This window comes from Choloepus didactylus, assembly GCF_015220235.1.
Source record: "Choloepus didactylus isolate mChoDid1 chromosome 25 unlocalized genomic scaffold, mChoDid1.pri SUPER_25_unloc1, whole genome shotgun sequence".
Taxonomy (NCBI): domain Eukaryota; kingdom Metazoa; phylum Chordata; class Mammalia; order Pilosa; family Megalonychidae; genus Choloepus; species Choloepus didactylus.
This window is the reverse complement of record NW_023637606.1, coordinates 5,015,779-5,132,385: the sequence shown is the minus strand read 5'-3', so window position 1 is coordinate 5,132,385 and position 116,607 is coordinate 5,015,779. Positions and strand designations below refer to the sequence as shown.

General features: G+C 42.7%; 1 protein-coding gene and 1 pseudogene across 3 annotated transcripts; both read right to left on the bottom strand.

Annotated features, from left to right (window-relative positions):
* Positions 1-24,357: 24,357 nt before the first annotated feature.
* On the bottom strand, positions 24,358-104,199 carry ACSBG2 (acyl-CoA synthetase bubblegum family member 2). Of its 3 annotated transcripts, none has more exons than XM_037823953.1 (16): positions 104,087-104,199; positions 92,407-92,539; positions 74,116-74,216; positions 58,358-58,587; positions 55,349-55,437; positions 52,574-52,694; positions 49,503-49,586; positions 43,117-43,266; positions 41,065-41,241; positions 32,827-33,008; positions 32,461-32,694; positions 29,800-30,017; positions 29,303-29,442; positions 28,932-29,178; positions 27,781-27,889; positions 24,358-25,335 (listed from the first exon to the last, which is right to left on the bottom strand). In XM_037823953.1, the coding sequence occupies exons 1-15, from the start codon at positions 104,157-104,159 to the stop codon at positions 27,816-27,818; spliced, it is 2,253 nt and encodes a 750-aa protein (XP_037679881.1). In that variant the 5' UTR covers positions 104,160-104,199; the 3' UTR covers positions 24,358-25,335; positions 27,781-27,815. The 3 variants fall into 3 exon arrangements, with proteins under 3 accessions (XP_037679881.1, XP_037679882.1, XP_037679883.1); XM_037823954.1 differs by having other exon boundaries at positions 29,800-29,990; XM_037823955.1 differs by having other exon boundaries at positions 103,402-104,124.
* Positions 67,126-68,775, bottom strand: LOC119525282 (annotated as a pseudogene).
* Positions 104,200-116,607: the final 12,408 nt, after the last annotated feature.

Sequence of the window (116,607 nt, the reverse complement as noted above, 5' to 3'; positions counted from 1 at the left end):
ATTTCTTGGTTACAGCAAATCCACACATCATCTGGTGGGCATATTTTAATATAATAAATGCATTTTCCTTAATCTCAATGAGTATGAGAACGTGAAGCAATTGACTTTTACCTGAGAAGGAAGAGTGATAGACCTTCATCATTTTTCTTTAGGGCTGCATTGGCTCTCTGTTGGTTTAGTGCAGAGGGACTTTGAACATTTCACCATCCCTTGGTGATCATTCTGATCCACTGCACGAATGACTTCCTGCTAAACAGGAAGTGGTAATTACTTGAGATCAGGGTTGACCGAAAGAACCTTCTGCAATGATAGAAAAGTTCTAGATCTGTGATGTCCAATTCAGTAGCCACATGTGGCTATTGAGCACTTGAAAATATGACAAGTCCAACTGAGGAACTGAATTTTTAATTTAAGTTAATTTTAATTAATTTAAAAAATTTTACAAGTCTTTTTGTGGCCACATGTTTTCATTTCTCTTGCAAAAATACCTAGGAGGAAATGGGAAGTTAAAGCTTAAAATGTACAGAGTTCCTACTTGGAATAATGGAATTACTTTAGCAATGAATGGTGGGGATGGTAGCACGACATTCCGAACGTAATTAACAGCTCTGAAGCATTTATCTGAATGTGATTAAAGGGGAAATGTTAGGTTACATGTGTAACAGAAAAAAATCCTTGGAACTACATGACAAACTGTGAATGAAGTTAAACCATGGACTACAGTTAATAGTACAATTATAAAAATGTGCTATCATCAATTGTAACAAGTGTTCCACCAATGCAAGGTGGTAATAATAGGGTGATATATGGGAATCCTGTATTTTATGCATGATTGTTCTGTAAACCACAACTTCTTTAATAAAGAAAATAAAAACATCTTTAAAAATACCAAGGAGTAGAATTGCTGGGTCATAGGGTTGTTGTATATTAATTAATTTAAATGTAAATAACCACATGTGACTAGCAGTTATTGCACTGGATAAGTCAGCCCTAGATGCTTTGATGAGACATATCCATAACCTTGATTTGGGATGAAATTATGAGGACTGTCACGTTAGTTAAAACTATTATTTTGAAATAATTTCAAACATACAGGACAGTTTCAAAAATAATATCAACCCTGTACGTAGAACACCAACATTCCCCTCACCCAGATACTCGGATCCACCAACTTTAATGTTTTGTAACATTTGCTGTATCATGCTATATATCTACCTGTCTGTCCATCTATATGTATCTATCTATCATCTATATATCCATCCATCCATCCACCCACCCATCCATCCATCCATTCATCCATGCACCCATCCATCCAGCCACCCATCCATCCATTCATCCATCCATCCACCCACCCATCCATCCATCCATCCATCCCTCTCTATATAACTATAATTTGAAACCTTTGAGTGTGGGTTGTATACATCATACTCCTCGAACTCTTGACACATCCATGTACATTTTCTAAGAGCAAGGATATTCACTTATGTAACCTCCTTAGGGACAGCTGCTGAGTTTAAGAAATTTCACCTTGCTATAAAGCTTATATTCTATACTCCAATTTTTTCCATATGTCCCAAAAATATCCTTTTGGGCATTTTCTCCTCCTTTATTAGATCCAGTCCAGGATCATGTATTGCAGTTAGCTATTATTGTCTATTACATTCATTTTTGAAGTTTCTGGGGGTCAAGTGGACTTGGACATGTCAGATTATGCCTCTAAAGTGAGACAAGTTGCTCTATCCTTTATCCTCTAAGAAAGAGACACAGTGCATGGTGGGTCCTTTTGATTTTGGAGGGAGCATATATCACGTTTGGATGTGCTTCTCTGACCCAGTTGGCAAGTGTATTAGTTAGGGTTCTCCAGGGAAAAAGAAGCAATGAGAGATATCTATAAATATAAGATTTATAAGTGTCTCACACAACTGTGGAGATGCATGAGTCCAAATTCCGTAGGGCAGGCAGCAAACTGGCAACTCCAATGAAGATGTTCAATGAACTCAGGAAATGAACTGGCAACTTCAATGAATGTGTTAGATGAACTCCTCAGGAAATGAACTGGCAACTTTGACAAACTCCTCAGGAAACGCTTCACTGGCCTGCCAAAGAAGTGAAGGTCCTCTGTCTGTCTTGCTTAAAAATCTTCAAGTGGCATTAGGGAAGATGGCGGCATAGAGAGGAGTGGAAGCTAAGTAGTCCCCCTGGAACAACTACAAAAAACCAGAAACAACGAGTAAATAATCCAGAATAACTGCGGTGGGACAAACGAGACCATTCACTCATCATACACCAACCTGAATTGGGAGGAATGCCTGAGATCACAGCATAAAATCTGTAAGTAAAACCTGAGGATCCAAGTCGTGAGACCCCCTCCCCCATAGCCTGAGCTGCAGGGCCTTGTGGGGCCAGAGAGAAGCTCTCTCCCAGCAAGCGAATATAGTCCAGCTGAGCTCCAAATGGGGTTTTAAGTAGCGAGTGTGAACTGCTCACTACAGGTACGCATCCCCAAAAAACAGACAGAGGCTTTGGGTGACGACTGACCTTGGAGAGCCGGAGGGTCGCCTTGGACTGGGTCTGAAGGGGACTATCTGTTTCTTTTTTGGCTCAGTGGAGAAAGCCCCAGTCATTTTCAGTTTCCAGGGCTGTGGCTTGGGGAAGGGTGGAGACAGCACAAGCAGAGAGTGAGACCACTGAAATGCTAATGACCTCCACCTGGGGGGTCTGTCTTCTCTAGGAGGAAAGGGGTGGGGCCCTTTCCATTCAGAACCAGACCCCAGAGCCTGGCGGAACACGGCCACACCTCCTCACACCAGTCAAGAATTATAGGCTAACAGGCATCACCTGCTGGGCAGAAAAGCACAGTGACCTGAGGCATCACAGGGTGGAGCAATTTTCTAAGACACACCCTCAGGGAAACCAGATACTGAATATTTCTTCCCTCTGGGACCTGAGCCTGTTCTGGTCTGGGAAAACCTGATGTGGATAACCAAGGAAACCATGCCTAGACAACAGAAAATTACAACCTACACTAAGGAAAACAAAGTTATGGCCCAGTCAAAGGAACAAACGTACACTTCAACTGAGATACAGGAATTTAAACAACTAATGCTAAATCAATTCAAAAAGTTTAGAGAAGATATTGCAAAAGAGATAGAGGCTGTAAAGGAAGCACTGGACATGTATACAGCAGTAACCAAAAGTTCAAAAAAACAACTAGTAGAATCTATGGAAATGAAAGGCACAACACAAGAGATGAAAGACACAATGGAAACATACAACAGCAGATCTCAAGAGGCAGAAGAAAACACTCAGGAACTGGAGAACAAAACACCTGAAAGCCTACACACAAAGGAGCAGATGGAGAAAAGAATGAAAAAATATGAGCAACATCTCTGGGAACTCAAGGATGAAACAAAGCACAATAATGTACATATCATTGGAGTCCCAGAAGGAGAAGAGAAGGGAGAGGGGGCAGAAGCAATAATAGAGGAAATAATTAATGAAAATTCCCCATGTCTTATGAAAGATATAAAATTACAGATCCAAGAAGCGCAGCGTACTCCAAACAGAAGAGATCTGAATAGGCCTACGCCAAGACACTTAATAATCAGATTATCAAATGTCAAAGACAAAGAGAGAATCCTGAAAGCAGCAGGAAAAAAGCAATCCATTACATACAAAGGAAGCTTAATAAGACTATGTGCAATCTCTCAGCAGAAACCATGGAGGCAAGAAGGAAGTGGTGTGATATATTTAAGATACTGAAAGAGAAAAACCACCAAGCAAGAATCCTATATCCAGCAAAGCTGTCCTTCAAATATGAGGGAGAGCTCAAAATATTTTCTGACAAACAGACACTGAGAGACTTTGTGAACAAGACACCTGCCCTACAGGAAATACTAAAGGGAGCACTACAGGGTGATAGAAGACAGGAGTGCGTGGTTTGGAACACAATTTTGGGAGATGGTAGCACAACAATGTAAGTACACTGAACAAAGGTAACTATGAATACAGTTGAGAGAGGAAGGTGGGGAGCATGTGAGACACCACAAGAAAGGAGGAAAGATAAAGACTGGGACTGTGTAACTTGGTGAAATCTAGAGTATTCAACAATTGTGATAAAATGTACAAATATGTTCTTTTACAAGGGAGAACAAGCAAATGTCAACCTTGCAAGGTGTTAAAAATGGGGAGGCATTGGGGGAGGGATGCAATCAGCATAAACTAGAGACTGTAACTTGAATCATTGTATTCTTTAATGTAACAAAGGTGATATATCAAGGTAAATGCAGATAAGGGGGGGATAGGGGAGGCATGTTAGACACTTGACATTGGTGGTATTGTCTGATTCTTTATTCTACTTTGATTTAAGGTTATTTTTCCTTTTGCTGCTTCCTAGCTGTCATTTTTTCCCCTCTTTCTTTTGCCTCTCTACCTTCTTTGACTCTCTCTCCTGCCTTGTGGAAGAAATGTAGATGCCCTTACATAGATAGTGGTGAAGGTGGTGAACACATAAATGTATGACCATGCAGAGAACCATCGATTATTTACTTGGGATGGAATGTATGGTGAGTGAACAAAACCATATAAAAAAAAATGGGTTGATGACAAAACCTCGAGGGCAATATACTGAGTGAAATAAGCCAGACACATAAGGGCAATTATTGCAGGGTCTCACTGATAGGAACTAATTATAATATGTAAACTCATAGACATGAAATATAAGGTACCAAGATATAGGATGAGGCTTAAGAATGGGGAGTGGTTGCTTAGTATGAGCAAAATGTTCGATCAGGATGAACTTAAATGTTTGGAAATGAACAGGGGTGTTGGTAGCAAGATGTGAGAATAACTAACAGCACTGAATGGTGTATGAATGAGGTGGAAAGGGGAAGCTCAGAGTCATATATGTCACCAGAAGGAAAGTTGGAGGTCAAAAGACGGGAATGTATAAAGCTGAATCCTATGTTGGGCAATGTCCATGATCAACGGTACAAATACTAGAAATCACTTCATGAACCAGAACAAATGTATGACAATACAATTAGAAGTTAATAATAGAGGGGCATATAGAGAAGAACTATATACCTATTACAAACTATATACTACAGTTAGTAGTATTTCAAGACTTTTTCATGAACAGTAACAAATGTACTATACCAATACTACGAGTCAACAATTGAGGGGGGGTGGTTAGGGATAGGGGAGGATTAGAGTTTCCTTTTCTTTTTTTCTTTTTTCATCTTTCACTTTATTTCTTGTCTGGAGTAATGAAAAGTTTCTAAAAATTGAACAAAAATTAAGTGTGATGGATGCACAGCTGTATGAGGGTACCCAGGGGCAAGTGATTGTACACTTTGGCTCTTTGGATAATTGTATGGTATCTGAACAATCTCAATAAAAATGAAAAAAAAAAGTCTTCAAGTGATTGGATTAAATCCAGCTGACAGCATTCTCTCGTGGAAGACAAGCCCTTCGTTAACATCATCAGTCACAGGTGCAGCCAATTGACAGATGATTTAATAAACCAGCCTGTTGGTTTATTAACCAGTCAGAAATGTCCTTGCAGTAACAGCTAGGCCAGTGCTTGCTTGACCAGACAGCTGGGTACCATCACTTGGCCAAGTTGACACATGAACCTAACCATCACAGCAAGTAACCTTCAAGCCTGTCAGCTCCAAATGGGGCCTACCTCAGTTTCAGTACAAGCCACTGTGCTACTTGGATCTGATGACCCAAGAGTCAATGCTGCTCAAAGAATCCATTGCTTTTTGGAATGTTGCATAGACAGACCCTGTGCAAACCCTAGAGGAGAATCACAATAGAGAATCCTTGTTTTTTTTTTTAAACTTTTTATTTTGAAATAACTTCAAACTTACAGGAAAGTTGCAAAATTAATACAAAAACAATGCAAAGAACTGCAATGTACCCTCCACCAAGATACCCAGATTTACCGACTTCTATCATTTTGCCATGTTTGTTGTATCATTCTGTCTATCCATCCTTCATCCATCCATCCATCCATCCATCCATCCATCCATCCATCTATCACATCTACACATTTGAGAGTATGTTGTATACATCATGATACTCTAACACTTAGTATTTCCATGTACATTTCCTTAGCTTTCTTGGGTTTTGGAGGAAAGCCATGTCTCCTCAACAAATATTTTGTCTCCTTTTGATAATCAGCTCTGGCTTGCTATTAAGCCCTAGTGGAGACTGAAAGCCAGACGATGGGACACTAAATGACCATGCTTCCTGAGCTGCTCATCTTGAACTAGAGGGATTTTAATGGTATTTAAAATCAATGGGGAAAAATAGTAAATGCTGCTGGGATGATTGCTGTTCCTTTGAAAAAAAAATTCCTACCTTACACAATTAACTAAAATAAAATTCTGGATGAAAAAGACTTGAATGTAAAAATAAAGCAATACATGTAATGAATAGAATTTAATGTTTTTATAAACATGGAATATGGATGGTCTTCTTAAGACAGAATAAAAGATATAAAGAAAAAATATTTAATCATGAACTATATTTAAGTTTAAAAGTGTCCATATGATAAAAGAGATAAAGTTAAAAGATAAGCCATGCCCTGGGAGAAAAAATTTGCAGCATATGTGTTCCAGTTTGCTAAGGCTGCCATTATGCAAAATACCAGAAATGGATTGGCTTTTATCAAGGGGAGTCATTTGGTTACAAATTTTCAGTCTTAAGGCCATAAAAGTGTCCAAATTAAGGCATCAACAAGATGATACCTTCACTGAAGAAAGGCCAATAGCATCTGGAAAACCTCTGACGGCCAGGAAGGCATGTGACTGGCATCTGCTGGTCCTTTCCTGCCAGGTTGCGTTTCAAAATGGCTTTCTCCAAAATGTCTCTCGGTCGCTCGTAGCTTCTTCAGGCCCTGTGCATCTAAGCATCGGGGTCCTCTCTTAGCTTCTCCAGAGCAAACTCTGGGCTAGTATCTCCAGACTTCTCCAAGCATCCCAAGTGTCAGCATCAGTGTCAGCTATTAGCTTCTCTCCAAAATGTCCCTCTCAGCTGCTCCGAATTCCTTCTGTTTGTGAGCTCTTTTATAGGACTCCAGCGATTAAATCAAGACCCACCCTGAATAGGTGGGGTCCATATCTCCATGGAAATACTTTAATCAAATGTTTCACCCACAGTTGATTGAGTCACATCTCCATGGGAACAGTCAATCAACAGATTCCAACCTAATCAACACTAATATGTCTGCCCCCACAAGACTGCATTAAAGAATATAGCTTTGGGGGCACATAATATATCCAAACTGGCACAACATCTAATAGCCACAGCATTTGTATTTAGAATATTTAAAAGAATTCTTACAAATAAATAAGGAAAAGACAAAGAGCCATCAATAAACATTGGAAAGTGCCAAGTCCACTCAATTGGGAAAGAATAGTCTCTGCAACAAATTGTGCTGGGCAAACTGGATGTCCATATGCAAAAAATGAAGGGTGGACCCATATCATACCATATACCAAAATGAACTCAAAATGGATCAAAGACCTAAATATAAGAACCAAAACTTAGGGAGAACCTAAGATGGTGGCTAGGTGAGATGGTAAAAAACACCTCCGTGAAAAATACTAGATAAAAACCAGAAAGTGACCCAGAACACCATGAAAAATACTAGATAAAAACCAGAAAGTGACCCAGAACACCACTGCCAGCGATGCACCAGCCAGACAAGGTCTGCTAAATCCACAGGGAACGTGCATTTGGTGAAACCAGGAGCCTGCATTCTGAAATGGATGAGTGAGTCTGCTGAAAATCCCTCAGCCATGCTGCGGTGCGGGGAAACGGTGGGCTGGCGTTTGGAGATGGACTAGTTCTTTAAAAAAAAAGCCTGGGAGCGGCTGCAGATACGACAGGGAGAGCTGCACAGTGAAGCACAGTGGGCTGGGTTAACGCCTCGGTGTCTGGCATGGAGGATACCCCTTCCCACACCTGCTGCTGATTGTCTCAAGACCAGAGGAGCATAGGGGAGCCAAAAGGAGAAAAAACCTGCATTCCTTGCAGCCATCTCCTCAGTGGGTAGGGGCACTCCTGCCCAGGGCCAGACCCACAGCCCAGAGCCATGCCAAGAAACCCAGTGTGATGGGGAATCTTTCCTGCAGCACTACACACAAGCCACAATATTAGCCATGGACAGTGGCCTTTAATACACCCACGGCTGATTGTCCCAGAGCTGGGAGGGTGGAGCTGTGTGAAAAGGGGGAAGTTAATGCCTTCCATTCAACCATCTTTGAAGTGGGCTGGGAGCACCCCTGCATGGCCCATCAACCCAGGGCTTCCCTGGTGGGCTGGCACACACTAGTGACATGGCATGGCCCTCCCTCAGACGATGTCCTGGAAGACCACAGCTGGGAAGGGGGAACCACTCAGAAATCCCAGGGAACCTATGCCAATACCAAGGTCTTGTGGGTCAGCAGCAGAGAACAGCCTTAAATCTCCGGGAACACCTGGGAGGTCTGATTATTAAAGCTGCCCTGCCTCCCTAACCACCCAGACACACACCCCACATTCAGGGCAGACAGCACCAGCAACACACCCAAACTTGGTGCACCAATTGGACCCCACAAGAATCAGACCCCCACACACCACAAAGACAAAGTGGGGGAGAACTGACTTGAGGGGAATAGGTGACTCACAGATGCCATCTGCTGATTAGTTAGAAAAAGTGTACACCACCAAGCTGCAGTTCTGTCAAATTAGGGATCAAGTAAAGCAAATGCCAAGAGGCCAGAAACAAAAGAAAATCTTAAAGCGTATGATAAAACCAGACAATATGGAGAACCCAAACCAAAACACCCAAATCAAAAGATCAGAAGACACACAGTACTTGGCACAATTAATCAAAGAATTACAGACAGGCAATAACAGCATGGCTCAGGATATAAAGGACATGAAGAAGAGCATGGCACAGGATATAAAAGACATAAAGAAGACCCTAGAAGAGCATAAAGAAGAAATTACAAGAGTAAATTAAAAAATAGAAGATCTTATGGAAATAAAAGAAACTGTAGGCCAAATTAAAAAGACTCTGGATACTCATAATACAAGATTAGAGGAAGATGAACAACAACTCAGCCTCCTCGAGGACCACAGAACAGAAAATGAAAGAACAAAAGAAAGAATGGGGAAAAAATTGAAAAAATCAAAATGGATCTCAGGGATACGGTAAATAAAATAAAACATCCAAATTTAAGACTCATTGGTGTCCCAGAAGGGGAAGAGAAGGGTAAAGGTCTAGAAAGAGTATTCAAAGAAATTGTTGGGGAAAACTTCCCGAACCTTCTACACAATATAAATACACAAAGCATAAATGCCCAGAGAACTCCAAATAGAATAAATCCAAATAAATCCACTCCAAGACATATTCTGATCAGACTGTCAAATACTGAAGAGAAGGAGCAAGTTCTGAATGCAGCAAGAGAAAAGCAATTCACCACATACAAAGGAAACAACATAAGAGTAAGTAGTGACTACTCAGCGGCCACCATGGAGGTGAGAAGGCAGTGGCATGACATATTTAAAATTCTGAGAGAGAGGAATTTCCAACCAAGAATATTTTATCCAGCAAAACTCTCCAAATTTGAGGGAGAGCTTAAATTTTTCACAGACAAACAAATGCTGAGAGATTTTGCTAATAAAAGACCTGCCCTACTTCAGATACTAAAGGGAGCCCTACCAATAGAGAAACAAAGAAAGGAGAGAGAGAGAGAAAATTTTAACAGACATATATAGAATGTTACATCCCAGGTCACCGGGACACACATTCTTCTCTAGTGATCACGATCTTTCTCCGGAATGGACCGTATGCTGGAGCATAAAAACAAGCCTCAATAAATTTAAAAAAAAAATGAATTTGTTCAAAGCACATTCTCTGACCACAATGGAATACAAATAGAAGTCAATAATCATCAGAGACTTGGAGAATTCACAAACACCTGGAGGATAGAAAGCAGGGGGAGATAAAAACATTCCTGGATAATCAAAAGATGAGAGACTTCATCACCAGTAATCAGTCCTATAAGAAATGCTAAAGGGAGTTGAGCAGGCTGAAAGGAAGGGACACTAAACAATTGACTGAAACTACATGAAGAAATAAAGATTTCCAGTAAAGATCACATGGTAAATATAAATACCAATACTACTGCATTTTTTATTTATAACTCCACTATTTACTTCCTACAGGATCTAAAATACATAAACTGTAATGATAAATCAGTGGTTTTGGACTCAATGTAAAATATGTAATTTTTTACTAGAACTACATAAAGGTGGGGGAATAATGGAGTATAGGAACATACTTTATGTGTCCTATTGAAGTTAAGTTGGTATCAAAGAAAAACAAGATTGTTATAGATTTAAGATGTTAAATTTAAGCCCCACAGTAAACACAAAGAAAGTATCAGAGAATATGACCATAGAAATGAAAAGTAGAGTAGGGGTTCTGAGAAGTGGGGGAAGGGGCAATGGGGCGTTAAGAAATGAGAGTAGGGTTTCTGTTCGGGGTGAAGGGAAACTTGTAGAAATGGATGGTGGGAAGGTGATAGCATTGCAACATTCTAAATGTGATGAATCCCACTAATGGAATGCTAGGGAGGGGGTGGAATGGGAAGATTTAGGCTGTACATATGTTTCACAATTAAAAGAAAATCTAAATAGATGACAATTAAATGCCAAGGAAGATCCTGGATGGGATCTGAGGATGGAGAACAGGAGGCTCAAAGGGACACAGATGGGTCACACACAAAAAAAACAGGAAATATAGAATGTAAGCTTTGTATCAATGTTGAATTTCTTGAACTTCTTAGCTGTGCTTAATAAGATTACATAAAAGAATGTTCTTGTCCATGGGAAAGGTATATGTGAATTATATTGTTTGTTCAAAGATATGTGCAGCTTGCTCTCATATGTTCAGAGGACAGAGCAATAGATGATGGATGATAGGGAGGAAGGGAGGGAGGGAGAGAGGGAGGGAAGGAAAGAAATGGTGGTGGGACAGGATGTTAAAGGTGGTGGATCGGGGTATCGGGGGAGGGGGGTCAGGGTATGATGGAGTTCTACGTATGGGGTTCGTACTGTTTTTGCAACTCTTCCTATAAGATTGAATTTATTTCAAAATTAAATTAAATTAAATTTAAAAAAAAAAGAACCAAAACTTAAAAACTCGTAGGAGAAACATAAGGAAGCATCTTTAGGACCATTTGTTAGGCAATGGTTTCTTGGACTATACACCCAAAGCACTAGCAATAAGAGAAAACAAATAGATGAATGGGACTTCATCAAAATTAAGAACTTTTGTTCATCAAAGAATTTCATCATGAAAGTAAAAAGGCAACTTAAAGAATGGGGGAAGATATTTGGAAACCACATATCTGATAAGTGTTTAGTATCCAGAATATGTAAAGAAACCATACAATTAAACAACAAAAAGACAATCTGATTTAAAAATGGGCAAAAGACTTGAATAGACATTTCTTCAAAGATACACAAATGACTAAAAAAGCACATGAAAAGATGCTCAACATTATTAGCCATTAGGAAAATGCAAATCAAAACCACAATGAGATACCATTTCATGCCCACTAGTATGGCTACTATCAAAAAAATAGAAAGTCAACAAGTGTTGGAGAGGATATGGAGAAATACAAATACTCATTCATTGCTGGTGGGAATGTAAAATGGTGCAGCTGCTGTGGAAGACAGTTTGGCAGATCTCAGAAATTTAAGTATAGAATTATCATATGACACAACAATCCCATTTCTAGGTGTATAACGAGAAGATTTGAAAGTAGGGACTTGAACAGATATTTGCACACCAGTGTTCATAGCAGCATTATTCAAAATTGCCAAAAGATGGAAGCAGCTGTGTCCGCTAATCGATGAATGGGTAAACAAAATGTGGTATATCCATTCATACAATGGAATATTACTCAGCCATCAAAAGGAATGGAGTTCTGATACATGCAACGACATGGATGAAACTTGAAGACATCGTGTTGACTGAAGTAAGCCAACTACAAAAGGACAAATCTTGTGTGATATCACTGATATGAAATAATTAGAATAAGAAAATCCATAGAGTCAGAAACTAGAATATAGGTTAACAGTGGGTGGGGTGTGGGTAGGGAATGGGGAGTTAATGTTTAAATTGTGCAGGGCTTCTATTTGGGGTGAGGGAGCAGTTTTGGAAATGGTTGATGATGATGGTAACACAACATTGTGAATGTAGAATTATCTGAAGTCTATATTTCAATTCTATATTTGAATGTGGCTAAAAGGGGGAATTTTTTTTTTTTACCAGAATGAGACTTTAATCAGTTTTAAGTGGAGTTTATAACTCTAAGAGGAAAAGGGTTGTTAACAAACACAATAGAAAATGGACATCTGATTGGTGTGAGGCATTATTATCCTGTATGCATCATTTTGTTGCTTTTTTTTTTCCTTTTTGTGTATCCTCAGTGCATAGCATTTACACACAGAGCCACTGCTGCACAGCACAAGAGTATCTGAAGAGGCAAATCAGAGTAAGGCTGCGTAACAGAATGAAATATTTAGTATATATATTCTACATGAAAACAGATTAAACTTTTGAACTGGCAGGGTAGAAAGGCAACTCTGCCAAACTCTGCAGCTAAATCCCCCCACTTTAGCGCACAGTCCCACCCCTTCCATCTGCATGACACATTAACAGTATTTAAAGGTAGAGACACTTTGTGGCAACCTCAGCCATTGTTAATGAACATATTGCACACATATTCTAGAACTAAACCTGTGTCTGTACCCTACTTTTATTTTTTAAAGCTGAAATATTTGATGCTGCTGGTAAACTCCGCTTAAGTTTATAACCTGTGCCACAGCAAAGAATGGTGATGCCATTGATTAAACTACCTTTTAATAATCATGGCAAAAACGTTCAAGAGGAGTTACAGAGGACTTGGGCTGGTACAGGGCCCAATAGTAAGCTTGCTTAAAAGTGACGCTTTCAAGTAACTTCAGACACATAAGCTGCTGCATATCCAAAAAGTTTTAGAAAACGTTCCAGAAACTCAGAGATTACCTACAGAATGCGTTTCAGGCTAATTATGAATACTGTCATAAATAAAGGTTTAATTAGGACTCAAAAACCTTTCAGTCATAGCAATTCTTGTCAGATTCTATGGGGATGGTAACTGAAATAAAGTGTAAGAGAGTATGTATTATATATATATATATATATATATATATATATAAAATGCCATTTTTCCTTTTCCAATGACTACATCGTAAAATGTAAGCAAGGCTTCTCAAAAACACTGACACATTCAAAATCAAAACCCTCATTCAGAACTTCACGTTCCAAAGGAAAAATAACAACATGCAAAAGCCCATTATAATGTCATTATTTATGACCTGGCAGTCCATATTACACACTGGAACAATACAAGTTACATTTTAACATGCTGTGCTCAAAACTAGAACAATGAACAGTTTCAATAACTATCTTCGAAACATGAAAAGTCGATTTTCATTTTAGGCAATAATTTTCAGCTTTAACAAAAGACAAGGTGGCATATAAATTTCAATGATTAGATCTTACGAGCAGTTATCTCTAACTTTACCAAATTAATTTATGAACAATCAATATTCTATACATCAGTGTTTAAATATAAATATGTAAACCCTAAGAGCTGCTAAAAAATTTTTAATTTGTTGAATGAAACTGATGAGGTATGGAAAACAAGTCAACATTTTTACTAAGAATATTTTTGGAAAACATGTCAACATTATTTACTAAGACTATTTTAGATGAAGTTCTGCCTAATCTATTTACTAGCAAACTCTACAAATGTTGCTCTGTAGGTCCTATGCAATTCATATTTGTAAATGAACTTGGTCATTACACAGCTAGTGAACAATTTCAGCACCAAAGTTACTGAAAATGGGATTTTACACCATCAAGAAAAATAATGGTTGGATATTCAAATGTTTCAAGGTCAACGTTTAATTTGACAGACATCAAATTTCTGGGATAATAATCCTTTTAATAGTATCTTCATATTAGCTTTACAATAGTAGTTGTACTTGGCTTAAAATCTTGTGCAGTCTGGGCATATCAAATATATGATGATATTTAAGAAGTGAAATTGAAGCCCTAGTCCCAACTCTAACACTATGAAAAAATGATCCAATGCTGCACATTAAAGAAATTTATTATTTTAATAACAAAACAATAAAGCATATGTGGGACAATTTCTACTGAAAAAACAAATGCCTTATTATTTGTGCAGTGTTGAAAATTTACTTCTGTTCTAATTTCCTTTTTAACACAAATAATGTTAAAATGGGGAATTTTAGGTTGTATATATGTTACTTGAATAAAAATTTTTTTAAAAAATCCTAGGACTACGCAACTAAAACAATGAACCCTAATGTAAACCATGGAGTATGGTTAATAATAGTTAAGAAGAAATAATAATATTCTTTCATCAATTGTGACAAATGTACCACACTAATTCAAAGTGTTAATAAGGGGGGAGGTATTTGGGAACTCTGTATTTTCTGCATGATTTCTCTGTAAACCTACAATTTTTAATAAAAAAATTAAAATAATAAATAAACATTGAAAAGATACCCAAATTTGTCAAACACCTTATTATGAATATGTGAATTAAAACCATTTTTCAACCATGACATTAGAAAAATTAAAATGTTTTACAGTATTGTGTGTTGGCAAGGATGTGAGATGATGTATGCTCATCCACTATTACTGATGTATAAGTGGTGAACTCACTTTGGAGGAATCAGAATCCTTAAAAAAAATAAAAAGAAAACTGCACATTCTGTGACCCAGAAATTCCTGTTCTCGGAACCAACTCTAGAGATGTACTATCTATGTTCACAGCAATATAGAAAGAGTATTCATTGCAGCATATTAGTGAAAGTGAAAATTAGTAAGTAATAATTAGTATTAGTGAAAAAGTGGAAGCACCCAAAATGTCCAGAGATAGTAGAATTGATGAGGAAACCTTGCAAAATCTACACTGAGGAATATTACATCATAGAATGAATGATATAGTTGTATTTGTCCTTGTAGAGAAAGATGTTCATGGCATATTTTTTAAGTGGGAGAAAAAAATCAAGTTTCGGTCTTTCAATATGTATTTTTTAAATAATTTATTTTGACATAATTTCAAACTTGCAGAAAAGTTGCCAGAAAGTGCAAAGAATCCCCTTACCCTCTTTACCCAGATTCACCAATTGTTAAAATTTTACCGCATTTTCCCTGTTTCTGAGCAAGGGGGGTGGGGGGGGAGAAAGAGAGAGAGGGAGAGAGAAAGAGATTATCATTAGCCTTTTTCTGAGAGCAAGGTAGACATATCCCATCTCTCCTAAAGACTCCAGTGTATATTTACTCCAAACAAGGACACTTTTCACATAACCAGTCTCTAACCCTCCAAATCAGGAAATCGACATTGGTACATTAATATCCAATTGGTACATCCTATTCATATTTTCACAACTGACCCAATGATGTTGTGCTGGTTTGAAACTGTTACAGACCCCAGGAAAGCCATGGTCTTTTAATTCAATCTTGTGGGTGGGATCCTTTGATTAGCTTGTTTCCATGGAGATGTGACCCCACCCATTCAGAGTGAGTCTTGATTACTGGAGTCCTTTAAGAAGCTCATGGAGAGAGAGAAGCTGAGAGAGACATTTTGGAGAGAAGCTAAGCTATGTAATCCAGAGTTTGCTCCTGGGAGAAGCAAAGAACCGACACAGACCTAGGCAGGCACTTGGAGATGCAGACAGGAAGATGTTTGGAGATGCTAAGAGATGAAACCCAGAGTTTGCCTAGGGAAGATAAGAGTGGACCCCCAGATGCTTAGAGAGAAATGCTCTGGGAGAAAGAAACAAGGACGCACAGGAGCCAAGAGAGACATTTTGGGATCAGAACCCAAGAGAAGGACCAGCAGAGTGTGCCATGTGCCTTCTCATGTGATAGAGGAATGCTGGATGCCAATAGCCTGTCTTCAGAGAAGGTATCCTCTTGTTGATGCCTTAGTCTGGACACTTTCACGGCCTTAGAGCTGTAAATTTGTTACCTAATAAATCCCCTTTATAAAAGCCAATCTATTTCTGGTATTTTGCATAACAGCAGCTTTTAGCAAAATGGAACAGATGTTTTCTTCCTTCCTGGTCCAGGACCCAAATCTAGGCTCACACACTGCACTCAGTAGTCATATGTCTTTATACTCCTTCAATCTGGGACAGTTGTCTTTCCCTTTCATGTCCTGGATGCTCTTAAAGAGTCTAAGTCTCATATTCTGTAGGAGGACCCTCAACCTCTTGGTCCATCTGGTGTTTCCTCATGAGTGGCCTCAGGCCATGCTTTCTTGGCCAGAACACCCCAGAAATGCTGCATCCTTCTCATTGCATCACATCGGGGGGCACATGATGTTGTTCCATCCCATCCTTAAGGATGTTAAGCTTGATAGCTTGGTCATGTTGGCTTCTGCCAGGTTTCCTGCCTTACATTCACTTTCCCCTTGAATTGGGGGTTCCCGAGTCTACCATCAGATTCAACGATTCACTAGAAGGACACAAAGAACCCAGAAAAGCTATTATACCTGAGGTTATGGTTTGTTACCGTGGAAGGATACAGATTAAAATCAGCAAAGGGAAAAGGTCTGTGCAATAAAATCCAAGAGACAGCAGGTGCAAGCTGCCCTCTCTCCCAGTGGAATTGTTTAGACAGTGCTTAATTCTTCCAACAATGATGCGTGAAAACACACATAGGTTATTGCCAACCAGAGAAGTGTACCTGAGCCTTGGGGTACAGAGCTTTTACTGTGTGTCAGTCAGGTAGACATGGTGCACCTGCGTGGCTGGACTGAGTTACTCAGTCTCCAGCCCCTCCAGAGGTCAAGCCAATACTGTGTGGTCCAAGCTCCACCATAAATCACATTATCATAAATCCATCTGGTGTAGGCAACAAACCAGGTAAACAAAGAACTCTTATCAGGCAGAATATTCCAAGGGTTTGGAGCTCATCTCCCAGGAATCAGTCTAGAACCTGCCCTGTTTTGGGAATGTGTGGGGTGTGGACAATCAAAGCCTGATGAATTAACCCTTTCCTCCACACCCCCCCTTATAACTGATAAGAATTTTATGGGGAGGTTTTCTGAGATTACACACAAACGATTCTCATCAAACCTCCAACCTCCAGCTTAGTGATTCACATCCGAATCAACCACTTCCGTAACGGTTACCAAATGGTGATTTTCTAACTACTCCATTATTTCCTTTACATTATTCATTGGCTTTCTACTGTAAGGAAGTTCCCCCCCCCCCCATTTATTTATGTCTCCTTGATTCATGTTTCTCTTATATTCCATGGGTTATCATCCGGGAATATCATTATTTTGATGCTCACATTGCCCCAGATTTGGCCAGTGGGAACCCTTACAAGTTAGTTCCTGTGGCCTTTTGGCAGATCCTCCTACTTCTTTGAGCACTTCCTTACTTTCTGGTATAAGATGTTCCAGGATCATCTTATATTTTCCATGTCCCCAACCCTGGAATCAGACTTTCCTCCAAAAAGCCTTGGTTCCTTTTAGTGGAGGAGACAATTTTGGAACCAATAAGTAGGAACTCGGTGAGCTCACTGCTACTGAGTGTCACTGCTTCCAGACCCTCTGAGCAGATGGAGTGAGAAAATTTAAGTGTGTCCATGCACATGCATATACACAAAAGTAGCACACATCTCTATATCTGTGTGTGTGCATATATATGTATATATTTTATAAAACTATGGGTTTGTACTAATGCCTCCAATTCCCCCTTCCTATGTTTGTAAATTTCTTCTCTGGCAGCCAGAAACATGACTTCCACTTTCTTCAATGTATTTACTTCTTTGCTCAGGGTAATCCATCTCTCAACCACACTGACCATCTCCTAAGCCTGTCTCCCCCAAATGTTCCCCAGTGCTCTATGATCTTGGCCTCCAGGGCTACCACCTGCTCCTCTCTGCAGCTCCCCCACTCCACATCCTCAACCACTGTGCAGGCTGCTCCTCCTTGCCTGGAAGAGAAGAGGTCTCTTTTAAATACTTTTATATGTAAAATTAAGTTCTCCCCTCTTGTACCAGTTCATATATATTATGTCCCCCCTAGAAAAAGCCACGTTCTTTGATGCAATCTTGTGGGGACAGATATATTAGTGGGGATTAAGTTGGAACATTTGGATTAGGTTGTTTCCATGGAGAGGTGCCCCACCCAGCTGTGGGTGATAACTCTGATTGGATAATTTTCACAGAGGAGTGGCCCTGTCCATTCAGCGTGGGCCTTGATTAGTTCACTGGAGCACTATGTAAGCTCAGACAGAAGGAGTGAGCTTGCTACAGCCAAGGGGGACACTTTGAAGAATGCAAGGAAGCTAAGAAAGTAGCTGCAGATGAGAGACACTTTGAAGACGGCTGTTGAAAGCAGATTCTTGCTCCGGAGAAGCTAAGAGATGACATGCGGGTGACTGAGCTTGTACCTCGGCTTGCCAGGCCTGGGCCAGGGGACCTGATCACCCCCTGGGGAGGGTAGTAGGTACGGGCGTGAGTGCCCTCTGCAGCCCCCCCGAGCCTGGGGAGCGAGGTCAAGGCAGCTCCCTTTTCCTCACCCAAAATGTCACGGGCAGGGGAGGCTTGCCGGAAGAAACCGCCTTTCTCCCAACCGCCCTTTCCTCACTTCCTTATCTTGCCCGCACACTCCCCTGTGCCAAGGCAACTCCTGCCACCGCCAGCGCGCATGCACCGTGGCCAGAACAACTCCCGCCCGCTGCAACGGCTCCGGCGTTCTCTCAGAACCAATCCTAGCCCCTATCCCTTCAGTATTGCCATTTAAGGCTGCTTCACCTCCTTTCCAGCCCTGCCCTTCTTACCAGCCTATATAACCTGTAATCACCCCTGAATAAATCTCTTTGGCGCATACTCCTACTGGATGAAGAGTGTCTTGTCCTTATCGCCGCCCTCCACACCTTGCACGCCTCTCGCCGAGGACCCGGCCAAGTCCTCCGCCTCGCCCTCGCCTCCGGGAAAGAGCCCCCGCCGCCGGTACCCTTTAAGCAGCCCCGAGAGCTGAGGGCTCAGCTACCGGCCGCCCCTCCCCCTAGAAGCAGTAACCGCGACCGCAACTGGTGCCCCGTGTGAGGAAGCATCTCCACACAACAGTTCGGCAGGTCGCCCGCTCGCCCGGACGCCTCTCCAGCTTCCCGTTTCCTCGCCTGCAAGGTAAGGGCCGCCTCTCCTTCGCCGCTTCCGGAGCCGTGGGAGGTTCACTGCTCCGAAGCCGCTCCTCCCTTCCCCCACGCTCTCTTCGTCCTCTTGTATGCGCACTTCTATGACCCCCGTTCCTCCTAACGCTCTCCCTCTTCCCCTCCATTACTTTGCTGTAGTTCTTTGTATCTTTGTTTCTTCATTTGGCGCCGTGTGCCTCTTTGCAACCGCCCCCCCCGACTACTCCCGTTGCCAAGGGGCACTGCTTTCCGCTCTCGCCGTCTCCTTTGGCCTTGCGGCCACAGTTTATCTCATTCTCTCTGCTCGGTAAACAACCCCCCCTCCTCCCCCCTCAGCTATGGGTAATCGTCTGTCTACGTGCCAGGCACCTCAAGTTCGTGCTCTAGCGGGTCTCCTAGACACTCATCGCTACAAAGTGTCTGTCCGGCAACTGCAGGTGTACTGGGACCTCCTGCTCCCCTTTAACCCATGGCTCACCACTTAACATCTTTGGGACCCTGTTACTTATAATCGCCTTATTGATCGGGTCACCAACGCCATGGAACATGAGAGCAAGCGCTTCCCTCCCGGCTTGCTCCCCACCTTGATAACCATCCGCTCCTGCCTTCAAGGCTCCCTTCCCCCTGATCGAGGCCCCGTTAAATCCAAGGAGGCCCTATCAACCCAGCCAACAGATTCAGATAGCGATACTAATTCAAATCATGACTCGGACACGGAGTCCTTAGTCGAGCAGATTAACAACGCGCTCGAGGTGACTCCCAAAAAGCAAAATAACACTGCGCCACGCCAAGATGGCGAACTTCCTCCTTCTTCTTCCATCGAGGGGAGGAAATGCTCCGGCGATGACATCAGCCCTAAGCTGGGCCGGAAACCGCGTACGCTTTACCCCGCCCTTTCACAGGGCGGAGTTAGTCCACCATCTTATGCCTTGAACCCCGCCCTTTCACAGGGCGGGGCTGATCCACCATCTTGTGTCTTAGCCACACCCACCGCGCCGCCATCTTGCGACGCTTGGGGCCTCCCACTTCCGCCTCCCCCTTCAGCGAGCTCCCCCTCGGAGCCGCTACCGGCAGCTGCCGCCGCTCCTCCCACCCTGCCGACTAACCACCCCTGGCTGCCTTCTACACCTCAAGGCAGCCCTTGGGGCAACGCTCCCCCTACCCCCACTCCCGCGCCAAGCCCTCTGCAAGCGCGTCCTCCTTTCTCTCGTGCTTTTCGCTGCTTTCCTCTTAACCTTGCCCCCACCCCACAGAAACCGTATGACTGGTATCCCATTGACTCAGATACTATCAAGCAGCTTCGCAGGGCCGTCAGGGAGGACGGGTTAGGTAGCCCATACGCTTCCCAAATACTGCAGGATCTCGGCATGGACTTTTGCATCCCCCAAGACTGGGCCTCGCTTGCCCGTTCCATTCTTAACCCCGGTCAGTTTGTTGACTGGCGTGCTCACTTCCAGGCAGAAGCAGCTAAGCAAAGTGAGCAAGACGCAGCCCTTGGAGTCTATCATCCCCCCGAAGCCTATTTGGGCACTGGAGCGTTTCTAAGTGCGTCTGCTTATATTAATGCGCCTGCCGCCTTTTGGCCTATCCTTTGGGGAATCGCCTTGCGAGCATTTGCCAACTGCTCTGCCTGTCGGCCTAATAAATTCACCAAGCTCTTCCAGGAGCCGAGTAAGCCTTTCGCCACCTTTGTCTCCAGAGTCGAAGAAACCTGCGCTCAAAAGGTAAGTAACCCCCAGGCCCAATATTACATGTGCCCATCCTCAAATCCTGAAAAATCGTACTGTAATTCCCCCAACGAGTACTACTGTGCATACTGGGGGTGTGAAACACTAACCACTAATTGGAAGCCTCCTGTTCCTGATCATTACCTTACCCTAAAGTGGGCCCCTACAGGGTGCAAACTCCCTACTGTTAACTGGCTCGGCCAAGAAAGTAAGGGATCCTGCACACATCTTAATCTTACAGTGCAGCTCCCCACTGATCCCTCCTGGTTACTCGGTCAAACTTGGGGCTTCAGAATCTATGAGAAAGGAGCCGACCGAAAATCACTTATTCTTATAAAAAAGGAGGCTGTAAACCAATCAGGCCAAAATACTGCATTAAAAACACCCTCTGGCATAAGTCCCAACAAAGTCACTAACCCTCTTTTTCCACAGCCCTCCAGCCGCACCTTAGCTCCGGCTAAACGCACTTCAACTACATCTCAAACCCCACCACCCCAGCTTCCTCTGCCTCCTTCTCGTTATTCCTCTCCCCTCCTCAGCCTCATCCAAGCCGCCTTTACCTCAGTGAACTCCTCCAACCCCAATTTTACCTCATCCTGCTGGCTCTGCCTCTCCACCTCTTCCTCACTATACGAGCCCGTTGCCTCCAACCTCTCCTTTTCAGAAAGCACAGAAAACAGCCCCTTGGAATGCATTTGGAATACCTCTGCCGTCCCCCTAACCTTTCATTCAGTCTCCTATACGGGAAAGTGCGTCCACCCTCGCTCCAGTAACTCTCCCGACCTCACTGCCTGTGCCAGCTACTCATCTCCCAGCAGCTCGGCAAAATTTCTCATTCCTCATAACTCCTCCCAATGGCTCTGTTCCTCTACAGGACTTACCCCCTATCTCAGCACGAATGTCATCAGTGAATATAAAGAAACTTGCCTCCTAATTGTCCTTATCCCTAGGGTCCTATACCACAGCAAAGAAGACTTCTTCCTCCGTCTGGAAAAAACTGCGGCTCCTGCCCTTCTGCAAAAGCGAGAGCCCATCACCGTCCTTACAATTGCCTCCCTCCTAGGTCTTGCCGGCACTGGCACCGGAATCGCTGCACTAGCCAGTCAAGGCTCCGCCCTAACTCACCTCAGGGCGGCTGTTGACGAAGACATTCATCACTTACAAAACGCTATTTACCATCTAAAAAATTCTGTCAATTCCCTCTCTAAGGTAGTGCTCCAAAACCGCCGAGGTCTTGACCTTCTCCTCCTCAAAGAGGGAGGCCTCTGCGCCGCCCTAGGAGAAGAGTGCTGTGTTTATGCCAATTCCACAGGTCTCGTCGAGGACAGCCTGAAAAGGGTCCAAGAAGGACTGGAAAAGCGTAAAAGAGATCGTGAAGCCACCAGTTATTGGTCCAGTTTTTTCACTCCCATCCTCCCATACATCCTTCCTTTTCTTGGCCCCTTATTAATAATTATTCTAGCTCTCATCTTAGGACCCTGCCTCATTCGCAAAATTGTCCAGCTTGTAAGAAAACAAACGGATGCCATTTTTTCCTCGTTCGTGCAAATCCAGTATCAGCGACTCGCCACCTCTGACGCCCCCCACTCCAAGATGACAGCCAACCCTCCGCGACCTCAACGCCACCGGTCGACTCGCCATCCGCGAGGCCCTTCTCAATCACCTGAACATCGCTCTCGCCTCGAGTTCCAGCTTCTCTGAACCCCTGAACTTTAAACCCCTCACCTTCGTCCAGCCCGCTACAACGAAGCCATTGTCAAGCGCCCGGGCACCACACCAACACTGAGCTCCAGCCTCGCTGAGCCACCGTCAACCCCTTTTTTCCCTTCCCTGACCTCCACCTTCCCTCACCCTTAGCGGGCCTCTCCGGTAAGCCTCTTCCTCTAATTAGAAAAGAAAGGGGAATTGCGGGTGACTGAGCTTGTACCTCGGCTTGCCAGGCCTGGGCCAGGGGACCTGATCACCCCCTGGGGAGGGTAGTAGGTACGGGCGTGAGTGCCCTCTGCAGCCCCCCCGAGCCTGGGGAGCGAGGTCAAGGCAGCTCCCTTTTCCTCACCCAAAATGTCACGGGCAGGGGAGGCTTGCCGGAAGAAACCGCCTTTCTCCCAACCGCCCTTTCCTCACTTCCTTATCTTGCCCGCACACTCCCCTGTGCCAAGGCAACTCCTGCCACCACCAGCGCGCATGCACCGTGGCCAGAACAACTCCCGCCCGCTGCAACGGCTCCGGCGTTCTCTCAGAACCAATCCTAGCCCCTATCCCTTCAGTATTGCCATTTAAGGCTGCTTCACCTCCTTTCCAGCCCTGCCCTTCTTACCAGCCTATATAACCTGTAATCACCCCTGAATAAATCTCTTTGGCGCATACTCCTACTGGATGAAGAGTGTCTTGTCCTTATCGCCGCCCTCCACACCTTGCACGCCTCTCGCCGAGGACCCGGCCAAGTCCTCCGCCTCGCCCTCGCCTCCGGGAAAGAGCCCCCGCCGCCGGTACCCTTTAAGCAGCCCCGAGAGCTGAGGGCTCAGCTACCGGCCGCCCCTCCCCCTAGAAGCAGTAACCGCGACCGCAATGACAAATGCCCCAAGAGCAACTGAGAGTGACATTTTGAAGTAGAGCTGTGGCCTAGAGAGGAACGTCCTGGGAGAAAGCCATTTTGAAACCAGAACTTGGAGCAGATGCCAGCCACGTGCCTTCCCAGCTAACAGAGGTTTTCCGGACACCATTGGCCATCCTCCAGTGAAGGAACCCGATTGTTGATGTGTTACCTTGGACACTTTATGGCCTTGAGACTGTAACTATGTAACCAAATAAACCCCCTTCATAAAAGCCAATCCATCTCTGGTGTTTTGCATTGCAGCAGCATTAGCAAACTAGAACACCTCCTTAATGCATATGCATATGCATATTTATTTTTTCTATGGTAACACATACATACACACATATATACGTATATACTCATATATTTTTTTTAAAAAACACCAAATAGACGTGGACAGCCATCAAAAATGACATCAGCCTTATGTGCATTGCATTGATTTTAAGAATGGCTTTATAAATGTATAATCCAAATATATACAATTTATATTGTTATAATTTTATATTATAATTTATAGTAATTTTATATTATAAACACATTTCAACAGAAAAAGTTTAAATTCATAAGGTAAATTTTGATGGAAAAGTTTAAATTTATAAGAAAATTTTAATTGAAAAGTTTCAATTTATAAAATAAATTTTGATTGAAAAGTTTAAATCTATAAAATAAATTTTGATGGAAACTTTTATCATTATAAAGTAAATTTTGGAAAAATTTAAATTCATAAAATAAATTTTAATGGAAACATTTTAATGAAAAATGAAAAAATGTTAGATTAATAAAATATTTTATATCATAAAGTAATACAGTAATTTTATAATTTAAATATGTAATTTATATATTTAGGAATCCCCAAGGATTGTGGTAGGTCAGCACCAGAAAGCCACATTCTCTGGAAGAAAGTATGACAAAGATTTTGAACTTCTAGTCACTAACTGTGAGCCCAACAAATGTTTATTATTGAAGTCAACTCACTGTGCAGTATTTGTCATAGCAGCTCAGGCAAACTTAGACAAGATGCCTCAATGGAACAGAGGGCTTTCGGGGGTCAGACACTGTGCCCCGTATGTTATCTCAGCAACTCTTAAAGCTCCCCTGTAACATGAATTCTGTTTATACAGACCAAAAACCTCCGCTACGCCTCAGAAAGTTGAAATCACACACAGAAAGTCAGAATCTGGACCCAGAACTGCTTTCCAAGTCTGAGTCTCTCACCACTGCACCTGACAAAGGACCAAATGCTCTCTCCTGGCCAAAAATTGGGACATGGGATACTGGAGTTCTTTATTATCAGAACTTATTGGAGGGGCTTCCAAGTTTCTTCCCGGTGGGCGAGTGGGTTTGGGGGACCCACTTCTTCAAACTTGCAAAGGCTTTTCTTTCTGGCTCATTCAGCTTTCTAGGGAGAAGAAAAAAATTCCATTTGGAACCACGAAGGTCAGATGTTGCTTCTAAAACTGGTGGTCCATCACAGACTTCCCAATAAGCTTCCCTGGGATCAATGGCTTGTTGGTTTATATGAACTCAAAGATCTACGATGAGCCTGTCGTTTTGAACAGCAGGGCAGAAACTTCCAGGAACCCTTTTTTGATGGACGGATGATCAAGAGACAGACTACAGGCAGCGTGGCTTCTTAGAAACCAGAAGAAGAACCTCTGGCCAAAAACTTCAATCACATCACATGATATGGGATCTTCCTGTTTGAGGCTGGAGCGAGAGAGGAGAAACACAAATTGTCACGTGTGAATCCTTGCAATATGTGTATTCACTTTCCAAGATCCCACAGTCACCCTAAGATGAAAATATTCACTAAAAACGAACTGATCATTTATATTTATAAATGGGTCCTCACTCCAATGAACCCCTTCACAGTGAGCTTTAGAGTAGTGATGTCCCATAGAAATAGCATTTGGGCCATCTAGGCAGTTTAAATTTTTCTAGAAGCCACATTAAAAAAAAAAAGTGAAAAGGATTCATTGAAATTAATTTTAACAATATATTTTATTTAACTCATTATGTCTGAAAATGATCATTTCAACATGTCATCTGGGTGATAAATACGAATGAGATGTTTTATTGCTCTTTCTCGTGCATAAGCATGTGTTTTTCACTCACAGCACATCTCGACTCAGACCAGCCACATGTCGAGGGCCCGGCAGCCACAGTGGGCAGCAGCTACCATATTGGACAATGCAGGGGTGGGAAGGGGTCCCCCTGCACCCCCACATCCATACCCCCCACACCAATGTCAAATGCTCTCCCGCTCAGCTGCAGAGAGAAACCAGAAACCATGCAAAAGATGTGTGGAGTTTCTTGTGGTTGATGGAGGGGATGTGTTGAACTGCTGGGATCACGCACCAGCCATTGACAAATGGAGGTGTGCAGGAGTTAAACCAGTTGACAACGAGGGAGAGAAACAGGACAGGAGGGACTGGCTGTGGAATCAGAAGAGAAAGATCATGCAGTCGCTTGGGACAACGGAAGCTGCATTCCACTCTGCCTGCACCATGCATCTAACTGGATTCCTAAAAAACCTATCGGCGCCTCATGGTGTCTTGCAAACCCCCATGGACATTGCCTGGGGGAAGAGGAGAGAGGGTGGATGGGGAGAGTTTAAGGGTCCAGCCAAACCCTCCTCATTCTCCTTGGCTCCTGGCAAGTAGAATCCCACTCCTCCACACACACACACAACAAAAGGCCTTCTCTAACCAAGCCACAAAAAAGCATTTGGGTGTTTAACCAAAAACTCTGGTCCCGAATGGGAAGATTGCATCTCTACTGCTTTGAGGCCAGCTGAAAAAGCAGGAAGTGCAGCTAACAACATCGAGCAATTGCAAAGGAGCCCACATGGCCCAGGAGGACCCTCGTAGAGAGAGCATGCCGGAAGCGATGCTACCCAGAACCCACTGCAGCTGAATGTGCATGCATACGTATATACGTGTGTGTATCTGTGTACATGTGTGTGCACATGTGTGCATGCACGTGTCTACTCTGTATGTGTGGGAGTGCACGTGTGCATATGTGTACAGCGTGTATATGCATATATGCACATACATGTGTGTGCGCACATGCACACGTGTATGTGTGCATGTGTGCCTGTGCATGAATGTATGTGTGCACACATGTATGCGTATCTGTGCATGTGTTTGAGTGAGTATACACACACATGTGCATGTGTGTGCATATGTGTCTATGTGTGAGTGTGCACTGTATGCAAATGTGTCCATATGTCTGCATATGCATATGACTGCATGTGTTCATGTATGTGTGCATGCATGTGTACATGTGCATTTGTGTCCATTACATACATGTGGGTGCATGTGTGTGCAGTGTGTATGCATGTGTCCATGCATCTGTGCATGCATATATGTGCACATGTGTGCATATATGTGTATGCCTATGTATGCACACACATGCATATGGGTGTACATGCATGTGTGCATGTGTCTACTCTGTATGTGTGGGTGTGCACATGTGCATATGTGTACAGCATGTATGCATGTGTCCATGAATCTTCAATGCATGTATATGCATATGTGCACATACATGTGTACGCACACATGCACATGTGTATGTGTGCCTGTGCATGGATGTATGTGTGTGCACATGTGCACACATGTGTGCATGTCTGTGCATGTGTGTTTGAGTGAGTACACAAACACGTGCATGTGTGTGCATATGTGTCTATGTGTGGGTGTGCACTGTATGCATGTGTGTCCATGTGTCTGCATATGCACATGGCTGCATGTGCTCATGTATGTGTACACGTGCATCTGTGTCTATTACATGTGGGTGCATATGTGTGCAGTGCGTATGCATGTGTCCATGCATCTGTGCATGCATATATGTGCACACATGTGTACACGTGCATGCATGCTCATATGCATGTATGCCTGTGTATGTGTGTGCGTGTATGTGAATGTGCATGTGTTTGCATGTGTTGGTGTATGTGAATGTGTGCAAGACAGTGTGTGCATGTATGTGTGCACACATGTGCATTTATGTGTGCATGCAAATCTGTGCATGTGTGTGAGTCCATGCATATGTGTGTGGCCTCCAAAGTCCCCGCCAAACACCCGCCTGCTCCATGGAGGAGACTCTGCTGAGCTCCTTCCCCACACAGCCCAGCAGGGCTGAGCAACTGAATCTCACCGTCAGGGCAGCCGAGAGCAGCTCCGCTGAAGAAGTCAGTTGTAGAAGTTGTCAATTTCTGCCTTGTATTTTTGGGTTACGAAATATCTCTTAAGTTTTGACGTTGGACCTATCAAGAAAGGAGAACCCCGTTCAGTTGTGGAGATGAGATAAAACCCCACACTCTCTGTGCACTGCAGGCGACAAGGTCCAGGGGTTGGGGCGAGGCTGGCCTGGGGACGCCACCACTTTCACCGCCAGTGTCTGAGATAACAGAACCTCCACCTCATCCTCGAGGTGAGCTGGCAACCAGAGCACCAGGGTCTCTTTCCTGATATGGACCATGCCCCAACAGAGGCAGGACTTCAGCACATCCCCCGCCTCCTACTTTACAGGCAAGGAAACGGGGCTCCGAGAGGACCAGTCTCTCTGGGATCACTCAGAAAGTGTCCTCAACAACCCATGAGGCTGGGTTTTCAACGTATTGACGAACAGCTGAGGCTCAGAGGGACCGGTCACTTCTCCAACAGAAGGGGCAGGATTTGAACCCAGGATCCTCCAAGAGGCAGACTTCCCTCACTCCAACTCCCTTTAAATCCACGCTGTCAAATAACAGCTGAGCGCCGAGAGCAAGTGGCAAAGGGACAGCAATAGAATCCGAGGTGGGTGGGGGTCTTAAAGCCCCCCACCCTAGAGTGAGCCTGACCCTCTTGGGGGAGACAGACAAAGATAAACTAATACACAGAATGACTTCAGATTATATTGGGTTAAGGAGGAAAGAAGACAGGCGAATAATAAGGGTGGTGGTGAGCTACATTAGCCGGGATGGTCAGGGAAGGCTGCTCTGAGGGGCTGGCTTTTAGGGTGAGACCTGGACACTAGGTTCAAGAGCCAACTAGAGGGAAGGGTGTTCCAGGCGGAGGGAACAGCATATGCAAAGTCCCTGTGGCTGTTCCAGGTCTGAAGCATTGGAGGAGCCTCAAGATGCCCAGTGTGGAGGGGATAAAGTGGGTGAAAAGAGAAATCAGAAGAGAGAGCAGTCAGAGTCACTGTGAGGAATCTGGGGTCCTCTGGTTGGTCCCACCAACCCTCTGACCCACAGAGCAGGGCACTATGCTAGAGAGGGGGTGGGTCAAGTGCCAAGGCCACCAGCCCCCCCCCAGGGCATTCACCGAGCTCTCCGCCAGCGATGGAGAAGTCCTTCTCCAAAATGGCCCACTTCTGAATCTTCTGGGCATTGGAAGTGGCTTCCCGATTCACAGCATCGATGCCCCTCTGAATGGCTGCGAACACCAAGGGGTCCTGCGGTCCCACGATGTCACTCACGGTGGCCGCCTGGCTGCCCAGCTTCTGGCAGAAGCTGGCAGCCTCCAACGTCAGTTTGTCCAGCGGCTCCCCACTTGTCGGGTCCGTCAGGCACTGCCCAAGGAGACCTTCTATCACCCAATGCCAAGGCACACTCCCCATCCTGCCCTCCAGGCTCTAAACACCAAGGAAGGGAGTCTCGAACCCATGGGCACGCCCTCCCTGCAAACCCTACTACCTTCAATGTCAGCAGCATGCTCAGAAATTTCGCCTTGTCTCCCACCAGCATGGCATGACTAACGATGGGAAGCTTCTCCTTCACCAAGTCCTCGATGGGGACTGGGGGGACGTTCTCTCCACCAGCAGTGATGAGGATTTCTGGAATAAAGCTGGGCTCAGCTGGGAGTTCAACCATAGCAGTATGGAACTAACCTATGCAACCCCAAGATGCAAAGTGGGGGATTCCCATCTGCAGCTGGGTCAGGGGCTCTCCGTCAGCAACTCCCATGCAATCTCCAGACCACAACCCAATGTCACCTTGCTGCTTGCCAATTCCCGTGTACGTGACTCTGCATGTGCATGAGACAGCACATGTGTATGCTGGGTGACTCTTTTCATCAGGGAAGATGAGGATGTGCAGACCGGGGACCTCCGTGTGGGCAGGTGTGCACAAATGTTAGGGGTGCACATGCTTGCAGGAAGCCCCGCACCCCCAGGGAGCCCCAGCCTGGCTACCTTTGATGCGGCCGGTGATGTAGAGGAAACCCTGGCTGTCCACGCGGCCGAGGTCCCCCGAGTGCAGCCAGCCCTCTTCATCGATGGCTTCTCTGGTTGCATCTTCTCTTTCCAAGTAGCCCATGAAGACGTGTCGGCCCCAAAAGCAGACCTCCCCAGTGCCATCCTTGGTCTGCTCATGCAGCTTGTTCCTGCAGCCAGTTACAACCTTGCCACAGCTGCCAGGGGTGGGGGGCATGGGAGGGGGGAAACTGAGGCTCAGGGAGACAAAGCCCCCCCCCTCCCCAGGTTTGCCTGGATCTGCAGCCTGAGCTGCTAGCACACTGTTTAGGTGGCCGGGGCTGGGTCTGCCTCGTGCCCACACTCTCCAGGGCCCAAGGAGTGCCCTTGCATGGGTTTGCAGAGGAAGGAAAGAGGAAGTGTTCAAGGAATGGGGCAGGTTCCTAAATGCTTTGTGAACAAGGAAACTCAGCAGAGCAGTAGGTGGTTTTTACCTCCACATATGTGGGAAAAGAGAAAAGTGCTTCTGGCTTAAGAAAAGCAATGAAACACCCTCACCCTTCAGATGCAGACTTATAAGTAACCACCAGAACAAGCAATCAGAATCTCTCTGGAGGTTAATGTCGCTTTCCTAAAACAGATTAGTATAATCTAAATCTAGGTTCTTATAACACTCCTTCTGTCTAGAAATGACATTTGCAAGGGCTGTTTTAGAATGCAAGAAATATAAATTTTTTCTTGTGTTGCTGAGATGTCGTTTGTCAATAGTTAGAAGGGTTGATGGTTTTAGAGGTGAGTGTTAGGATTCCTTTAGTTAGCAAGAGAAAAAAAAGGCAAGCCCGAGATGGTCAAAACTTACAAAAAACCCTACAACTTCCCCAGTGAAGGACTTCCTAGGAATGTGGAAAAACCCAGAAGTCATAAAAAAAAAAAAAAAAGATTGATAAATCCAACCATGTAAATATAAAAAATGTCTGCACAGCAAAAAATCACCATAACTAAAATCAAAATACAAATGACAAACCAGGGAGTGAAATATTTGCAATTCATATAAAAGACAAGAGGCTGATTTTCATAATATGTAAAGAGTGTCCACAAAGCAATAAGAAAGAGACCAATAACCTAACAGAAAAATGGGTAGAGGATATGGACAGGTGGTTCAGAGAAAAAAAAAGACAAGTGGCTTTTAAATGTATGAAAAGATTTTTTTCAACATCACTCATAATAAAAGGAATGTAAATTAGAGTTGTATTGAGGCACCATTTTTCAGCAGTTTGGCAAAATATAACTTTAGCATTGTTTGTGGTAACAACTAATGGGATGGGGTGGGAAACCCTAAATATACACCAATAAGGAGACCAGTTAAATAAAATAAACAATGGTACATCCATTCAGTGGAATATTATGCAGCTGTTAAAAATGAGCAACTATTTGAGCACTGATATGGAACAATCTCTCTCTGTATATGAATCTGCTCAATTCCTGAGCTTGGTTGGCACCAGAGAAAAGCGAGTATGAGTTTGGGTTCAGAGTCTGATAGCAAGGTCACCACATTATCCAAATTTATTTCATTCCTGTTCTCTAGATCTCAAGTAATAGGAACCAAGAGAGAGTTTTGTGTCTATTTTTATATGGAAAATGCTTCCATTTGGGATAAAAGGATATATGTCAATGGACAGCTTATTTCAGAATAACTGGAGGGAACATGATGATGGCTGTTTGGAACTAGAGGTTTGGGGTGAGAGGGAATGAGCTTTCCACTATATAATTTTCATATCATTTGATTTTTTGTGACATGCATGCATTATTCATGGAAAAAAATATATGTCTAAAGATAGAGGCTGGAATGTGTATCTTTCTACAGGTGTGGCACAATGTCACTTATTTTTTAGCGAAAGACCTTTTTGTCTTAGAAAAACTCCAGTGAGCATTTGGGTTTTGCAGATAAAAGGCTCAGGTGAGATTTGGGGGTGGGGAGGGCAGCTATTGAGGTGCCAAGCTGCCCTACAAGATAAAGTAAAAGGCAGGAGGTGGTTCTGCCAGATTAAGAAGGTTGAACATTTTTTACTTCCTCAGTTGGGGACCCTCTTCTTGTCTCCCCAACCCAAACTCTCTCCACCTTGCCTCTAGAACTTGCACAATCACCTTCGCTGTTATTGTTAGAATAGTAGCAATAATCAAGAATCAACAGTGATCAAATAAGAGGCAACAGCAGGTGCAAAGGCCCTGTGGCTGGACCGTGCCTGGAATGTAGGAGGGACCTCAAGATATTCAGTGTGGTTCCAGTAACATTGGGTTCAGCCCCACAGTCTGGGGAGAACTGAGCCCGGAGGAAAGCCAGAAAGGGCATGTGTCAATGATTGAGATGCAATACTGGGGAGACAAAGAGTGTCAAGGTAACAGGAAGTAGGATGGGCTGGCTGGAGGGAGAACTGCCAGTGACAGGGTGAGACTGTGGGACATTCCGAGGACCCAGCCCCTTGTCTTGGGGCTTTCTAACAAAGCAGAGTTTCCCACACTCGTGAAGATGTGGGGTGTGGAGACCAGAGTGTAGGAGTCATTCCGGAGACACCAAGGTTCACATCAGAGCCACCCCCTCCCATCTCCCTCCCCTTGACCCAGTGCTTCTGGGGAGCAGGGGCCAACCCAGGAGCCCAGTACCTTAGAATCTTGTGATTCTCCTGGGTGGATACTGTGTGTGGTCCAGAGCTCTCACTCATCCCGTACATCTGAACTATAGGGATGTCCAAGCTTAGAAAGAACTCGGCGGTGTCCTGGGAGAGCGGTGCAGCCCCACTAACAAAAAGGTGGCAGCGGTCGAAGCCGAGGGCACTCCGGACTTTGCTGAACACCAAGGCTTTCGCCATTCGGAAGCTCATGGGGTTCTCATGTGACCTGTGAATGAGGAAGCTCAGGAGACCTCAGCTGTCACTGAGCCAAAAGGTGGCTGACTGGGTCCAGTTAGAGAAGGCTGAGCCTCTTCCCCCACTGCCCTCCCAGTCCTGTCCAGGGGGACCCACCACCTACCCCAGCATCTTCTTCATATTGACCTTTAAGCCAACCATCTTCGCCCATGAAACCACTCTCTTCTTCAAGTTTGAAGACTTGCTACCAGTTTCCTTTATCTTCTCCTGCATCTTCTCCCAGACTCGGGGCACCCCCAGGAAGGCAGTAGGTTTCACCTCCTGTAGAGTATTCACCAAACTTCCCTGCATGGGAGAGAGCTGAGTAAGTCATGCTGGAAGCCTCTGGAAACCAAGACACCGATCTCTTCCTACCCATTCCACTTTGCTTGGGAGAACTTTCCTTTGGAGCCCTACACCACGGTGCCTCCTGACTCATAGGAGCCAATTCACTGGCTGGCCGGTGGTCATTCAGATTTTTTCCGTCTCTCTCCAGAGATGTGCAGGGAAGCATAAACTGGGAAAATATTTTTGGAGGGCAACTTGATAGTACTATCAACATTTTAAATGCTACCCGGCAACTTGACTTCCATTGGATGGAAATCAGACAAATGAAAGACTCAGATCGACTGAGAAGCTCATACAGAATGTTCTTTGCAGCACTATTTCATAAAAGCATGGGAGCAGTCTATGTGTCCATCAACAGTGGACTGGTTAAAGAACCTCTGTTTCAAGCATGCAGTAGAATATGATGCAGCTGTTAAAAAGGATGCAAGATACTCCCCCCGTTGACCTTTACATTCAATGCAATCCCTACAAAAATCCATGCAGTTGTTCTCATAAACATCGACAAGCGGATGCTAAAATGTATATAGGGGGAGGGTGTGACATCATCAACATGATGACATAAACAGCTACCGAAAACTTCTCTCCAGAGATACAATGAAAAAAAAAAAAGACAATTCTGAATTGCTTGAAACTCTGGAGGAGGATATAGACTGGAGAAAGACCCTGCAAGTGCCAAATTGAAGAAAGAGAAGAAATACCAGGTAGGAATCTCCCGTCCCAGATCAGCCAGTCCTCTCCCCTCCCCCTCACTTGGTCTCTGTGTGGAAAAGGCATGGAATCAGCAGACAAGATTCCTTTCACCAGGGACGTAGATTTTAAAACCTCTCACAGCAGTGAAGAATACACTTACTCTTTGAAGACCCTGGGGACAGGGGAGGACATTTCAAGGCCCGGATCAGTGAGGGACAAAGAGACTGAGAAAATGTGGACAGAGTCATGTTTCCAGCCCTGGATCTGAAAGCCCTTCCCCCACCCTTGAGGAAAGCAGCAGCTGGTGGCTGTTTCCTTGCCTTGAAGACAGCTGGAGCGCTGGGTCGACTGGAGCTCTTTGCCACAGGTGGAGCCCCACAGTGAGCCCGATTTTGGATGACAAAGTGACAGCATAGGAATCCTGCAGTTTCAGCTCACCTTTGTAGATACAGCCTGTGCTCGGAGGCAAAGCAGCCTCTGAGGATGATTAAATTACCAGACAGCACCATCTGCTGGACAGTCCAGAAAGTGCAAGGGAACTGAAACACTTTTTAAAAGATGCCCCAGACCCCTTCTTAGGTGCACAGAAGCTGGTCTACATTCCCTGAAAGGAAACCAAGCCCTGTTTTGGCTGAAAAAATAGGGAAGACTCAACAGTTAAAGCAGGGCCCCCAAAACAAACCCAGGTCTTGCTAGCCAGTGGAAAACAGAGCCCCACTGGAAGCCAGTAGATTTGTGTTCCCAGACACAGTGAACTTGCTGGGATGTCCAGTGCTACCTGCCATCCCTGTGGCAGGCCACGGTGGGTGCCTGATTTGGGGGGAAAGACTGGGGGACAGAGCCAATCTGACAAGTGGTCAGTGAGAGAAACAAAGAAGAGACAGAGATCAAAGCTGATCAACAAGAAAACCTTAAGCAAAAGAGAGAAAACAACCTCCAAAATAAACCAGTCAAGAAAATCTGATGCCAAGACAGCAAAAAATCATGAGCCACATCAGGAAACAGGAAGATACGGCCCAATCAAAGGAGGAAACTAACACCTCAACTGAGATTCAGGAGTTGAAACAACTAATTAAAGATGTTCAAACAAATCTTTTAAATCAAATCAATGAGTTGAGAGAGAATGTGATAAAAGAGATGAAGGAGATAAAGAAGACACTGGGTGATCATAAGGAAGAATTCGTAAGCTCAAAAAAACAAATGGCAGAATTTATGGGAATGAAAGGCACAATAGGAGAGATAGAAAACACAATGGTGACATACAACAGCAGATTTGGAGATGCAGAAGAAAGGATCAGTGAGATAGAGGACAGGACAGCTGAAATCTTATACACAAAAGAACAGATAAGGAAAAGAATGGAAAAATATGAGCAGGGTCTCAGAGAACTGAATGACAACGTGAAGCACATGGATATACATATTATAGGTGTCCCAGAAGGAGAAGAGAAGGGAAAGTAACAGAAGAAATAATAGAGAAAATAATCAATGAAAATTTCCCAACTCTTATGAAAGACACAAAATTACAGATTCAAGAAGTGTTGCATACCCCAAACAGAACTGAGCCAAAGAGACCTACTCCAAGACACTTACTAATCAGATTTTCAAATGTCAAGACAAAGAGAGAATTCTGAAAGCAACAAGTGAAAAGCGATCCATCACATACAAGGGAAGCTCGATAAGACTACGTGCGGATCTCTCAGTAGAAACCAAGGAGGCGAGAAGGCAGTGGTACGACATATTCAAGGCACTGAAAGAGAAAAACTGCCAACCAAGAATCCTATATCTGGTAAAACTGCCCTTCAAAAATGAGAGAGCGCTATATTCACATACCATATAATTATCCACAATGTACAACAGAAAGATGGAAGGTACAGCCTGGGACTGTATAACTTACTACAACCTACAGTGGCCAATGAATATGATTAAATGTACAAATCTAAGAATGTTTTTGCATGAGGGAGCAGCAAGTGGGAATTAAGTTGTGAGGTATGCAACAAAATGAATGGACCTTGAGGACTTTAGGTTGAGTGAAATAAGCCAGAAATGAAAAGACAAACATTAGTCATTAATATGGACTAATAATAATGTGCAAACTCTGAGAATTGAATCTGGGAGCATGAGTTATTAGGGAAAGGCTTATGTAAACGTTCCTAGATTGTAACTCTTACAGCAGTCACATCTGTTCATGAGTTGTAACAGTTACTTCTCAGTTTTGAGATTCTGAGCTGCTGGTGTGTGACCTGGTTGTCCCCTGGAGCTTTGGGGGTCTGTGTCACACACTTGGAACTCAGTGCTAGGGCTCAGCAGCTGTGAGTGTCAGCATTGCCCCATGAATGAACGATTAAAGAGGCTGAAAAGGAGATCAGACTTTGGTTGGAGATATGAATGAAATGGACTTGGTTGAGATTGGGGTAGATCAGACTGAAGGATAGAGGATGATATTAACTGTGTTTTAAAACTTCAGCTTCTGTGCGGGACCAAGGGAAGAGACGTTTATGTGGTACAAAATCTATATTTTCAATAGTACACTATATAATTGAACTTGTATGGTCAATTTACTCAAATACCATAATTACATGGAATATTGACTAGGGAGTGAGATCTTGGTGGTTTGTACAGGTTAGCATGAAGCCCCAATACAACCCAGAGTAATTTGGACAGAGAATAAAAAGTATTTGCAAAATCCCCTTGAGGGACTGGGGAAAAATGTGGAAATGTTGAACTTCCCCATCTGGGGAATTCCTGATATTTTCATAAGCACCGAGGACTACCAGCTTAGTAGGCTGAGACCTCGATCTTGGGGCTTGCCCTTAGCTAAGCCTACTTATAATTGTGCCTAAGAGTCACCCCCACAGAACCTCTTTTGTTGCTCAGATATGGCCTCTCTCTCTAAGCCCACTCGGCAGGTGGACTTGCTGTCTTCCTCTCTACGTGGGACGTGACTCCCAGGGACGAGCCTGGTCCCAGCATTGTGGGATTGAGAAAGCCTTCCTGACCAAAAGGGGGAAGAGAAATGAAAGATCTTAAATGGAGTCGAGAGGTCATTCTGGAGATAACTCTATGCATTATATAAATATCCCTTTATAGTTTTTAGTTTATTAGAATAGTTCGAAGGAAATATCTGTAACTGTTGAACTGCAATCCAGTATCTCCAGTATCCTTGATTCTTGAAGGCAAGTGTATAACTATATATATATAAAAAGTAAGTGAATACTATGGAGGAGGAGGGGTATGGGATGTTTTGGGTGTTCTTTTTACTTTTGTCTTTATTCTTCTTTTTATTTTTAGAGTAATGAAAATGTTCAAAAATTGATTGTGGTGATGAATGCACAACTATATGATGATACTGTGAACAATTTTTTACACTTTGGATGACTGTATAGTATATGAATATATTTCAATTCAAAAAAAACAGTAAAAAAAAAAAGTTCTCTAAATGGTATTCAATAAAAAAAAAAAAATGTATAAGGAAATGCAAAGGGACTAGAAAAGCCAAAACAATTTTGGAAAAGAAGAACAAAATTGTAGTACTTTACTGTCTGACTTTAAAGCTTACTATGAAGTGGGGTGGCCCACTGCCTTGTTTTGACCAGAACTGAAGATTCTGGAATGTTTGAAAACCAGGGCAGTCCAGGGCAGGATGGGTTAGTCACCCAACTATAAAACAACAGTTACCACATGTCAGTGTGGTTTGGTATAAGGATAAATCCAAGGAACTGAATAGAAAATCCAGAGATGAAATCTTACATTTATGGTCATTTGATTTGCAATAAAAGTGCCAAATTTAAAATATCCCATGAGAGAAAGTCTATTCATATGTTCTTACCCAAAGAGAGCTTGCTTTAGCTTCGATTCTTACTTCACACCATACACAAATACTAACTCAAAGTGGATCATAGAACTAAATGTATAAGCTAAACTAAAAGTCTTCTAGAAGAAAACATAGAGTATCTTTGTAGCCTTGAAGTGAGCAAAAATTTCCTAGATATGACCGAAAAGCAAAATCCATAAAAGAAAAAAACCAATAAATTGGACTTCATTAAACACTTGCTCTTCAAAAGACACTCTTAAGAAAACGAAAAGACAAGCCACAGAGCTGGGAGAAACTATTTGCAAAGTACATATCTGACAAAGGCTTTGTAACCAGAATAAAGAAACCTTAACATTCGACAACAAGAAAATGGGCAAAGGATTTGAACAGTTGTTGAACAAAGAAGACATTCAAATGGCTAATAAGCTCATGAAAAGATGCTCAACATCATTAGTCATTAGGGAAATGCAAATTAAAACTGCAATGTAATACCACTTCACACTCATTAGGATAGTTTTTTTTTTTTTTAAAAAAAAAGATAATATCAACTGTTGGAGAGGATGTGGAAAAATTGGGACCCTCATACACTTCTGATGGGAGTGTAAAATGGTGCAGCTGCTTTGGAAAACAGTCTGGAGGTTTCTTAAAAAATTAATACACCTTCACTGCCCACCAAATTGGCAACTTTTAATATTTTGACAATACCAGGGATGTGGGAAAATAGGTACTTGGGTACTTATAGGTGAGTGTGTATATATGTTATATATTATGCCAGAAAAGAAAGCAGTTATTGATCTTGAGCTAGGGAAAGTCCTGGTTTGCCTGGTATCAGAGAAGCTGTGATGACAGAAGCAGAGGTGAGAGAGAGATTGATTTGAAGATGCTAAATTGCCGGTGTTGAAGACAGAAGAAGGGCCCACGAGCCAAGAAATGTGGGCGGCCTCTAGAAGCTTGAAAAGGCAAACTGGTACCTCCTTCTCAGTTAAAAAACTCCCAGTGTACACTCAAAAATAATAAATTTTTAAAAGGAAACACAATACAAAACAATCAGAGGTAAAGCAAACTTAAATGCACATGGAAAGAAAAAAAGGTAGGTACATTGTAAACTAGAAGACAAAAATGCAATAAATGGGAAATTCACTTATCCAGTAAATATTTACTGAGTATCTGCGAGGTGTCAGGCACTGTGAGGGAGATATGAATGTGAACAAGATGGACAAAGTTTTTGCCCTCCTGGAGCTAATGATCTAAGGGGGACACAGACAATAAGCAAGAAAAAAGAAATAAACTAAATAGTAGGTTTGATGGTATGCTGGTTTGGATGTATTATGTCCCCCAAAACGCCATGTTCTTAAATGCGATCTTGTGGGGGCAGATGTATTAGTGTTGATTAGGTTGGAACCTTCTGATTGAGTGTTTCCATGGAGATGTGACCCACCCAACTGTGAGTGACACCTTTGATTAGGGTGTAACCTCTTGATTGAATGTTTCCATGGAAATGTGGCCCTGCCCATTCAGCGTGGGTCTTTGATTTAATCACTGGATAAAAAGAGCTCACAAACAGAAGGATCTCAGAGCAGCTATGAGTGATATTTTGGAGAGCAAATGAGAGAGACATTTTAGAGACAGCCGCTGAAAGCAGACTTTTGCTGTCACTTTGGAGATGCTAGCCCAGTGTTTGCTCCAGAGAAGCTAAGAGAGGACAAAATGCCTCAAGAGCAACATTTTGAAAAACACACAGGAGCTGAGAGAGGAGCTGGAACACAACCTGGGATCAACAGATGCCAGCCATGTGCCTTCTCAGCTAACAGAGGTTTTTGGACGCCATTGGCCTTCCTTCAGTGAAGTATACTTGTGTTGATGCCTTAATTAGGACCTTTTCATGGACTTCAAACTGTAGCTTTGTAACCAAATAAACCCCCTTTATAAAAGCCAATCCATTTCTGGTATTTTGAATCATGGCAGCATTAGGAAACTGGAACAGATAGCAGTACTTGCAAATGCAAAAATATAAAGCCAGGAAGATTAGTTTCATCCTAGAATTCTTCATCCAGCTAAAGTATCAACTAAAATTGAGAGTAAATGATAAAGAAAAGTCCAGACGTATAAGAACTTAAACTTTTCTTTCCATATGCTTTCCCCGAAAAACTTACTGAAGGGTGATCTCCTGCAAAACAAAGGAATAATCCAAAAAGGAAGACAGAGGATCCAATCCAGATGTCAGGAGAAGGGACACCCTTGCATGATGGCTCATAAAAGATGCTACCCATGAGCTATTCAGATACTTTACCAGATGCTGAGTGTTGGCATCTAAAGGCTCCCAGCTGTCCCGTTCTCCATAGAACAGCTGTCACCCAGAAATGCATGGGAAATTATGCACCCCCGTTGGTGCAGGAACTTGCAGCCAATGACTAACTGATATGGGGGTACAAAAGCCCAGCCCTGTGGTCTCAAATAGGGACAACTCCGTGGTGACAGTCACATTCCTCAGCTTCCTGTCGGATCAGTCCTGCTCCCCTCACTCCCTTATAGCATCTACCATTAAATAAAAAAATCCAATAAAACACACACACTCCCAGCATATTCTGCTTCTAGAGAACCCAACATAAGACAACAACTAGTTCAGTTTAGGGGAAAGTAATGCAATGGCTGTTTGTACATTTGGAAAATACTTATAAGCATGTGACAGATCAGACGAAGCAACCATACAGGTATGCAAAAGCTAACTGAGTTGAAAAAATAAAGGCAACTATTAACTCTGGGAAAAAAAAAAAGTTGTACCAGCCAGGAAATGTAATCTTATGGTAAACAACTTGGCTCGATTAACTAAGAATTGTTTACATTGAGAGGATGAGGAAGGGGTGATGCGAGAAAGTGGGGGTGTGAAGGGGCTAATTTTTATCTACCACAATAGAAACATAATATCTAATATTTAAAAGTGGATAAAACAAGAAAAGGCGGTATCACATATTCAAAATACTGAAAGAAAGGCCAGAAGAAATCTCTTAAAAATCTGAAAGAGGTGGCCTCTGAGGGATATAAGTCATGGCACTGCTGTTTTTCAAAACTGGTCCAAAGACTCTGATTGCAAACCCTTAGGGCTGGGTGTATTTTGGAATCTATAATTCTCTGGACTTCAGAAAGGCAAAACCATGCACCTTCCATATATCATACCTCCTTCCATCTGGGAAAGTACCCCCAAATCCATTATGTTAATATATCTGCAGTAAAATACATGCATGTTCCCAGTAAAATTAAGACTACAAATAGCTTTAAGTCAGTTCAGGTCAGATTTTACCACCAAAATCTTTGGGCTCTTACAGTATTTGGGATTTGGAAATACTAATAGACATACACACATATATACACTTTACTTTCAGTGCTATTCACGGTTTAGGCTTGGGTTGTCCCATGCACAACCTACGCAACCATACAGGGATGCCCTGACTCAGATAAAGATAACTAACAAAAAAAAAAAAAGGGGGGGTGGCCCAGGCCCTCTCTCCATCTTACCTTGAGAGCATCCGGTTGAGCAAAGAAAGTGAGACCCCCGACCTTAATGGGTATCCAGAGGTCCATCATTTGTGCTGCAATGTGGCTGAGGGGAAGGTAGCTGATCACAACCTCTTGCTTTACTGGGGGGCAACACAGGTTGCAGTCTCTCGCCGCTGCACCAGCCAACCACGTGATCTAGAACACGAACGGGGCTTGGGATCCAGGGTGCCTCATTCTCGCAGGAGGCCCATTTTAAATGCATTTATTCAGCAAACATCTACAAAGCACCTACTGTGCTCCAGACACTGTTCTCACCCAGTACAAGCACTAAAGTCATTTCATTCTCATTCTTAACACCCTGGGCTCATACCATGATTCTCCCCATTTTACTGACAGGGAAACTGAGGCCCAGAGCAGTTTACTTACTTGCCCAAGGCCAGGCAGAGCTGCAAATGGGGGTTTGCAGACCCCTGGGGTCCAGCAAACAGATCTTAGATTCAGAAGCATTTGGTAAGTGCAGTCTTCTTAGTCCCAACGCTAATTAGCTTGATGACCCTGAACGATTTGCTTAAAATCCCTTGCAGCCTCTATTTCCTTCTCTGTAAAATGGGAACAGAGGCTTCTCATCTCCAATATCAACTATGGAGATGTTGTAAATATATATTGTAAAACAAACAAAAAGGTGGCCCATAATCTCATTGCATAAATGCACCAACAATTAGCAGATTAATGTTTTTCTTTCCAACGCATACCTTGATGTAAAGCTTTAGCGTATCTGTAATTTTGCTATCTATATTTTTCCCCAATGTCCTAAGTCTCTGGCAATCCATCACCTCGTTTCTTCAGCTACCAACCACGCGGGCCTCCTCACTGTTTTTCCAACACGTCAGGCACGGTCCTGCCCCAGGGCCTTTGCATGGGCTGTTCCCTCCGCCTGGAATTCTCTCCCAGACCCCACCCACACACCCCTACCCATCCTTCCCCATGGCTGGCTGCTTCTCTCAGCTCAAATGTCACCTCCTGAGATACAAACTCACATCACCTGATCTGAAGGTGCCCTCATCTGTCTAATTCTCCATGCTGCTCTTACTACGAGCTGAAACAGTGTCCTTTGTTCATTTCCTGTCTGGCTCCCTGAAAGCCAGGACTGGGTGCATCTTCTGGAGTTTGATGTAAAACGGAATCATGCGGCATGCATTCCCCTTATTATTTTACAACACTGATCTTATCCCTTTTGGTCTCTGCCCATACATATATGTCTCTTGCAAACAGGCAAACTGCCTTATGCAATCAAAAATAACCTGCTAACTACAACCCATAGCATTCTTTGAAACTTGCTCTATAGCTACTTGTTAAATTATAATTTGAAAGTTGTCACCTTTTTGTGTAAATAGTTCACAATAAGGAAATAACTGAAACTATGGTACTGTAACTCATAACATTTTTGGAAATTTCCTATATTACTTGTTAAATCATACTTTGAAACTTATCAACTTTTTTGCATATATATTTCACAATAAGGAAATATCCAAAACTGTGGAACTAGAACCCATAACATTCTTTGAAATTTGCTCTCTAACTACTTGCTAAATTGCACTTGGAAAGTTATCACTTCTATGTATATATGTTATATTCCATAATAAAGAAATGTGATTAAAAAAATCAACTTCTGCTTTATCCCCAAAATACTGAGTGTAGACAATGTCCTTTTGCCTATTTATTTTATCATCAGACCCGGTTCTGAGCATTCTACAAATATTAATTTATTTGGTCTTCAAAGTCACCAGCAGGGTAGGGACTACAACATCACTCCCATTTTATGGCTGTGGAAACTGAGGGTCTGAGATGCTTTCCAAGATCCCAGAGCTGCTCCAATTGCCATGACTGCTGTGTCATGATGTCCTCCCACCCCCAACGACGTGCTACACCCAGAAACATCACCTGACCCTGAAACGTCACTCTGACCCTCGGGGCCAAGAAAAAAAAAAGCCCAAAGTTCCTTGCTCCAGAGTGAAGAGACACTGGACACTGCAAAGCTCACCATCATCGTTGGGCAGAGAAAGCACTTACGTTGTCATGGCTCAGCATGACCCCTTTGGGGTTGCCCGTGGTCCCTGAGGTGTAGATGAGAAGTGCGCACTGATTGGCCTTCTGGCTGGCCATAACCTGTTCCAGCTGGGTGTCGGGAATAGTGTCGCCAAGTTCCATGAAATCATCCCACTGGGGAAAGAAAAGACAAGCCGAGGATGGGGAGATAGAAGATGCAAAGAGGGGTCCCCAACCCTCCCAGAATTCCCTTCCCCATCAGAGCTTGTCCTAAAACACAATCTCCAGCAAGGGGAAGGGCTTAGGATGTGTCAGTCCCAGTGCTTCTTACAAAAACCTGAAGATGTGGTATGTCGGGGACATTTGGTTCCGGCTCTGCTACTGTCCAAGCCACTGACGCTCTCTGTGCTTCAGTGCCTCATTTGTGAAACGGGAATAATATTAAGACCCACTTTCTTGGTTATTATAAGCAGTAAATGAACCAGTATATGTAAAGTCTTTAGAAAAGTGGTATTAGGTATCATTTGTCAGCTTCCTTCCCAGATGCCACTCCTCACCCCCAAACTTAGTTATCAGTTTGGATGGGACTGACTCCACCCCCAGAACCAGAGGTCAACCCTGATTGGTTGAAGCCAGAGTATTCTATCTCCTTGGACCACAGTGATTGGGTTGGGTATGGGCATGTGACCTCAGGGTGGTCCAATCCCAGTAAGTGTCAGGACTTCTGCTGGGAATACTGGGGCACAGCTTTTGTCTAGACATGAACCAGTCAACCTATAGCCCCAGGAGCAGCCGGACAACCTCAGAACTATGGGAGGGAAAGACCGCAAGGCTGGAGTGGAGCCCGGAAATCAAGAGAGCAAAACAGGGCCTGGGAAACATGATTTGAGCCCCTGGATCCAGCCATGCCTGAAACCCACACTCTGGGCTGTAGTTATGCAAGCCAACAAATTATCTTTTTTGCATCAGTCACTTTGGAGCAGGCTTTTGTCACTTGCAACCAAAGACATCTTTACTGGTAATAGATACATTTTCCTCCTTTAGCAGCTCATAGGTGGTAAGTTACTTGCCCGAGGTCTCACAGCAAGTAAACAGGGCAATCAGCATTAAAACCAAAGACGGTCTGACTCCAGAACCTGAGCTTTTACGTACTGTAAAATTCGGCTTCTTGGAATAAACTGTTGGGTTGTATGAACTGAGCATCCCATAGGGCTTGAAAAACTCTACCAAGGAAATCTGCAAGGTCTGGTCAAGAGATGCCCCAAGCCCTCCTCCGAAAAGATAACCCCCACCAAATGCTTGTACAAGAGCCCCAACCCCCGCCCCACGGCCACCGATCATGGACTCAGGGTAGATACCCAGGCCCAAGCTGGTGCAACCCAAACTCCTCTCCTGGAAAGTCGAGATTTGGTCCTCGTAGATGCCGAGCACCACAACCTGCCCGGTTCATTGTCTTATTCTGCTGTTTTCCTTCACAAATTTCACGGACAAGTTTGTCTCGGCTCTTTTCCTCTCGCTTCTAACAAACACATTCCTAAATTGAATCTTAAAACTGCAGGCTCTCCTCTTCTTTGCAGAGAAGTCGGTGCTAGTCCAGGTCACAAAACAGAGGATGATCCGGCTCCAAATGTCAATGGTACCAGGGCCAGGAGACCCTGCTGTAAATACTATTTCCAGTGAAGGTTTCTTTTAAGTCATCCAAACTTCAAAAATCAGTGTGACATCTATGTGGCAGACACTTTTAACCTCTAAAACATCTATAATTCTGATTGGTTGTCTTGCCTAATTTGTCATTGTCCTGGTGTTAATATTTACATTGACCTTTCTATTGTCTGAAAGGTGTAGAAGCCGGTGAATGTTTGGGTTGGCCCAAAAGATAAATGACACTTTCCCTTTCTTCCATTTGCATCGAGGTCAAAACGAATAAACTCCAAGCAGGATTTCTGATTGGAACAGCGGGTTTGAGAGTCTAATCTCATCCTGTTCCTTTGCAAACTGCCTTTTTCTTTCTTTCTTTCCTTTTTTTTTTTTTTAATTATCTGACTTTATTCAACATACCAACAGTTTATCCTGATAACAAATATGTCCAGTTATCAAAAAATGTTGGGTGCTTTCCAAGGAAAATGTTTCTTTCTGGAGATCTACCTAAAGTGTATGTAGCACCATTTAAAGAGCTGTCTTTATCACTTCCGAATTAAAAACTGTGGTAACATCAGGTTTTTGAGGAATACAGTCTCTTTCTCTGTCATGCATGATTCAGATGCCAAATGCCATTTCAGTCCCTGCAAGCTACCAGAACTGACAGCTCGGGAATCACCTGATCCAATTACCTAATTGTACAGATAAGGAACCCAATGGCATAGTCAAAAATTACAAATTGGTTCTTAGGCTCCAGAAATGTCTGTGGGGCTAAATAAGGCACATATATCACACTGAATTCTAACCCTATCTACGACCCTGGTTTTACTTTCTGTTTAACGTTGGATTGAATCCTGATAGCTCCTTGGTAGTTCAGAAACCTATTTAGTGACTCGGTTGCTTTGGGAACAAAATCATTCTGACTACTGCACTGATCACTGATTGCCGGTACTATTTACGCTTATTTTCTCTGGGATGTTTCGACTTTGGCGATTTTCTTCCAGCTCTTCCGTGCTCATAATAGACCTAAGTCAACGGTGTCTGCTTTTGTTTGAAATTCAGTATCAGAGGGAGCTAACATGGCCTTCATAGCTACAAAATCATCAACATTTGAGTTTGGGGCAGCTCATTCCTGGCAGATTTATCGCACATCCTGCCCTGCTCATTTGAACAGTCACTGGGTCTGTGACTAGTTTTTGCAAAGCAGTTGTGGATTAGTTCACAGTATCCTAAAGAGCATGAGATTTCTCAGCATATCAAGAACATGCCGTGTAATGCTTCAAATGATGGACGTGATATACCACGTGATTTATTATGTTTCAGCCTTGCTGCAAGTAGGCAAAAGGCTACACGCTTGCTTTAATTTAACCCCCTGTTGAGTGTGTTTAGCACATTTATGCATTGGTGATAGAATGTTCAAATTCTAGCAAGCCATTTTTCTCTTTAAGGGCAGGAGCCATTTCCCAAACAACCTGCCAGATGTCGGTCCATTTCTTTCAACTTTCCATATGAGTGATTCTAATTTTGTGCTCCTTTCCAGCACTGCATCAAAGGAAAACCAATGGCCTATTGTTTTAGTTTGCAAACCCTGACAAAATGGCATATATCAGAAATAGGTTGACTTTTTAAATGGGGATGTATTAACTTTTAAGTTTACCATTCTGAGGCCGTGAAAATGTCCAAATCAAGACATCGTCAGATGAGATCTGGACTCCTCTGTCACATGGGAAGGCACACGGCTAGCGTCTGCTGGTCCCTCTCTTCTGGGTTTCGTTGCATTCATGCTCTGGCTTCTCTTGTCTGTGGCTTTCTTTCTGAGCTCCTGTGCCTTCTTCCCTCTCAGCTTCTCTGGAGCCTTTTGCTCTGTCTCCTTTCTTTTATCCTCTTACAAATCCAGCAAGAGGATTAAGACACACCCTGAATGAGGTGGGTCATATCTCAACTAAAGATCCTACACACCAAAAGATCCTACTTACAATGGGTCCACACCTGCAGGCATGGATCAAATTTAAGAACATGATCTTTTCTGTTGTATATACAGCTTCAAACCATCACACCTACCTTTATATATTTATTTTTCTCCAGGGCAACATTTCTCTGTAAGATTGCATGTCTCATCTGGTTGCATGTGAGGGTACATTAGCTGTGCTGCACGGGCATATTTATTCGGACTAGACCTACCATTTTCAAGCTCATCTTTAGCCAACAGAAATCACTGTGGAGGTTTCACCTTTTAGGAGTAGTGGCATGTATTGTAATCAAGCTGAAAGCATTGCCTCTAAACCGTAAAGATGGGGCAAGAACCCCTGTTTGAAGTACAATTTCCTTAGTCTTTTCTAAAAAGAAACAAACAAAACCCAGATGTAGAACCATTATCTGCTCTGATCTGGCAAAATCATCCAAGCATCTCATTTAGTAAGTTGAAATGCTTGGGTTCTCTCCTTTTGTTACCAATTTTGCTTCCCTTGGCGTCTTTTCTTTTGATCTTCTCCTGATTCTCAAGAAACATACAGAATATTGAAAAGGAAACTCAATATTCTTTGACTATTTCACTTTATTCTTAAGTTTTCTCTCCTGTTCACTCTCTTTTAGCTCTGGAGAAATTATGACCCCACTGTATTTTCTCTTTAATATTAACAGATATGAACATTCTAACAATGACAAGATTGAGGAGACACTAATTTCCCTAAGTTTAGAATAGCAAAGTTGATGTCAAATTTTAAAGGAAGTGCTAATTTTAATGATCTTAATTACCAAGTAAAAAACGTAATCTCTTTTTTGTCAAAGAATACAGATGACTTTGAGGTAGAGGATTCTGTTATCAGATACTGATGTAATTAGGTTGCAGATATAAAAATGATGAAACTGGGTGGGGGGAGTACTGATTTGAAATTATCTTTTTAAAAAAAAATTGGATGGAAAATTAAGAACCCTTGCAATTTCAAAATTTTATGCATGGAATCCAGGGTTGTCCTGTCATGGATGGCTTCTTTAATTGACGGTGAACTGGACAGTTAATGGATAGAACCCACACTCCGTAACAGAACTACAAACCACAAAAAGATCATCCTTGTGAAGAGGTCTATAACTTTGCATTTGATTTTTCCATCTGGGCTTGTTCTAAGCCATTCGAGATTTGGATTCTTAAAGCCTTCTTCAGCGTTTAACTAATTCTTTGTTGGTGGAAGGTGCTGGGATTGTTTCTTCACCCAAAAACTGATCTTGGTGATAAACTGCTTTTATAATGAGAGAGCAGCCAGGACATCTTACCATGTCTTCCCCATTCTCCAAATCTTCCTCGGTGATGGAGAAGTTACCCCTTCATGAGCAGGGGTAGAAATACGTGTCCAAGTCTTCGGTCTCAACCTCGTCGTGAAACACTGCCATTGTCACCGGGGTCAGCAAAAGGGCTGTCGCCATCCCCTGGGTCTGATTTCGGTGGCGTTGGCCCAGGCTTCTGCCCTGACTTCTCTGAGATAAGCCCACGTATCTTCACCACCACCACCACCACCATCAAAAAACCTCCTTCCATTTAAGCAGGTCTCTGTTGCTTGCAACCAAACACTTCTTAACCCTGGGCCAGAATGTATTCTCCAAAAATGGCTGTTACAGCAACTTAACAGATTCACACGCGTCCGAGCTTTGTCCCTCCTCCGTTAAAAGGTGGAGTGCATGTCCCCTCCCTGCGATCCCGGGCAGGGATGTGTGGTTGCTTTGATGGCAGAAGTGACGCTATGTGACTTCCCAGGCTAGGCCATAAAAGGTGAGGTAGGTTCCACCGGGCACCATCTCTCTCTCTCGCTCTCGACACTCTATGGTGACCTGAGCTTCTATATAAGAAGTCCAGCTCTCCTGAAAGTGCCATGCTGGAGAGGACTCACGGAGAGAGCATATAGAGAAAGAAAAAGATGCTAGGGGAGCCCCAGCTACAGGGCTGGGATGAGGGTAAGTGACGCAGGGGTGCAAAGTTTAAGAGGACACCCCAAATCCCTTAGGAACCAAGATAAATCATATTTTAATGTAACATTTTAAAAGTTGCAATTAAAGCAAAAACAAACAAACAAGCAAACCACGATGAACAAAATATCAACATTTTAAATAAGGACAGGGTCAACAGGGCCATGGGGTGTTAGCACAGACTGCAGCAAAAGAAAAACATGTGAGGCTCCATATACATTCCTTAACGTACTTTTTAATGGCGAGTGATTTTAATAAAAATATTATTGATGACTTTGAATCTATTAGAACCTGGAAAGTAAAATTATATTGATGTAGGCTTGAGCATAAGTAAAATATTTAAACTTAAAATAATGCTGTATATTTGAACACACTTATTTTTTTCAATTTTTCAGTAATTTTACTGAAAATGCTGAAAGACCTTAAAAAGTTTTGAAGAACAGCCACCAATTTGGGGGGGTGATTTGTTACCCAGCAACAGATCACCAGAACACACCCTTTCCCCTAAATAAGTCCTGGGATCTGCCTTTTCATGCAAGAAAAAAAATGTTTCAAAGGCCCACCCACTCCCTTTGAAAGGCCCACTCACCTCCTTTGCATGGCCCCTCCCCCTTCCTTTCAAGCTCCACCCACCTTATTTGCATGGATCTTCCTCTTCACCCCACGCCCTACCCACTCCCCCTGAAGCCCCACCTTCTCTTTAAAATGCCCCACCTACCTCTTTGCAAGGCTCCGCCCCCTCCTTCCAAGCCCCACCCACTCCCTGAGGAAGGCCCTGCCCCTTCCCTTTGCTCACGCCCACCTCGCTCACTTACGGAATACAGGTTGGTACCGGTGTCCTTTATTGGACTCTTGTACTGGATGATGGATTTTAAGGTCTCCATCCTGGCTTTTGGAATCTGAAAGAAAGTTCTGCGTGGGCCTCATGGCAATGCAAACCTGCCTGGGTCAGACTGAGCCTGGATGTGAGCACTGAGCTCCTGAGATAAACTCTCTCCTAGCGGAAGCTCTAGTCTCCTCTTCCCCTGCCCACACTGCAAAACCTTGCTGTTTGTCCTCAACTGACGGGAAACAACCTGTTTGTTCTCAACTACTGGGTTCTTTGTGGTGATATCAGTTGCCTTCAAAAGTTAAAGGCAGAAGAAGACAAGAGCTTCCTTCCAGGTAGAATTGACAAGGAAAACACGTCTGGGATGGAATTCTGCCAAGCAGAGTCGTGGATCTTGTTTGGTGCTGCAGGAAATCCCAGCTCACCTGGGACAAGCAACTTGCACTCGGCAGCCACATTTTAGCTGCAGGATTCAGCTGATCTTTGAGTTGGGACTCAAGGCAGCAAAACTCCTCCCTAAAAGTGGCTGGAACCTGGACAGGCTCAGAACCCTCCACTTTTGCAACCAGGCCTGTAGGATTCCTATACCTGATCATACAAGGGCGGGCAAGTGCCTCTAGGACATTTCTAGCCAATCCAATGAAAGAGTCACTTGTAATATCCATGATGCTCATTTCAACCAAGCCTCTGGCTTGGATTGGAAAGAAAGAGCCCAGAGGTGCTTGCAGCAGCCAGACAAGAGCTTTCCAGAAAGAGGGAACAGACACTCAAAGAGGGCTGGGGCAGGCAATGGGTTGGGATGTTGGGAGTGGGGATTGAAAGTGATAGGGGATAAGGTGGGAAAAGATGACAAGCGACAGGTTGGTCAGCCAAGTTTGGAGGAAGTAGTGAGGAATTTGGAGTTTATTCTAAGGGAGACAAACCCCCAGAGGGCTGGAGGGTTGTAAGCAGAGATGGGTTGTAAGCAGAGGTGGTGGTGGGGGGGGGCTTGATTGAAATCCCAAATCAAATCTCTTCAAGTGGAGCTGGACTTCCATGTCAGGGTCCTAGTTTTGGATCAACCCTCCTGAAAACCGTACACAGCAACTGGAACAATGGACCCCCCACACACACACACAAAAACTGCCCCTTCCATGAAACTGGAAGCCAGAAATAAATCAGATGTTCCTTTATGCCTGTGAGGTCAAACATGCCCAAAACCAGCACAGGAAGCCTCACGGCAGTAGGTGGGTGTGGTGGGAAAAAAAGGGGTACATGGAGTTTTCCAATGGTGGGAAAACCCAAATCATAAGCTAATGTTTGTTCCAAGAAGGAGGAGGCTCTCCCCAAACCCCCACCCCATAGTGTATTCTCCTACACACACAACAAACAGGATGGGATGCTAGTGTTGGGTCCAAAGAAGCATCACGTAAAAAAGCGACTTCCAAAACTTCAAAGCGGGAGGGGTTTATCCTGGCAGGCAGCGACGGCCAGGGCTGGAAGTAGAAGCTCTTCCTGAACCAGGTTTGGAATTAGGCGATAGAGAAGACCTGGCTTCACAAAGTCTTGTATTTCACTGAGTCTAGTATTTCAGTGAGTGTGGAAGGTGTACCCCAATTTCAGAGATGTTACAATGCGAGAAAGCCTGGCCAATGGTGATGGGTGCATGCCACTGATGGTAAGACACATCTCGACTCTAGAGATGTTAAAAATTGAAGAAACATGTGACTTAGAAGTGATGAGATATGGTATTTTATGGAAATCAGCACAGCAGCCCTTGAGCTTGGAGATGAAGTTGGATGTCTAAGCTCACCCCTCCCTTGTTCAGGATCCTTTTGCCAAGAGCTGATCCAGTCACTTCAATCCTGGATAGAACATCTAGACAGAAGATCAGCAAGGAAATAGAGCACCATAAGCCAACTATATCTAACAGGCATGAATAGAACACTTCACCCAACAACCATGGGATACACACATCCCACTTCTGGGTATATACCCAATGAAAGTGGAAACAGCTCTCCAACTGATACCTGTACACAAATGTTTATAGCAGCATGACTCACAATTGCCAAAAGGTGGAAACAACCCAAGTGTCCCTCAACAGATGAATGGAGAAACAACATGCAGTCCACCCATGCAATGGAATATTATTCGGCTGTGAAAAGGAATGAAGTCCTGATACATGCTGCAACATGGATGAAGCTTGAAGACATTAGGCTCGGTGAAAAAAGCAAAGTATGTATGGACAAATATCGTATGGTATCACTTGTAAGAGATGATGAGAAACGAGTAAATTCACAGAAATATAAAGTAGGTTACAGATTATCAGAGGATAGGGGAAGAGAGGAAAGGGGCATGTATGCTTGAAAACAGACAAGCTAATTCAGGAAATTGAAGCTCATTCAAACATAAGTAAGCCATCAAAAAAGTTCCTAAAACATCCATACAAGGGTGTTAGAAGAAAAAAGTAAGATAAGAGTAAAATTTCATTATACATGGACAAAACTCGCCTGACCTGAAAAATGTCACCATGAAGCAAAGGAAAATTATAACCTGACATTCCAACATAAAATTAAAAATGTAATGAAGCAAACACAGCTATGAAGGAAGGGCACAAAGCAAACATACAAGCACTCAAGGAAGCCTGAGCCCGACGTCAGGAAGAGGTGAAACAGGAAGTGGTAGAACTTGGAAAGAAACTAGAAGAAAAAGACAAATCCATTTCAGAAAATTACAAGAAGCACAAGCCTCGACATAATTACGCTTCTAAATGAAAAATGATCAATAGTGGGGTATATATAAAATAATATATACAAAAACATCTTTTAAATGGAGGCTGAATTGGAAATTAAATTAATTTGAATTGGAAATTAAACTCTGCTCCCCACCCCACTCCCCCGCAAAGCAGCTTTTCCAGTTATACCAAGTGATTTATGGAAGACTTTCACTGAGTTTGTGCATTGGGCAACCCCCTCCCCTCACCCCTTATCTTTAGGATTTATCTGGGAGCAATCACACCTCTGACCCTGTTTCCCCCTCCCAGGTGACTTTAGAGGGCAGTGCTGGGTAGGGGTTTACCGAAAGGATTTTCTGTAACTGTTGGTCATTTTCAACCAGTAAGATGTTCACTTTGGAGTGATTGATGATGTATTGACAGGCCTCAGCAGAGTTTGTGGCATAAATGCCAACACAAAGTCCCCTGGGGAAAGAAAGAAAACACACACACATCCTAAGGTGAGAATGGCCTGGAAGGTGGGAGGGGGTAGGGGGTGCAGGCAAGCTCTGAGTTCAGAGCCTCAAGGCCAGCTTCCCTCTCTCCCCCACTTTTAGCGATGATGAAAACCACCCAAATGATAAAACTGATGAAAGTGGCAGTTCCTACAACGTGACATCAGGTCATGGACCCTCAATCACCCCTAAAAGGTTTTACCTACTTGTAAAATCAGATTTTTGGTTTGTTTGTTTGTTTGGTTTGGGTTTTTTTATTACCGAGTTGTAGACATTCTTTATATATTCTAGCTACTAGTCCTTTGTCAGATACAAGTTTTATTAATATTTTCTCCAAGTGTGCAACCTGCTTGCTGATTTTCTCGTTGTCTTTCCATGAGCAGTTTTTAATGTTAATGAGGTTCAATTGATCAACTTTTTTCTTTTGTGGTTTTTGCTTTGTGTCCTGTCAAAGATATCTGGTTGTGAAGATGTTCTCCTATGTTTTATTTTCTTAGAGGCTTCATAGTTTAACTTTTATGATTAGGTCCATACTTTACCTTGATTTAATTTTTGTGTATGGTATGAGGTAGGGATCAAATGTCTCCCCCTCACCCCCATATGGATATCCAGTTCTGGCACCACTGGATGACTCTGGAGCTTTTTTGAAAGTCAGTGACCATGTATTGTGGATCTACTTCTGGGCTATTTCGTTGGTCTACCTGTACTTTTTAATATGGTGGTAAATTAGCTGTGTTACACTTAAGTGAAACAATTACCACCATCATTGTTTATTTACTGTGCAAAGGGCTTAATAAGCATCTCATTGAATCTTTGTAATGGCCCTATGAGATTTGGATGCGTGTTGCTATCATGCTCATTTTTTACAGGGGAGGAAAATCAAAAAACCTGGGATTTGAACTCAGGTCTGATTTGATACCAGAGCCCAACAACAATTTTGGGGAGTGGGCCCAACTTCTTTCACTTGAAAAAAAAAAAAGATGTTTTAATTTTAAATAATTTCAGCCTTACAGGACAGTTGCAAAAATAATACAAAACCCATACAGAAAACTCCAAAATATTCTCCCACGCAGATACCCAGATCCATGAACTTTGAATACTTTCCTTCATTTCCCATATCATTCTATCTAGCCATCCATCTATTTATCCATCCATCCATTTATCTATCTATTGTCTAAATACTTTTATGCAGGTTGTAAACATCTTGCTCTTTGAACACTTAATACTGCCATGCACATTTCCTAAGAACAAGGATATTCATTTATACAACTGTCTTAAGTACAGTCATCAAGTTCAAAAAATTTCACATTGATAGAAAGCTTATAGTCTATATTCAGTTTTTTCATATGTCCCAATAATGTCCTTTTGGGCATTTCTCCTTCAATATTAAGTCCAGTGCAGGATCATGTATTGCATTTAATTGTCTTTGTCTCTTTCGTCTTTGTCCCTTTTTTTAAATTGTGGAAATATATATACAACATATACTTTCCAATCTCAACTGCTCAGAAGTACATCATTCAGTGCGATTAATCACATTTGCAATGTTGTCCTACCCCCACCACCTCCATTACCAGAACTTTCCCATCTCCCCAAACAGAAACCCTACACCCATTATGCATTAACTCCCCATTTGCCCTGCTCCCCCACACTGCCCTAGTACCTGTCCTCTACTTTCAGTCTCTATGAATTTGCATATTCTAGCTATTTCGTATAAGTGGAATCATACAATACCCATCCCTTTATGCCTGACTCATTTCACTCAACATGGTTTCTTCAAGGTTCATCCTTGCGGTAGCGAACCTCTTTATTATGGTTTCTTCCAGTTTACTTTAAGGCAGGGATAATACAGGCTCACAAAACAATTGGGAAGTTGAAAGTGAAATGATATTAGCATGTCCTTAGTCTCAGAGCTCAGAAATACCCAGTGTTGATATTTCTATTTGTTATCCCTCAATTCCTCATGACTGTTTTTTTTTTTGCTGTGACTGTGATTATTTGTAGTCAGAAAAACCTGAGTTCAGGCCTTAGACTCTTACACTTGATGGCTGAGTGAGTCTGGGAAGACGTAACCTTTTTAGGCCTCACATTATCAACCACCATTATTATTTGGGATAATAACATAACATGCTGTATAGAGCCACTGTAAGGATTCAATGAAATAACATGGGCAAAGGCTGGCAGGTTAATATTTGGTGTTAAATACTCACTATCTATAATTTTAAGTATAGTTGTAATCCTGTGGTATATAAATATTTTGGCCCCCCCCCTCCATTTTCACACCAGCCCCTGCCCAGCTCCCAGCAACAATCAGAGGTGTTTCTCCCCTTCTATCTGTGCTTTATGGAATCATACACACAGAGCACAATGTTTGGCACTTAATCAGAAATCTCTAGACATTATCTCGATCATTAGTTTTTCTGGAAAAATTCTGCAGCCGAAGCAAAAAGAAGTCTAAAGCTCTGGTGTAATGAATGTGGTTAGGACAGAATGATTTGTTCATGCATCTATCTTGGCCGCTGACCTGGGGTAATTCCTGTCTCCATCTCAATCTGAACCAGCCCAGGGCTGCCAAGCCCAGAGTAGAGGCTTGTCAACATTCACAATGAACCGTGCCGATGCTCTTACCCTGCTAAGATGGCACCAAGTGCAGCAATAAACCACTCGGCTGAGTTAAACCCCAGGAAGCCAACTCCTTGGAAACGCTCCAAGCCCAGCTGGGAAGGCAAAAACAAACAAACAGAAAACATAAACATGGAGGTGATTTTTCTTCTGCGTTTGGTCTGATCATTTGTTTGTGTCAAAGCAGAGGCAAAAATGCACATCATCACTTGGAAGGAAGCTGGTGCTGAGCCTAAAGTCTGGGGTGTGATGATTTTATGAATATGAGAGGCTAACCTCTCTCCATCTATGTATCATCCACTTAGTTAACCTTACTTTTAATTAAAAGCCACTCTACAAGTGATATTATGCGTGGCAATAAATTGCACTCTTCAAGGTGCAGCTTTGTTCTGAAAATGGTCAATGACAAACCAAGAAGGTTGGACATGAAAATGGCACTCATTTTGGGGAGTGAGTATACCCGGAGGGGGGAGGTCCCCATTTTGTTCTGGCTCTTTTAGTCTTGTAGGGGCAAGATTGGAAACAACCTGCTGTTCTTTGGGGAAAACATCGCATCTACCTGCTGGTGCTTCAGGCTGAGATGCCAAGTGTTTTTTTTTTTTTCTTTCTTTTCTTTTTAGAGAAGTTACAAGTTTACAGAAAAATCATGCATAAAATATAGAGTACCCATATATCCCCCCTATTATTAAAGTTTTGCACTAGTATGGCAACTTTGTTGCAAATGATGAAAGAATATCACTATAATTCTGCTATCAACTATAGTCTGTACTCTACATTAGGGCTCACTGTGTTGTACATTCCTATGGTTTGTTTTCTCTCATTTTTATTCTAGTAACATATATACAACCTAAACAGTGTTTCTGCTTAGTGACAAAAAGCCATCTTCATTGTAGAAAGGGTGTATTTTTATTGATGTATAGATAAACTGATTTATTTCTGATTGGATTCCTGAGATTTGGGGGAAAGGACTGAGGACAAGGCTAAAGGGGTTATCGTCAGGAGAGACAAATCGGCCACAGCTCAATGGGGTATCAGGATGGGGCAGCCAAGAAAAAAGCCAGCCCAAGGTAGTCGTAACTGTGACCTTGAGTCTGCCTGTCACTGAAGACACACGAATATCAGAGGAGAGAAGAGAGGAATTTAGGTCTTGGTCAAAATGTGATCAGATTTCCTGTAAACCAAAACCACTTTTTACAACAGTTGCCTATTTTATTAGTCGCCTTTCAATGCATCACCTGTTACCACAAACTTAGCAACTTAAAACAATGCACATAAACCAGAATACCTGGTTAGGCCAATAAACTGCAAAGAGAATCTTTAAAAACAACAAAAACAATGCACAATTATCTTAGTTTCTGTGGGTCAGGAGTTGGAACACAGCTTAACTGGATTCTCTGCTCAAAGGCTTACAAGGCTGCAATCACGATGCGGGCTGGCTGTGGTCTCATTAGGGGCTTGGGATCGTCTTCAATGCTCATGGGGTTGATGGAAGCATTAGTTCTTTGTGATGGTATGACTGAGGCCGTGAGTTCTTGCCCACTGCCAGCTGGGGACAGCTGTCAGCTCCTAGCAGCCACCCACCATTCCCAGCCACATGGCCCTCTCTGCAAGACTGCAATTGGCTTCTTCAAAGTCAACTAGAGAATCTTTCTTTTAATGGTTCTTCTGATTAGGTCAGGCCCACCCAGGGCTCAAAGTCAACTGATTAGGGAACTTAATGACATTTGCAAACTCCCTTCACCTTTGCCAGGTGAAACTAATAACAGAAGTGAAGGCTTATCATAGTCCCAATCCCACCCAAACCCAAGACTTAGCCTTTGTGGACTCGGGTGGTGAAGTTCAGACCAGTGTGATAGCAGAAGAGAGAATCACACAGGACTAGGGCACCAGGGTTGGAAATTGTGGGGGCCATCTTAGAACTCTGCCTACCACATTTATCAAACTGGCCAAGATTAGCACTTTTTATAATACAATGTTTGGCAAGAATAGAGGCAAAAAAACTGTGTCCTATAAAGTGAGTGCATACACAGAGATCTTTCTAGGAAATCATCCTACAAAGGAGGCACACTGCAGCATGATTTGTGGTGACAAAAGGCTGGAAACAACTTACGTCAATTCTGTTACATCCATATTTGCAGACAACAGAAAGAATGTGGATTAAAAAATATATATATATATGGAAGGATCTGAGTGTGGTAACCAGCTTCCCAGATGGTTCCCAGTGATTCTCACTTACTGGTATTTGTGCTTTTGTATAAACCCAACCCCTCATTGCCTCAGGGTTGGTCTGTGTAACCAATAGGATATGCTGGAAGTAGTAGAGATTAGGTTCTAGAAGATACCACAGCTCCCATCTTGGTCACACTTTCTCTTTCAGATCACTCATTCTGGAAGAAGCCGACTGCCATGGTGTCAGGACACTCAAGCAGCCCAGAGGAAGAGCCCATGTGGTGAGAACTGAGGCCTCCCACCAACAGCTGGCCGTGTGAGTGAGCTTGGAAGCACATCCTTCAGTCTCCACCAAAACTTCAGAGATGCAGCTCTGGTGGACAGCTTGCCTGTAACCTTATGGGAGACTCTGAGCCAGAAACACCTGCTAAGTCCTGGATTCCTGACCCAAAGAAATGGCAAGAAAATAAATATTTGTTGTTTTAAATTTCTAAGTTTTGGGGGCAATTTGTTACGCAGCAATAGCTGAATAATGCATAGAGATACTCTGTTAAGGGAACACAGCAAGATGCAGAACGGCAGGTATAGTATGTTACCATGTACCTTGCATATACAAAAATATGATATATACACATAATCTATTCCCAAAAGGACACACACATGAAACTGACAATGGAGGCTTCCTTTACAAAGGAGAACTCGGTGGCTGGGAGTCAAGGATTGGAGGGAAAATTTTCACCACGCACCGTTTGTAGCCTTTGATGCCTTGTGGATTTTGTACCATATGTAAATATTATCTACTCTGAATTAATGATTGAATAAATGAATGAATGAATGATCATTTACCTTGAGGAAAGCTTTTGCAGCCTTCCGACAAGCCTCGTAGTACTGGTTGTAATTCAGATATTCCCAAACGTCGTTGTTCTTTGATGCAAGGGCTGGATAAGTCCCGAATCGGTTGACTGACTCCCGCAAAAATTCAGGAATGGTCATTGGAGCCTCATGGCCTGGCCCGTGCTTTGATAACCTCAGAAGAACTTCACCATCACGATGGATCGTCCACAGCTGGGGAGTAGCTGCCAACAGTCATCAGGGTTGGGGTGGCAAATGTGTTTATCCATTTAATAACATTTTTTTTTAAATAACATTTTTTCAACCTTCTAAAATTCAGATGAGTATTATACAAAACTGACAGGCACAAGAATCCAAGAAAAAAAGGTCATCCATGATCACAAGCAGTTTACAGTGGGACATGTCCTTTTAGGTCCTCTGTGCATACATACACAGCTAAGCATACATTTTTCTGCGGTTGAGATCAAAAAGTATGGGTCAGATCGTGGGATTGAGAACACCTTCTTGGCCAAAAGCGCCAAGAAGAAATGAAAAGAAATAAAGATTCAGTGGCTGAGAGATTCCAAATGGAGCTGAGCGGTCACTCTGGTGGGCATTCTTATGTACTATATAGCTATCCCCTTTTTAGGTTTTAATGCATTGGAATATCTAGAAATAAATACCTGAAACTATCAAACTGCAACCCAGTAGCCTTGACGCTTGAAGACGATTGTATAACAATGTAGCTTACAAGAGGTGACAGTGTGATTGTGAAAACCTTGTGGATCACACTCCCTTTATCCAGTGTATGGATGGATGAGTAGAAAAATGGAGACAAAAACTAAATGAAAAATATGGTGGGAGGGGGGGATGATTGGGGTGCTCTTTTTGACTTTTATTTTTTATTCTTATTTTTACTTTTCTGGTATAAGGAAAATGTTCAAAAAAATAAATTGGGGTGATGAAGGCACAACTATATGATGGTACTGTGAGCAACTGATTGTACACTTTGGATAATTGTATGGTATGTGAATATATCTCAATAAAATTGAATTTAAAAAAAAGTATGGGTCAGGCTTTCCCACACATTATATGCATTTACCAGTTCAAAGTCCCAAAACCATATTTTCATAACCAAGAATACAGTAAAGCAAACTCAATCTGGGGGCAAAAAAAGTAACCATGCCTTTCTTGGGGACAAAAATTTCATAAATGACAAAAATGACAACAAACTTCTAGGTAAAGACACTGGCAGAGTTATGTTAAAATACTGCATTCCCTTCATGCTCAATTTTCAAACAAGACATAAAGCAATGGAGTATGATAAGTATAATGCTTCTAAGAGAATTCATTACTGGGTCTATACTATTAAAATCAAGAAAGTACATGTCATGTGCTTGAATCGTGTCTCTCTGAAAGATGTTGAACAGCAGTGGACCAAGATGGTGGTATAGGATGCTACAGGGAATCTTTGAACAACTAGCAAAAACTGGCAGAGACATCTTCCTAAATATTCGAGAAAATAAAGGGTTGCAAAACTGGGTGAAGGCTGAATCAAGAAAATGCAACTTTAAAAATGGTAAGAGAAGCTTGTGGCACCTTTGCTAGCCCCTCCACCACCCCCTACCCAGCACGTGTGGCACCAACCTGCCCTTACATTGTGGGCCTTTGCCCTGTTTTGGGTAGGAGCAGAGAAAGCCCTACGCACATACTGGGAAGCCTGTATCTTGATACCAATCAACTGGTGGCAGCAAAAAGACTGAACTAGGAATTGGGAACCTAAGACGGCGGCTAGGTGGACAGGGCAAAAAAACACCTCTGTGAAAAATGCTAGATAAAAGCCAGAAAGTGACCCAGAACACCAGTTATAGTGATGCACCAGCTGGATAAGGTCTGCTAAATCCACAGGGACTGTGCATTTGGTGAAACCAGGAGTCTGCATTCTGAAATGAGTGAGTGAGACGGCTGCAAGTCCAGCGGCCACGCAGCAGTAAGGGGAAACTGTGGGTTGGCGTTTGAAGACGGACTAGTTCTTTAAAAAAAAAAACCCAGGAGTGGCTTCAGTTACGACGGTGAGAACTGCGCCGTGAAGCACGGCAGGAGCAAGCTGTGCCAACCTCTCGGTGTCTGGCGTGGAGGATAGCCGGTTGCTGATTGCCTCAGGGCCAGGGGGGCAGAGGGGAGCCAAAAGGAGAAAGAAACCGCCCCCCTTGCAGCCATTTCCCCAGTGGGCTGGGAATGCTTCTGCCCAGAGCCAAGCTATAGCCCAGAGCCATGCCAAGAAACCCAGTGTGACGGGGAGTGTCTCCCACAGCACCGCACACACGCCACAATATCGGCTGTGGACAGCAGCCTTTAGTGCACCCACAGCTAACTGTCCTAGAGGTGGGAAGGCGGAGCTGTGTGAAAAGGGAGAAATTAACACATCCCATTCAACCGTCTTTAAAGCAGGCTGGGAGCACCCCTGCACGGCCCGGCAACCCATGGCTTCCCTGAGGGCCGGTGCACACTTGTGACATGGCACAGCCTTCCCTCAGCAGAGGTCCTGGAAGAGCATGGCTGAGAAGGGGACCCGCTTGGAAATCCCAGGGACCCTACACCAATACCAAGGACTTGTCAGCAGCAGAGACAATCTGTGGCGAGACTGAAATGAGGGCTTAGGCTCTTGCAACAGCCTTAAATCTCCAGGGACACCTGGGAGGTTTGATTATTAAAGCTGCCCTGTCCCCCTAACCACCCAGACACATGCCACACATTCAGGGTGGACAGCACCAACAACATACCCAAACTTAGTGCACCAATTGAACCCCACAAGAACCAGATCCCCACACACCACAAAGACAAAGTTAAGGAGAACTGACTTGAGGGGAATAGGTGACTCACAGATGCCATCTGCGGGTTAGTTAGAGAAAGTGTACGCCACCAAGCTGTAGATCTGACAAATTAGAGACTGGTATTTTTTATATCCAGAAAGAACCCTATCAAGTAAAGCAAATGCCAAGAGGCCAAAAACAACAGAAAATCTTAAAGCATATGATAAAACCAGATGATATGGAGAATCCAAACCCAAACACCCAAATCAAAAGATCAGAAGAGACACAGTACATGGCGCAATTAATCAAAGAACTAAAGTCCAACAACAAGAGCATGGCACAGGATATAAAGGACATGAAGAAGAGCATGGCACGGGATATAAAGGACATAAAGAAGACCCTAGAAGAGCATAAAGAAGAACTTGCAAGAGTAAATAAAAAAACAGAAGATCTTATGGAAATAAAAGAAACTGTTGGCCAAATTAAAAAGACTCTGGATACTCATAATGCAAGACTAGAGGAAGTTGAGCAAGGATTCAGCATCCTCGAGGACCACAGAATGGAAAATGAAAGAACAAAAGAAAGAATGGGGGAAAAATTGAAAAAATCAAAATGGATCTCAGGGATATGATAGATAAAATAAAACGTCCTAATTTAAGACTCAGTAGTGTCCCAGAAGGGGAAGAGAAGGGTAAAGGTCTAGAAAGAGTATTCAAAGAAATTGTTGGGGAAAACTTCCCAAACCTTCTACACAATATAAATACACAAAGCATAAATGCCCAGCGAACTCCAAATAGAATGAATCCAAATAAACCCACTCCAAGACATATTGTGATCAGACTGTCAAATACTGAAGAGAAGGAGCAAGTTCTGAAAGCAGCAAGAGAAAAGCAATTCACCACATGCAAAAGAAACAACATAAGACTAAGTTGTGACTACTCAGCAGCCACCATGGAGGCGAGAAGGCAGTGGCATGACATATCTAAAATTCTGAGAGAGAAAAATTTCCAACCAAGAATACTTTATCCAGCAAAACTCTCTTTCAAATTTGAGGAAGAGCTTAAATTTTTCACAAACAAATGCTGAGAGATTTTGCTAATAAAAGACCTGCCCTACTGGAGATACTAAAGGAAGCCCTACTGACAGAGAAACAAAGAAAGGAGAGAGAGAGATAGAGAAATTTAACAGACATATATAGAACATTACATCCCAAATCACCGGGACACACAGCCTTCTCTAGTGATCACGTATCTTTCTCCAGAATAGACCATATGCTGGGACATGAAACAAGCCTCAATAAATTTAAAAAGAAATGAATTTATTCAAAGCACATTCTCTGACCACAATGGAATACAAATAGAAGTCAATAACTATCAGAGACTTAGAAAATTCACAAACACCTGGGGGTTAAAAATGAGGGGGAGATGAAAACATTCCTGGATGATCAAAAGCTGAGGGACTTCATCACCAGTAGATCAGTCCTATAAGAAATGCTAAAGGGAATTGAGCAGGCTGAAAGGAAGGGACACTAAACAATTGACTGAAACCACATGAGGAAATAAAGATTTCCAGTAAAGATCACATGGTAAATATAAATACTAATACTACTGTATTTTTGATTTGTAACTCCACTATTTACTTCCTACTGGATCTAAAATACGTAAACTGTAATGATAAATCAGTGGTTTTGGACTCAAGGTAAAATAGGTAATTTTGGGCAAGAACTACATAAAGGTGGGGGAATGGAGAAGTATAGGAACACAGTTTATGTGTCCTATTGAAGTTAAGTTGGTATCAAAGAAAAACAAGATTGTTATAGATTTAAGATGTTAAATTTAAGCCTCACGGTAAACACAAAGAAAGTATCAGAGAATATGACCATAGAGATGAAAAGTAGAGTAGGGGTTATGAGAAGTGGGGGAAGGGGCAATGGGGAGTTAAGAAATGAGTGTAGGGTTTCTGTTGGGGTGAAGGGAAATTTCTAGTAATGAATGGTGGGAAGGTGGTGGCATTGCAACATTCTAAATGTGATTAATCCCACTAATGGAATGCTAGGGAGGGGTTGGAATGGGAAGATTTAGGCTGTATATATGTTTCCACAATCGAAAAAAAAAAAAAATAGTGTAAATAGATAATGACAATTAAATGCTAAGGATGATCCTGGATGGGATCTGAGGATGGAGGACAGGAGGCTCAAAGGGACACAGCTGGGACATAAGAAAAAAAAAGGAAATATAGAATGTAAGCTGTGTATCAATTTTTAATTTCTTGAACTTCTTAGCAGTGCTTAATGAGATTACGTAAAAGAATGTTCTTGTCCATGGGAAATGTATATGTGAATTATATTGTTTGTTCAAGGATGTGTGCAGCTAGATCTCATATGTTCAGAAGACAGAGCAATAGATGATGGATGATAGACAGGGAGGGAGGGAGGGAGGGAAAGAAAGAAATGGTGGTGTGACAGCATGTTAAAGTTGGTGGATCGGGGTATCGGGAGAGGGGGGTCGTGGTATGCTGAATTCTGTGTATGGGGTTTGTATTGTTTTTGCAACTGTTCCTGTAAGTTTGAATTTATTTCAAAATAAAATTTAAAAAAAAAGATACATTGAAGTCCTAACTCCTGGTATTTGTGCGTGTGGCTTTCTTGGGAAATTGGGTCTTTGCAGAGGTAATCGGTTAAGTTAAAATGAAGCCGTATTGGACTCAGGTGGTTTTAATCCATGTGACAGTCTTTATAAGAAGAGGGAACAAAATGGATGAATATTGAAGATATAAGTCTGAGTGAAATAGCTCAGATGCGAAAGGAGAGATAGTGTATGTTACCACTTCCCTGAACTATCTGAACAATGTAAAATCAACATCTTATAATGTAAGAATATTGGGGACCATGGTGATAGACAGTAGCTAGTGAGGGGAATGACAGTCTAATATGTTCCAATATGTTAAGATGGTGAATTAAAAGGTGTGGTAATGGATAGGGGAGACAATTGTTTGTTAATGGGATTATAAGTATCAGAGATGTATTGAAGGCTAATAGGAATGAAAGGGGCTGTTTAAAGGCATGTTTCCCACAGATCAGCACCACAAATATAGATAGGTGCTTGCATGATATACTTCTAAGGTATGACACTGGCACAGAGAGTTGACAACAGAAGGGTACACGGAAAAATCTACACTTTGCGTACTAGGGACTATAATTTATAGGAATACCACACTCTATAAAAGTTTCACTCACTAAGTTTATTCGTCAGAAACTTAAGTCCTCCAGAGAGCTCCTATGCCAGCTAAGTCCCAAAACCCAGAGGCAACAGCCTCTTCAAGAACATCAACTAGATGTGTCCCCTTTGCTCATAAAGTTGAGACCCCTTTTCAACATGAACAAGTTAGGGTGATCACTGCCTAAACGTCTCTGAAGATCGGGGAAGTGATTAAACTAGGGGAAGGGGTAGCAACAGACAAGATGGAATTTAACAAAGGATGATGAATATTTAATTTTTACATAATTTTCTTTTCCTTAGTTGCTAGGGTGTTAGAATAGTTAGAAGGAAAACATTGAAATAGTGGCACTGTAACCCATAGCATCCTTTGAAATTTGTTCTATAGCTACTTGTTAAATTGCAATTTGAAAGCTGTATCTTTTTGTATATATGTTACGTTTCACAACAAGGAAATGACTGAAACTATGGTTCTATAACTCATAATCACTTTGGAAATATATATCTTCTAGTTAAATCATACTTTGAAAGATATTATCTTTTTTGTATACATATTATATTTCATAAGGAAATAACTGAAACTGTGGAATTGTAACCTATAATATTCTTTCTATAATAGCCTTTGAAATTTGCTCTCTAACTACTTGTTAAATTGCAAGAGGGAGTGTGGTCCTGCCATTGATTTCATACTTTGAGCCTCTGAAAGTGTGAGACAACACATCTTTGTTGTTTTAAGCCTCCCAGTTTGTGAGAGTTTGTTACAGTAGCTATGGGAAACTAAGGCAGTATGTGTCTATTGACTTGCATAAAAATGTATTCTTATAGATAGACAAAAGAGATGTTTGCATGCATCTATGATTATCATCTTGATGTAAATATGAACACACCTGCATAATTCCCTCTTCTTGCACCTCTGCCCCTCCACCGCCAACCGAATGAGCAAATCTGGATCTATACTGTTCAGAGGTGGTTTCCCAGTTTCATGCCCAAGCTACTATTCTACTAATTATAATAAAAAGATATCTACGGATTAGTAAATTCATGAGCTTTTTACCCTTTCACACATTGTCACCTCAAGACATCGAAAAGGCTCAGAAATTTCAAAATAAAGATTGAAGTTTGTTCGCAATAAACACAGGTACTCTACCAAAAAAATGCATGTTTGAGTTTCCTGGGCTGCTCAAGCAAATACTATGAAATGGGTCAGTTTAAACAATGGGAATTTATTCATTTATGGTTTTGCGGCGAAAAGAAAGTCCAAATCAAGGTATCATCAAAGCAATGCTTTCTCCCCCAAAACTGTGGTGTTTTGTTGCTGGCTTCCAGTGATCCTTGGCTCCTCTACCACATGGCAAGGCACATGGTGGTATCTCCTGGTCTCTCCCTTCTTTTCCAGGTTCTGTCGATGTCCAGTCTCTTGCTTCCTGTGACTTTTTCTCTCTGTGTCTGAATTTCATTCTCTTATAAAGGCCTCCGGTAATAGGATTAAGACCCATTGTGAATGAGGTGGAATACATCTTAACTGATGCAACCTCATCAAAAGGTCCTACTTACAATGGGTACAAACCCACAGAAATGGGTTAGATTTAAGAAAATGTTTTTCCGGGGTCCCTACAGCTTTAAACCACCACTATGTCTATATAGGCTTATTATTATTATTATCTAAAACTGTCTACTAATTAATCCCTTTTCTTAGGGGTCTTTGAGAGCTCAGAATTAATAGGAATTAATTGTATTCCTTGAGTAAGCACACATGGTCAACGTTAGTCCATTCCAACTTCCTCTGTCTTATTTTTTCTTCATTACCCCTCTCACCAATTTATTATGAAAATTTTCAAGCCTACAAGAGAGTTGAAAGGATTGTGTAATGAAAATCCAATAACCAACCTACATCCCACAACTGCTAACATTTTCTATATTTGCTTTATCACAGATCTATCCATCTAACCCTCCATTCATCCATTGCTCCATCTTATTTTTTGATGTATTTCAAAGTAAGCTGCAGATGTCCATCCATTTTGCCCCTCGGATCGCCAAATTTATGTGTCAACTTGGCAAGATTATGATGTCCAGTTGTGTGGTCAAACTCTGGCCTAGATGTTGCTGTGGAGGTTATTTCACAGATGGGATTGGCATTGACTTTAACTAAAGGAGATCCTCAATAATGTGGGTGGGCCTCATATAATCAGCTGAAGGACTGAAGGCTTCAAGAATCAGAAGGAATTCTGTGTTGAGTCTACACCCCTTCCTCCCTGGTCTCCCTCAGACAAAAGACTACAGCATCAGTCCTTCAGTGGAGTTTCTCTTCTCCAATATGCCATACGGAATTTGGCTTGTCAGACCCCACAGTCGCATGAACCGATTCCTTACAACAAATCTCTTCATATGTATCCTCTTGGTTCTGCTTCTCTGGAGAACTCTGACAAGTAAAGACATGACAGGCATGACTGGGTAATTGTTAAAACCTTGCGATGGACACTCTCTCTATCCAGCGTACGGATAGATAAGTAAGAAAATAAAGACAAAAAGTAAATAAATAATAGGCGGAGATAAGGGATATGATGTTTGGGGTGTTCTTTTTAATTTTTATTTATTTTTTTTTTTGGAGCAATAATGTTCAAAAATGGATTGTGGCAATGAATGCACAACTATTTGATAATACTATGAACCATTGATTGTATACTTTGGATGATGTTCCTGTTTGCTAGAGCTGCCGTTAAGCAAAATACAAGAAATGGATTAGCTTTTTTTGTGTGTGTGGCTCATTAAACTTTTATTATTTTTTGTTATTTATTTTTATTCAAAAGAATTTGTTTCCCTATCACAAAAATTAGGTAACCATACCACCAAAAGCAGCCAAGTCCATGGAGTTACATTGATGGCAGAGAGCTCACTGGGCATTCCCAATGCCCCAGAGATCATAAAGGAGGGAAAAAAGAAAAAGAAAAAATACTCAAAGCAAAACCAAAACCCATGATGACTCTGGGGAGAGATATCACGTGATAGTTTCTGTTTCTTCTCTCATTGCCAGCTGCTGATGTATTTCAGTAGGATCAAGTACAATTTAACTTGAATAAACCAAACTCTTAGTACCGGCTCTAGCACCTTAATTATACCCTGACTGTTAGCAGCAATCAGCTCATTGGACCCCCCATCTGGCAGGGCCCTCCAGCACACAGCACTAACAAACTCATTTGTATCATCTTCTTTTCCGTCTTTGTCCAGAACACTTTTGACCATATCAAACTTAAATGCTAGCAATGTCTTAGAAAGTCCCTTATAGTACAGGTATAAAGAGTTGTTCTCACTTCCACAAGCTATATAGTCTCCATTGGAAGCTAGGCCTACAAAGTTTTTTTCATTGATATGGCCCTTGAAGGAACGTACACAGTATGGTTTTCCCACGTTCCATAGCTTTAGCTGACCGTCTGTTGATGCAGACACAATCTCCTCACCACTCATGAACTTTGCATAAGAGACTGCTTTTTGATGTCCTTTGAAAATACCATGATTGGCTGTTTAGTGTTACGAAGATCACAGTAGTGGACACGGTGATCCGCACAGCCGAAAGCCAAATGGTATCTAGAAGAGGGGCCAAATTTGACACAGCACACATTAGCCTTGGCCTCAATGCTTGCCACTGGGTTGTCTAGGTTGGTAGACCACAGCTTCACTTTTGCATCATCAAACCTGAAGCCAAGAGTTTAGGATCCATCAAATTAAAGTCAACACTCCAGCACCTCTTCTCAGGCTCTTGATAGATCTTTGATCTCTGTCCGTTAAACCCATCCCATAGAATGACAGTACCTTCATAATCGCTGCTAGTTAACAGGTTCTTGTGGTAACTACTCCAACTGATACAGCTAATTTTTGAATTGCAGGTCATTTCGTTCTCAGGGTAGCAAATATCCACTGCATCCTGGATAACTGTGCCATCTTCATAGACTTTAATCTTCTTTGTAACTCCAGCAATGGCCAAGTAGTCACAATCACAGTCAAATTCAATACTCGAGACTATGCTGGAACCATTATAAAGGTCACTAGCATAAGACAATGCAGCCAAAGGTCATACTGAATAATATCGAGTAAACTTGGACAAGCATTCCTGAAATTCATCCAACTGGCTTGCAGTTCGGCCGTCATCTGAGATGCGAGACACCCTTGTAGAAAAGTAACATTGCTCTAAGTCTTCAAAATGAGCAGTGAGTCATTTTCATCTTGACGCTAATGTGCTGTTATACCAAGGTTGTTTCTTTGTCCGAGAACTGCCACTGAAACCTGGAGGTGTGCTGTATTCTGTGGAATCAATAATACTACTGTGTCATGGAGAGGAAACTTCAAATTGAGGCACTGTGTTATCCTCACTAGCAGGAGAATATAAGCTGCTCATTTCTTCCACTCTTTTAATATCCTCTTCCAGAACACTCAGCTCCTTCTGGATGGATTGGCTTTTATAAAAAGGATTTATTAGGTTACAAATTTACAGTTCTAAGGCCATAAAACTGTCCAAATTAAGGCATCAACAAGAGGATACCTTCACTGAAGAAAGGCCGATGGCGTCCGGAACACCTCTGTCATCTGGGAAGGCACGTGGCTGGCGTCTGCTGGTCCTTTGCTCCCGGGGTCTGATTTCGAAATGGCTTTCTCCAAAATGTCTCTGGGCTTCTGTCTCTCTTAGCTTCTCTCTCTCAGCTTCTGTGCATCCTCGCTTGCTCTCCCAAGGTGTTTCTCTCTAAGCATCTGGGGGTCCTCTCTTAGCTTCTCTGGGGCAAACTCTGGGCTTCATCTCTTAGCTTAGCATCTCCAAACGTCCTTCTGTCTGCATCTCCCAGCATCTTGGTCTGTGTTGCCTCTTAACTTCTCTTAAAATACTCCAGTAAACTAATCACTAGATGGGTGGGGTCACCCCCTCCACAGAAATGATCTAATCAAAAGGTCTCACCTACAGTTGGGTGAGTCACATCTCCATGGAAACATTCAATCAAAAGGTTCCACCCTAATCAAAAGACTAATAAGTCTGACCCCACAAGATTGCATCAAAGAACATGGCTTTTGTGGGGAACATAATAGATTCAAACCAGCACAGGTGATTATCCGGTGTGTGAATAGATCTCAATAAACTTGCATTAAAAAAAGATATGACTGATGTCCTTACAAGCAGAGGAAATCTGGACACAGAAAGATAGAGACAGACAGACAGAAAGACGGCACATGATGGAGGCAGAGATTGCCAAGGAGCTGGTCACCCACCAGAAGCCAGAAGAGAGGCATGGAACACATTCCCCCCTTTAAGAGGAAGCCTGGCCCTGCTAACCCAGGATTTCAGACTTCCAGCTGCCAGCACCATGAGATAAAACATTCCTATTGTTGAAACCTGCAGTACTTTGTGATAGCAACCCTGGCAAAGTAAGACATCCCGAAACACGTCAGCACGTGAATCACTAACTAGAGTTCCGTATTATTTGCAGGGATTTTTTTTTTTTTTTTAGGTAAAATTCCCATGCAATGGCCTACACTGCTTCGGTCAATGAAATGTGACTGATGTGTGCTTCTCCCAGGTGGAAATTTTAAGAACACGTGCATGATTTCTTGTGCCCCATTCCCCCACCGCAGTAAGGATGACACAGTGGACGTGCACGTCAAAGAGGAGCCCTGTGCCAAATACATACTGTAAGCAAACAGCCAACTCTTATTGTGTTAAGCCTCTGAGGTTTGGGGGCTGTATGTTATGCAGCATAACCCAGCACGGGCTCATACTACCATCTATGTTGGACTAGCAAATTGAGGGACTACAAAACCAGTTTTCCGTTCCTTACTCCATCATCTCCCTTGAGGATGTGAATGGGTTGATGCTGAGAAGGAGGAGAAGATTTCTTCTGGAGAGAGTTGTTGATGCATCGTGTTTTCCTCATCACCCCCAGACTGGGTTGAACAGCATCCCCCCAAAATGCATAGCCACCCAGACCCTCAGATTGTGACCTTATTTGGAAATAAGGCCTTTGCAGAGGTAATTAGATGAGATGAGGTCACACAGGGGTAGGGTGAGCCCTAAATCCAACAACTGGGCCCTTACTAGGAGGCCACGTGAAAACACAGAAGGGACACAAAGAAGGAAGAAGGCCCTGTGCGGATGGAGGCAGACACTGAAGTGCTGCGCCTGCAAGCCAAGGACACCAAGGATGGCCGGAAGCCACCAGGAGCCAAGCAGAAGCAAGGAGGAATCGCCCCTAAAGCCTTCAGGGGAAACATAGCCCTGCTGACACCTTGAGTTTGGACTTCTGTCCTTGAGAATGATGAGGGAATAAATTTCTATTGCTTTACGCCACTAAATTTATGGTATTTGCCTCTAAAGAAGAATCCATCCCATGCCTCTCTCTTAGATTCAGATGAACCCCTGGTCCAGAATGACCTATTTTAACTTAACCAAATCCATGTGCAAGGACCTATTTCCAAATAAGAGCCAATCCACAGGAGCTGGGACTTAGGACTGTAACATAACATTTTGGGGGATATAAATCAATCTATATGAGTGCATTTGACAATGCCCAGTGAGGTGGAAGCTGACGACAGCTGTGTTGGAAGGAAACTGCTCATCCATCAACTATGGGATGCTATTTTTCCCTTTGGTTGGTGTGCCAATTTGGATATATTATGTCCCCCAAAAGTCATATTCTTTAATGAAATCTTGGTGGGGGGCAGAAGTATTAGTGTTGATTAGGCTGAAATCTTTTGATTGCGTGTTTCCATGGAGACGTGACTCAATCAACTGTGGGTGAAACGGTTGATTAAATTATTTCCATGGAGACATGGACCCTGCCCATTCAGGGTGGGTCTTGATTTAATCACTGGAGTCCTATAAAAGAGCTCACAAACAGAAGGATCTCAGAGCAGCCGAGAGGGACATTTTGGAGAGAAGCTAAGAGCTGACACTGATGCTTAGACATACTTGGAGACGCAGACAGAAGGAGTTTAGCTAAGAGATGAAGCCCAGAGTTTGCCCCAGGATATGCTAAGACAGGACCCTCAGGCGCTTAGAGAGAAACATCCTGCGAAAAAGAACCAAGAACACACAGGAGCTGAGAAAAGAGCTGAAACACAATCCGGGATCAGCAGACGCCAGCCACGTGCCTTCTCAGCTAATAGAGGTTTTCCGGGTGCCATCAGCCATCCTTGAGTCAAAGTATCATCTTGCTGATGCCTTAGTTTGGACACTTTTATGGCTGTAGAACTGCAAATTTGTAACTTAATAAATCCCCTTTATAAAAGCCAATCCATTTCTGGTATTTTGCGTAACAGCAGCATTAGCAAACCTCACCAATCCCTCCACAGGAAGAACCAGCACCAGCTTAGAACAAATGGAGGAGAAGAATATCTGGGAAGTAGGAGCAGCCCATCAACCCCCTCCATGCCCATTCCCGGGTCTTTAGCCTGAAACAAGGGGAAGGAGAGAAGCTTTCAAAGGGAGAAGAATGTGTACAGTGTCACGTGTACACTGGTGGGGATTTTTTTTTTTTTTTAGATTGTTCACATACCATACAACTATCCAAAGATCCAAAGTGTACAATCAATTGCCCATGATACCATTATGCAGCTGTGCATCCATCACAATTAATTTTTTTTCAATTTTTAGAGCATTTTCATTATTCCAGGAAAGAAACAAAGATGCACAAAAAAAGGAAACTCAAATCCTCCCACACCCTAACCACAACCCCCCATTATTGATTCATCATATTGGTATAGTACATTTGTTACTGTCGATGAAAGAATGTTGAAATACAACTAACTGTAGTATATAGTTTGCAATATTTATATACATTTTTCCTATATGCCCCTCTATTAATAACTTCTAGTTATAGTGTCATACATTTGTTCTAGTTCATGAGAGAGATTTCTAGTATTTGTACAGTTAATCACGGACATTGTCTATCACAAGATTCACTGTTTTATACACTTGGTGGGGATGTTTTAATGACCAAAAGGAGAATTTGAAAATCATTACTATTTGCCAGTGACTGTAAAAGTCATCATTTTTGATGCCCTTTTGTTTATGTTACAGATCAAATCACATCCCCCCCTACCAGGACATGGTCAAGTTCTAACCCCGTCCTGCGGATGTGAGCTCATTTGAAATAGCATCTTGGAAGACCCTGTTAAGTTGAAGCCAAACAACTCTCTCCAAGCCAACTCGGCAGGTGATCTCGCTGCCCTCCCCACTACATGGGACCTGACTCCCGGGGAAGAATCTGGACCCAACATCCTGGGATTGAGAAAATCTTCTTGACCAAAAGAGGGAAGATAAATGAAACAAAATAAAGTTTCAGTGGCTGAGAGATCTCAAATGGAGTCAAGAGGTCACTCTGGAGGTTACTCTTATGCACTATATAAATATCCCTTTGTAGTTTTTAGTGTATTGGAAGGGCTAGAAAGAAATACCTGAAACTGTTGAACTATATTCCGGTAGCCTTGATCCTTAAAGATGATCGTATAACTATATAGCTCTTAAGGTGTGACTGTGTAATTGAGAAAACCTTGCAACTGACACTCCCTTTATCCAGGTATGGACAGATGAGTGAGAAAACAAAGAGAAATAACTAAATAATGGGGGGATAAGGAGCATGGGATGTTTGGGGTGGTTTTTTTTTTTTTTTAATTTTAATTTTTATTATTTTTATTTGTTTTGGAGTAATGAAAATGTTCAAAAATTGTGGTGATGAATGCACAACTATAAGATGCCACTGTGAACCACTGGCTGCACACTTTGGATGAGTATGTGGTGAGCAAATATATCTCAATAAAATTGCATTTAAAAAAAAAATAAAGATGAGACCAAACAGAATCAGTGTGAGCCTCTGTCCATGTGACTGGAGTCCTGATAAGCAGAGGAAATTTGGAAGGAGGAGAAGACAGAAAGAGAGAAACAGCCAAGTGACAGAGGCAGACTGAGTTATGAATCCCAGATGAGCCGCCCCCTGAGCTCTCCAGACTTCCCTGCCAACGTCCTGACTTTGGATTTCCAGCCTCCAAAACTGTGAGCCAAGAAGTTCCCGTTGTTTAAGCCAACCAGCCTGCAGTATGTTTTTACAGCAACACTGGAAAACTATGACAATCTAGCTGTGAAAGGGACTGAAGGTGCTTTACAAACATGGGGTGGTTCTTGAGTTTAATTCCTGTGGCAAAATGGTTACGATGCAAATGTAAAACGTCATTGTTGTTCTGACCCCATTGGGCTCCTGAGCCTTTAGGGGGAGGGGTTATTATCAACACTCCCAAATGAGACTCTGAAAGACCGAGCGTCTCACCCAAAAGCAACGCTCGGCTTTGAATCGAAGGGACCCAATTCCAGATCCTGTACATCATCCTCGCGACTGTGCAAAAGTTCTCAGATTGAAAAAAAATGGGAAATCTTGCTACTTAATTTTTTTTTAAACTTTCTACATGGCAAAGAATACCAAAAATAGAATCAAAAGATAAACCACAAACTGGGGAAAAAATACAGGCACCACATCTGACAGATAAAGGCCTGATTTCCTTAATATATAAAAAGCTCTGAGGAATCAATAAGAAAAAGTCCAATAACCCAATAGGAAAAATGGGCAAATTTTCCTCTCCACTCGCGACCAGAGGCAGAAACCCAAAGGTTCAATCACCTTCAGGCAAAGAATAACTGTGTTCTCACTTTTTGGGCCCAGGCTTTGTCAGCTCAGAGCTCGTCCCTGTGTCTCACCCACTCTCCAGAGTAACTTACCTTTTATTTTATCCATGTCTACTTCAAGGTCTTCTGCTTCCTCTCCTTGAGTGGCTGGAGTTGTAGCCCTTCCAGGTCCACAGGGATCATCGTTCACAGAACTGAAAGGCAAAAGGCAGGCAGCTTAGCGGGGTGGGCAAGGAGGCTGTGTGTCCAGGGCCAGTTCCTATCAATTGGCCATTTCTGCCAAGAATCCTGGGATAACCAGATGTTCCTGTGCTGGGCCTAGAGAGAGAGGAGAGTGATCCCGTATGTCAGACCTCAAGGCAATCATAAAGTCTAGAGGGTATTCAACCCGAGAGTTTCCAGAAGAGTCTCGTAAATGAGCAGAATATAAGGGCCAGGTCTGTAAGTAACCCTATAGGAGAAAAAAGATTCTGAAATCTCCCAAGGCAAAGGAACTCTCAAGGGAGCTACTAGTTATCTGCCCTGCTCTAGTTTGCTTGCCTTAAAGATAGTATAAGATGACAACCCAAAGGGCGTAAAAGAAAATATGGTAACTCTTGCTATTTAAATTTTTTTTTTTAAACTTTCTACAAGGCAAAGGATATCACAAATAGAATCAAAAGATAAACCACAATTGGAGAAAAAATATGAGCACCACGTCTGACAGATAAAGGCCTGATTTCCTTAATATATAAAAAGCTCTGAGGAATCAATAAGAAAAAGTCCAATAACTCAATAGGAAAAATGGGCAAAGGATGTGACTAGACGGTTTTCTGAAAACAAGATAAAAATGACTTTTAAAAACTGGAAAACATGCTCAGTTTCAGTCAGGAGAGAAATACAATAGAAGATATTCTGATACAATTTTAACTGATCCGATTGACTAAGATCAAAAAGGTTGATAATACTTTAGTGAGGATGTAGGGAAACAGGGATGCTCAAATATCATGGTAAAAATTAATGCAACCTCTTTGGAGGACAAGTGTCAGTAATCAAACTTAAAACCACGTGGTCTTGAATCCGTTTGTGGGGGACAGTGGTGGTTCTCAGCTATCCCGATCCTTGCACCCTCATAAACTGAACTCTTTACAATCTGAGAACTTCTGTGCAGCATCAGTAACAACAAAGATTCTTAATCTTCACTTGATTCCCAATTTGTTAATCCTATAAATCTATTAAACAACATTTTTCTAAACATTTACATAATATAAATGAATAGTTACATAAATGTTAAGAAGACTGCTGTTTAGTGAGCTTTATGAATTTAGCAAATCAACGTTCCCCAAACATTTCACATCTGCTGTACGTTTATGTAATCAAATTTCTCTAAGCATTTTAATTAAAACTGCAAATCCAATATATCAATTTGTTCCCAACGAAAAATGTCTCCAGACATTGTCAACAGTCCCCTGGGGGCAAAACTGCTGGTCTACATTGATTGAAAGTGGTTTTTTCAATAGTTTTTGGGTATTATTTTGCTCACGATACACAGTTTACTTCATACCAGAATCAAGCAGTCGTTCTAAATTCTAGATTTTTAGTCGTGTTCTATGAACTCTAAATGGTTCTATCTGTGAATGCAAATAGACAAAGCAGGGAAAAACTCATAATAAATACACAGGGAAATGAAACCCCATGACATGCTCGTGGTTCTAGACTAGCAAAAATGGGTTTTGTATTTCAAGGGAAACAGGTATATTATAAAACAGATTTGAACAAGTCTCCATGGAGCACAAACATCGCAAGCCGCCAAACACAACCCAGCCCACGGAAGCCACAAACCTGCCCGTAAAAATGCACACACAGCACACGGCCAATGAAAAAACGCAGTTCCTTCCTTCCTTCCTTCCTTCCCTCCTTCCTGAAGAAACGCAGTTCCTTCCTTCCTTCCTTCCTTCCTTCCTTCTCTCCTCCCTCCCTTCCTCCTTTCCTTCCCCCTCCCTCCCTTCCTTTCCCTCCCCCCATCTCCCTTCTCTCTTTTCTGTCTTCTCTTCTCAATTCTCTCTTCTCCTCTCTCCTCTCCTTTCCTCACCTCTTTCTCTCTCCCTCTCTCCTCCCCCCACATCTCATTCATCAGCAAATTCCATCAGCTCAGCCTTCAAAATTGGTCCCCCCCAACCCCGCTGCTGTCCGGAATCAGAGCAACTGCCTCTGTCGGGGGCCCCCTCCCACAAAGCAGAGAGATCTTGGTAAAGGGGGGTCCCGTCAGCCCTGTGCAACACGTGGGTCACCCATGAAACAACACACTAAGAATTCGCTTTGAAACTCATCCAGCAGGGGTGGGGCAGCATGGAGACAAACAAAGGTGACTCTGCTGAGCTGAGTAATGGGTACACACAGAGGTTCGTGACCTGTATTTGTGTGTATTTGAACATGTCAAATTTATTATTATTGAAAAAATAAAAATAAAGGAAATGTTGGTCAGATCTTTTCCCTCCTCTGCCCACAGCCCTCCATGGCTCCCACCTTCCTCGGGGGAAAAGCCCAAGTCCTCCCCGCGGCCCACCAGGCCCTGCACGCCCTGCCCCGTCCCTTCCCTGCCCTCCCCTCCTCCCGCTCTCCCCCTCGCTCCCTCCGCTCCAGCCCCACGGGCCTCCTCGTTGTTCCTGCAACATCCCAGGCCCCATCCTGCCTCAGGGCCTTTGCATGCTCTGTTCCCTCTGCTTGGCACACCCTTCCCCTCACATTACCACATTGCTCCTCCCTTAACTTCCTTGAAATGTCATCTCAGGGACACTGTACCTGATCGAAAACCACCCTCCACACCACAACCCCTAACCCCTCTGTTTTCCTGCTTTATACTTTTCCCCATGTCATTTCCTACAACCCAACACACTCTATTTTTGCTTGTTTGGTAACTGTCTCTTTCTTTACTAGAATGTAAGCTACAGGAGGATAGAAACCTGGTGTCTTTTCTTTCACAGCTGGCTCCTTTCAGCACTTAGACAAGGGACTGACATGGGGTAAAGGGCCCAGTTCGTACTTACTGAACGAACAGACAACTTACGTTGAAACACAAGCGCCGGGCTGAGCCAAGCCTAAAGCAAAAGGCAAACTGCATGCTCTAAAAACCCTTATCAAACATCCTCCCATATTTTGGACCAAATGGAAAACGTTCATAAAAGCTTCATCGCAGTATTATCCACAATAGCCAAAAGGTGGAAACCACCCAAATGTCCATTGACAGATGAACGGATCAACAAATAAAGGAATATTATGCAGCCATAAAAAGAAATAAGTTCTGATCCACACTGCAACATGGATAGGCCTCAAAATGTGAGGCTTGGGGAAAGAAGCCAGACATACCAATGCACAAATATTGTCTGATTCCACTTCTATGAAATATCTAAAATAAGCAAATTCATAGAGACAGACAATCAATTAGAGGTTATTAAGAGGAAAAAAAGGGGAGCTACCACTGAATGGGTGAAGTTTCTGTTTGGGATGAAGAAAAAGTTTTGGAAGTGGAAGCTGGCAATGGTAGCACAATGTGGTGGAGATAATGAATGCCACTGAATTACACACTTAAAAGTGGTTAAAATGGCAAATTTTATGTTATAGATATGTTACCACAATATAAAAAATGTAAAAACATAAACTCAATCATCAAACATGTCTATACACAAAGTCCCGTTTTGCTCAATCTGTTTGCATGCCAACATCTTCCTCATAAACCCACCCTGGGAATCACTCAGTGGATATGGGGGTCCTGGAACTGGGGGGGGCAAGGCAGACCAGAAAACATTGCTTCCTTTGCACAATCACACAAGGTTGTAAACCAACCAAACAGCTGCCTGATTTGATTTACAATATTGATACATTTTTCCTCCCGGATTTTTGGCACTCGTTTTGCATTCATTTTGATTTTTGCAGTTCGCATTCATTTTGGTTTTCGAAACATTGCATTAAAATATTATTTATCTCGATGACTTGAATTTTTTGGTGCCCCTCCCCGCCCACTCAAAAAGTTTAGCCTGCTCCAGGGGTGTAAATCTCCCTGGCAATGCAGGATGTGACTCCCGGGGATGAATCTGGACCCAGCATTGTGTGATTGAGAACATCTTCTTGACCAAAAGGGGGAAGAGAAATGGAATGAAATAAAGCTTCAGAGGCTGAGAGATTTCAAATGGAGTCGAGAGGTCACTCTGGTGGACATTCTTACGCACTACATAGACAACACTTTTTAGGTTTTAATGTATTGGAATAGCTAGAAGTAAATACCTGAAACTACCAAACTCCAACCCAGTAGCCTTGACTCTTGAAGACGATTACATAACAATGTAGCTTAAAAGGGGTGACAGTGTGATTGTGAAAACCTTGTGGATCACCCTCCCTTTATCCAGTGTATGGATGGATGAGTAGAAAAGTGGGGACAGGGACTAAATGAAGATTGAGGTGGGATGGGGGGGATGATTTTGGTGTTCTTTTGTACTTTTGTTTTTTATTCTTGTTTTTACTCTTTCTGGTGTACAGAAAATGTTCAAAAATGGATTGGGCCAGTGTACGGACAGATGAAAAATGGGGACAAAGACTGGATGAAGAACAGAGTGGGATGGAGGGCATGGAGAGTTTTGGGTGTTCTTTTTTGCTTTTATTTTTATTTTGGAATAAGGAAAAGGTTCAGAAATTGATTCTGGTATTGAACACACAACTGTATGATGGTGCTGTGAATGACTGTACACTGTGGATTACCATAGGGTGTGTGAATATATCTCAATTAAACTGTATTTGAAAAAAGTAAATGAACAATGAGGGGAGGAGGGGAATGGGATGTTTTGGATGTTCTTATTCTAATTTTTATTTTATTTTTTGGAGTGACAAAAATGTTCAAAGATTGTGGTGATGAATGCACAGCTATATGATGATGCTGTGAACAACTGATTGTACACTTTGGAGGATTGCATGTTATGTGAATATAGCTCAATAAAATTGCATTAAAAAATGGATTGGGGTGATGAAGGCACAACTATATGACGGTACTGTGAAAAGTTGAGTGTACACCATGGATGACTGTTTGGTATGTGACTATACCTCAATAAAACTGAATTAAATATATATATATATTAAAAAAAAAAAAAAGTTGTGCCGGTGGCCAGGCCTCACTTGCTAAACCCTAATCCCGAACCGTGTCACTTTATCACTTGGACCCTGTGTCATCTCTATCCCCCAGGTCTGATGGGGATGGATATTTTTTGGGATATGCTTTTTGAGGGAAGAAATAAATCTCACATACTGGTTTTGTCCTGGGTTGAAAAGTGTGCCCCCGAAAAAGACATCTTCGAGTTCTAACCATCAGTTTCATAAAGGTGACCTTATCTGGAAAGAGGGTCTTTGAAGATGTGATTCGTTAAGACGAGGCCAAACTCGTTTGAGGAGAGCCCTAATCCAATATGAGTGGTGTCCAGAAAAGAAGGGGAGAACTAGACACAGACAGACAGAAAGGGGAGAACCCCAAGTTGCAACCAAGCAGAGGTTGAGCCCAAGGATGGTCAGCAAATGCCAGACACAGGATGAGGCAAGAAAGGATTCTCTCCAACAGATTCCAGACTTTCCACCTCCAGAACTGGAAGACAACACACATCTGTTGTTTTAAGCCATCTAATTTGTGGAGTGTTGGTACAGAGGCAGTAAACTGAGATAACTGGCAAATACATTAACACTAAAAAGATCTACCACTAAATGAAAACTTACGTTCACGCCAAGACCTGTCTGCAAATGTTTATTTCTATCAGCTCTATTCATTATTGTCCCAAACTGGAAACAACTCAAAAGACCTTTGATGAACAAATAGTGAAATGCCCAGAAAATGGAATACTATATGGCAATAAAAAAGAATGAACTCCTGCTATGTGCAACCATCCGAGTGAATCTCAAAGCGTTATGCTGAGTGAAAGAAGCCAGGCTCAAAAAGCCCACATACAGTGTGTTTCCGTTTATATGACATTCTGGAAAAAAACAACACCACAGGGACAGAGAACAGACAGGGGTTGCCCTGCCCAGGGGTAGCAGTGGGAAAGCAGTTGGAATATGAAGGTGCAGCGTGAGGAATTTTTAGGGTTGACAGAAATGTTCTGTATCTGACTGTGCAGGTAGTTATATGACTATGCATTTACCAAGATTCCTACAAGTGTACACCAAAAAAGCAAATCATTCTATATGTGGGAAAAACGATACTAGGCACCAAAATGGTATACCGCAAAAGTGCAATTCACTCTAAAATATAAAAAATCATAAAAGATCTACTTCACGCCATGACAAGCCATTTGGCACTACCACAAAGGAGATTCCAGGAGTTTCTGTTTCCACAACGAGTTATTATTGGGGATAGAATTTACACATGGGGCCAAACCAAGACAGTCAGCCAGAGATAAATTAAGGACGCCAAAGAATTATTCACGCAACAGATGTTTAAACAGCACACAAAGGATATCTACTGAAGCACAGTCTGAATAGCAAAAAAAAAAAACTGGAGACAAGGCAAACAACCAGTAATAGGGAACTGGTAATATAAATTTCAGAAGTTCCATATGATGGAATATCATAAGGTTGTGTAAAAAACAGAAAGAAGGTACAAATCCAAAAGAACTGAAAGCAGGGACTCGAACCAGTATTTGTACAGCGAGGTACAAATACCGATTCACCAGAGCAAAAAGGTGAAAGACACCCAAGTGTCCGTCAACAGATGAATGGAGAAACAAACGATGGTATTTACACCTGATGGGATATCGTTCGGCTGCAAAAAGGAATGTATTTCTGACTCATGCTACAACATGGATGAACCGTGAAGACGTGACATTGAGTGGAACAAGCCAGTCAGACACAAAAGGCAAATACTGTCTGATTCCACTGACATGAAACATCCAGAACACATAAATCCAGAAAGAGATAGAAGGCCTATTGGTGGTTGCCAGGGGCTGGGGGAGACAGGAATGGGGAATGGGTACAGGGTTTCCTTTTGGGGTGATGACAACGCTTTGGAACTAGATAGAAGTGGTGGCTGCCCAACATGGTGAAATGTACAAAACGCCACTTATCGTACACTCTAAAATGGTTAATTTTCTATTATGTGAATGTCACCTCAATAAAAAGGAAGGAAAAAAACAACCAGGAAGTTAGAGCCACAGTGACTGGTGGATGTGGAATATTCTCCAAGCCATACTGTTAAATCAAAGAAACAAGATGCTAGGGATAGGGGAGGATTAGAGTTTCCTTTTCTTTTTTTCTTTTTTCATCTTTCACTTTATTTCTTGTCTGGAGTAATGAAAAGTTTCTAAAAATTGAACAAAAATTAAGTGTGATGGATGCAGAGCTGTATGAGGGCACCCAGGGGCAAGTGATTGTACACTTTGGATCTTTGGATAACTGTATGGTATCTGAACAATCTCAATAAAAATGGAAAAAGAAACAAGATGCAGAACGACGGATACCGAAGGGTTACTAATTGTGCAGGTAAATTCATGTGTACACACAGGCATGCCTTAGAGGTATTACAGACCACTGCAATTAAGCAAATATCGCCATAAAAAAGTCACATGACGTTTTTGGTTTCTCAGTGCCTATGAAAGTGATGTTTATGTGATCTGGTAGTCTATTAAGTATGCAATAGTATTATGTCTAAAAAAAAAAAAGTACAGATCCCTCAGAGTGCTCCCATGCCAGCTAAGTCCCAAAACCCAGAGGCAATAGCCTCTTCGAAACATCAACTAGATGTGTTTCCTTTGCTAATAAAGTTGACACCCCTTTTCAACATGAACAGGTTGGGGTGGTCACTGCCTAGACATCCCTGAAGATCAGGAAAGTGATTAAACTAGAGGAAGGGGTAGCAACAGACAAGATGGAATTTAACAAAGGATTATGAATACTGATTATTTATATAATTTTCTTTTCCTTAGTTGCTAAGGTATTAGAATAGTTAGAAGGAAATCACTGAAACAGTGGGACCGTAACCCATAGCATCCTTTGAAATTTGTTCTATAGCTACTTATTAAATGGTAACTTGAAAGCTATCCCTTTTTATATGTATGTCGTATTTCACAATAAGGAAATAACTGAAACTATGATACTATAACTCATAATAACTTTGGAAATTTCCTATATATCTACTTGTTAAATCATACTTTGAAAGATATTATCTTTTTGTGTATATAGTATGTTTCATAATAAAGAAATAGCTGAAACTGTGGAATTGTAACCTATAATATTCTTTAAAATTTGCCCTCTAACTACTTGTGAAATTGCACTTGGAAAGTTGTCACTTTCATGTATATATGTTATATTCTACAATTTAAAAAATGAAAAAAAATGTACATACCTTAATTAAGACATACTTTATTGCTAAAAAATGCTAACCATCATCTGAGCCTTCTGTACTAAACGGCACGAAAAGACTTGCTCCACACAGGGTTGGTACAAACCTCCGATTTGTAAAAAAAACACAATATCTACAGAGCTATAAAACGAAGTGCTTTAATTATTATTCTTGTTATTTTTGTGTGTGTGCTAATGAAGGTGTCAGGGATTGATTTAGGTGATGAATGTACAACTGTGTAATGGTACTGTAAACAATCGAAAGTACGATTTGTTTTGTATGACTGCGTGGTATGTGAATATATCTCAATAAAATGAAGATAAAAAAATAAAAAAATAAAAAAAAAAATGAAGCGCAGTAAAACAAGGTGTACCTGTATACAGGTTTGTGACTCCAGAAAACTTTTCCTGTGTCTGGTCTTGGATGTCTTTACCTCCTCAGAGGTAAAGCAAAATGCAACCAGGCTGAACTCAACGTTGGCCCCTGAGCCCCTGTTTTGACTTAGTTTCGTTGGATTTTGAATTTGGGTCTGGGTGGGAGTAAGAGATGCTGCAATGGAAGACCGAGATAATCAAGCAGGCAAAAAGAGAGTCTGATACTCACAGGTTCCAGGGAGAGAGGGGGCACTGCTGCTTGGGGGTGAATGGGAAATGGGGTCAGGTAGGATGGCTCAACCAAGGGGTGGGCAGCACACAAGAAAAGCGAGAAGGACTCGTAGGCTTGCTCCATAGTTGTGGTCCAGGAGTGGAGGGTCATAGATTTCTCCCGGGAGCCGAGGATGAGTGAGTTCAAGGCAAAAACTGGGCCCCTGGGTCATGGGGGACGGCTGTTGGCTTATCAGGTGGAACCAGCTGGAGAAGTTTTGTGCCGCAGTGGGTGGAAAGCTGCTTATTAACCAGGCCAAACAAAGTTCAGCCTTCGGGCAAGCGTCTTGGCCAAAGTAAAATGGGTGACAAGGCACCATATAAAAAATACTATGAAATCTCAGGTCACCCCCTCGCGTCGTTTGCCAGGGCCGCTACGACAGATACCACGTAACTGGGTGGCTTAAAGAAAGGCGTTTGTTGTCCCTCAGTTTGGGAGGACACAGAAGTCCAAAATCAAAGTGTCGACAAGGCCACGTGTTCTCCTAGAGCCTGTATTATTCTGGGGCTGGCTTGATACACATCTTGGGGTTCCTTGATTTGCCTCTCTGCCTTCCGTCACGTGGCGATCTGCCTCCTCCTTGGCTTCTTCTGGTTTCTGGCTTCTGCTTCTACACCTAATTTCCTTGGCTTATAAGGCTTTAGCCATATTAAATGAAGGCGTCCATCCCTCATTCAGTTTTGGGCAAACCTGAACTCATAACATCTTCAAAGTTCCTATTTACAAATGGGTTCACACCCATAGGGCCAGGGGTTAGGACGGAGCATGTCTTTTTTTTTTGGAGGGGGGGTGACATGATTCAGTCCCCAACAGCCCCTAAGAACTGGCAAGTGGATGCAGAGGTGAGAGGTCAGTGTCAGATCTTAAAACTTAGGCTCCCCATGCCCTCGGTGGGGGGGGGGGGTCTGCGTTGATCTCACCCAAGAAACTTCTTTGCACACCAACATGGTGGGAGGGAACGGCACGACACTGGTTCTCAGCCCTCCTCCTCCCCTTGGAGAGTTTTCCAAGCCACGAGTGTTTCCTGAGCACCTACTACGTGCCAGAAACCATTCTAGGCACTGGAGAACAAGACAGACAAGTCCCTCCTTCTGTGGGACAAACAGACACAAAATGTACAAAAGATAAATTCCAACACTGATGACTAAGATGGAGAGGATAAAAGAGGGCACTGTGAGTGAAAATGGCAGGGTGGTCAGGGAGGACTTCTTGGAGGAGGTGATGTCCGAGTTGCAACCTGAAGGTGGGAATATCTACTGGGAGGTGCATTCCAGGCGGAGGGAACTGCAGGTTCAAAGGCCGGAGAGTGGGAACCAGCTAAGCAAGTTTGGAGGGCAGAGATGCACAGTATGGCTGGATCCAAGGGAGCCGAGAATACAAGGACGTCCCCACACTCCTGATCTCCTCAGCTCTAGCTACCTTGTATCTTCCCTCCATCCTCAGCACACTCCAAACCCCTTCTCCACCTCAGGCCTTAGCAGGCCCCCACTCCAGGAATTCTGCAGCCCCCATGTCAATAGTGCCTACATTGAAAAAACCATGGGCCAGATGTTGCAGTTACAATCTGCAAACACCATTAGAGTCTTCTTTATGTACGGAGAATAATATCACTATCTCTTCACAGACAGACATTTCACTGAGCTCTTTGGGCTGGGAGGATCCTTATAAAACCAGTAACACTGAAACCCTGGTTAATACAAAACAACCATGGCCATAAAAGCAAGGAACATATGGGCCTTCCCTGTGTGCCAAGCAATATTCTAAAAGTTTTTCGTGCGCCAATTCGTTTAATCTGCACAACAACCCAGAGGAAGGTACTATCATTGTTTGCATTTTGCAGATAATCAAGCTCAGACACAGCCATGTGTCCTTGCCTTTGGTTTGATTCTGTCTCGTTGATACTAGAGACGATGCATCATTTCGTGGTAAGTGGAGGCAACGCGATTCTTTAGCCAAGCCAATGTCAAATCCAGACATGCAGGAAAAAACAAACCTTGATCAGATTAAGAATGTCTGTTTATCAAGCATCAGAACATCCTGGAAAGTCGCTGAAGGGGATAAGATATTGGCCATGTGTTTCGGTTTGCTAAAGCACATGAAATGCAATATACCAGAAATGGGTTGGCTTTTAATAGCTTCCAAATTTATAGTTCTTAGGCCATGAAAAGTTCCAACTCAAGGCATCGACAGGATGATACCTGGACTCTGAAGATGGGCTACAGGCATCTGGGACTCCTCTGTCACATGGAAAGGTACACAGCTGGCATCTGCTGGTCCTTCTCTCCTGGGTTTCGTTGCTTTCAGCTTCTGGTTTCCATGGCTCCCTCTCTCTGCTTCTGTGAGTGTGTCCTTCTCTCTCATCTTCTCTGGTATTTTTCTGTGAGTGTCTCTCAATTTCATTTCTTAGCTTCTGTATTTTTGTATTCTTATAAAGGACTCCAGTAAAGGATCATGACCCACCTCGAATTGGGTAGGTCACATCTCAACTGAAATAACCTAATCAAAAATTACCCCCTACAATAGATCTGCACCCATAGGAATGGATTGAAGGAACATGGCTTTTTCTGGGATACAGAGGAACTTCAAATTAACCCACCACACTTAGATGCCAAGAAAGCACTGGTATCCAGAATACAACAAGAGCTCCTCTGGATTAAGAAGACAAAGACAGAAAAACCAAGAGGAAAATGGGTGAAAAACATGAACATGCAATTTGCAGAAGACCAAACACAAACGGCCTGTAAACACACGAGATGATGCTCAAGTGCTCTGGTCATCAGAGAAATGCAGTCGGGGAAAACCACTGTTCTAGTTTGCTAAAGCTGCCGTTATGCAAAACACCAGAAATGGATTGGCTTTTAAAAAGGGGATTTTATTAGGTTACAAATTTACACTTCCAAGGCCATAAAAGTGTCCAAATTAAGGCATCAACAAGAGGATACCTTCACTGAAGAAAGGTCGATGGTGTCCAGAACACCACTGTCAGCTGGGAAGGCACGTGGCTGATGTCTGCTGGTCGTTTGCTCCCAGATTCTGGTTTCAAGATGGCTTTCTCCAAAATGTCTCTGGGCTTCTGCCTCTCTTAGTTTCTCTCTCTCAGCTCCTGTGCATCCATGCTTGTTCTCGCAGGGCATTTCTCTCTAAGCATCTGGATGGTCCTCTCTTAGCTTCTCTGGGGCAAACTCTGGGCTTCATCTCTTAGCTTACCATCTCCAAGTGCTTCAGTCTGTGTCACCTCTTTGCTTCTCCTGGGGGCAAATTCTGGATTATATATCTTAGCTTCTCTCCAAAATGTCCCTCTCAGCTTCTCTGAGCTTCTTGTTTCAATGAGCTCTCTTAAAGGACTCCAGTGATCTAATTAAGCACCACCTGGAATGAGCAGGGTCACATCTCCATGGAAATTAATCAAGGGTCTCACCCACTGTTGGGTGAGTCACATCTCCATGGAAACACTCAATCAAAAGTTTCCACCAACAAGATTGGATTAAAAGATCATGACATTTTCCCTCTGTTAGGAATGGAAGACATATGAGATAAAGGCAGGATATACAGAAGACTTCTAAGACACTAATAAAATTCTATTTCATAAAGTGGGTAGTTGGTCCACAAGCATTTATTGTTATTCTTTAAATTGTACATTGTATGTTTTATGTGCTATTTTATGTGCATGGTGTGTTTCTGGGGTCCGTAACAGTTTCAAACTGGCACAAAAAAATAATGAGAGATCACTTCACCTCTGCTAGGGATGCAAAAGTTTACCCGAATGTGGGTGAGGAAGACGAATGGCAATTCTCATCCACTGCCACCAGGAGCAAAAAATGACACATCCACTTTGGAAGAATGTGGCATTAACTGTTCAGAGTAAAGACATGCATACCCCGGACATGGGAATTCCACTTCCAGGTAAATAGCCAAGAGAAACTCTTCCCCAGGAGCCAGAAGAGGGAATGTTCAAGAATTCTCATGGAAGCGATGTTTGCCAGAAAGCCAAACTGGGAGCAGCCCAAATGTCCTTCAACAGGAAAATGGATAAATAAATTTCAGAATACTATGCATGTTGAAAATGAAGGAAAATACACACAAACTTGGATGCATCTCCCAGCCATCATGACGAAGAAGCAAGTTGTAGTGTGATTCCATGTATATAAAGATCATAAACAGGCAGCATTAATTAACACATTACTTAGGAGGCAAAACTATAAAGAAAAGCAAGGGGAAGGATCAATAGGAAATCCAGGAAGGCATTTTCCCTCTGTTAGGGGTGAGAGAAATATGGGATAAAGGCAGGATATACAGAAGACTCCTAAGATACTAATAATCTATTTCATCAAGTGGGGTACTAGTCTACAAGCATTTATTATTATTCTTTAAATTGCACAGATACGTTTTATGTGTTATTTTATGTGCATGATGTGTTTCACAATTAAAAAATCAAGGTCAAGTAAGGGTTATTGTAAGAATGCAAAAAGCTGTTTAACATTCAAAATCTATCAATGTGGGTTGTGCATTGAGTGGAAGAAGAGGGAAAACCATGCAATCTCAAGATAGAATTTGATGAAATCTCTGTTTCTGGTGAAAAGCCCTTAGCAATAAGAAATGGGATATATTTCCTTAACTTAGTAAAGGATATCTACCAGAAAGCTCCCACAAATATTTTCCTTAATAACAGCAAAGCCACTGGAAGTATTTCCATTAAGTCAAGAACAAGACAACAATGTCTGCTTTCATTGCTACTATTCAGGATTGATCTGGAGGTTCCTAGCCAATGCAATAAGTTAAGAAAAAGAAATGAGAGGAATAGAGATTGGAAACAGAGGAGACTGTTATTTTGCAAATAATATGACTGACCATCTAGACTGTCCAATCATCAGAAGAACTATTAGAAAGAAAAACAGTTCAGTAAGGGGACTAGATAAAATATTTAAAAATCAATAGCTTTCCCTGTATCCCAGCAGCAACCAAACAGAAAGTGCAATAGAAAAAGACATTGAGGGTCTAGCTGGAGGCCAAAATGTACATTTATGGTGAGTCCAACTTCTACTGAAACATGCCACTGAATGATAGTCACAATCTGAACCCCAAATGAGCCCTGCTTGTCCTTCTCCCATTCTTCTACCTGCCATTCTTTGCGAGGTGTGGTTGTCACCACGGTAAAGCGTTGGGAGCTGAGACATCTGGGCATTCAAGCTGTTTCCTTCTTCCACAAAGAAAATTAACAGGTGGCCCCACCTGGAAGCCTTAGCCTGCACCACCCCTTCCCAGCCCTCGTCACCACCCAGGTCCAGCCAGGATGATGGCGGTGGCGGGAGGCAGGAGGGTAGGTGGCTTCCTCCCCCAACAAGCCTTCAATCCCATTCAACCTTCCAGAACCTTCCATCCCAGCCACCTCTTGTGACATCACTGCCTGTCTCTGCCTCCTCACCCCACCCCCATTCCTGGAGGAAACTGCTTCCGGGGCAGGGGGCTTGGGGTTCCCTTTCCATTCACACATGCATGCATTTTGCATGCATGGATGAAATTTTTACTACACTGAAACTGTATCGCCAGGCATTGTGCTAGAGGCTGGGGACACAAAAATGAGCAAAACCAGAGCAGCAGGGAAAACCAGAACCACACACACAAACAAATGCAAACTGACAACTCTGAAGAGTGACCCAGCGTGCGTTTGAAAGGGGCAGGGAGGTCGGGGAAATTCCTGAGCTGAGAGCTAATGGATCCATGGATGTTTGCGCTGCACCCCCCTTTCTAAGAAACTGCCCTATTTTGTGCATTTACAGTCGGCCTCACTCTGATTTTTCTTGTCATTTTCCTGCTTATCTTTCCTCCCTTCTTTCTTTCTGTTTTGCTCACTGCTCTATCCCCAGTGCCTAAAACAGTGCCTGGCATACACTAGGTGCTCAATAAATGCATAATTACAAAATGAATGATTCTGCTCTGCCAAGAGGAAAGGACAAGGAGTGTTCTATTGTCTACAAGGCCTTCTGAAGGTTTCCTGACAACAAAGGACAAGTCCCCACCCCACAAGCCCTGAAGCAGCCATGGCTGGGGGAGCAAGTGTCCCCCAATATCCACTCTGCTCTTTTCCCCTGGCATCCCACCCACAGACTACATTCTCCAGCCTCCCTTGTAGCTAGGTAAGGCCAGGTGACTAAATCCTGACCAAGGATGCTACAGGTCGTGCCCTCAAAGGGAAGGGGTTGTGGTACCCCTTTCCACAAGTGGACTGCTGGTATCTGGAATAGCCACCATAGAAAAGGATCCTGGGATCCTAGTGACTTTCACCCGTTCTGCTAGTACTGGACAGTTACATTCAAATTACATGCACATTCACATGCACATGTGAACACTCATGCATATCCTCTTGAGACACACACACATATGCACTCACACACAAACCTACTCCCAAACTCACATCCCTTCATACAAAATTGCACACACAGAGTCACACACACATGTGCACTCACCCTCTAATGCAAACACACACTCACATAATCATATGCACCCTCATTCAGACACACACATTCACGTACACATGTACTCAAATGCACCCATATACTCACACACTCACATGCACATATCCCTTCACACACTCAGACACACCTTCGTAGAGACACAAAATTGCATAACACAGTCACATGCACTCACACACACACAGGCACTCACATTCATATACACCTCATGCAGACACACAATTACACACATACATGCTCACACCTCATATACACACACACTCATGCACTCACATACACACCCTCTTGCACACACGCAATTACATACACACATACATACCCACATGCACTCATGCAGACATACAATTACATACACACATACACACATACACACCCTTACACATACAATCACATATACACACACTCTCAGATACACTCACACACCCTCATGCAAACACACAGCCACATACACATGCTCACAGGCACTCACACATACACCCTCATGCAGACACAATCACAAACACACACACACAAATGCACACATATACACATGTGCACACACATACACATCCTTGTGCGGACACAATCACATACGCATTCACATACACACATACACACACATACATACCCTCACACACACAATTATACACACACATACTCACATACACACTCACACACACACACACCCTCATGCCTTCATGCACACATGCAATTGCATGCACATACACACCCACGTACACTCACATGTCCTCATGCAGACATACAATTACACAATACACAGATACATACCCTCACAGTCACATACACAATACACACTCACACACACATACTCTCACCCTCATGCAGACACACAATCACATACACTCACATGCAGTCACACTCATATACCCTCGTGCAGAGACAATCACATACACACACACACATGCACACACACAACCTTGTGCAGACACACAATCACATACACTCACATGCAGTCACACTCATATACCCTCATGCAGAGACAATCACATACACACATACACTCATGCACACACACACACAACCTCGTGCAGACACAATTACATTCAGTTACACACTCACACATACCCAAACACATTTGCATATACACATAAACACACATGCACACACCCTTGTGCAGACACAATCACATACATAGATACACACAATCACATACATACACACACATATACACACGTGCACACACGTATACCTTCATGCGGACACAATCACATATACACACACATGCACACACACCCTCACACAGACACACAATCACACACACTCTCATGCAGACACACAATTACATGCATACACACTCACATACTCACACACTCACATGCACACTCACACATACCCAAACACATTTGCATATGCACATAAACACACATGCACACACCCCTGTGCAGACACAATCGCATACATAGATACAATCACATACATTGATACACACATACACACATACACATATACACATGTGCACACGCGTATACCTTCATGCGGACACAATCACATATACACATACACATGCACACACACACCCTCAGGCAGACACACAATTACATGCATACACACTCACATGCACACTCACACACTCAGGTATACACACTTGCACACCTTTGTGCACACAATTATACACACACGATCTTCTACACCTCACACACACACATACACACGCACACACGCTCACCCACAGCCCCTCACCACAGAGAAGTAAATCTGTTCAGGAAAAACTTGCCCATAGCCCTCCCCAATGAGGTGTGGCCAGGCTGAGGCAGGCCCTGCGGGGCTGACCAGCTCTCCTTCCCGGTAGGAGGACCCGCTCCCCCAGCTGCTGGACGTGCTGCCAGAATCCGACCTCAGCTGCCAGCCCCTGGTCCAGGGTCTCACTCCCTCCCCAGGGCAGCCCCCTGGCCCCAAGCAGGCCCTCCCAGCAGAGGGGCCTGTGGAGAACACGTCACAGCTCGGCCCTCTCTCTGCTCAGCCCCATTTCCAGCTCCTCCACCAGTGAAAGGCCCACTCAGCCTCTGCCCAGCTCAGCTCTCTCTCATCCGCCCCAGGGAAGACAATAACCCAGATGCAGCCTTCCCGTACCCCCATCCCACTATTTGCCTTCGACCCTTCCCTCCCCTTGGGCCTATCCCTCCTTTCCAGAATTTCTTCATATACAAGTCAGACGCTCTCTGAATGGCTGGGGCTGCCTCCTCCAGGCAGCAGGCCAGGATTTAAGGCAGATCGCTCACATTTTGTTGCAGACTGACTTGTGTCCCCTGTAAAGATAGGTTCAGGCCCTCATCCCTCATCCACGTGCAAAGAGGACCTTTGAAGATGTGCTTATTAGTTCATGGGTGGACTCATTTGTGAATAGGATCTCTGAAGACCCTATTTGGATGAGGCCAAAGGGAATCAGGGTGAGTTGTCATCGTTGTGACGGGAGGCCTTATAAGGTAGAGGAAGTTCAGATGCAGTCCATCGATAGAAGCCAGAAGTGAGAGAAGCAGGGAGAGAGAGAGGGTGTGTGTGTGTGTGTGTGAGAGACACAGAGAGGGAGAGAGTGCGCCATGTGACGGAGGATTGCCAGCCATCACTACAAACTTCGGAGAAAGCACAGCCTGTCAAGACTTTGATATCTGGCTTCCAGCCTCCAAACCCATGAACTCATAAATTCTTATTGATTAAGCCAACCAGTTTTGTGGCATTTGCTGCAGCAATGCTGGTAAACTAAAGCCACATTCTAATGGAGAAATGACCCCCAACAGAGAGAGGCAGTGGCTACAGAAAGGAAAACACTGATTTGGCAAAATCCATGTGCCCCAACCCGGCAGACCCCAGAACACTGCCCCTCCCACCAAAGCCAAGGGGTGCCCCAAATGAGCTGAAGTCAAAGCCAACTTTGTTTCAAGGGACCCGGGGGCCCAGGTTGGAACCAGAGGAGAAGCGACTCACCTGGCAGCGTGGGTCACCTGGAAGGCCTCCAAGACCGCCTCACCAGGCAGCGGGGTGTCGGGCCCCAAGAACTCGGGGCTGGCTCCAGATTCTGTTGCTGTACCACCCCAGCTGGCCTCACCAGACATCTTGCCTAAGGGGACAAAAAAAGTGGAAACTCTCAGCCAACCTCCAGTTTACTCAATTAGCCAACTCACCCACTGAGGTGCAAAGAGCCCCTGGGCCCCACTGCACCCTCCCAGCAGGAGGTGGGGGGGGCTCTCCAAAACTCCCAATGAGCTGCATGCTTACCGCAGTTGAGTTGCTTATTCCCAAATCTGTTTACACCAGTTGTACCCATCACTCTAATAACATAATTTAATTAAATATTACACCCATGCATGGAGCATGAGGGTCAAAATTTCCTCGTGGAACTGTGCAACACAAACAGTGAGCTCCCACGTTAAACAGTGGACTATGATTAGCAGGATGGTTGTAAAAATGCACTTTCATCCACGTGACAAACAAACCACACCAATGCAAGGTGTTCACCACAGGATGGTGTACAGGAATCCTGCATTTGATGCACGGTAATCCTGCATTTGATGCACGATTGCCCTGTAAACTCGCAACTTCTCTAATAAAAAATTTAAATTTAAATTTAAAAAAGATAGTTGTTTCTAAGACAGAGTACAGCTGATCAAAACTGTCGATCAATTACACATGGATGAGACAACCACGTAGGTTTGGGGAAAAGTTGGTGATCTGCATTGCCTAAGATGACAGTTGCTCACCAAAGTGGGCACTTAATGTTTTAATTTAAATTAATTAAAGTGATATACAATTTAAACTTCAGTTCCTCAGTTGCACTAACCATCTTTCAAAGGCTCAGATAGTCTCACGTGGCTAGCGGCCATTCTGTTGGACAACACAGATGCAGAATATTTTGATCATTGCAGAAAATTCTATCAGACAGTGCCAACAGAACAACGCTATACCTAGAATGTTCTACAAGTATCATTCAGCTCTTACTACATTCTTTCATGATGAAAACCAATTTATTATAGTCAGGAACACTGGAAGATAGAATAGTATTTTGATTATTAAAAAGGGGGATAAAGCTGGTTGACATAGTCAACAAATTGGTCATGTAAAGAATTCCAACACCCCTCTTCTTTTGTTATACCATCTTGTTTCCTGAAAAGAATTCACTTTTCAGTGGTGGCAATCTTGAACCTCTGTCAACATTAGCTTCTTTGTGACAGTTTCCAAGCTATTTCTAAAAATCTGAGAATTTTTTGGGCACTCCCTTCATTCCACCAGTAGCCCATGGCCATACAACTTTTAGGAGAAACCCAATGAGAACTTTTTGAACCTTTGCTCAGAGTTTCAGGCAAGAGAGTTCTAAAGAAACAGCTCCCTCTGCTTTAAAGAAACTGAAACCAGAAAATGCAGGTGTTGGTTTTTACAAGAAAAATAAAGAACTCTTCAATCAACAGATCCATCTCCAAAGAGAAGGTTTTGCTTTGCACCAAAAGGTTAGCAAAAGATTTATAGGTTATGTTAAAACGAAAAGAAATTTCATGAATCCTTGCTTTAAGTGACCTTTTGCAATGAGCAGTCAAATCCTGAAATGCTCCCACATCCAAAAGTCCCTCTTGGCACCAAGCATCCCTAACCACACCCCACAGTTCGCTGAGTCCCTTGCAATTCTGTTTCTGCCCCGTTCCCCACCTTCGCAAAGTCTGTAGCATCCACTACTTGCAGGAATAAGGCAGAAGCACAGAGAAAAGGCTGGGATTGAATAAAAGGGTTGGAGATCTGGGGTTCAAAAACCAATGCCCACCCTCAAGCATTTCTGGTGGGAATGTAAGATGGTACAGCTGCTGTGGAAATCGGGGTGACAGTCTCTCCAATTGTTAAACATCGAGTTACCCTAAGACCCAGCAATTCCACCCCTAGGTATACACCCAAGATAAGTGAAAACACACCCCCACACAAAAACATGTACACGAATGTTCCTAACAGCTTTATTCATAATGGGCAAAAAGTGGAAGCCACCCAAGTACCCATTCATGGGTAAATGGATAAACAGAATGCAGTCCACACATACATACAATGGAATATTATTCAGCCATAAAAAGGAGTGAAGTTCTGATACATGTTACAACATGGATGAACCTTGAAAACATCATGCTCAGTGACAAAAGACCATTTATTACATGATTCCATTTGTATGAAATGCCCAGAAAAGATAAATCCATTGAGATGAAAAGTAGATTAGTCGTTGCCTAAGGCTTGGGGAAGGGAACAATGGGAAATGACAGCTAATGGGTAGATGATTTCTTTTGATGACGAAAGTGTTCTAAAATTGATTTTGATGGCGATTGTATCACTTTGTGAACTGACTAAAAACCATTGAACTGAACACTTTAAAAGGATGAATTGTGTGGTATATGAATTGTACCTCAATACAACCGTAACAACAACAACAAAACATGCCTGGCACACAGCGAAACGATCAATCAACATTAGCAATATCACCACAGGTCCAAAGGGCTCCATGTGCTCCAGCTGGCACACAGGAGAAACATTTGTTGCATAGAAGAATTAGATTGCAGCAACCCCAACTAGAAACAAGGCGTGACTCAGCAGGAGGACCTCGGGAAAGCAAATCTTTTAAACCTAGTATCAAAGCATGAGTTAAAGCAATATGAATTTGTACAGTCCTCTAAGCATGAGCTCCCTCTGAATTCCAGATACTATTTTAGATGCAAGAAATACAGCAGTGAACAAGATAAATGTGGCCCCAGCCCACAGCAAATGTTGAGACAGATGTAAAAGTCAGATACTATTCAAGGGAAATGGTGAGGATAATTCTATTTTTCATTTAAAAGACTATTCAGATCCAAAAAAGGAGGGGTGTGTAAAGCATAGGGAGGGGAGGCGTGGGGAGGAAAATATCAAAAATAAATTGATGGCAGCACTACTCAGTATAGCAAAAGGTGGAAATAATGAATCAATAAATAAAATGTGTTCTATCTATACAATGGAATATTATTCAGCCATGAAAAGGAGACGCTCTGATCCATGTCACAACACGGGTGGACCTTGAAAACATGATGTTCAGGCAAAGAAGCCAGGTCACATTTTGTACGATTCCACTTTTTTTATGAAATGTCCAGAATAAGTAGATCTATAGAGACAGAAGGCAGGATGGAGATTACCAGGGGCTGGGGAGAGGGGTATGGGAAACAACTGCTAATGTGCATGGAATTTCCTTTGGGGGTGATGAAAATGTCTTGGAACTAGTTAGAGATGATGGTGGAGTTACATTGTGGATGGACTAAACACCACTGAATTGTACACTTTGAAATGGTTAATGGTTAGTCTTATGTTAAATTAAATTTACCTTGTGGTTTGAAGCTGTACAGACCCGAGAAAAACATGTTCTTAAACCTAATCCATTGCTGTGGGTGTAGGACCTTTGGATGAGGCTACTTCAGTTAAGGTGTGGCCCAACCCAATCAGGATGGGTCTTAATCCTATTACCAGAGTCTTTTACAAGAAAAAGAAATTCAGACAAAGAGAGAGAAAGCCAAGTATTTTGGTTCGCTAGAGCTGCCAGAATGCAATATACCACAAACAGTTTGGCTTTTAACAATGGGGATTTATTAAGTTACAAATTACAATTTGAAGGCCATGAAAGTGTCCCAATTAAGGCATCAACAAGAAGATACCTTCTCTGAAGAAAGGCTGCTGGCATCCAGGGTTCCTCTGTCAGGTGGGAAGGCACATGGCGACATCTGCTGGTCCTTCTCCTCTGGGTTCTGGTTTCAGTGGCTCTCTCAGTTTCTGTGGGTCCTTGCTTAGCATCTCCGGGCATTTCTCTCTCAGCTCTTTAGACTTTTACTCTCTTTTATTCTCTTCACAAATGAATCCAGTAAAGGATTAAGACCCACCTGTATGGGCTGGGGAACATCTCAATTGAAAAAGTCTAACCAAAAGGTCCCACCCACAATAGGTCTGCCCCACACAAGAATGGATTCAAAGAGCAGGATCTTTTCTGGGGTACAGAACAGAGTCAAAGCAGCACATCATGGAAGCAAGTCGCTGAAATCAACAAAACCTGGAAGAGAAGAGAAGACCAGGAGACAACGCCATGTGCCTTGCCATGTGGCAAAGGAGCCAAAGATCACCAGCAGCCGGTCTTCAGCTTGATGATGCCTTGATTTGGACATTTCCTGGCTTTAAAACTGTGAGCAAATGCCCAACTATGTGATGATACAGTGAGCCACTGATTGTATCCTTTGAATGGATCGTATGGTGTGAATATATCTCAAAAAAAATGCATTAAAAAAAATACCTGTGAGCAAATAAATTTCCATTATTTAACTCGCCTTATTTCACCAGTTGTGCCAGTTTGAATGTATTATGTCCCCCCAAATGCCATTATCTTTGATGTAATCTTGTGTGGGCAGACATTCCCAGTGTTGATTAGATTGTAATTCTTTGAGTGTTTCTTTGGAATGCACCCACCCAGCTGTGGGTGATGACTCTGATTGGGTAATTTCCATGGAGGTGTTGCTCTCCCCATTCAGGGTGGGTCTAAATTGATCAGTGGAGCCATGTAAACAAACTGACATAACAGAAGGAACTCAATGCAGCTGTGAGTGATATTTTAAAGAGGAGCTACAGCCAAAAGGGACACTTTGAAGAAAGCACAGGAGCTGCAGTTGAGAGACACTTTGAAGATGGCCACTGAAAGCAGACTCTTGTTGTGGAGAAGCTGAGAGAGGACAGATATCCCAAGTGCAACTAAGAGTGACATTTTTGAGGAACTGCAGCCTAGAGAGGAACATCCTGGGAGAAAGCCATTCTGAAACCAGAACTTTGGAGCAGATCCAGGCACGTGCCTTCCCAGCTAACAGAGGTTTTCCGGACACCACTGGCCATCCTCCAGTGAAGGTACCTGATTGCTGATGTGTTACCTTGGACACTTTATGGCCTTAAGACTGCAGCTGTGTAACCAAATAAACCCCCTTTTATAAAAGCCAATCCATCTCTGGTGTTTTGCATTCTGGCAGCATTAGCAAACTATAACACCAGTATTTGCTTTGAGCAGCCTAGGAAACTAGCACATACCTCAATAGAAGCATTTTAAAAAAATCAACAGGTTATCCTGACATTGAGGCATTATTTAATTCTCAGAATATGCTCCATTGGAGCAACTAAAGCTCAGAGAGGCAATGCCACTTGGACCGGGGGACACAGCAAGCAAGTATAGAGGCAGAAGTCATGTCTTCTCTGTACTAGCTCATCAGAGAACACCCCTGACCCTCAGAGTTTCTTCAAGTGGTGGTCCCTAGAGCAGAACAGCGCTTAATATGCGCTGGCAGCTGGGCTGTCTCTCATTTCAAAGATGGGGAAACACAGAGGTTAGGTAACTTGCCCAGGGTTGCACAATTGGTGAGAGGCAGAGTGGTTGAGAAAGCAAGTTCTGGGGGCCACATCACTTGTCTGAGCTCCGATCTGTCCTGGTTGACATCGTGGTTCTCTGTATTTTGTGTCTGGCTCACCACTGGTCCATGTTTTCTGGGTAATTAACTAGGTTCGGGCCCTGCCCTTGCCTGCTCCCCTTTCATCCCCCAGTCTCTGCCCTGTCAGATCTTGTCTTTATTTCAAACGATGACATTTTTGTCATCGTGGATTTTTATTTTTTGGAATTCATTTTGATTTTTTTAAATATATATTGAAAAGTTACTTATCTTGATGACTGAGTTTTTTGGCTGCCCTTTAAATTTTGTAACCCAAGGCAAGCACCTCTTTTGCTCCATTCTGCTTTCTATTCATCCAGTTCACAACCATTGACAGTTTTCAGACTCAAGCAGACTCTTAATATCTCTCTTGGCCACGTACTGACAGCACAGCCATTCCCAGTGTCTTCTCCATTGCCCTCTTAATCAAAGATTGGAAAAGCAAAATGCTCTTCTTTCTCAAACTCCTTTGCAGTAACCCATTTTGGCCGAGACAGCACAATGGGAAGTCAGCTGGGAGCTTCTGGAAAAACATCTGCTTTAAAAAAAAACAAGAAAGACAGGAGAGACTGCTGATGCTGGCCCTTCCCCTCTCTTCCTGCCTGGAATGGGGACGTGATGCCTGGAGCCATGGCAGCCATTTGGCAATCATGAGGCAGTAAACAAAGGACACAAGAAGCCAGAAGCTTAGGACAGTAAGGGCCTGCTCTTTGATGACAATGTTGAGTGGCTGAACCAATGCCAGCAACCATCTTACCTTAAGATCTCCTATCTGGTGAGAAAAATAAGCCCATATTTTAAAACCTGTTATCAATCAGGTTTTCTTTTACTTGCAACCAAATACTAACTATTATAATCTTGGAATGATATTTCTGTGCTGACTTTAGAAGTAAAGTCATATCTTATCAGGCATATGTTATCTATTCAAATGATGAACCCAAAATTATTGAGAAGAAAAGTTTTAAACCTACTCTTGATGGTAGGGGTACATCCGTGCAGCCCCTTTGAAGGACGACCTGGCTGTATCTGTCAAAATTGGCTGTATCTGTCAAAATTTCCTTTTTGGCCCTCCAGTGTATTACATAAATTTGGTATTCTATAGGGCTTAACCCATTACTTTTTTTTACATTTAGGCTAATTTTTTTAAATATTATGAACCTAATTCATGGGTATGGCTTTTAAAAAAATTCAAAAGAGTAAAGGATACAGTGAATGATAAGAAAGCCTTTTCTCCCCAATCACTCATTCCAGGGACTTAGCCACAACCACTGTTTCTGTTTCTTGTACTTCTCTTATTGTTCATTACCAGGCAACTGTACACACAGCCCATCAAAAAAAGAAAAACAACGAAATGGAAAAATGCTCTCCATATATTTCTGCAACTTACTCTTTTTGTCTCCAGCATGATTAAATTTGGGAGATCTTTCAGTATCAGCACTTATAAACTGCACTGTTAATTGTGCATATTTGCCAATTTCTAAGAGCTTATCCGTATGCTAAATTCCTAGAAGTGGTATGGCTGGGTCAAAGAATATTTTAAAATTCTAGAGACTGCCAACTTGCCCTCCCAAAATGTTACACCAACAGGAGTGCTGAGTTCCCATCACACTGGCTATTTAAACCTTTAAACCTTTAATTTCTTTACTTTAAAAAACATTAAGTTCCTGTCAACCCACCAATTCCATGCCTGGTCATTTCTCTGAAGACGTCCTCTTGTGAAAGGATGAAGATGTCTGCCCAGTGAAGAAAGGGGAACTTGCTGGAAGACGGCAAGTGGGAACTTTCGAGGGGAGCTGTGGCCAAAACAACCGTCAAAACTCATTGAACTCCAGACTTCAATTAGAGATATGATGAAGTGGATCTGGTTAGGACTAAGGCAAATCAGGTCAAAGGGTAAAGGATGATACTGTGTTTTAAAACTTCAACTTCTGTGCGAGATCAAGGGAAGGGATGTTTATATGGTGCAGGATCTATACTTTCTGCAGCACACTGAATAATTTAACTCGTATGGTCAGTTTGTTTAAACACCTGGAGTACATGGAGCTTTGAACGCGAAGTGAGATCTGGTGGGTTTGCACAGTTTAGTGTGAAAACCCGATACATCTCAAGGTGATTTGGGTAGAAAATCGAAATGTATTTGTGGGCCCACCCTGAGGAACCAGGGGAAAATGCAGAATGTTGGACTTCCCCACCTGGGTTATTACTGATATTCTCACAAATATTGAGAATTAACGATTCAGAAGGCCAAGCCCTCAATCTTGGGGCTGGCCCTTATGGAGCTTATAACTTCAAAGGAGAGTCTAAGCCTACTTATAATTGTGCCTGAGAGTCTCCCCCAGAGAACCTCTTTGTTGCTCAGATATGGCCTCTCTCTCTCTAAGCCCACTTGGCAGGTGATCTCACTGCCCTCCCCCCTCCATGGGACCTGACTCCCAGGGGTGTAAATCTCCCTGACAACATGGGACATGATTCCCTGGGGAAGAATCTGGACCCAACATCCTGGGATTGAGAAAATCTTCTTGACCAAAAGTGGGAAGAGAAATGAAACAAAGTTTCAGTGACTGAGAGATCTCAGATAGTTGAAAGGTCACTCTGGAGGGCATTCTTATGCTCTATATAGATACCCCTTTTTAGTTTTTAGTGGGTTGGAATGGTAAGAAGGAAATACCTGAAGCTGTCAAACTGCAACCCAGTGGTCTTGATTCTTGAAGACAATTTTATAACTATATAGCTTATATGGGGTGACTGTGTGATTGTGAAAGCCTTGTGGCTCACACTCCCTTTATCCAGTGTATGGACAGATGAGTAGAAAAATGGGGACAAAAAGTAAACGAAAAATAGGTGGGATGGGGGATAGAATGTTTTAGGTGTCCTTTTATACTTTTATTTTTATGTATTTATTTTTTTTGGAGTAAGGAAAATGTTCAAAAACTGATTCTGGTGATAAATGCACAACTATATGATGGTGCTGTGAATAACTGTACACTGTAGATAACTGTAGGGTATGTGAATATATCTCAATAAAACTTTATATAAAAAAACCTTTCATGAGATAAAAATCTAAAAAAAAAACAACTCATTGAACTCAACATCTACGTGACATGTTCATTCTCTCTATAAAAATTTTTTTTTTTAATTTGTAAACTGTTAGTGTTATTCTGGCATGTGGGACAAGAATGACTTATAAAAATAGATATCTATATACATATACACATATACTCATGCACACCTGTGCTATTTAAATATTTACATTAAATATTATAAAAATATATAAATATATATCTATACACAAATACACATATACACATGCACCTGTGCTACTTAAATATTTAGCAGGCATTACAAATATCTGACCACAAACCATTGACATTTATTAAGGCGTGCCAAGATAGGCTCCCTGCCAAGTCACAATGTGATCTTTTTAATGCAAGCAACTTGGGCAAGCAGGTGTCATCATCCACCCAATTCACAAATAAGGAAACTGAGGCAAAAACAGGGTTAGAAAATCTCCTAAAGATCTCAGTGCCTCAAAGCAGTGGAGCTGAGTTTTCATCCAGAGCAGATTGCACTGCACCTAATCAGATTTTCTCAAGCACTTGGCAAACCCTGTACCACTTTTTTCGACATTCACAAGCACTTCCTCCTTCCGGCCGGAGCCCAGGTGAACACCCCACCCACCCATCCTTCTGTGCACTCACTTCCTTTACAGGTGTCCCCTCCACGCGGGGAGCTGGGAACTGCCACTGTCCTCCCTGACTGCCACCAGCGTCTCCGCTCCCAGAGCCTGCTCAAATATTTGTCTAGCGGTTTTTTCCATCCAAGTAGACAAACCCCAGAATGGCCTTAGGAAATTCCCACCCAGGACAGCTTTTACTTGGTTGTGAAACTACCCACTGTGTGTTTGGTTTTAAATTTCAACCGCATCACCCCATGGAACCACCTGCCTCTGTCCACTTCTGCAATACAAATGCCAAGAAACAAAAAGCAAAAACAAACAAAACCCAGAGTCCAAACCAACCAGAGCTTCCAGTCTCAAGATAGGCCCCGGGAGATTCGGAACATCGCCTGCTAACATTTATTGAGCACTTACTGTGTGCAAGGCAGCACAAAAACGTCAAGCACTCCAAGCACACGGTTAACATACACTTTATGGGTTTCCGTGGCTGTTGTAACACGCTACTGCCGAGCTTAGTGGCTTAAACCAGTCCTGGAGGTCAGAAGTGCCAAATGGGCCTCCCTGGGTTAAAATCGCGCTGTCTGAGGGCTGAAAGAACCCATGTCCTGGCTTCTGCCAGCTTCTAGAAGCCTCTGGCATTCCTGGCTGGTGGCCCCTTCCCCCATGACATCTTTCAAGCTCTCTCTCTGACTCAGACCCTCCTGCCTCCCTCTTATAGGGACCCAGTGATGACATGGAGCCCACTTGCATAATCCAGGAGAATTGCCCCATCACAGGGGCCTTCATTTAATCCCCTCTGCAAAGTCCCTTTTACCACATCAGTGCCATTTTGGGAGGTTCCAGAAAGAAGGATGTGGGCATATTTTTTTTGGGGGGGGGGGCATTATTCTGATTTCCAAGCAGCATAAAGCAAACTGCCATCATTAGCAAACACCACGGACAGTGAAAACAAAAATGACGGAAACCAAACAAGGAAACAGAACTCCAGTTAGCCACAGGCTCCATACTGGAGCAGAGCTGGCTTGCCCAGAAAAGGAACGTGGAAGGCCTGGGGCACCAGTGTAGAACTAGCAGCCCCAGCTTTATCACCCCCGCCCCATGTAACTGTTAGATCTGAAAATGAATGGAAAAGGGACCACTTTCTAATGGCTCCCCGCCCAGGGATTTAACTGATTAGCAGTGGAGGTGACTGAAGTTTTGGGAACCCAAAGGCTGCCTCCCCAGCCCCGGTGGGGCGGAAGAGGGGGGCAGTCCTCTCCCAGGCTCCTTTCCCTCCACCCCACCCCCCAATACCACCACCACCACGAGCCTCTAGAGACTGCTGTGGTCCCGGGAGCTAATGCCCCCCAGGGAGGGAGGGGCTTGGCCACGTGGCTGAGCTCTGGACACCCAGCGCGCACCAGCCGGGGTGGCGCCTGCTCCGGAATCGGGGTTTAGCAGGTAGTGAAACCGAAACTGAGCCATTTCGTAGCATCCGTTGGCAAACAGAGGGTGGTGTCCGAGTCCTTGGATTTCACACGTCTTACAGGAGCCCCGTGGTTTCTTTTTCATACTAAGTCTTCCAAATCTTGGGTGCAGCACAGTTTTTTTAAAACGCTTGTGGACTAACTACATTTCGCGCGCTCGGTAGCCATACGTGGCCAACGGCTGCAGAACTGAATCGCGCAGCCTTAGAATATTTCCTATGACGCCTTTACGCTCCTCTGGCCTTGCCTCCTGGGCCCTAGGGTTCCCCTAGATCTGCCCTGCCCCCTCTCCCCCCTGACGCTGCAGGTTAAAAGCAGAATATGCACAATAACACACCTCTCCAAGACCAGCCTGGGCGGCAGATCTTTCGCTCCATTTTACAGATGGGGAAACTGAGGTCCAGAGAGCAAATGTAATTTAACTGAGAAGCCAGGGTTGGAACTCACGTCCCAGCTGGGTGGCCCGCTCCGGACGCCCGGCAACGTGGAGGTCTGGGTTCCTGGAACCCAGTGGGCGCTGGCGCCCGACTCCACGTGGCTCCGAGCGGGCGCCGCCTCTGACCGCGCTTGCCTAGCCCGCCTGAGGGTCCCCGGGGTTCCCGCCGGCCCCAGGTCACCTCCCAAGTCCGTTGACCTGGACTGGGAGCTGCGGTCGGAGCAAAGGGACCCGAGCGAACGGCCCTGCCCCTCCCTCCCCAGCGCCCAGCTCGGTGCGCTCCGGGGCGCACAGGTCAGCGCGCAGGGAACGCCGGCTGGATCAGCGGGGAGCTGCCCAACAGTGCAAGGGGGTCCCCAGGGATGGCGCTCCGGGCACGAGAGCTCCATGTCTAGGTAAGAGAGAAGCGTGGAGGGAGCCTGTTTCCACGCCCCAGAAGACTGAGGCAGGAGTGGGGAGGTGGTTAGAGGGGGCCATACCTCCCCAAATCCCCATAAACAGTAAGAGCTCCCTCCCTCCCCGTAAAGGCAAAGAAAGTAGCTGGAGCCGCCGAAAGGCGCGGCCGCTACCTGGGGCCCCTCCTTACCCAACGCGCGGCCCTGCGCTCCTCGGCCAAGCGGCGGCGACAGCGACAGCAGCCACGCGCCGCCCGGGCGCATTTAGGGCGTCACCCGGCCCACGCCCACCACCCAGTCCCTCCGACACAGGAACGCGGCGTTCCCTCTCCCCACCCACATCCCCGGCACCCCTGGGGGCACACGGCCAATCAGAGCGCGGAGCCCGGACGCGCCACCAGCCCCTAACCCCGCCTCCCCGTGTGGGGCCACCCGCGGTCATTGCCCCAGTGGCCCCGCCGGTGGGGGTAGGGGTGTGGGCCGCAATCAGGAACCATAGCTCTGATCCCCCGGGGGCCCTCTTCTCGCTGCCTGGGGCGCTCCGTGCGTTCCGGCTTTCCCCAGACTTTGCAAGTTAGATCACAATTACAAGCTGTAATTCCCCAGCGCAACGTGGCCTGCCTGCTACCCAGTGCCAAGTTCCACAAACTCTATAAAGCTCTTTCGCGCCTTGCAGGGTGCCTCACCTTTAAACGCCTGACAGCGTCCACGAGGGTTTTAAATTTTAACCTAAGCAATACATGGCCAGGGTTTTTAAATAAACAAATAGTGTGGGAAGGTTTAACGAAAAAACAATGGCTCCTGGTATGCCTTTCAACCCCAAAGGTGGCACCACCCAATCTCCACCCCAGCAAGCCCTTTTTGTTTTGTTTTGTTTTGTTTTGTTTAAAGCAGTTTTACTGAGATATATTCATATACCATACAATCCATCCAAAGTGTAAAATCCATGGCTTTTAGTATAAACGCAGAGTTCTGGGTTCATCACCACAATCAACTTTAGAACATTTTCATTACTCCAAAAACAAAAACCCATACCCCATAACAGTCACCTTTCAATCCCTCTATCCTTCCCCAGCTTTACATAACCACTGATCTAATGCTGTCTCTATAGATTTATTTATATTTGCATTTTATATAGATGGAAACATACAATATGTAGTACTTTTTGTCAGGTTTCTTTCACTCAGCATAATGTTTTTTAAAAACTATTGTTATGTTTTTGAATTAGAGAAGTTGTAGTTTTACATAGAAGTCATAAAAAAAATACACTATCCCCATCTATCCCCCTATTGTTAACACTTTGGATTGGTGAGTTATCTTTGTTACAACTGATGAAAGAATATTAAAATATCACTGTTAACCGCAGTCCATAGTTTACATTAGGTGTGTTTTTCCCGTATACCACCCTATTATTAACACCTTGTAATAGTTACATTCATTTGTTCTAATTCATGAAAGAATATTCTTATAGTTGTACTACTCAGCACAATCACTGTCCACAAGGTTTGCTGTGTTCTACAGTCCTGTGTTTTATTTTCTTTTTTTCCCTTGCAATTTTATAGAGATATATTTACATACTTTACAATCATCCACAGTGCACAATCAATTGTTCAATGTTTCATCATATAGTTGAGCATTCATCACCACAATCAATTTTTGAACATTTTCCTTACTCCAAAAAAAAAATAATAATAATAATAATAACAATAAAAGTAAAAAATAACACCCAAAACAACCTACCCCCCACCCCCACATGGGGGGTGAATCTTAGGCACAATTATAAGCAGGCTTAGCCTCTCCTTTGCAGTAACAAACATCATAAGGGCCAGCCCCAAGATCAAGGGCTCAACCTTTTAGATTGGTAGTGTCCAGTGTTTGTGAGAACATCAGTAATTCCCCAGGTGGGGAAGTATAATATTTCCACATTTGCCCCCAGTCCCTCAAGGGGACTTTGCAAATATGTTTTTATTCTCTGCCCAAATTACTCTGGGATGTACTAACCTGTACAAACCAACGGTATTTCACTCTCTATTCCAAGTTCCATGTAATTATGTTGTTTGAATAAACTGACCGTACAAGTTAAATAATATAGTGTGCTACAGAAAATATAGATTTTGCACCAAATAAACATCTCTTCCTTTGGTCTCACACAGAAGTTGAAGTTTTAAAACACCATCAATACTGCCCTTTACACTTTAGTCTGATTTATCTTCGTCCTAACCAGTTCAGTTGCATTCATCTCTCTAACTGAGTTCTGATCTCATTTGGAAGGCATTCTTTTTGCAAATCAGAGAAGAATGATGAAAGGAGCCTGGACTTCTGTTCCAGCCCTGGATTGTACCTCAGGACTTCTTTTTACTAAGCAACAACCTTTATGTGTTTAAGCAACTGTTACTAAGTCTCTGTAACCAGCTGCTGAATGTAATACCTAGTGGATGTATTTGTGTACTTTGATATCATTTACCTACTACCTCGTAAACATAAAGTCTTCTGTTCCTAAAGAAGTTGAAAGTCAATAAACAGCATTTATGTTATTATAACTTTGAAAATATTATTCACTGCAGAACCGAAACGTTTTCTTCTCTTTATTTCCAATGTTTTAACCCCTCTTGCACTCAAAGGAGAATATGTGTAATTCTTCACTGATTGCTCAAAATCCTGACACATTTTCGTGTATTTATGTTTTTTCAGTCTATGACTTTATTGCACAACTTTTTTTTTCCCTCCCAGAGTTTCTGATTGCCTTTTTGTTCTGATTGGTAAGTGAATCCTATAATCACCTCACTGTATCCCTAATGTCTTCTGGCTTCTTGAACTTTTTTTTAACTGAAAAGTTTTTTTATTAGAATCATGGTTACTAAAGATAGATAGCTTTTCCTACCTTGAAATATAAAAAATATAGTGTGGGGGTAGATTTAAATAATTTATGTAGCTGCAGGTTGATCTTCACCTGGATGTTGTGCTATATATGAGAAGTTTGGTCAAACTTTCTTTGATATTTTGAGTGAAGCTTTCCAGCCATGAGTCTTCTGAATGAGTCACAAGCCATGAGTCTTCTGAATGAGTCACAAGCTGACGAATTCACAGAATTGAATCTGAAGTATTCACAGTTTTAAGAAGGCAAACTTCTGTGTGTTTCAGGTTCTATGTACAAATACATTTGGATGGCATTATACAAAAGCTTTTTTTTTAATTCATTTTATTGAGATATATTCACATATCATGCAGTCATACAAAACAAATCATACATTCGATTGTTCACAGTACCATTACGTAGTTGTGCATTCATCACCAAAATCAATCCCTGACACCTTCATTACCACACACACAAAAATAACAAGAATAATAATTAAAGTGAAAAAAAAAAGAGCAATTAAAGTAAAAAAGAACACTGGGTGCCTTTGTTTGTTTGTTTGTTTGTTTCCTTCCCCTATTTTTCTACTCATCCATCCATAAACTAGACAAAGGGGAGTGTGGTCCATATGGCTTTCCCAATCCCATTGTCACCCCTCATAAGCTACATTTTTATACAATTGTCTTCAAGATTCATGGGTTCTGGGTTGTAGTTTGATAGTTTCAGGTATTTACAGCTAGTTATTCCAATTCATTAGAACCTAAAAAGGGTTGTCTATATTGTGCATAAGAGTGCCCACCAGAGTGACCTCTCAGCTCCTTTTGGAATCTCTCTGCCACTGAAGCTTATTTCATTTCCTCTCACATCCCCCTTTTGGTCAAGAAGATGTTCTCCATCCCATGATGCCGGGTCTAGATTCCTCCCCAGGAGTCATATTCCACATTGCCAGGGAGATTCACTCCCCTGGGTGTCAGATCCACGTAGAGGGGAGGGCAGTGATTTCACTGCCAAGTTGGCTTAGCTAGAGAGAGAGAGGGCCACATCTGAGCAACAAAGAGGCATTCGGGAGGAAGCTCTTAGGCACAGTTATAGGGAGGCCTAGCCTCTCCTTTGCAGCAACAGTCTGCCCAAGGGCAAATCCCGTGGTAGAGGGCTCAACCCATCAAACCACCAGTCCCCTAAGTCTGTGGGCACATTAGCAACCATCAAGGTGGGCAGCCCAATGTACTAAAGCTTTTTGCACATATTTTTCACCACATCTTTATTTCCTCTTTTTAATTTTTTAAATTCTTTATTGTGGCGGCATATATAGAGCACATTTCCCATTTTAAGCACTTTTATGTGTACAATTAAGTGATACTAATTACATTCAAATATTGTGCTACCATCACATCCATCCAGCACCAAAACTTTTTCATCAACCCAAACATTAAACAATAATTTCCCATCCTTCCAGCCCCAGTTCCTGATAATCTGTAATCTCCTTTCTGTCTCTATGAATTTGCTTATCCTAGGTATTCCATATAAGTGAAATGAAATCAGACAATATGTGTCCTTTTGTATCTGGCTAGTTTGACCCAACATGTTATCTTCTAGGTCCATCCATGTTGCATTATGTATCAGAACTTCATTTTTTTTTAACAGCTAAATAATATTACACTGTGTGTATATACCGCATTTTGTTTATCCATTCATTGGTTGATGGACACTTGGATTGCTTCTAGCCTTTGGTTGTTGTGAACATTGATGTACAAATATCTGTTTGAGTCTCCATTTGAAATCTTTTGGGTATGTCCCTAGAAGTGGGATTGCTGGGTCATGTGATAATTCTATTTTTAACTTTCTAGGAAACTGCCAATCTGTTTTCCACAGCAGCTGCGCCATTCTGCATTCCCATCAGCAATGTTTCTCCACATTTCTCCACATCCTTGCCCATGCTCATTATTTTCCATTTTTTAATAGCAGCCATCCTAGTGTATATAAAGTGGTATCTTCTTAGTTTCTTCTTCAAGGCCACTGATTCCTCTTCTAAATTGGGCTGTGATCTTCTTGTTCGATTTTTTTTTCCTGGAGTTTCTATTGCCTTTTTTTTTTTCTTGCAACTCTCCATCTTTATTATATCCGTACATTCTTCCAACTTCTCAATTACACTATATCTTCTATCTAAGAGACCTTTCTCTAGGAATTCTCTGTCCTCCAGCTCCAACCCAGACAGATTTTTCCATAGGTTGGCTCCCCAGCTGTCATCCTGAGATTTCCCACTGTTTTTTTTCTTGGTGCCCCTGTTTCCTGAGGTCCATTTCCTCCATATGTGTGATTATTTGATTTAAGTCTGTCTCCCCCATTAATATGCAAGCTCAGTAAGGAAAAGGCAGAGATTTCCCTCACCTATTGTATCTCCAGTACTTAATAGCATGTGGCACATAGTAGCTGCTCAATAAACACACACTGAATGAACCCGCTGTGTGTCAGGCATGGGTTAGCAGCCATTCAGTGGATGTGTAACTATGTTCTGAGGAAACAAATGGCTTTTTATTTTTTAATCTAATTTTTAAACATGTTTTAGGCTCCTTTCAGAAAACTAAGAGGCAGGTAGAAATGTCACACCGCCATGTTGAAACTCTCAAACCAGCCTTTGTTGTAAGTAACCAAGAAGTGACAAGGAAATGAAACAAACAAGAGCCACTGACCTCTCAGGGGGAATACCTAAAGAAGCAGCAGACAGTAACAAAGGATCTCTTAAAGATCAAATAGAGAATGGTTAAGGATTGTTTCTTTTGCGTAAATATTTTTAAACGTTTCACTTTAGTGAAAAAATGTAATGTCTATTCTTTCAATTTACAAAAATGGAAACAAAGTTGCACAAATATAGAAAATGCATAAAGAACAGGAGAAAGACAGAAGAATCTCACCCTTTCCCCAAATTAAAATGACTCCAACCTGTTGGAACACATTCCTCCAACCCCTTGGCTACTTTTGTTCTGACCCTTCAGTGTTATACAAAATGACATCATACTCTACACCAGGGTTTCTCTGACTTGGCAACATCAACATTTTGGGGCCGGAAGATTTTCTGCAGATGATTTTTCATGTGTTAAGCAGCCTCCCCGACCTCCACCCACCTGAGAAGCACCCCTTGAAATTGTGACAACAAAAAAATGTCTCCAGACACTGCCAAATATTCCCTTCAGTTCCAGATCAGGCAAAAGAGGGTACTGGGCTCTGGGCTCCAGACTGCCTGGGTTTGAGTCCCAGCTCTAACAGTTGTTAACTGTGTGGTTTAGGGCAAGTCCCTTGAGACTTAAGCACTCTGTGCTTCAGTTTCTTCCAAGAAAAAAATGGGAATGACAATAGGATCCACTTTCTAGGATTCTTTTGAGGACTCAGATTAAATCTTACCTTTGCCTATTACTGTATTTTGCCAAGGAGATTGTGATGGTTAACTTCGGGTATCAACTTGTCTGGTTGTTTGATCAAGCAGGCTCTGGCCTGGTTGTTGCTGGGAGGGTATTCCAGAGATTAATTTACATATTAATCAGTGGATTGAGTCTATAGCTGATTGCATCTACAGTCAACAAAGGAGCTTGCCCTCAGCAATAAGGAACATCTCCTCATCTAATCAGTTGGAAGCCTTAAAGCCAGAACTGAGGGTTTCAGACACCAGAAAAAAGAATTTCTGTGTCTTTTTCAGCCAGTTAGCTTCTTCTGGGGAATTCAAGGTCACTTTCATCAGAATTTCCAGCTTGTGGTTTTCTGGAGAATTCAACTTCACCTTTATCTGAGTTTCCAACTTGTGATCTGCACTATAAAAGTCATACTTGTCAACCCCAATAGTCATGTGAGCCAATCCCTATAATAAATTTCTCTCTCTTGCCCTCTCTCTCTCTCTCGTATACACACACATACATAAACACATATATATACACACAAACATGCATATATATATACACACACACATACATACACACACACACACACTGCCAATTCTGTTTTCATGGAGAACCCTATTACAGATTTATTATAAATTTGCATGTCATGAAATCTATCAAGTAATCAACCACTTCCAACATTACTTTTAAATGGTCTTTGTATGTACTGAACAGTCTCAGCTTTCCATGTGGATCAGAACATAGTGCAGAGGTTAAAAGTTCTGATGATCAGAAAGGCCCACTGTGAAATCCCAATTCTACCACCTCCACCCTGTGTGAACTTGGGCAAGTTTTTGGACCAACAGGATCTCAGTTTCCTCATTTATAAAATGAGACACTCATAGGACCTACCTGTATCATGAAGATTAAAAGTCAGTGAGACACTCGTTTTATACAGTGTATGGACAGATGAGTAGAAAAATGGGGACAAAAATTAAATGAAAAATAGGGTGGGATGGGGGCATGGGATGTTTTGGGTGTTCTTTTTTACTTTTATTTTTATTCTTCTTTTTATCTTTGTTTTGAGTAATGAAAATGTTTAGATTGTGGTGATGGAGCACAACTGTATGATGGTGCTGTGAACAATTGGTTGTACACTGTGGATGATTGTATGGTGTGTGACTACATCTCAATAAAACTGAATAAAAAAGTCATTGGGAGACAAATGTCTGGATAATAGATAATAGAAGAAAGAGCTAAAATCAAAGACCTAACTGCACACCTGGTGGAACTAGAGAAAGAACAGCAAGCTAACCCCAAAGCAAAGAGAAGGAAAGAATTACAAAGATTAGAGCAGAAAAATGAAATTGAGAATTGAAAAATATATAGAAAATCAACAAAGCCAGGAGTCAGTTTTTTGAGAAAATCAATAAAATTGACAAACCCTTAGCTAGACTGACAAATGAAAAAAAAAAAGAGAGAGAGAGAGAGAAAGAGAGAGAAGAAGCAAATATATAAAATCATAAATGAGAGGAGGGATATTATTACTGCCCCCACAGAAATAAAAAAAAAAAATCATAAGAGGATACTATGAGCAACAGTAAGCCAACAAACTAGACAACTTAGATGAAATAGAAAACTTCCTAGAAAAGCATAAACAGCCAACATTGGCTCTAGAAGAAATAGAAGACCTCAATAAACCAATCACAAATAAAGAGATTGAGTCAGTCATCAAAAAACTCTCAAAAAAGAAAAGCCCAGGACCAGAAGTCTTCACAGGTGAATTCTACCAATCATTCCAAGAATAATTAAAACCAATTCTGCTCAAACTCTTCCAAAAAAAATTGAAGAGGAGGGAAAGCTACTAAGTCATTCTATGAAGCAACATCACCCTAATACTAAAACCAGAAAAGGATACTACAAGAAAGGAAAATTACACAGAACAATTTCTGTAATGATTATAGATGCAAAAATCCTCAACAAAATGCCAGCAAATCAAATCCAACAGCACATTAAAAGAATTATATATCATGATCAAGTGGGTTTTATCCCAGGTATGCAAAAGGTAGTTCAACCCAAGAAAAGTCAATTAATGTAATACACCATGTTAACAACTCAAAAGGGAGAAAACCACATGATCATCTCAATTAATGCAGAAAAGGAATTTGACAAAATCCTTTCTTGATAAAAACACTTCAAAAGACAGGAAAAGAAGGAAACTTCCTTGCGGTCATCGTTGACTTGTCTATTGGGGGGGAGTGGCGGCCGGTTGCTAAATCCTAGGCTCTCAGGATTGCTCGGAGGGTACCGGCGGCGGGGGCTCTTTCCCGGTGGCGAGGGCGAGGCGGGGGACTGGGCCCGGTTCCCGGCGGAGGCGTGCAAAGTATGGAGGGCGGCGAGAAAGGAACAGGCGGGACACGTTTCTTTTAGGGTGAAAAAGCCAAGAGAGAGTTTATTAGGGGAGAGTACAAGCTTATATCGGGCGGTTTAGAGGGCGGGGTAGCTGTAGGGGTTAAAGGCTTGGATTGGTTCTGAGAGGGCGTGAAGGTTGATTGAAAAGGTGCGGGAGTTGCTCCGGTAAGGAAGAGGGTGGAGGGTACGGGTAAGGCACGGGGGTGGGGTTTTTCTCCGGCAAGCCCTCCCCAACGATTGTACTTTGGGGTGAGGAAATGGGGCCTGCCTCCGGCCTCACTTTCTCAGGCCTGGGGGGCTGTGGAGGGCGCTGTCGCCCGTGCCCACCACCCTCCCCAGGGGCTGATCAGGTCCCCCAGCCCAGGCCCGCCAAGTCGAAGCACGTAATCAGTGTCCCGCACTTCCTCAAATGATAAAGGGCATATATGGAAAACCCACAGCTAACATCCTACTCAATGGTGAAAGACTGAAAGCTTTCCCTCTATGATTTGGAACAAGACAATGATATCCACTGTCACCACTGTTATTCAACATTGTGCTAGAAGTTCTAGCTAAAGCAATTAGGCAAGAAAAAGAAATAAAAGACATTCAAATTGGAAAAGAAGTAAAACTTTCACTGTTTGCAGATGACACGATCCGATATTTAGAAGGTCCCAAAAATCTATAAAAAAGCTACTGGAACTAATAAAATAAAAAAACTACTACAGCATGGTACTGGCATAAGAATAGATATATTGTCCAATGGAATTGAATTGAGAGTTCAGAAATAGACCCTCACATTTACGGTCAATAGATTTTTGACAAGGTGGCCAACTCTACTAACTGGGACAGAACAGCCTCTTCAACAATTGGGGCTGGGAGAACTGGATAGCCATATCCAAAAGAATGAAAGAGGACCCCTACCTCACACCTTATACAAAAATTAACTCAAAATGGATCAAAGACCTAAACATTAGAGCTAGGATCATAAAACTCTTGGAAGTGAATGTAAGGAAATTCTTCAAGATCTTTTGGTAGGTGATAGTTTCCTAAACCTTGCACCCAAAGCACAAGAAATGAAAGAAGTACATAAATGAGATCTCCTCGAAATTGAATACTTTTGTGCTTCAAAGGACTTTTCAAGTAAGTGAAAAGGCAGCCTATTCAACAATAAAAAGACAAACAATCCAATTTTTTAAAAATGGGCATAAATTTGAATAGACACTTTTCCAAAGAGGAAATACAAATGGCTAAAAAGCACATGAAAAGATAGATGCTCAGTATCACTAGCTATTAGGGAAATGCAAATCAAAATCACAATGAGATATCATTTCACATCTACTAAAATGGCCATTATCACAAAAACAGAAAACTACAAGTGCTGGAGAGGAGGTGAAGAAACAGAAACACTTAGTCATAGCTGGTGGGAATGCAGAATGGTGCAGCCACTTTGGAAGGCAGTTTGCTGGTTCCTCAGGAAGCTAAGTATAGAACTGCCATATGATCTGTCAATCCCAATACTAGGTATTAACTGAAAGCAGGCACATGAACAGACATTTGCACACTGATGTTCATAGTGGCCTTATTCACATTTGCCAAAAGATAGAAACAACCCAAGTGTCCATCAACTGACGAGTGCATAAACAAACTGTGGTCCATCCATACAATGGAATATTATTCAGCTGTAGGAAGGAATGAAGTCCTAATGCCTGCAGCAACGTGGATGAACCTCAAAAACATTATTTTGAGCAAAATAAGCCAGACACAAAAGGACAAATATTGTATGATCTCGCTAATACGAACTAATTACAATGAGCAAACCCTGAGAGTATAGGTTACCAGGAGTTAGAAAGAGGGTAGAAAGTGGGGAGATGATGCTTAATGTGTATAGAATTTTTAATAAGATTGATTGTAAATGTTTGGAAATGGATACAGATAATGGTAGCATAACACTGTGAGTGTAATTAACAGTGCTGAGTGTGGGTATGGTTAAAAAGGGAAGTCTAGGCTTGTGTATGTCACTAGAAGGAAAGCTAGAAGATAAAACATGGGACTGTATAACAGTGAAAACTGTTGTGATTGATGACTCTGATTAACAGTACAAATATAAGAAAGTTCTTACATGAACTAGAACAAATGTACATCACTATTACAAGGTGTTAATAATAGGGTGGTGTTCTAGGTTGCTAATGCTGCTGGAATGCAAAACACCAGAAATGGACTGGCTTTTATAAAGGGGGTTTATTTGGTTACAAAGTTACAGTCTTAAGGCCATAAAATGTCCAAAGTAACACATCAGCAATTGGGTACCTTCACTGGAGGATGGCCAATGGTGTCTGGAAAACCTCTGTTAGCTGGGAAGGCATGTGGCTGGCATCTGCTCCAAAGTTCTGGTTTCAGAATGGCTTTCTCCCAGGACGTTCCTCTCTAGGCTGCAGTTCCTCAAAAATGTCGCTCTTAGTTGCACTTGGGATATTTGTCCTCTCTCAGCTTCTCCAGAGCAAGAGTCTGCTTTCAATGGCCGTCTTCAAAATGTCTCTCATCTGCAGCTCCTGTGCTTTCTTCAAAGTGTCCCTCTTGACTGTAGCTCCTCTTCAAGAGCTCACTCTCAGCTGCACTGAGTTCCTTCTGTTATGTCAGCTCATTTATATGGCTCCACTGATCCACTTAGACCCCCCCCCCCGAATGGGCGGAGCAACACCTCCATGGAAATTATCCAATCAGAGTCATCACCCATAGCTGGGTGGGGCGCATTCCAAAGAAACACTCAAAGAATTATAATCTAATCAACACTGATAACATCTGCCCACACAAGATTACATCAAAGAACATGGCTTTTTCTGGGGGACACAATACACCCAGACCAGCACGGGTGGTATACAGGAAACTACAATTAATACAAACTAAGGAGTATAGTTAACAGTAATATTGTAATATTCTTTCATCAGTTGTAACAAAGATACTATAACAAAACAAAATAGGGGGTGTGATGGTTAGATTCATGTGTCAACTTGGCCAGGTGATGATGCCCAGGTGTCTGGTCAAGCAAACACTGGCCTAACCATTACTGCAAGGACATTTGTGACTGGTTAATAAACCAAAAAGCCGCTTCATTAAATCATCAGTCAATTGACTGCATCTGTGACTGATTACATCAATGAAGGGTGTGTCTTCCACAATGAGAGAATTCAATCAGCTGGATTTAATCCAATCAGATGAAGACTTTTAAGGGAGAAGAGAAAGAACTTTCCTTCCTTCTTCAGCCAGCCAGCGTTTCCTTGACAGTTCATAGAGGACCTTCATCAGAATTGCCCCCTCACTGCCTGCCCTATGAGATTTGGACTCATGCATGCATCTTTCCCTATGGAATTAGGATTCACACATCCTGCCCTACAGAATTTGGACTTGTGCATCCCCACAGTTGTGTGAGAAACTTTTATAAAATCTCATATTTACAGATATCCCCTGTTGGTTGTTTCCCTGGAGAACCCTAACTAATACAACTTGGTACCAGGAGTGGTTCTTGGGAAACGATTTTAAAATGGGCTTGTGCAATTAGTTTTCTACTCTGATTAAATTCAAAGGCACTAATGACTTCATTTCCAATAATCAAGATGGCACTGACAGTCCATGGCATGAATTGGCAATGGAGATATACAAAATATCACCATTTGATTCTCCTAATCATATTCTTGTATGAGGCAAGGTTCTGAGTGACAGTGTTTTTGACACCTTAACAGAGTTCTGTGGAGTTAAGCGGTATAAGGATGTTGGCTGGTTGCCCTTAGATACACCGGATAAAGTTGTAAGAGAAAGGGATGAGCTGAAGGCTTCAAATTTGAAACTGAAACTTCGTGTGTCAGATGTAAAGGTTTCTATGTATTCCTTGGAAGAAAATCTTATTTCCAGTGGTCACAGACTTGAGATCTCTGAAAACCAGACCCAGAGTTTCATTGTGCGAATAGCAGATTTACAACGTAAACTAAAATCTCAGCCTTGCAGGGTGTCTGCTGTTAAAGTAAAGGCATTGACTGGAAAAGAATGGGATCCTGAAACTTGGGATGGGGACATATGGATTGATAACAATGGCAGTGAAGAC

What these genes read in the sequence shown, in the direction of transcription:
- ACSBG2 (XM_037823953.1), bottom strand. Translation starts at nt 104,159, where the DNA reads ATGCGCCCGGGCGGCGCGTGGCTGCTGTCGCTGTCGCCGCCGCTTGGC. An exon ending in AGACATGGATAAAATAAAAG is followed by an intron (nt 58,588 to 74,115) that starts GTAAGTTACTCT and finishes GACTGTTGGCAG; the next exon opens with CTACTCCCCAGCTGTGGACG. An exon ending in AGTTACAGAAAATCCTTTCG is followed by an intron (nt 49,587 to 52,573) that starts GTAAACCCCTAC and finishes ACTTTCTTTCAG; the next exon opens with ATTCCAAAAGCCAGGATGGA.